This window comes from Panicum hallii, chromosome 5, assembly GCF_002211085.1.
Source record: "Panicum hallii strain FIL2 chromosome 5, PHallii_v3.1, whole genome shotgun sequence".
NCBI lineage: Eukaryota > Viridiplantae > Streptophyta > Magnoliopsida > Poales > Poaceae > Panicum > Panicum hallii.
In genome coordinates this window covers 2733774-2855796 of record NC_038046.1, presented here as the reverse complement: position 1 = coordinate 2855796, position 122023 = coordinate 2733774, and the positions used below count along the sequence as shown (strand labels likewise).

The 122023-nt window shown below is 44.3% G+C and overlaps 14 protein-coding genes across 22 annotated transcripts; 6 read left to right on the top strand and 8 right to left on the bottom strand.

Annotated features, from left to right (window-relative positions):
• Positions 1-1461: 1461 nt before the first annotated feature.
• Positions 1462-4052, bottom strand: LOC112893757 (peptidyl-prolyl cis-trans isomerase FKBP15-1-like). The gene is made up of 6 exons (XM_025961225.1): positions 3896-4052; positions 3727-3776; positions 2699-2761; positions 2329-2419; positions 2049-2153; positions 1462-1864 (listed from the first exon to the last, which is right to left on the bottom strand). Exons 1-6 carry the CDS (start codon positions 3960-3962, stop codon positions 1773-1775), a joined length of 468 nt encoding a protein of 155 aa, XP_025817010.1. The 5' UTR covers positions 3963-4052; the 3' UTR covers positions 1462-1772.
• A 986-nt stretch (positions 4053-5038) lies between these two features.
• On the bottom strand, positions 5039-6575 carry LOC112894035 (keratin, type II cytoskeletal 1-like). Of its 4 annotated transcripts, XM_025961609.1 has the most exons (3): positions 6520-6575; positions 5873-6267; positions 5039-5836 (listed from the first exon to the last, which is right to left on the bottom strand). In XM_025961609.1, the coding sequence occupies exons 2-3, from the start codon at positions 6219-6221 to the stop codon at positions 5532-5534; spliced, it is 654 nt and encodes a 217-aa protein (XP_025817394.1). In that variant the 5' UTR covers positions 6222-6267; positions 6520-6575; the 3' UTR covers positions 5039-5531. The 4 variants fall into 4 exon arrangements, with proteins under 4 accessions (XP_025817394.1, XP_025817391.1, XP_025817392.1 ...); XM_025961606.1 differs by having other exon boundaries at positions 5039-6267; XM_025961607.1 differs by having other exon boundaries at positions 5039-6260; positions 6520-6572.
• An 8542-nt stretch (positions 6576-15117) lies between these two features.
• LOC112893306 (AP-4 complex subunit epsilon) lies at positions 15118-21837 on the bottom strand. Its single transcript, XM_025960554.1, has 11 exons — positions 21034-21837; positions 20394-20579; positions 20038-20253; positions 19835-19945; positions 19383-19580; positions 19161-19292; positions 18724-18780; positions 18521-18637; positions 17873-17950; positions 17207-17350; positions 15118-16662 (listed from the first exon to the last, which is right to left on the bottom strand). The coding sequence occupies exons 1-11, from the start codon at positions 21634-21636 to the stop codon at positions 15601-15603; spliced, it is 2904 nt and encodes a 967-aa protein (XP_025816339.1). The 5' UTR covers positions 21637-21837; the 3' UTR covers positions 15118-15600.
• A 961-nt stretch (positions 21838-22798) lies between these two features.
• Positions 22799-27821, bottom strand: LOC112895226 (polyglutamine-binding protein 1). Of its 3 annotated transcripts, none has more exons than XM_025963161.1 (14): positions 27620-27821; positions 27031-27296; positions 26911-26945; positions 26754-26832; positions 26562-26640; positions 26224-26304; positions 26020-26150; positions 25550-25603; positions 24903-25062; positions 24381-24498; positions 23998-24102; positions 23728-23853; positions 23522-23573; positions 22799-23297 (listed from the first exon to the last, which is right to left on the bottom strand). In XM_025963161.1, the coding sequence occupies exons 2-14, from the start codon at positions 27232-27234 to the stop codon at positions 23148-23150; spliced, it is 1374 nt and encodes a 457-aa protein (XP_025818946.1). In that variant the 5' UTR covers positions 27235-27296; positions 27620-27821; the 3' UTR covers positions 22799-23147. The 3 variants fall into 3 exon arrangements, with proteins under 3 accessions (XP_025818946.1, XP_025818943.1, XP_025818944.1); XM_025963158.1 differs by having other exon boundaries at positions 24381-24600; positions 27620-27820; XM_025963159.1 differs by having other exon boundaries at positions 24381-24600; positions 26236-26304; positions 27620-27820.
• Positions 27822-30428: 2607 nt separating this feature from the next.
• LOC112893794 (selenium-binding protein 1-like) lies at positions 30429-33975 on the top strand. 2 transcript variants are annotated; one of them, XM_025961292.1, is made up of 8 exons: positions 30429-30558; positions 30674-30870; positions 31433-31628; positions 31740-31967; positions 32229-32460; positions 32781-32888; positions 32975-33247; positions 33526-33975. In XM_025961292.1, the coding sequence occupies exons 2-8, from the start codon at positions 30714-30716 to the stop codon at positions 33808-33810; spliced, it is 1479 nt and encodes a 492-aa protein (XP_025817077.1). In that variant the 5' UTR covers positions 30429-30558; positions 30674-30713; the 3' UTR covers positions 33811-33975. The 2 variants fall into 2 exon arrangements, with proteins under 2 accessions (XP_025817077.1, XP_025817076.1); XM_025961291.1 differs by having other exon boundaries at positions 30495-30870.
• A 1708-nt stretch (positions 33976-35683) lies between these two features.
• LOC112894860 (E3 ubiquitin ligase PQT3-like) lies at positions 35684-39490 on the bottom strand. 2 transcript variants are annotated; one of them, XM_025962687.1, is made up of 7 exons: positions 39307-39410; positions 39036-39130; positions 38532-38634; positions 37985-38125; positions 37453-37895; positions 36496-37255; positions 35698-36355 (listed from the first exon to the last, which is right to left on the bottom strand). In XM_025962687.1, the coding sequence occupies exons 2-7, from the start codon at positions 39067-39069 to the stop codon at positions 35956-35958; spliced, it is 1881 nt and encodes a 626-aa protein (XP_025818472.1). In that variant the 5' UTR covers positions 39070-39130; positions 39307-39410; the 3' UTR covers positions 35698-35955. The 2 variants fall into 2 exon arrangements, with proteins under 2 accessions (XP_025818471.1, XP_025818472.1); XM_025962686.1 differs by lacking the exon at positions 39036-39130 and having other exon boundaries at positions 35684-36355; positions 39307-39490.
• A 675-nt stretch (positions 39491-40165) lies between these two features.
• On the top strand, positions 40166-44152 carry LOC112891442 (pre-rRNA-processing protein TSR2 homolog). Of its 2 annotated transcripts, XR_003228555.1 has the most exons (5): positions 40166-40481; positions 42015-42106; positions 42835-42948; positions 43248-43596; positions 43894-44152. XR_003228555.1 is itself a non-coding variant. In XM_025958295.1 (4 exons), exons 1-4 carry the CDS (start codon positions 40286-40288, stop codon positions 43437-43439), a joined length of 594 nt encoding a protein of 197 aa, XP_025814080.1. In that variant the 5' UTR covers positions 40166-40285; the 3' UTR covers positions 43440-43642. The 2 variants fall into 2 exon arrangements, 1 of the variants encoding a protein (XP_025814080.1); XM_025958295.1 differs by lacking the exon at positions 43894-44152 and having other exon boundaries at positions 43248-43642.
• A 930-nt stretch (positions 44153-45082) lies between these two features.
• On the top strand, positions 45083-47206 carry LOC112895940 (glycine-rich RNA-binding protein 4, mitochondrial-like). Its single transcript, XM_025963951.1, has 5 exons — positions 45083-45244; positions 46065-46203; positions 46294-46362; positions 46469-46575; positions 46752-47206. The coding sequence occupies exons 2-5, from the start codon at positions 46077-46079 to the stop codon at positions 46926-46928; spliced, it is 480 nt and encodes a 159-aa protein (XP_025819736.1). The 5' UTR covers positions 45083-45244; positions 46065-46076; the 3' UTR covers positions 46929-47206.
• Positions 47207-48336: 1130 nt separating this feature from the next.
• On the top strand, positions 48337-49526 carry LOC112895216 (forkhead box protein B2-like). The gene is made up of 2 exons (XM_025963148.1): positions 48337-49020; positions 49183-49526. Exons 1-2 carry the CDS (start codon positions 48630-48632, stop codon positions 49215-49217), a joined length of 426 nt encoding a protein of 141 aa, XP_025818933.1. The 5' UTR covers positions 48337-48629; the 3' UTR covers positions 49218-49526.
• Positions 49527-50047: 521 nt separating this feature from the next.
• LOC112895215 (THO complex subunit 2) lies at positions 50048-65464 on the bottom strand. Its single transcript, XM_025963147.1, has 33 exons — positions 65173-65464; positions 64953-65081; positions 63867-63908; positions 63686-63745; positions 63516-63578; positions 63275-63355; positions 62424-62498; positions 62287-62334; positions 62134-62202; positions 61861-61994; positions 61392-61467; positions 60830-61020; positions 60511-60591; positions 60225-60420; positions 59614-59802; positions 59456-59536; positions 59230-59349; positions 58282-58341; positions 57997-58124; positions 57688-57784; positions 57473-57601; positions 57287-57390; positions 56482-56659; positions 56199-56350; positions 54534-55140; positions 54306-54410; positions 53757-53912; positions 53608-53688; positions 53432-53507; positions 53084-53349; positions 51517-52560; positions 50998-51287; positions 50048-50774 (listed from the first exon to the last, which is right to left on the bottom strand). Exons 1-33 carry the CDS (start codon positions 65314-65316, stop codon positions 50705-50707), a joined length of 5322 nt encoding a protein of 1773 aa, XP_025818932.1. The 5' UTR covers positions 65317-65464; the 3' UTR covers positions 50048-50704.
• Positions 65465-72457: 6993 nt separating this feature from the next.
• Positions 72458-76077, top strand: LOC112894003. Its single transcript, XM_025961559.1, has 2 exons — positions 72458-72902; positions 74034-76077. Exons 1-2 carry the CDS (start codon positions 72622-72624, stop codon positions 75400-75402), a joined length of 1650 nt encoding a protein of 549 aa, XP_025817344.1. The 5' UTR covers positions 72458-72621; the 3' UTR covers positions 75403-76077.
• A 1784-nt stretch (positions 76078-77861) lies between these two features.
• Positions 77862-78994, bottom strand: LOC112894400. The gene is made up of 2 exons (XM_025962096.1): positions 78792-78994; positions 77862-78699 (listed from the first exon to the last, which is right to left on the bottom strand). The coding sequence occupies exons 1-2, from the start codon at positions 78858-78860 to the stop codon at positions 78418-78420; spliced, it is 351 nt and encodes a 116-aa protein (XP_025817881.1). The 5' UTR covers positions 78861-78994; the 3' UTR covers positions 77862-78417.
• A 1523-nt stretch (positions 78995-80517) lies between these two features.
• LOC112894024 (zinc finger CCCH domain-containing protein 12-like) lies at positions 80518-84979 on the bottom strand. Its single transcript, XM_025961586.1, has 7 exons — positions 84705-84979; positions 83976-84136; positions 83162-83224; positions 82538-82657; positions 82149-82445; positions 81531-81827; positions 80518-80917 (listed from the first exon to the last, which is right to left on the bottom strand). Exons 1-7 carry the CDS (start codon positions 84841-84843, stop codon positions 80714-80716), a joined length of 1281 nt encoding a protein of 426 aa, XP_025817371.1. The 5' UTR covers positions 84844-84979; the 3' UTR covers positions 80518-80713.
• Positions 84980-113231: 28252 nt separating this feature from the next.
• On the top strand, positions 113232-120100 carry LOC112891950 (leucine-rich repeat receptor protein kinase MSP1-like). Its single transcript, XM_025958964.1, has 4 exons — positions 113232-113365; positions 115027-115107; positions 115337-115422; positions 115936-120100. Exon 4 carries the CDS (start codon positions 115958-115960, stop codon positions 119840-119842), a length of 3885 nt encoding a protein of 1294 aa, XP_025814749.1. The 5' UTR covers positions 113232-113365; positions 115027-115107; positions 115337-115422; positions 115936-115957; the 3' UTR covers positions 119843-120100.
• Positions 120101-122023: the final 1923 nt, after the last annotated feature.

The following is a 122023-nucleotide window of genomic DNA, read 5'->3' as shown; positions in this document are numbered from 1 at the left end:
AGTCGCCGAGACACGCGATGGGAAACGGCAGGCCTTGTCCGGTTGCCACCCGTGGAAAAGACGCGACGCCGAGACGAGCAGGAGGGCGCGCCCCTCCGTTGGAAGCCGCGGCCAACAGTCTCGTGCCCGTGCATGCCGTGCGTGCGTGCGCGGAGGCCAAAAGCCATGAGGGGAGAAAGGTGTCTGCGCCCATGCGCGCAAGCACGTCGAATCCGAGGAGCTCTGGACCCGTCTCATGGCGTCAACAGCTACTAGCTTTGACTGACGACTCGCATAGCCACCGTGGGCTCGTGGTCGTGGCTCCATCTCGTCTGAAACGAAACGGGATGCAAGCAAAGCCTGCAGGCCCGTGTGAAGACTCTGAAGAGACGGGACGGCGCGGCGCGTCCATGGCTGATGGCTCCATCCGTGCATGACTCTCGGCGTCCTTCGCGTAGGAATCCGGTCGAAGCAGGTGCCATGCCAAAGAGCGGCCAGGGAGTCGGCTCATCATCTCGCGCCTCAAAATGTGCTCCTGGTCCTAGACTTTTGTGCCCTGTTCTGGCTTTCAACCCTGAATGCTTTTCAGACGGTGCCGCATTTCAGACGAACAGCTTTGCTCAGACGGCCACGTCAGACGGTCCGGCCACTTGGCCGGCGTTGGAGGAGCTTTAGTTTCCTGTTGCGTGGAACAGCCACGGAGGTCAAAGATCTATAGTGTCAAACACACGCATGCTGCACCAGATTCAGATGACAGTAGCCATCCTGCCTTTTGAGTTTTAATGACTGTTTATTCTCTCATCCTCTGCAATTCTGCATCACATCGAGACTGTAGTTCCTGCTGAGCAGAACAGGCGCGGTTCGTGCCGCAGGAGGAGAATGCAGAGGCATGCTGCAAGCGCAACACTTTTATTCCTATGCGCCGATGACAAATCGCATGGGATCCGAGCACAAGCTGCTCTCCATGCTCGTTCTCTGTTGCCCACTGTGGCTGTTGGCCTGTTTGTTGCCTCTGATTCTGGGCCGGTTCAGTTCAGTCTGAACATCTCGTGATAATGTTTTTAGCAGAGCAGTGCACTGCGTCAGGTCGACGCATTCTCCCGTCCACAGGAAAGCTACCTATGTTGGGATGCCGCCACTAATTTTTAGTTCGGGTAATATGGAACATTTGGATGCTAACTAGGGGAGCTACATATAAATTAACTGTAAAATTAATTGCATAAATACAGACTAATTCACGAGATGAATAAGCCTAATTAATCCATCATTAGCATATGTTTACTGTAGCACAATACTATCAAATTATGGACTAATTAGATTTAATGGATTCGTCTCGCGAAATAGCCTCCATTTATGCAATGAGTTTTAAAATTAATCTATATTTAATACTCCTAATTGATGTCAAACATTCAATATGATGGGACTAAACAGGCCCTAAACATCACAGAAGCAAAAACTCAATCATTGAATATTCTTCTCATGTGAAAAATATCTCGTTTCAATTTCCAACGCTGCTTACATTTGAGATTTAGAAGGCGTCGACCTGCGTCGACAGCAACAGTAATGCAAGCACGAGCAAGGTTGTGTTGAAGACCGTGGCAACAACACAAATCAAATTTTTCCGGAGTATATGAACAGTCGATTACATAGATCATAGGGCTTAACCAGACTTGTCTCTGTAACATTTAAATCATAACTGTCATGAAGGAAACAGCAACCCTTTCATCTAATGAACTTGCGCGAGCCACTATTGGTGAAGCTGCTACACGCTCAAGTTGAAACTCTTCAATGTGTTAAAGCTCGCTATTGCTTTCTGCCTTTGCATCACCAGATGTCTTTCCATTGACCGCGATAAGCTCCGTGTCAAAGATCAGAGTTGCTCCACCTATTGATTACAAAACTTATGGTTAGCTTTATTGGAACTCCTATACAGCTTTATAGTCAACAGGATAGATTGTAAATGCAAATCCAAGGCGAGGTAAAAATGGCCACACTGAAGATGAAAGAATCTACACACACAATTTCTTCACATGGAACCAGCAAGCAAGCAAACAAACGATCGGCCATACCCGGAATCTTCGGTGGGGAGCCTCGCTCACCATAACCCATCTTTGCAGGTATCTTTAGCTTCCGCTTTTCACCGACGCACATACCTAGTAATCCTTGGTCCCAACCTATAGATGAAAACAACAATGTCGGTTGGCGGATTTAAGATTGTGTGTGACATAAATAGCATATGTCATTTCTCCCATCTTTCTGATGACATATTCTCCTAGCCCAAGACAGCCTAGTATGGTTATTGGACCACAGATAACATAGAAAGTATGTTGTCACATGTAGAACAATAACCTTTTATCACTTGGCCATTTCCAAGAGTAAATTCAAATGGGTCACCTCTGTCGTAGCTAGAATCAAATACTGATCCATCAGTGAGTGTCCCCTGCATCATATTAAGCTTTTCACCAATGATTCAAAAAGAAAAAGAAAAAAAATACTGCAGGGAAAGTATCAAGGAGGGGTTTAATCATACATGATAGCAAACAAGATAAGAGACTACACAAGATATTGAATCTACAAAGACCATACTGCCAAGAAATTAGCACACTTCTCCTGCATATATCCGTATGCCTACATATGCAAATCCTTTACAGGGCTACATCCCTGAAAAAACAATGTGAAAATACAGCAAGGCTAAAAAATATGCGGATCAGATACTTACACGATAATGGACCTTAATTTTATCGCCTTTGTGTGCTAGCAGGGTGCATGACTCTGGCTTGTACTGAAAGGAAGATGATGAGCAAGAGAAGACAATATGTCACTCATAGTGGAAAGGATACCTCCTTTTGAAACGCAACAGCATAGAAACTGTAGCCTACGTATGAGGCATTCTGATTTATAAATCAGATATGAACAAAAGTTGTAAAGAACAAATAGATTGCTGAAAGCAGAATCTGATGACACGCAATTCTTCACTATCACACTCCCAATGGCATGCAACAGTTTGTAACTGAATATTCCATTTATTATTATCATGTTTCAATGACTCTTAGTCTTTTACATCTTGAAATGGTAGCCAAAATCCAGAACAAAGGATACATATCATTTCTATCGAAGCATATGATAAGGCCCCAGACAGAGAACTTCAACAGCATTCAAATCTTATATCATTTATGGTCCCAATTTTGCTTTCATTGACTGTGAGTCTGTGAGGGAATGAGTCATCACTCAGCATGGTCCAGAACCTTGATAGAAGGTACTAGCCGCCCAATACAGGTTTTTTTTAGAGGCAACAAGAAGGAGATACCCCCTTCAACACAGGCTAGTTTAGATGTACTTTTAGACCTCTTCTAGTTTGTCCACCGACTATAAGAAAATTAAGGAGCAATGAACAACAAACAGTACCACAATCATTTTCAGAATCATCTATTGAATGTCATATAGTAAAATTCAAGTGAAACTAAGTGCATTCCATGACTTCACGACCTTGCGTTAAAGGAGGGGAAAGGAGCCGATTTTGCAGTTGCAGATCTGTGGAGCTCCCTATCCTAGCATCATGTAATCACATAAGCAAACCCCTATCTGAACTCGGCAACCTTGTTTCCACATTTGCTCACGCTTCTGTTAAAAGACTATACATCTCTTTGCTGAATCAGAGAACCGGCTAACCGCAGATCCGCCAGAACCCGCAAGAATAACAAGCAATTAAACAGATGGAGAGGATTGACCCGGTAACAGAGTACGCACCTTGACGCCGATCTGAAGCTCGGTGACGTCGCGGGACTTCTTTGCCGACGCTGGGGACAAATCGCAAGCAAATCACGTCAAAGGCGGCCAGACGAAAATAAGCAAATCTCAGCGCCGCGAACGGTTCAGACAACATGGTCGAGATCGGAGACGGAGAATCATTCGTTACCTGTCAGGAGGATGGCCGCGGCGGCGACGGCGGCGGCGAGGCAGATCAGCTGCCGCTTCGTCCCCATGGCGCTTGCTTCGTTGCTCCCGAGTCGCTAGAACCTTCTTCCTCGTGCAGTTCTTTCTGACTTCGCGGTGCCGTCCGTTCGCATTCAGTTGGGATTTGCTTCCATGGGCTTCTGGCCCGGCCGCCATGTAAGGCCCAGTTACGGATGCTGTTGCTGTAAGGTTTCGGCCTTCTCCAGACACTGTTGTTGGTTAGTTTTATTGGGCTGTGCTAGGAGACGCGATTTCGGCCTTCTTGAGAGATTTAGAGCCAGCCCAGCCCGTCTGTGAGACTCTGACTAGCAAGTAGCAACAGGTAACGATTGCGAGTTTGCAACACTGCTGGAATGGACGGGTAGGATTGTTTGGCACGAGAGGTAGGCAGGCGCGATCAACGGTGAACAGCGTGACCGCTTCGTCTTGGCCGCATTTATTAAAGAATTGTAATTTATAGATCGTTTTGACTTTTCTAAATTTATAAATTTTATTATACACTTGGATATACAATATATCTATATATGTAGCAAAATTATGGATTTTAAAAAGCTAAAACGACTAAGATTTTGGAGGACAGGGTCGCTGTGGTTGCGCGCGTCATTTTGAGGTTAAAGCAAGCAGGCTAGGCAGCTAGTCAATGCAGGCAACAGGTCGCAGCTAGATGATTGTGTGTCGACGTGGATTCCAACTAGTTAAACCCACCCGTCGGATTGCTTGAGGAATAAAACGGGGGAGAGATATGTTAATCAAGGAACGATGGCATTTTTTAATTCTTGATTGACACCCCCATAAAGTTTTGTTAATTACAGAGTCCCAGGCCACCCGGTTACTTGATGAGTATGGATAATCCAAGTGCCGGGTAGAGTCTGACTCTCGGCTAGCTTGGGTGCATGGTCGCAGTGGTTGCACATCAGTGGAAACAAGTGAAGTGGTTCTATTGGTGTAAGCCCCAGAAGGTATAGTCGCACGTGCTGGGATTGCATACTTGTAAAAATTGGTGAAGAGGCAAACTCTTAGTGTTAGTAATTGGTGGGAGCAATGGGGGTGGGCTTTGCAACAAAACATCTTATTGGAGTACTCACAATCAAAATGACACTTGGTGTGACTTTTACAATTTTCTAAAAAAACATATTATATTATACAAGTAATGCAAACACATATGTATGTGCACATATCTAAAAAATAAAAGTAGTACACCAATAAAACACCATACTTGGGGACTTGCACTAATCTCAATCATCGCTATACAAATCATACCAAGCACACGATAAAATGTATACGTTAACCATCCGCATCCTGTAACATGTAGTACATCGGTCACAGCACCAAAAGGGCAGGAAAACACTGGCGCACTCGGAATTGTAAACTAAGGCACGAAGCTGCACCCCCTTTGACACCATGAACGGCTCCCGGTGAGCTCTAGCTAGCTTAACACTTGGTTTTTTGTTTTTTTTTTTGGGTTGGAAAAGTAGCTTATTATTAGCACTTAGCTATGGGGTAGTACAGCTGAAGAGAAGGTGTGACTGCACGAAGATAGATCTCTGTCGCCGACGCGAACATGCATGGATATTCACGGCACGCCGTAGGCGCGCGCGTCAGTCCCTGTCGTTGAGGCCGAACTTGCGGTCGAAGAAGTGGCCGACGGCGTGGAACGCCGGGCCGAAGAACCCGCCGCCGCCGCCTCTCCTCCTCTGGTCGTTGCTCTGGCTGTCGTTGTCGTACCCCGGCGAGCCGTACACGTGCACCTCCCTGGTGCTGATGTACAAGGGGGACCTGGTGCCGTCCTGGGGAGCCCAGAACGCCCCGCCGTCACCGCCGGTGCCGTAGGGAGCGCTGTTGCCGTAGCCGCCGCCGCCGCCGCCGCGGTAGGGAGAGCTGTTTCCGTAGCCGCCGCCGCCGCGGTAGGGAGAGCTGTTTCCGTAGCCGCCGCCGCCGCCGTAGTAGGGCGCGCCTAGGACTACGCTGCCGGCGTTGTAGCGGTTGTTGCCACCGCCGCTGTTGTAGTCGTCGCTACCGCCGTTGCTGCCGTAGCTGTTGTTCCTGTTGTTGTAGCGGTTGTCGCCGGCCTCGTCGGTGCTGCCGGCGTTGGCGTACGACTTGGGGTAGTCGTCGGCGGCGTCGGCGTCTTTCTTGTTGCCGCTGCTCTTCTTCAGCCTCGAGGACCCGCGTTTCTTGCCGCCGCCGGTCGCTTCATACTGCTGGGCGCCGCCACCGTACCCGTCCTGCTGGTCGTTGCCGTTGCTCTGGCCGCCGGCGAAGTGTGATCTGCTGCCCCAGTATGACATCGTGCACGTGTCCTACTAGTAGATTTCGCTCTTTTACCCCTGCATGCTACCCACACACAAGAGGTACATACTAAGCGGATCTGTTGATCTCAATGATAGCCTAATTTCAGTTCCAAAACAAGAAGAATCCAAGAACACTGCTTGCATGCGCATGCACGTTAATTGGATGGAGTGCTTGTGAGCAGCTAGCTGAAGATAGATACAGTAGATATTCTGGAGACTCCAGATGTAGAACAGTAAAAAGTGAAAATAAAGGGAAAGAAAAAAAAAGGCTTTGGCAGCACGCACGCGTTCGTACCCGTAGGTGGAGGCAGACAATAGGATGCTTCGATGCCCGTCCTAGCCTTTGCAAATTGCAATGTGCACAGTTGAGTAAGCAGCGTGCTAGCTTATATATAGGGCTCCAAGTCAACGTCTACCCAACAGAAGTCAAGAGAGAATGCACTTTTTTTTCCGAAGACATCCGTCAAGCACTGCATGCGTGGTGCCCACTTTCTGCATACATTTATTTTGCTCATGAGAAACGGTCCGAATTAAATTAAATTTCGATCCATAGAAAAGAAGCATCAGCACACAGGTTCATCTCTCTCTCTCTCTCTCTCTCTCTCTCTCTCTCTCTCTCTCTCTCTCTGAAATCAGAACTATTTCTCCCTCTTTCTGCACCACAAATTAAAGGAGGGCGGATTGACGATCCTGATCTTGAATTCAGTCTCAAAGTTCAAGATCCGAACTATATTTTTTCCGCAGCTTGGGTTTTCGATCGCATCAGAAAGCTTATATTGTAGCTCTAATAATCTGCTGGTTACATACAAACAAAACTCTAATATTCATTACCTAGCTCTCCACGCGTTGGATCTGATCGAAACGACGGCCTAGATCTAACTAACTCCTGGAGTCCCTGGTAGGCTGGTAGCAAAGCTAAGCTGCTGTCACTGTCCACGCACGTACTAATAAGCAGATGTCTCAAGGCATCATGCGTATGGACGCCAGGTCCAATCCAACAGGGAACTTTGCAAGAACTTTCGCGCTTCGTCACAGCAAGGTAGCATTGAGCCATTGTGACAAGCTAGAGAAAAACCATCTTGACGAGAACGACTACCAGATGATTATGGAGGCGTGCCTGCCCTAGCTGCACCTTCCTGACATCAGAGACATGCAAATTAGTTTACTACATGCACTTGTATGCAGGGAATACAAAACCGCTCGATAATCATGATTATCGGTGAAATTTATCGTTACCGATGCTAGCCGAGAACGTAAACCGACTGGAATTTCGCTAGATTTCAATGAAAAATTCAAAAATTTAAAAGTTTTTATAAAAGGTAGAGAACTTATTTTTATAAAAAACTAGACCTTCTCTTGATTTCAGAATGTTGTCACATATTAAAAGCAACAATTGTTTGCTTAGGGAAAAAAATATTTTTATCTAACTACCCGTTACCATCCACTAACCCGTTAACCCGTCCACCACACTGTGGCCTCACGAGGACCACAGTCACTCTCTCTCCAACCTTCTGTCCAACCTCCTGTCCCTTTCCGGTTCACTTTCCCCAACCTGCCTCTCACTTTCCTCACACGCGCGTAAGCACAGAGCAAGAGAGTGGGCGATTTCAGCTCCGTTCATCAATTTTCGTGCGATTAAGGCTGATAATCAATATATGTGCGGCGATTATCGATGATGCTGCAGCTGGGAGCGAGGGAGCTGTGATCGTGGCGTCGATAATCGAGATAAATCGTTGATTATCGATGTGTATCGGACGATTTTCAGTTCAGTTTAGCTTCTTATTTATCTGTACTCACTGATTTGGCTAAATATATTATAGTGGTATAGAATATTCCTTAGATGTTGGTTGTATCACAGATTTAATATGCCTTATGTTGTTTGCTAGCACTGTGTTATCCTACTTTCTGTTAGGTTCTCCAAGTTAGCTGTAGGTGTTTTCCTGATATATGTTTGTGAACTCCGCTTGCTGAACTGTGCCACCTTTTGAGAGATTTTCTTATGTCACTAAAGTGAAAACTTCAAGCCCCCATCTGTTGGGAAGAATACGAAATGAAATCTCGCTCCAGAATAGCGTACTACTGAACGTTTCAGACAGTATTATTCACCCTTTGTCCAAGGTTATTTCCTCCAAAATTTTGTTGCTCCATTTTGAGAAGCTAAGCTATATTGCTTTATGATATCTCTAGCCCATTTGCTGAAAATAGTACACATATTGTACTATTATACTAAAACAGAAGAGCCTTAGTTAGTTACTTTACATGTCTGAACGATATATGCACTTTAATTTTCGTAAAATGTAAACTGCAGTGTTAGATATTAGTCCTGGGAAAAAGTTTATTGTTGTATAAAATACTATATTAAATAGGAAAACAAGATGCATGCCTTTACTTTATTTTGTATGCCTAAATGGTACAAATTAAGAGTGAGTATCATTTATTTGTAGCATAATTTTGACACAGACATTGTTCGATTTCCCTCTCATAGGTGAATGTCTGATAATCAGGACTTAGTTTGGGAACATGGAGAGAAGATTGGCATTGGCTTCAAGTGCAAGTATTGTCGTGTTGAAAAGGGTGGAGGAGGGGCAACACGGCTAAAGGAGCATTTGGCACACCAAGGAAAGAATGTGAGGTATTGTCCCAATATTCCTAAAGAAGTGAAGGAGTACTTCGGGCTTCAGATCGACAATAACAAGCAAAGAACGAAAGCAAGATATCGTCGAAAGCTAAGAGAAGATGAAGCAGCTAGAACTGAATATGTGGACTTGGAGACTGAGAATGACGACCATGATTTGGAAGCTGCTCTCCGATAGTCGAGAGAAGAGCATGAGTATAGAGAGAGGGCTGGTCAATGATATGAGAGAGGTGGTGGTTCCAGATCGGGGCAAGTGAAAGGTACGCTCCCATCTATGCTCACTAGAAGCAAGACACAAGTGCCAGATCGTGTGAGAGACTACAATCTTACTTCTGCCTCTAGCCCAAGACAACCACGAATTGATACAGGCCCATGGACGGAAAAGGGGAGAGGGGCCAAGAGCAAGATTGGGAGAGCGTGGGCGAAGTTTTGCCATGCGACTGGTATACCTGGCAAGAAATTAGATGACCCTTACTTTAGGGCAGCTTTCATGGAGACCCAAAAATATGGTGAGATTGTATGCATGTGCTAGTTTGCGTACTATTACATCTATGTTTATTTTGTGTTAACATGTTTGTGTGACAATGTAGGTACTGGAGTGAAACCACCTACTGGGAGGGAGGTTGATGGAGTTTACTTAGACGTGAATGAGAAAGAGATCATAAAAGAGATCAACAAGTGGAAGCAGGAATGGCCTACTTATGGTGTAACAATCATGTGTGATTCATGGACTGGTCCAACCCGCATGAGTGTCATAAATTTTTTGTTGTACTGCAATGGCACTATATACTTTTGGAAGTCGTTTGATGCCACAGGATATTCACAGGATGCTGATTTTATTCTTAAGGTATGTCGAACTTGGATCCATTGTATTCACATGATATCGTATGATTTTATTCACACAATATTCACAAGATGCATGCTAATGGTTTGTTAATACATGCAGCTCATCAAAAAGATTGCGAATGATGTTGGCACTGATCATGTTGTCCAAGTAGTGACAGATAATGGATCCAACTACAAGAAGGCATGTCAGTTGCTCAATGCCGAGTATCAACACATAGTTTGGCAGCCATATCTTGCCCACACAATAAATCTTATGATGAAGAACATTGGACAATGGTCAGACCACGAAGCAATCATTGAGAGTGCTAAGAAGATATGTAGTTGGTTATACAACTCCAATTCCTTGCACTACATGATGAAGTTAGCCATTGGAGGTGAACTGGTTAAGTGGAATGCAACAAGGTTTGGTACAAATTACATGTTCCTTCAGAGCTTCATGAGGAAGAAAGATCAATTCATGCAGTGGATGATGACCCCAGAATTTTGGGCTTCTCACCATTTTAATTCAGAACAGGGAAGGTATGCATACGCAAACTTTACAAATTTAGATTGGTAGGCAAACATGCAGTATGTGTTGGAAGATGTGGAGCCATCGTATGTTTTCTCGTGGTTTGCCGATCAAGATTAGGTTCCAACTTTAGGTGAAGTGGTTGTGCAGTATCAAAATACAAAGCAGACATATGCTGCCAACTTAAGTCACAAAAAATCCGACTCGTTTTCAACATATCATGGAGATAATAGATAGGAGGATGTCCACTGTCATGCTAGGGACTTATGTGCAAGGTGCTTGTGCTTTGAATCCGATGGTGAATTATACCATGGGGACAACAGATTCCTTAATGACAGATCTTCGCAAATATTTAGCAAGGATGTGTGATACAAACACAGCGGCTGCTGCACTTCAGGAAGCTATGTTTTTTAAGCAAAAGCGAGGAGATTTTGCTGGAGAGCTAGCTAGGAGGATGGCCACTGATCATGCTACTTCACCGGCTAGTTGGTGGTCTATGTTTGGTAATGATACTCCAACACTTCAACATCTTGCAATAAAGCTTCTCTCCCAATGTGCCTCATCAAGTGGATGTGAGAGGAATTGGAGTACTTTTACCTTCATCCACACAAAATTGCGAAATCGGTTGGGACACAAGAAGTTGCATCAGTTGGTTTTTGTGAAATACAACCTTCGACTTCGTATCCAGCGAGCAGGAAGCAAAGTTGAGCCTAGTGACTTTGATCCTGTGAGTGGAATGATAGATCTTTCATTCTATCGCCAACGAAGTGCGATTCAAGATTGGATGGAGCACAGCATATCCAATGCCCCTCCAACATTGGATGAGGACTCTGATATTAGTGATGTTCCTCTTCCTAATCCAATGTTCACTTCTTTAGCAGAGGACAATGAAAATTTAGAGCAATGGGCAGGTGAGAATGTTGGTGATACACATCTTGACAAGAGGAAGACTAAAGTTCTCCGACCTCAGCGACCAGAAAAGAAGGGAAAAATAATTAGGAGCCCTCCAGAGGAAGAGCTTGTGAGCAATGAGACAACACCTGAGCCTAGTGGTGGTGGTGATGAAGGCAACACTGATGATGATGATGACGATGATGATGGAGGGAGTGGTTATCCTGTATCTAGTCAAGCTGGTGGAAGGAGTGATCGTAGTATGTCGCCTATTAGATTTACCGGGGAGATAGATTTCACCTATGCCACACAAGATCAAGATCATGGTCAACCCATGTCACAACGGAGGACGACAAGCAACCGGCGTCGATCTGATCCTCGAGAAGGTGATAGCTCCAGCTCAGTGAGTTCAACCTTCAGCTATCCACGTCCACCCTCCTACCCATATCCATACCCACAATCATACCTATATCCGTACTCACAACCATATTCACACCCACCACCATATCCAAGCCACTTCATTCAACTACCGGTACATCTTGGCATGAGCACTAGTGGTCAGATTGGTGAATTACAGGTATGTATGTACATATATTATAATTTCATCATTATGTGTTCCCCTCTTATTTGAGTTCATTTTAATATTTAGGAATATTATTATGGATATCACACGTACCAGCAAGAGGAGACCGAAGAATGATTAAATTGATATGCCGAATGCCTTCATGTATGGACTATGTGCTTACTAAGTTTGTATGTGGCTTGTATAGACTATGTACTCTTGTTTCTATGCACTATGAGGTTTGTATGAACTATGCACTCTTTTATTTCTGTGAACTATGAAGTTTGTATGGACTATGCACTCGTTTGTTTATATGAACTATGCACTTCGTGGTTTGTATATATGTGCAAATTCATGTGCTTTATGCAATTTTATGGGTAAAATATGTAAACATGTTTATTTCTTAGGCAATTCTATATGCAAAACTGTGCATGTATGTGTAATTTATCTAATATAATATAATACATAACCTAAAAAATTAAATGCTATCAAACCTTTATTTTTTTTCCACTGCCAAAACATATTTTCAGTAGGCGAAGCGATAAATCGTTCAGTTTGCATCGATTATCGACAATAAATTGTTGAATTTCATTTTTTTGAATTTAGGTCTCTTTACCAATCGGTTTTGGCGATTTTTCATCGATTTTCAACTGATTATCGTTACCGGAGCTCACTGATAAATGCTGTATCACCGGTAATGTAATCCTTGCTTGTATGTACTGATGTGCACACATATTCAATAATTAACAATGTCGTACTACTCAACTTATTAACAAACATTCATTGTGTGTGTGCACATTACCATTGACCAATACAATCTTGAGCCAGCAGAACGAAGGTGCAGCGGCAGAACCTACCGGCATCTGTCTGCATCATGTGTCTTGGTCCACACGAAAAAACAAAGGAGATTATAGTCATTAGCCGGCCCATTATTCTCGATCAACATGATCAATCTTTGTTTACAAAGATGGTTAGGTGTCATCTGTAGCGTACTATATCAACCCGGCAGTGTGGCAGTGACATGTATGGGTTTTTTTAGCGTGGCAGATCTATGATCGATGAGCAGCATGCCCATCATGTGTAGGTGCGTACCAAAATTAGCACCAGTCATTCTTAAGAGCTCGAAGCACCAGTTAAACCGTATTATTCAGACCCTCAAAAACCGTATTATTCAAGCTAAAAACGATCGATCGAGGTCGATAGCAGCTGAGGGGATAATGATGCTGATGATGAGTTAGCAGAGCGGCGTTCGTCATGGGTAGACCATTGCATTGACCCATTGATTACATTGCATGCAAGGTTAGAATTATTAGTTAAAGCAGAATTGAAGAAGGCCATGCCTTGGCGCCAAGTTTTCCTGAGGGCGATCGATCGAAAGCTGTGCCTCGTTCGCGCTCTGCCAGCATTGCTGTTAACAAAAGGCAGGATTTCACTGTCGCGTGCATCAACCTAACAACTGATCCGACTCAGCAGTCACTTTGCAGTTTCTTCTTCTTCTTCTTTTCTTCCAAACAGACACCTTTAATTACTTTTACGTCCAACGCGTCGTCGTCTTCAGCCGATCACGTCTCGTCTCAAATTTTGTTAGCCCAATCAGTGCTGTTCTCGCTAGCCAGTGAATGGCTGGGGATGATGATACAGCTAGCGTGCGTGCGTACGGGATCCACATTGCTTTTTCGTCACGTACGTAGTACGCAAGCATGCACACACGGCGTATATATAGGCCTATGGCGTCGTTGCTGACGACCAGCTCTGAGGTGTACAGGCACCTATATATATCTTGATGGATACTGCCACTTGACTTGACACTTGGCGTTGACTAGCAGATCGAAACAAGTAGAGACCACCGGCCGGCAGGCGATGGATAAGGATGAGTAGAGGCATGTTTGGGAGAACTCCGGCCGGCTCCGGCTTCTCCTGATAAAATATTTTCTCTCCTCTCCCCTTCCTCTCACAAAGCTAGAAGGAGCCGGTTTCTCCTGACAAAACACTGTTCACTAAAGTTGCTTTTTTCTCTCCTCTCCCCTCCCTCTCATAGAGCCAGGAGGAGCCGGTGGATCCCCTCCCTCTCACAGAGCCAGGAGGAGCCGGTGGAGGAAGATGAGAGAAAAAAACAACTCCAATAAACAATATTTTGTTAGAAGGAGCCGGAGCGGGCCGAAACTCATCCAAATAGGCTCTAAGTAGACCAACCATGACGACGTCAATTGAGCAGCAGTGGCCGTGGATTGCTGCATTTCCACATACACAATGTTACATGTCACCATACTTGCAGGTGTCACTAGTTTTGGAGTGATCCATCCATTGTTGCTGCTAAACCGCCAACCGGTCGTTTCCTTTCACTTTCGCGTGCTACGCTGCTACGTAGTATACTAGCTAGATCCATGCATCTCCGTGAGCATTTGGTTCCAGGCAAACCATCCATGACTCCATGAGCACGGTGTCTACAGCATGCTGCTGCTCATTTACAATGTGCAGTGATTATATGTTAGCGTCGAAGTCTCGCTAGCCCAATCGGCGTGCGCTTCCGATCCTGTCCCAGAATGGGTCTCTACTCTCTAGCTTCGAGCGGCAAGTGGACAAAGCACGGGGCCACGGGTGATCGATGCTGACAAACCTGACATTTTGGAAAGATATTGACATGACATGGCAACCACAACTAATACACGGTTCGCCTATTAATTTGCTTTTCTTTTGTTATATATTCCTACTACTTCTATACTGGAGCATACACATTACGCGACGTAGATACAATTCAAGCAGGAACCAATGATTTTTAGGGGTGTTTGGATCCGGTAACTTATTTATTTTTTAGTCCGTATCACATCGGATGTTTCGATACCAATTAGGAAGACTAAACATGATCTAACTATAAAACATGCAAATGGAGAGTAATTCACGAGACAAATGTATTAAGCCTAATTAATCTACCATTAGCACATATTTACTGTAGCACGACATTATTAAATCATGAACTAATTGGGTTTAATAGATTCGTCTCGCGAATTAGCATAATGCAATGGATTTTATAATTAATCTATATTTACTACTTGGAATTTATTTTTAGTCCCTGGGATGTACTGTATTTGCGTCTGTGGTATCATCAGTCATGCACACTCTGGATTGATGTGTATTGTTGGGCTGGCCTGAGTCCTTGGATCGTCATCGTGTGCTCCAATATTTTCGTTTGAAAAAGAAAAGCCCCGGGCCAAGAACCCCCAACGTCGTTTCAAAGACCTCAGCCAAGGCCCAAGAGCAGACGGCCCTGTGCGCTAGGCTCTGCCATGAGCCAGCAAGAATATAGATAACCTCTTTCATGGATAAACATGAATATCCCATGGCCCTACTTCGTTGCAACTAAAATGTTTGAATGAATCTGAAAAACACACACTGGCAGTGCTTTTTAGTTAAAATCCGGCAAGTCTTCTCATCAGCTAAAACAACACGGACGTGACCAACAACCTTGTACATTTTATTCCACCCAGTTCCCAGAGAAAATGACACGACTATTCTACTTTTCCAGTGCCCAGCTACTGTACTGTATTGTATATCCAATCATCCAATGTTGGGAAATCTACAAGCACAGATGCACAGGCAGGCCCCCTCTCCCAGCTGAACAAAAAAGCGCCGGCACACGCTTCTAGACCATGGTCTCATGTACAAATTACACATCATCGTCATCATGTACACTAGTCTCGGCAGAAAATTACCATGTGAAAAAACGCAAGAGAAAAGAAAATACCCGCAACCATCCACAAATCTCAGCAGCGCATTCCCCTCCCAATTGAAAGGGGAAAGGTCGTGTCTTGTGACTCAACAAATATACCCCTTGTAACCTCAGCAAGATCAATCCTGGCCGTTTCAGTGATCGGACCATGTTGGAGATTAGCTCCACTTGCCCAAAAGAGACCACACAGAGCGTCTGCTGTATCCTCTAGCCTAGCAAGTCCTTGAAAAGATTGGGATTGTTCCCTGTTGGTGTCACACCTACTTGTCGTGCAGTCGCATCCTTTTGCAAGGCATCTTGAAGGCTAGGACCCTTCTTTGCAGCCGCTGTAGTTGCTCCTTTGATCAAATTAACATCACCTAGAGTGGGATCAGTGGATCCACTGGTCGCTCCAGTTGGTACATCATCTGAGAAGATCGACATAAGATCTGGTGCTTTGGAAGTGCTGGTAGCTGGAGCTCCAGAAACCACTGGAGTGGCTGATGCTGGTCCAAGAAGACCCTCTAGCTGTGAAAAAGGGTCAGCTGATGGAGGACTTGATGAGACTGGCTCATCACCCAGATCCAGCAGATCAGGTGGTGGGGCCTCGGGGATTACTTGCTCTTTAACGGGTTGGGGTGCCGCACTACTCGCAGTTGCTTTCTCCGCTGAGGCATTCTCCTTTGATGCCTTACGAGAAGCTTGCGCTTTCCTATCAGCTTTAGCAGCTGCTGAACCAAAAAGTGAAGCAGCAAGCCGTTGCTTTTCTGCTGAAATTTCTGTGCCCTGCTGTCTCTTTGAACCATAGGAGGACTCCCGCGCCTGCGAACTGGTTGAGCCTCCCCCATCAGAATAAGAGCCCCCGTTGGTTGCTTGTTGGCTAGACGCTGAGCTTGAAGGTGTAGAAGAGGAATAGGTTGGCCTTCCCCATTTCTTTTGAACCCCATCAAGACGAAGTTTGACACCAAACTCACCAGAAATCGCATCACCTGAAGGCTGGGACCTTGATGTTTGGTGGTCTTCCTTATAGTAACCAGGATCTGGAACTGGAACCAGGTCAGTAGGTGGTGTGGACATGCTGACTTGTGAGGTTGCTAGTGCCAGAGAAGGTTTAGGCATCTCATAAGCCTCAAATCTAAGAGTATGGGCAGATGTTTCTTGTTGTTCTTGGCTTTTGTAGCTGCCAACACTTATCACACCTGAGCGTTCGCTCTCCGGAATGTAAGGGGCTGCACCATTTTCCAAGGCTTGCTGCACATAACTGTTTAGAAACGAGAGGTTTCTGTCAACCTGCAATGGAAACAAATATTTACAAAACAGTCAGATTCTTTCTTTAAAGTAAAGGCAGATTCATGTGCAGAAAAACTGATAAGAACCACACTAGGAATCTCAACCTTGGGTCAGGATTAACCCCATTACTCCTATCCCAATCCCCATATCAAACAGCCCCTAAGAGTTGAAAAAGAAAGTGTGACAACAGCTTAAGAGAGGGATCTTAGGAGAAAGATGGGACCATGAACAGATTGTATTTAGACACGACCTATTAAAACTACGTAAAGATATACAGTCCAATTCAAACTAATCTGTATAACTAAAAGATCTAACCCCTAAGCAACCCAACTAATGAAAACTGATATAGTCATCTATTTAGCAATGTACGTATGGCTCAGACATGTGAAACTGTGAACAATGCATGTAAAAGAAATCCTATTCATTTCACATTCCTATTTGTGCTGGGAACAGGAAAGATATGCCCAAACATTCACATCTCAAATCTCAAAATAAGAAAAAGATAATAGAAGGACCAAGCTATCCAAGGATGGTATAACAGTACCTCAATATCTTCACAGCTTGCATCTGCGGGCATAGCACTTTCAACAGCACGTTTGTCCAAGCCTAGTAAAGCCTGTAGTTCATATGCCCGTTGCTGCAAATCTGTTGAATGCGAAGCTGACAATTCATCTACCAATGTTTGACACTGCAAGAAGAGGGAAGATCCATAAATATTTGAAGTAGAAACTGAATAACGGCACCAAGTCACAATAATCTTTTATTTGATTCATATATCTTTTGCTTCATATTGTCTGGTGTTAAATCATATAACTATTCGATGAATGTTCTTGGTTCTTTGACAAATATCATGATAATAAATTATTTTAGCAAAAGATTGTTATCAAATCATATGCAATGCAGGAATCACAGGATGTGTAAATACGAGGTTGAATACTCATGAGCTTTATTTAGTCAGTGGTGCTTCAACTTTGCCATGCGTGAAGATTTTACCTAGCCATTTCTTAGCTGATTTTCCTGTCTCTATAAATAACCAGCCTTAAAGATGTAAGTCCTTGCTAAAGTAATGAACAAAGCAGGAGACTTGAATACCAAGATACATGTCTGTCTACATCTATATTTATATCAGAACTCTGTTTTAAATTTGACGAAAATAATGAACTCTGTTTTAAATTTGACGAAAATAATGAAGTTTCATATTTTCATTTACCTCAGGCAGCATATCAATCTTCCTTCCGAGAGCTATTTCAAATGCAAATATCTTCAAAATACCCGAGATTGCATATGCCTTCATAAGCAAAACCAAATAAACAATAGTACCATTCGTCAATAACAGCATACAAAAGAACTTATCAGCTACAGAATATAGGTGCTTATAGATGATAAAATTTCCAGGAGTCAGTAATATCCAGTGTCGAATTAATGCTATTAAATGATCATGGACATGTGGAGGAAGAAAGTTCAACCATGTACAGCGTGGTCGGTTTACATCAACATATGTTTGTATGTACAAAAACATGTATATGTCAAATTTGGGGAATATAAAATTTCAACTTGGCAGCTGACCGAAGTCCACAGTTCTGCTAAAGAATTGATCAATAGATCGAACTGCATACCGTGTTTATATTATCGAACAATAATGTGCCATATGTTATACGTTTTGAATTGCAGAAAAAAGAAATATGATATTACAACCAAAAAAAAATCTAAGGGACAGTTCCAGAATATCAAATCAAGCCCAATTGTTTCAGATTATCCAATCAAGCCCAAATGACATATTTTAGCATAGAGCATGCAGGGTATAAAGGAGGCCAAGGTAAACTGCTCAATGAAACATGAACTAAGGTACAAAAAATACCTTGACAGTGTCATCTGTAAGATGGGCCTCTGCAACATCACACAACTTTCCAATGATATAAGAAGCTGAATACTTCCCATCTGCCGTTCCATATTCTCCCAAAACCCAGCATATTATCTGAAAAGTGAAATGAATCAACATAAACTATACCAAAAACTATAGTTTGGAACACGAATGGCAATAGAAAATTCGTTAATAACTACCTGCAGGAAAGAAGAAGGAAGCTTTGGCTCTCCCACAATGCGGAGATAGGAATCTACCTGTTTAAGCACAAGAAAGTGTTACTGGCAGATCAAATGAGGTGGACATCAGAGACAAACAATTGTGAAGGCTGTTCAAAACATTGTTAACATAGCTGGAATTTAAGCATGAAAGATAATCTGGAAATTTTCCTCAACAGTCAGGTTAGAAACCAAGAATATGTGATTTTCTCCTTTAGTAAGTCCAGTCTCCATATGGGCAACTACAGTGAATTTGACAAGATAAACCAAGGCAGAACTTAGTCCTTAAGCTTTCCTTTTCTTTTTGTGAAGATGTATTTATCCATAAAAATTGCAACTGAAGATGTATTTATCCATAATAATAAAGTTCAGTGTTAAGAATGTGGATGCAACAAAATATTGGAGTTCAGAGTACATACAGCTGATGATCTTAGTTGACTGTCAGCACCTTCATCCTCCTCGCCAAAGCCTTCAGCAATAAGCCGCATCAAATTGTGTGCCACTCTTATGTTGACAAGATCTCCAGCATGCTCGAAGACTTTATTCATGGTCTGTAGGAAAACAGAGGAAAATAAAGGTTCCACTGTTAAGAATCAACTGAAGATGTTTGACAACATTTACGCGTTGGCCCATGTAATTACCTGGATGAACCACTGATTGCTAGGTGCAAATTGCTCTGCAAGTTCAACACAACGTGATGCAATTTCTGTCTTGTAATGATGATCAGTTATGTTGATCATGTACTCAATCATTCTATCAACAATCACTTCAACATTTGTTGACTTTGTCATCTTATAAAGAAGCTCAAAAGTCTTGCGCTTCAAAGTGTCATCAGGGTCCTATTCACAAATCCAGTGAATGAGAAAATAGAAAATAGAGTGCTACTGAGAAAACAAATTTAAAATGCTAAACTGCTGACACAAAGAAATGTGTCAACAGAGGTTGGAAATAATAACCATAAACAATAAAAGCATACATTAAGTTCTGAAACTAGAACATGATTACAATAAAAGAGTCTTAGCTTCATTCTCTTGCAGCGAGAAACAGTATGTCAGTGACATATTGGAGAATCGATGTTTGCCATATCCCTTACCTCTAAACAATCAATAACAGCCAATTGGTGCTCTTCTGCAATATCTGGATTTATTTTTATTAGCCGGCCAAGAGCATCAATACCCATGTACTTAAGATTATGGCTATCACTCTGCAATCCACGGAAGCAACATATCAAGTTGGTTAGCTTGGGGCCAAAATGAGTGCCATTTATTTGTCCCATAATAAAGCTTATGTGCAAACCTTCAGAAACTTCGATGTCGTTTCAGCTGCAGCCTCTAACATCTTAGGGTTTGGGAAAATGGATGAAATACAGCATATGCATTCATACAGTATAGCATTTCCAATATTGCTTGCAGTGTCACCCTTCCTGAATATATCACCCAATACCGTGTACATATGTCCACTTGCTTGTTTATCACCGCTACCCAGCACAGCAAGTATCTTCAATAGTTTTATCTGACAGATAATGGCAGAAAAATCTAAGGGGAATAGAATGGTGCCAACTTTAGACTCAAAACTACTAGAAAAAACACAACTCGCAGTGGAAACCTAGCAATAGCTAACAAATCAAATAATGTTCAACTTAGCTTATGTACCTGAATAAACGGTGCAGGCATTTGGTGATAATCATAAGAAGTAGGAAGCCTCCTCTCTGCAACTTGTTTGAGGATGTTAACAAAACTAACAACCAAATCCTTGTATGCATTTGGTTCTTCCAAGATCAGGTCATAGAGGGGGCACAAGGTAGCACCCATCACGCCAGGATCGTTGTCACAGAGCCTCTGCACAATAAGACGCACCACTACTCAGAACCTCACACAGTCCTCTGTGCCGCAGTTAAAGATAAGAGAAGTTACTCTAGCTTACATAAAATTACGAAGGAAAGCAAAGATTAATATTTGGTCCAGATTGCAACCAATGACTGACTATAATAATAATATCTAAAATGGCATAACCTCAACATCCAGGGCATGTCAAAGATATAAAACCACATGATTCAGGTCAACAAAATGCAATTGGATACGACAGCTAGTTGCTTCAATTTAGCATACAGAGACATTTGTAAATGCACACTCCAGAGAACAGCCACCTTAAAAAGAATTGGCAGTAGATTGAGACAAAGTTGTAGCCCATGGAGTAAATGCATGATCATTACAAATTATTCTGTTATGGTATCAATTATAAGAGAAGCATGAATTTTATCAAAATAAATGAATAATGGGAAAAATTTTGAACCTTGCGGAAGTTGGAGACAAGGTGGGAAACAGAGGAGGGGGATCGCTGGTAGAATCGGTGCAGCGCCATGACGGCCTTCTTCCTCACGGCCTCCTTAGGGTGCGCAAGCAGCTCTACAACTTGTGGCAGCACGGCGGGGATGGCCTCCTCGCCAATGAGGCGGCACGCAGCGGTGAGTGCTGCGCAGACGACGAGGTAGTTGTCGGACCTGAGGTCCTTCTGGATGGTGTTGACCACGAGGATGACGAGGTCGTGTCGCTCGTCGAGGAAGAGCGCAACGGCGAGGTACCCGGTCCGCTTGAGCGGGAGCGACTCGTCGTGGGTCATCTTGACGGCGTGGATGTGACCGAAGGAGGCGTCGTGGCCGAGCATCTCGGCGTAGACGAGGCGGAGGAGGAGCTCCTTCATCTTGCGGCGGGGCACGTCGGGATCGGCGAGGCGGCGCTTGAGGTGCTCGAGCTCGCGCGCGATGATGCGGTCCTCCTCCGCCTTGGAGCGCGCCTCGCCGATGGACTTGACGAGGTCGAGGAACTCCTTGGACTGCCCCCACCCGCCCTGCGACCCCATCGCCAGCTCCCGCCCAATCGTCCGCAGCTGCTCCATTGCCGGCGCCCGCTCCCGGTAGGGCAGAGGCTTCCTCCTCGGGGGGCGCGGCCGCCGCCGGCGACGGCGGAGGCGTCCGGTTGGAGTGGGGAAGTGGAGGGGTGGAGGAGATCTGGATCGGCGAGTGGGGGAGAGCCGGGGAGGTGGGTTTGCGGGGAGATCGGGATCGGGATTAGCGAGGGAGGAGAGGGGTCTAGTTTTCCTCTCTCTTTTTTTTTTCGTTTTCCTCTGCCTGGTTTTACTCCACTTGGGTTGTTTTGTTTTGCAAGGGAAGTCTAGCACTGTTATGACACTCTTTTATCTTCCACTCCTTGATGGATTTGCATTTCAAATGGGAAGTCTGAAATCTTAATAGTAAATGTGCTTATTTGAAGTTTTTAGACCAGTAATTTGAAGCTACGATAAATGCAAATTAAATAAAAATCATTTAATGATAACTCCATATGAAAATATATGGCGCGCAGGCAATCCAAATTTTTAACACTTTAATCTTTGAGCAATACTTAGTCTAAGAATTTATATATGATTATATGCAAATTTGATATCAGAAGATTTGTATTTTAAAAAACTTGACATCTTGTCAATTTTATGGTTATATACATTTTTCAAGGAGGATGATTAGGAGAGGCATGAAGATAAGAAACTAGGGAGAAAGTTTGTTGGGAAATAAGTAGACGATTGGTAGAATGCTAAGGGCCAGAAGGATGAAAGGACGCTTCTTCGTTTCGATGCTGACTTTGGAAGGATGTGTGAGGTACAATGGAGGAAGGGATTGTTGGGTTCATTAGTGTGGGAGGATTTCGGAAGATCAAGACAGTAAGAGGCTGGCTGTCGGAGGCCGGATCAGACGATGAGAGAGGAGATATTAATGATCTAAGTGTGGTTGAAATTGAGGGGTTACTTTATGTGTAACAGGACCTTAGATGCATGTTAAAGTGGAGCACAGAAAAAGGGCGTACATCGCTTGAAAAACAATGAATAGTTGCATGCAGTCCTGGACCGCTGGAACCTAATTGGATGGATATAGATTGTGAGAGTGTAATGAGGCTCAAATTCAGTTGATTAGCATCTCTTGTTATGTGGCAACATGCATATTTAATGAAATGTTAAGGCGCCCGATGTTTTTGCTGGGTTCGTACATCGCAGATTAAACTCAATGCAATTGAAAATGGTGATCGTCTCTCCACTTCTCCAGAAAAAATTGATTCCTTGTATCTATGAACATCACGTAAACTCCGAATCACTGTCTCTTTCCACTTATACAAATTACAGATTTCAAGCAAACCAAGGGCACAGTGAATGCCCTCTACAAAACGGCATGAGCGCACTGCTCTGTAGCCTCTCAGGTCCAGTGAGTTCACTATAATCTAGCTGCTGCACTGTTTCTTCCTGAAAATTGACTGCCCATAATTCTCTTAATTTCCTCCATATTGCACCTATGGTTCAGCAGCTCCAGAAACCAAACCACAGAAAATACTCTGATTGCACGGGAATTTCAGTTCAGCAAAAGACTAATCTGCCTCCCCAAGTCCATCGCTGCCATCTCCTCTTTTTGTTATTGGAGCCATACCGCCGCGTTTCTTGCCATGGGTTGCTACTTCTGCATTTTTTCTCAAAACAGCACCCGGGGAGGGATACGGTCTTTGTTGGAACAGAGGTCCCTGCAATTCAAACAAAAAAAAAAAGACTCCCCATGATTCTGAGTATAAAACACAATACAAATCTGGCGGCTATGGATGAAAAATAGGATATTGCAGATTTTCATGGGAAACATAATAGCCTAACTAATTTCCACATAATCGTGACCCCCATAACATGTCTGTGCCAATTGCAGAGTGAAAAAAATAACTTCAGGACATAAAATTTGCAAATCAAAAGAACATACAGCTGCAGTAGTATCTGCTGCTCGTGGTTGCACACCCTTCAAACCAACAACCCTGCAAAAACAAGAGTATAACGCTATTACTTCAGAGGCAGCTAATTTATTATGTATACAATGCACAAAGCCAAAATAAGAATATCTTACTGCAAACACCACGAAACTTGTGAAAATCAACTGAATAATAGACAAGGAAGAGAAATATCATGTACCAGCCACCCCGTGGAGCATCTGAGTAAGAACTTGGGTCCATCGGGTCAAGCTCATCATCCTCGGGGCGATTTCTTTTGCGGTGATCTTTTCTGTTTGGTTTCCCAGAGGGGGGTTTTGAGCTTGATCTGCATGTAAAAGAAATAAATGACACTTTTCTGCTAAAGTAGATGATGGGCGGACATAAAGTACCATATATAGGATAGATCATATGGAAGAAGCATGGCCGTTCAGCGAACCCATTAATGAGCAAAATGCATATATCATTATACCTGTCCTTAGCTGCAGCATTTCCCTGAGTTCTGGTAGCACTGTTACCAGAGTGCGCCGTATTGTTTGTGTAAGATGGATACGGTTGAAAAGGAAGGTTTTGAACCCTGCCATGAGTATTTACAAGCAAACATTTAGCTATGTTTCTCAATGTTTATACATTGGATTTGGTGTTAATAACAGTCCATAACATAAAGACAAAGCATGCTAGATTGGTAACACATCGGTCAATGACAATATCACAAATATAGCTTAGATCACGGAGATCCATTCAAAAGTGTAGTTTCGTACAAAATCATGTCATCTATACGAGAGAGATAATTATACATCAAGCTTCACAACAAAACATTTGATCTACTTTATGAGGTGAGGTTAAACAGATTACCTTGTGCAGTGATTGCAGTATCCCCAAGACTGGACAAGACCAACTCCCCATCCACCACAGCCCGAACATCTCTGCATTTGAGAGTCCCAAATATCTGCAGTTTGAGAGACTGGCTCTACTGCAGTGTTGGAGGGAGCATGAGGTGTAACAATGGTGTTCACAGAAATAGGAGGCTCCCACTGTGTGGCTTGTGTCTTTGTATTATAATAGTATTTGTGGCCTAAAAATTGCACGCAACACATTAAACTGATGATGATAAACCACACACGCACATTCCCAGGAGGCCAGGAAGTAAGAAAAAAAAAGGCATAAGTTGGGACACGAAAGGGTCTCGTGCTTTTATTGAATGTTTTAAAAGGATAGATTGCCCAACTCAACTTCCTATTTATAGCTTAACAACATTTAATGTTTCTGGTCTTGCATCCAAACATTTCAAATTCTTTTGGAACCTTCGAAAATTTAGGGCTAAAGATGCACAAGTCATAAAGTCTGCGATAAATTAGAATTGTTTTGCTCCTATACCTGTTGTTTCGTCAATTGCCTCCTCCCAATTCTCTGGCAAGGATGAAGAAACTTGATGTTGCATGGTGTTCACAGCACCACCGGGACGATCCCATTGACTCACTCCGGTGCTTTGATTGTAGAAATAAGGAGCACCGGTTGTCGGGTCCTTTGCTTCAACCTGAACCCAGACAAGTTAGCCTTAATGCTGGATAACAAGCTCCTTGTGGGGCTATACTACATCCCTTCTCTATTACCTATCATTTTGGACATAAAACAATATCCAGCACACACCATGAACATTACTCTCTCCAATCATATGTTGACAAAAATTATTAAAAGATAATGAAGTGGAAGTATTTTTGGTGAGAAATCTATCAGTATTCATTATAACTTGGCACATCTAAATACCTCAGCATATATTGTGGTTAAATCCGTAAATGGGTGACTGCAGGCACTCTAGGATGGAATAACGGTAGTAACTATTATCCTCTTATTCTATAAACCATAGTTAAAACAAATGGAAAGTTGAATTGTTGATGGTACCCCATGTATTGGCACGCTGAAAACTGAAGAAGGAAACATATATTGGCTAAACATTTCAGATTGGTAACCACATGAACAGAGGAGAAAAATAAAAAAAGAAAAAGTACTTGGCAGAAACTCACCCAACCAGGAGGCAACTCATGCGCAGATTTGTTCCAGTTTTCTTGAGAATCCGCCTGTAATTCAGTGGCACGAAATGAATGATGTATTAATTAACACAAAATATGTGCTAGATAAAATGTCAATTTAACATCAAGGCTGTCAGATGCACAAGCTAAGGCTAAAGACAAAAGGCATATTTTTCCAACCTTTTTCAGTATCAACAAATATGCTCAGACAGTATCATCATATTTTTCACGTTCTTCTGGAATTATGTACCATAAGGACTTTAATAACCATATAGCTTTCATAAGTTCATATGCTAGATAATATGTTCTCCACCCCCAAGTAATGAATACACATGATCCTAGATTATAACAAATGATCCATGCCCGCCACTGAATAATAAGATTGTGCTGGTACTAGATCAAGGTCCTGACAACTACAAGTATTTATTTCCCAACCTCCCACTTTAATTTCCAAGGTAACTTACATTCTGTGTACCCGTGCTATTCTTATTTGTTGTCTCATCTTTGAGAATTCCCCTTGCCCTTAACCTCTGCTTCAAAAAATCAGGGAGATCGTTTCCACATTTTGCTTTATCAGACTCATCTCTTGGTTTGTCTGAAGAAAAGGATAATAGTTAGCACTTATTTATAATACTGGAACCAGCAAGTGGCTTAGAGATGTGGCATACTCATTTGAGTACTAGGCAAGTTTGCAGCATAATAAGCACCCCCTCCTGGTACACCATAGCCATTGCCAATTTCAACATTTCCTGTAAGCATGCTCAACCATCAGGTTTGGGAAAGAGATACATCAATATATACCTAAAAAACTAGCAAGTAACTAGCTGCTTCATAACTGCATAATGAAACAATAGGCAATATGGCTCCAGTTAGCAATATGTCTTCATGACTAGGTAAGGATTCCAAATCGAAATCATCATAGTTGCTTATTCGCTCTAGAAGTGGACAACTGAAAATGGAGGAACAAATTAAAAATAAGACAGCATTATCATGTAAAAACAATGACCATTGCTTGGATGAAGTGGCTTCCCCCTTTTGTTTGCCATCTCTGCACGATGATCAGCTGTCATCTTTAGTAAGTGTTCCTAAAAAACCAAGATAAAAAATGGCTTCACTAATGAAAGTCATACGCAAAACACATGATGCAGAAAACCGAAAACCCATAAAGAAGAAAATGACCAGCGATCAAGATAATCACCTTCAATGCATTAGGATCACGGCGGTTCGAGAGTAAGTCTTCCCCATACGCTGTAGGTTCACTTGTTGTGTTTGCATGTCTGATAGACAAAGGTGTAACAGAAACATAAAGAAGCTGCCAGTATAACTAGTAAAGACTGAAATGGGACAAAACACACCTTTGGTTTTGTATGACTTGCTGGGTCTCAACGTCCTAGTTATCAGAAACACTTACTACCAATCAATAAAAAAGAAACAGAAATGCAACTCTCGGAAAATAATCTAGGAGATATGTATACCTGTGCATGAAGAACAGCCTCTTGGACAGCTGACTCAATATTTGCTGCACTATCACTACCGTTGGCACTAGCATCGTCAGGTCTAGTGTCAAATGGAGGATGATAAGACTGTGGGTCAGAATGGAACTGTGGCGGGTGATTGGGAGGTGCCTGTGGCCATGTTCCAACACCAGGTGGTAATGGTTGATTCTGAGAGTTATCCATAGTTAAGCAACAGGTAAATGTTATGCGCGCCTAGCTGAACTTCTGGAGTTTAATCTCAAAATCTGCAGCACAAGGCAATAAGCATAGCAACATCAGCACATAACTAGGTTAACAATTCACACTGTTTGGCCCTATTCAAAAGCAGACATTGTCATGGTTCCACTAATCTGAATTCTGAACACATTCAAAGGAATATTCAGTTCATGCCTAACTAAAGCTGCCTCACTTATGAATTTTCCAGGCGCTGCATCCTATCAAGTATCAGTATCCAAATCCATTCTCCGAGCAGGAGTGCATGAGGATAGCAGCGGACTTAGCGTGGGATTCTACCTCTCACGGTTGTTTACAGAACTCAAATCTTAGCAAAAGTCAAATTAGGGTTTACCAGGAAAAGGGGTCAATTCCAAGTCGGGATGGATCTCCAGTCCGCGCCAATCCGGCACCATAAGGGAGTGGCAACGCAGGAGAGTGCGAGGGCCTTCGAAGTAGCTGGCGTGCTCCGACCGGCGGAAGGCGGAAGCAGAGGCCGGAGGCGGGTTCGTCAGCGAGGCTGGCCGCTAGCGGAGAAGAGAGAGATGATCCGTGTGACGTGACGACGATGCTAGGCCTAGTCCCGGATTGGGCCTAGTTTTGGCCCAAGCCCGAACGAAATGGTTATGCCTGCAGACCAGAATTTCGAGTTCAGCCTAAGATTCTGTTTTGGCCCAAGCCCGGCCGGAGAAAAATTGGTTGTAGCATCTAAAGACGTGACATGGAAAGATGCAAATGTTAGCTGAAAGTACCAATCAGTAAGATCTTACCTACAACTCTGTTAACTTGGACGAAAATAGCCTCAAGTGGATGCATGAGAGAGCACCGGAATGGAGGGGCAAGAGGGGGATGGCGCTGGCCGCTAGGGCTGAAGAAGCCAGACGCCGAGGGGTACGCGGCGGCTAGAGCGCGCGCGGTCCCTAGAGGGCGTCGGCCCTGTGGACGCGCGCCTGGGGGACCCGCGCAGCCTGTCCGTGCTAGCCCGCAGGGGCGGCGTCGCCGATGGGGGAAGGCCGGCCGTCGCCGGTGAGGGGATGGCTGCGCAGGGCGGCGGCATTGCTGGGAGAAGGGTAAGGGGAGGGCTGCGCAGGGTGGCCGTCGCTGGTAGACAAGGGCCGCGCAGAGAGCTCTCGCGAGGGGAGGTCGGGAGGAGCGTTGGAAGCGATTTTTCGTGGGGATTCAATAGGTAGGGGTAGATAAGTCATTTCATATCCGTATTATGTGCTGAAAAGATATTAGAGATAGATTTCTACAAACAAAATGCAACGGAATGCTTCGATGGTATTTTACGGAGACAAACGCTTTTGATGGTATTTTACGGAAATCGCTAAGAAACCAATTTCCCCTGGTCGAAATGCAAAGGGTCCGGACTTGTGTCCTCTTCCACCCGTGCTATCCGCGCTCTCTCAGATTCCACACCAAAATAGATATTTAAACCACTTACTTTTAGCAAAAAGGTATAAATTTCCAATAACTATAGAATACTGAATACATTATCCCCTTATCTCAATAAGTACATTGCATATTTTTGTTATCATTTTACTTTACCTCAAGGCATGCTTGAATAACTGAATTTGCAGTGTTCATGTCCCAAGAGCTTGTAGTTACGCGCTCCACCTTTGCTTTGGTGCTCAACTGTTTGTTACCTATCCTGCTAAACGCCACTATTACTTATAATTAAAACCATTTTACCAACAACGAACTCCTTAAAGAAAGCACTTTGCATGAAGGTGATCTACCGTTCTCCCTCTCCGAGTCTCTGGTTCCGAGACGTGAGGGTAAAGCTAAGATGGTGAACACCCCCCCCCCCCCCCCCCCCGGCGGGGGCACTTGTAACATTTGTTTGGCTGTTTGTCGCTTCTCGCCAAGGCTACTCTGAGATGTGTTGACGGTGGCCCTGCATGCCCATGCTCCATGATTGCTTCCATGCATAAACTATCTGATAGATGCGAGATGATATAGTACCAGTGCGAGAATATTTTAGAGCCCGTTGAGTTCTGATCCGCCGATCGTTGGCTCGCCGCCTCCGTCTCCGATAACTGAGCTACGCAAGATAATGATAATGTGGGCACGGCGGCCCATATGCATCAGTAATCTAAGCATACTATATTCCTCTGGCACTGGCAGCAATGCAAGCTCACAAAGAGTCCCTTGAGATATGAGCAAGCCTGCAAGCGCATGCGATCAGCTCCGTCAGATCCACCCTGATCTGTCAGCGGCATCTTGCGTGCAGCCATCTTCCTCTTGCAGTCTTGTTGCGCCGGCGCCATGCTATCCAGGATTTGGGTTAGAGAACTGAAGGTCTGGGATTACAGTTCACGCGTGCGATCTGTTGTCTGACGTGTTCAGGCCGTCCTTAATCTTATCTGCCAATCCTAGTATTCATGATCCATCTACTGACGATAGGATATGTTCTGAATGGTCAGACGCTTTTTGGCGTTTCCCCTGCTTTGACTAAAAGGGTGCTCAGAATTCAGATAAGCAGCGCAACGCAGGGGCAGAGGCAAGAAGTGTGCGACTTTGTGAAGCCAGTTGACTGTGCAGCATCCTACTGTTGTTTCGGAGTTCGGAGCCTGAAAACTCTCACGCCGGTATACTCGCGCCGTCAATGGCCGTGCACGGAAATGCATGCCCTTGAACTCGCCGTCCCAGATCGTCAAGTTCACTTCATCGTGACGGCACATTAATTGTTCAGAAAGCGTCCAAGTGCAGATGACATCAGTTGTGACGCTGAACCCATGCCACGACAGTGGAGATCAGCTGCTGGCCCAGTCCAGCCACCCGGGAGAAAGGACCAACACACCCTGACGTGGATCCGGTCTTCGCTAGGAAAAGTTGCTCGGAAATGGCCGTGCGCGCGACGGCACGAGGAGGTATGCCCACCGGCCCGGCCAACGCACGCCGCCCGGGCCGGCGTCGCGCGCGCGGCCTTGCGCGCGGTCGCGGTGGCATCGGACGTGTCGGTTCGCCCGGGATGGCTTGGCTAGCCGCCTAGCCGGCGTCGCCTTCCGTTCCCGTGCGTAGCCGCAGTGGATCCCACCAGCCCCGCATTATCGTCCAGATACGACGCCCATCTCATCCCCCCCCCCCTCCACGCCGTGGGGTCCAGGTTCACGCAGCCTTCCCCTGTCCTCGTCCGCACGGATCGCGGCGCGCAACCAGCGGGCCACGGCGTGTCAGCGTCGCGGCCGGGGCACTATAATTGGCCGGCCCCTCCTGCCCTGTGCCCACCCCTCCTCACCAAACTCTGGAACGCGAGCACACACGTCATCTCCTCCCTCTTGTCTGGCTCGGGTGAGTGAGTGAGCAGCTTTGCTTCTCCATCTTCCTCATCTCCGGTGCTCCGGTGGGTGCGATCCCGATCCACCAGGGCTGATCGGAAAGGCTGCGGTCGTTTTGTTTTCTGCTGGTGGTTGGTGCGCGACCTGAGAGCACAGGGGGACGAAAAGATGGCCGGAGCAGTGGAGGTCGACGTGCCGGCGCCGGCGGCGGCCAACGGCGGGGCCTGCTGCCACGCCGCGAAGGGGCCCGGGTACGCGACGCCGCTGGAGGCCATGGAGAAGGGCCCCAGGGAAAAGCTCATCTACGTCACCTGCGTCTACAACGGTGAGCTTGCTTCCTGCATAACCCCCATCCGTCGTCCTGCAACAAGCCATGAGTGGGAGGATCATGCAGATACTGACATAGTACACTGATACGCATAGACATGGGCACATCAACATACAGGCAGATCTTGGGGGATTAATCGGGTGTTTATAGCAGAGCGTTATCATAGTACTTCAAGGAGTGAAGTCAGGGGGGTTTTGTTGTTCCATTAAGGTTCTTTAATACGGGTTGTTAGGATGGATGGAAAGCGACCCTTCAAAATTAATCTGAAATTAAGTCAAGACAAAGAAATATTCTGTACGAGTGGCCCTGTACAAGTGGTGTATGTTTTCATAATTTAAGACTGTCTTTTAGTTTTCGGTATCAATCATGTGTCTTGCTCCATAGCTGAAACAGACAATACTGGTTTTGAAACCGTTTCGGTTACTGGCAGAAGTTCACATGGTTTCTGCCTCTGCCTTGGTGAAGAGCACAGAAACCATGTGATGATGAAGAGAGCTGTGGATCTTGCAATGTTACGGGGATTTTGTGTTTACGAGATACAGTGTGTATTATTGTGCAGGCACTGGCATTAACAAGCCAGATTACCTTGCGACGGTGGACTTGGACCCCAACTCTCCTACATACTCCCAAGTGATCCACAGGCTCCCGGTGACCCACATCGGCGACGAGCTGCATCACTCTGGCTGGAACTCTTGCAGCTCCTGCCACGGTGATCCATCAGCGAAACGCCGCTTCTTGATCCTGCCTTCGTTGCTGTGAGTATCAAATGGAGATGACCACATTTCCACATGAATGAATTAATTGACTTGCTGGAGTGCTGATACGCAGAACTGAATTTCTGATGTGGCTCGGATGGCTATCTGCAGGTCAGGTCGTGTGTATGTTGTTGACACTGCAACAGACCCGAGGGCGCCGTCCTTGCATAAGGTAGTCCAGGCCGAGGACATTGCTGAGAAGACCGGGCTTGGGTTTCCTCACACATCTCATTGCCTTGCATCTGGTGACATTATGATTTCTTGCCTTGGGGACAAGGAGGGGAATGCAGCCGGCAATGGCTTCCTCCTGTTGGATTCAGAGTTTAATGTCAAAGGGCGGTAAGTTCTTTCACAATATAGGCACATTGATGTGGAAAAATAACATGTAACTAGGGAGAATTACAGAGCATAAGTGCATAACCAATTATCTGCAGTAAAATATGAGCATACAAGATCCATACTTGTAATTTACTATGGGATGTAGGGTGCTCTGAAATTTCAGCTCATGCATGGCAAATTGTTACATGACTTGAGAAACAGACCGATTCATAATGCTAATCTTATTGTCTTTATTAATGATGAAATCTTTGCTACTTGTAGTTGGGAAAAGCCAGGTCACAGCCCCTTGTTTGGCTATGACTTCTGGTACCAGCCTCGCCACAAGACAATGATCAGTTCAACATGGGGAGCCCCTGCAGCCTTCAGGACAGGTTTCAATCTTCAACATGTCCAGGATGGTCTCTACGGAAGACATCTTCATGTGTATGACTGGCCTGGTGGTGAGCTCAAGCAGACCCTTGATCTAGGTGACACGGGACTTCTTCCCCTTGAGGTAATAGAATGTTAAAAATGCAGCAACTACTGCCAGAATAGGTTTCCTCAGACCATATTTGTTACTTTTGAGCTGTCTTTGCTTTCTGTAAATGCTACCAGAATAGTCGGTGTTTGTAGTATTCTTCCAGGGGCAGTTTTAAACAACTCAGCTTATACCTGCAGCTGGAGGCTGCCAGGCCCCAGTTTTGTAATGGATTAAAATTCTCCTTTCCATTTTAAAAAAAATTGGAACTGCTACACGCTTCTGTAGTTCATTTGTCTAAAACATCAATACCATAAAGCAACTAAATCACAATTCTCTGTTTGTTTTTTCTGCAGGTGAGGTTTTTACATGACCCATCAAAGGACACTGGTTATGTTGGATGTGCTTTGACAAGCAACATGGTTAGATTTTTCAAAACTGCAGACGGATCATGGAGCCATGAGGTTTGCCCATGCTACATGCTAAAGTTCTTTCCCACATAATAACTTGATTTCCATCTCGCTTACAGTTCCTATGACCGTGTTTGTAGGTTGCTATTGATGTAAAACCACTAAAGGTCCGCAACTGGATTCTGCCAGAAATGCCAGGGTTGATAACTGATTTTGTTATCTCTCTTGACGATCGCTATCTCTATTTGGTCAATTGGCTTCATGGGGATATCAGGCAGTACAACATTGAGGACCCTGCCAAGCCTGTCTTGGCGGGACAAGTATGGGTTGGTGGGCTTCTGCAAAAGGGCAGCGATGTCGTCTATGTTACTGATGATGGTCAAGAAGAACAGTATAATGTGCCCCAGGTCAAGGTAATTTCTCCCCTCGAAACCTTCATCATTGAGAAGTCTGATTTATATTCATGATTCAGAGTTTTATTGGTAGTTGCATATGGTGAATAGTAAGCTCTCAAAGTGTGAGGTACCAAAAAAATGCACATATATCTTGCTACACTGGATTTGGATTGTCACGTTCAAGAACACACTTTATCTTCATTGAAATCTAGCACACTTGAAATCCTACTGAAGACAAGATTGTTGAGAATACGATGGAATTAGATAATCTAATTTACTTTGTGTTCTATAATCAGGGGCATCGACTTAGAGGTGGACCTCAGATGATTCAGCTGAGCTTGGATGGCAAGAGGATATACGTAACCAACTCACTTTTCAGCCGATGGGATGAGCAGTTCTATGGTGATGATCTTGTCAAGAAGGGCTCCCACATGCTGCAGATCGATGTCGACACTGAGAAAGGAGGACTGGCTATCAACCCCAACTTCTTCGTAGATTTTAGCAAGGAGCCTGATGGTCCTGCCTTGGCCCATGAGATGAGATATCCCGGCGGGGACTGCACGTCTGATATATGGATCTAAGGTCATGGATTGGCATAATAGTCTGCTCGTGGTCCTTGTTGTATGCGCTGTAATTAAGATGGTATTATGCAGTGTTTCATCTTGTATTGTGACTACTAGCACTGGAATATGCCATGGTTTCATGAGAACTTGAGCTAAATAAAAGATGTCTCGATTCTGAATTTCTGATTCTGCCGTCCGCTTTGTCTGATATTGAGTGCTCATGATTTCTGGTAAATCACTCTCATTCGCTTCGTGGTAGATGGCACCCCTCACAACTCTGTGTTATCACACTGCAGGGTTTGCCAATGTTCCTCAGTCTCCTCAAACTTTCCCAATCGTTTTGCATTGATCTACTGCGCTGAAATGGACATGCTTCTGTCAGGGTAGGAAGGAACTCTTAAACAGGGTGATGTCCTGCCCCTGAATCTATCAGGTCACCGCAGCTAACGCAAGTAGCAGGAGTGCAACAGAGTGTTAAATCAAGTTTGCATTGTACGGGCGAACAACTTTTACAATTAACATTGGCATTTTATCTTATACTCTGTAGCGATGCGGCTGTAGTTGCCGAGCGATGGAGGCAGCGGAGCATATCACGAAGCCGGTGCTGCATTGCCCGCCTGAGTGCTTGTTGTCACGGAGGCGATGCGTGCACTCGTCGCCGCCGCCTCAGGTTCAGGTAACGACGGAGACGACGCGGCGGTTGCTCCCCGCGGTAGAAGGATACACCGGTGGAGCCGTGGAGAGAAGTGAGGAATCATACGAGCGTTCCGGGGCTAACTGGCTCCTCACTGGGAGGCGGCGGTGTATGTCGCCGGCGAGGGGATCGGGGCATTCCGGTGAGGAAGCAGTTTTTCCCCCCTTTCTTTCTTCCTTTTCCCCCCGCGTAAGAGCCCTATTATGGGGGGGTTTATGAGAAAAAGTAAGAGAAGCGGCTCGAATATTTTTGAATAAACACCCTTTAGAGTATTAAACACTTCAAAACGAGCCCCAGTTCGGATCGCGATTGATAATCGCGATCCGAATCTGGGCTCCACAAGAGCCGCTAGATCAAACATGGGCGGTCCAGATGCTTTACCACCTGACCTGGCTGGTGCATTTTTTCAGAATAGCCCCTTTGTTGCTCAGTTCATTTATTTATACCCCTTCGGGCCCTCCCACATTAACCGCCATCGTCTTCCTTCCTCCGGCGAGCGCGCTCCTCCCGACGCAGGCCCTCCGTGCCGCGCGCGTAGTCCGGTCACAAACCCAACGAAGTTGGTGACGGAGAAGGCGAGGCGGTGGCGCCCGGCAGCTGCGCTGGCGGCGCGCCCGCTGCCGGGTCCTACTCGATGAGGTGGAGCGCGACGTCGGGGAAGCGCGGGTTGGAGTTGGAGGAAGGCACGTCGTCGTAGAAGGCGGCGAGGTGGGCCACGTTGGAGGTCTCCCGCGCGAGGTGGTTGAGCTGCAGCGGCGTGCCACCAGGGGAGAGGGGAGCTGGGGAGGGATCGAGGGAAGGCTGCGCCGCTGCGGGGCAGGGCTGCTGAGGAGAGTGCTGCGAGGTGTCCGTTGAGGCGAGCGTTCGCCCCATTTGGGACGATTCGAGCACCTCGCATTTGCGTGTGTTTGTGGTGGAGTGGTATATATCAAATTTAAATTTCAAGACGACTTATTCGTAACTTCTCATGATTTTGTGTTTTGCTCAGTCAATTTTTCCCTATTATGTTACGATTTCAAATTTGCTGTTTGCGAATCCCATAAAAGGCCTAGCAGAAGCTGTCAAGCAGCTTTAATTGTATCACACACAGTACAAAGAACTACTGGAGAAAATGCATTGCTACGCAACGCATCACATACGACTGTACGAGTATCAACAGCAAAAGAGGCATGTAAAGTATGACAAAGAAACGCAAAATTAACTCAGCAATCAGAGAAATTCCATTCATCTTTGGAGACATTGCATTACAGAGGCGAGAGCTGGCAATGCTCTCAAGTACAGATTGGTAGTGCATGAATAGCTGATTACATGTCTGCTGGGGAAAACCTGCAAGTTTTCCTCTGGTTTTTTTTCAGAAGTTCTCATGACTTCCAGATGCGTACATACAATTACAAGTAACAGAAAATCTATAGAGAGCATCGCAGATCAGCAATCCTCCACTTGGTCCTCAACCAAGTTGACATCTTCATTCAGTGCCTTGTGTCCACGCCAACTGATGATCTGCACCCCCATCTCCTCTTGAAGTTGCGCTCATCATCGCTTGCATCCTCCTCACGAGTCATACTCCTGGAACTGTGTGTCGACCTCCGGCCGCTGTGTTTGTCGCCATACATTGGAGAAGAATCGCGCATTCTCTTCCTACTTGACTGTTCCTCATGGTAGTCGTCAGAGGCCCTGCCAGAACGCCCATGGTCCCTTCTCTCGGAGCTTGACCTGGTTCTGTTCCTCGATTCTGAACCATGAGAACCCAGTTGGCGCTTGTTCTCTGTAGATTGGGGCTGAGCACGAGTGTCCTTGGGCCTCTCGGCCTGCCTTGAATGTGACACAACAGCTTCTGTGCCCCGGTGATGTGTGGGCTGAGTTTCAGGCCTGAAGAAATCAGCAACATGGACTATTAGCATCGCAATAGAAAGGGGAACTCCAGAAACTGGAACCGGATTATAGTCAGACTATACTTTAGCAAAAAAAAAAAGAGCATTCTAAACTCAAGATGCTAGGACAATACATACCTCTGATAGCTTGCTGGATAGCCTGGCATTCCAGGAGCCTGTGGTGGCATGCCATTGAAGGAATTTACACTATATGGGACCATTGGATAACCACCGTAAGGCATTCCCATTGAGCTGTACATGTAAGGTTCAGTTAACCAAGAATACCCAGTGATGAAAGGGTTGTAATATGCTTGGTCAAATGGAACATTGTAACCATAGCCAACATCGTTAGGTTGAACATTCTTTGTTGAGTCTGCCTTCTTCCGCTTCTTCTTCGGTTGATCTGTCCTTGTGGCATTGTGTTCTAGGGCGCCTGAAACAGTAGTGACCTTTGATGTTGATCCACTTCCATCTTTTACTTCAATTACCACAGAACCTGCTACAGTCTTCTCTGCTGACACTTCTGTGGAATTGCCTTCGTCTTTGCTCACGATATCAACATTGGCTGCCAATTTCTCTTGAGGTTGATTCATTAGATCACCTCCTGTGGCAACCTGGAGTCCATCATCAGGTGCAGATGCTGCTGACAGCTCAAGGTCTGTCGATTGCTTCATCACCCTTTCTGAGGCATCAGAAGGGGTGTGGCTCTGTAATCTGGGATCAGGGTTGCTGCCTGATGAACTTCTGTGCGTTGTTGTGCCACTTCCACCGCTGCTAGCTCTTGTTCCCAACATATTGTTGATTGTGCTCCGAAGTGTTTGATTGGGAATGAGGTCATCTGCTAGCGCCTTGACTCCACAAATGCACTTCGACTCTGTAATAATGTAATCCCGAATGCCTGACAGAAGATAAACAGAAAGTTGTTCCTCATATTGTCCGAAGTACAATTACTTGACCCAGAAACAGCTAGATACTGCTATTACTAAACAAATTTGGAGTGTAACACATATTGGATACTTTTGGATAATGCATTTATTGACACGCAAAATAAAGATTTTAAGATACATACATATGGAGTATATGAAAACCACTTACATTTATCACAAAAACTGTCAAAACAGCACTTGCTTGTCAATGCTGCATCTATCATCACTTTTTTACACAGTCGACAGTGGAGCTCTGCTGGCAAGTCATCAACAGCACTAACTGGTGCAGCCGGGACAAGTGCTTCCATAATGCCATTGATAGGACTTACAGTTACTACTGGCGCAAGAGACCGACTCATTTTATTATTGTTGAACTTAGGATCCCCAATGGTGGGGCAATGGTGAATAAAATGCCCTGGGATTCGGCATCTGTAGCAGATGTATCCAGGTGGAGGTGTCTTGCTTTCCTGTGGGCAATGTTGAATGAAATGACCTGGAACACCGCAAGAGCGGCAGACGTACCCCAGTGGAGGTGTCTCCACTTCCCGCCCATAGTTTCTTCCTGATGTAAACCTTCCACTACCCTGTCCTCTTTTAGCTGGGTACTGGTCCCTACAGACACCATGGAGCGAGATTATCAGAAAGAAGGTAACACAAAAACTACTAGCGTTTTGGGAGAAAAGGGAATATAGTATGCTTACAATTTGAGTTCAGCCGCGTCAATCACCGCCGTGATTGCAGCATCTTCATCTTGGACTCCTATGGAGGAACACGATTTTGAGTTTAAATCAGTAACCACTGACTCACTTGAAGGTACAGAACATCCTTCTGTGACTTTCCGCCTGCAATTAATTACATAAAATTAGTATACATGGTCATCATTTTCTGCCCTGCATGTTCAGCTCACTATGTGTTGTTGCAAAATCTGTTTGGACAGAGAGGGCTCGAAGGAAACAACCATATTTTTCAAGGAGGCAGAGAAGACATGTAAGATTAGGGAAATAGAGAATTATTTTGCTGGTTTCGTAGTGAACTCCAATTATTCAGATTTAAGGCACACATTTGTCTAAGCGGAACAGATAATAGAATAAAGTTAAAAAATGAATTTCAAAGTCAAGCAAATTCCTGTTGAATCCAGTTTTACATGAATGACTCTGTGATTTAAAATGTTCGTCTCCTAACCTCTCAATCCAAACAGGGAAACAGTGACTTTGAATGTGAAGTAAAAGATTTAGGAGGAGACATTACGTTGGGGATAAGACGATTTTCTCTGACAACTGTCCAGGAATGTTAATTCTGCGGACCAGCACATGTGTGTTCTGTAGTACCATTGCCCTTTCATCTGCATATTCTGAATTCAAAAACAAGCACAGAAAACAGAAAACGTCAATCAATCCACTAAAATAAACATAATCTTGCAAGTTATAAGAGAAATGATGCATTGAACTAGACATCAAAATTGAGATGTTTAAAATGAATTAGACTATGATCCTTGAATGACAAATTGACTTTTGTTCACAATTGGGATTGGATGACTACTCTGATGTACTGGACTCATGTCCATAAGGATTGCAAGGTGCAATCTCAAGGAGGATGTCCAGTTATATGGATCATCTTTCATCCAGGATGCTTTCCTGACACCTTCAGGAGCGCATCCCATGTGCATACAAAAAAATAAAATAAAGGAGACAAAATAGTATTACAGCGCTCAAGAAAACAAGTAACAAATGACCATTGTACTGAACGGAATACCTATTCCCATTCGTAGCCCAAACAGTATGTACATAGGAATCAATAACCACAAAATCTCGATCACAAGTAAATTGATGTTCTCGAAACAATGCCCTCTGCATGAATCCAAACATCTCATTGGCAAAGCTACTAATCTCTCAAAATCGTGATAATAATACGCTATTACACATATGTTTTTCAGGCTGCAGAATCTATTGTGCCGCATTGGGCCTACGATGAAGTTTTAGGAAATCACAAGTAATCGAGTACAATCGAGCACGTTAAAACGAACCTTCGCCAGTCTGGGCGTTGGAGATGACAATATCGTCCATGGGACGGCCGCGGGTTCGGCCACGGCCGTACTTACCGCTCGTCATGATAAGCTGCTTGAGTTCAGAGACAGAGATAAAAGCATAGGGCACAGGAATGGAACAGATCTCCTTTTCACTCTTATATTGGTAATACACAACACCCATGATGGATGGCGAGTCTGTTTTCTCGCAAAAGGCCTTTCTCACAATTTTGACGAAATGGCCTGAATATTTTCTCAGATGAAATACACAAAATCGAAGAGGTACATATCAAATTCGATCTACGGGGAGGCGATCGGTGATCAGCGACGACGGCAGGCTCGCGGATCCCTTCGATTCGACGCCGGGCGGGCGTAGACGAAGCCTCCACCAAGCGATTCCTCCGAACTCCGCGGGGGCGAAGATCGCAGGTGGAGAACGCCGGGGAGCGGAGGTGCCGGAGCGCGTCGACTGGGGGTACCAGCGGCCGATTCCGCCGGATGTGCCGCCGGATCTGGAGGCGTCGCCGGGCTAGGGTTCCGAGGCGCGTGCGGAGGCAGACGACGGGGGGATTGGGAATTTTGCGAGCAGACGACGGGGATTGGGATTGGGAATTTTGCGGCAGACGTCGGGTGAAACTGGATTTTTATAGCAGAGGCGAACGCGTGAACGGGTCGGACGCGGCTTCTTCGGTTCCGTGGCCACGAAGGTTCCTGTATTACCGACCTTTCACCCAACGGTCCATCTTGGGCCAGGCCTCTAAAATCTGGACCTGAAAGACAATAAGGCCTAAAGCCCAAAAACGGATACGCACCCACGAAGCCCAAAAACTGGCCCTAACATGAGCCTTCTCCTCCATTTTCCTTCGCCAATTCAGTCGGCAGCTGGATCTTGGAAGCGTGCGACTGCAGGCTGGTTCTCTCCACGCAACTGAGAGGCAAAAACCCTAGCCGTCTTCCTCGTCCCAACCCTCGCGACACCATGGCCGCATCCAACGGCGGCGGCGGCCCGATCTCCGCCGAGGCGGCGGCGGCGCTTGGCGAGGGCATCAGGCTGGTGTTCGGGCGCTGGACGGCGCTGCAGATGGCGGTAGAGAACCAGTGGGGCGGCCGCGACTCCCGCGCCAAGGCCGACCAGTTCGGCGAGTCCATCCACTCCTGGTTCTGCCGCTCCAGGGGTACGTACAGCTCCTTCAGCATCCTTGGACAATTTACTCCTCCTTGAGGCGGGTTCCGGTAGTGAAGTTGATAGGGTTTAGTTTACGCCCTGATTTCTCAAATCTCAGTCGCTGAAATTCTCATATCTCGGTCTGAAGATTTGGAATTGGGTTCGGCTGTAGGAAGTTGCTCTGTTACATGTAGCTGTGGCTTAACTAGCGAGGATTTAGGTTTCTGGTTGTGTGCAAAAGTTTCATTCGCTACGGGTAATAGCGTTGTGCTTTGTATGAATTGATCATTATAATTGGGTGTTGTGGGTATTGAATGTGAGGTGTGGAGAAACTTAAGGTTATCTGATTCATCGTGGGGGTTATCCTTTTGAATTATTTCGATCCAAATAGTTGAACATATAGTCATATATCCTTAAAGAAAGAAAAACAACATTTTCTGAATAGAAATCTTGGACGACATTGGGTCATATACATTTTTGCTGAAAAACATGGGAACCAGTTAGCTGCCATGTGTTAAGCAATCAATTTTTACTCCAAAAGCTGCCTATTTAAAGAATCAGTTTCATTAGCTTCTATAGCCTATGACATACTCATAAATAGGGCCTTGTTAAATTACCCCCAAAACTGCTGGTTCAGATTCCTCAAAAATAAAAAATGTTCAGATGGTCGATACCTTCTGTAGTCAACAAGGAAATGCCTAGGTGCACCATGTCACCATTCATTTTGGTGGTGAAAACCTATGAGCCACATTTTGAGAGATCTATGAGACACTTGTTGGGATCGATTTAGAGGCGCTTGTGACTTGAAGAGATTTATTAGACACTTCTTGGTTTTAGCATTGTAGGAATCAAGGCGCAACCATAAAAGCCATGACTAAGTACTGCATAGCCTATTGGATCCCATCTATATCTTTCTCATAAATATGCCACTGGTGCCCATATTTCCTTGATCTTATCCAGAAACATTCCAGCTAATGTCCTTAAAGCAAATTGAATCCCACGATGATGAAATGCTACTTTTCTGCAAGCTTCTATTCTTTTTATCTCCTTATGGTACACTTGGAGCAGATTTACACTTTTGAAAAGTAAAAAAAAGAAGAATTAGAATTTGGTGAAATTAGTCAATTCTTTGAATCAATACAGATAGGTCAGTTTGTAAAAAAAGTGTGCAGGTGAGTGTCTTAATATCTATTTGCTTATATGTATGATTTGAGAAGATCGACACGGATTAAAGTTTGTTTGGCCAGCAGGGAAAAATGTCTACTATGCAGCATTTTGTAATGTTTACATTTCTGCTTTCAGCTCCGAGCCATCTTTGTACTATTCTTCTTTTACTTTAGCGATTTTAAATTTAAGTGCACAAGTGCATGCCTTTACGCAGGATTTTTTAGTCAGGAAAGAATGGATTTCACTCCATTTTTTTACAGCTTCAGTTTTTTGGAATTCAAGGGGCCTTTTTTCATCTATTCAATTGGCTGTGGACTCAATTTCATCAGCTTAGAACTTTTGGGGTCCATTTTTATTGATAAGGTTTCTATTTCAGGTCCGCACTATTTCGAAGACTTGGTGGATATGATGTACGACACAATATCTGATTCTTTCAATGCTGACTTTGAGGATAATAGCGTTGAGGAGGTAATTTATTTCCCTGTCCACTCATTTCCAGTTAAAACTCTAGCAGCACACTGTATTACTGTTTTGTAGTGTGGTATGTTCCTTGCAAAAAGGATGGTTCAATTTTCATTAGTGGAATATTTAAATTAATTCGGATTACCTGGATGTCATTGACTGTTTTTAATTAATACATTGGTGTTTGTTGTACCTGACCTTTTTTACATGTTCAACGATCTTATTCGATGCCAGTTCAGCATCACAGGACCTTAAGAATGTTCTCAGCGTGAGCAAATCTAATACTCTTACCGTATAGTATGTAAACAGTTGTGCTCAAGACATGATTGTAGTTGATATTAACCTTATTGGATCTTGATACTTGCCTTTGAAACGAACCTTTTTGTGCCAGACAGGTAGCCTAAGTAAAGTTTGATAAGTACATGGATGGAAATTTGGATATGGATTGTACCATTCAATTTTACACAATGAGTGTTTGGATTGGAGAGATCTTATGCTGTTTATGACATCATTCAGCCGTAGATAATATTTCTTCAGAAGAATTAGGCCTTGTTCTATATTACCTATTGTTTCATCTGTTTTATCTTTAAGGGACAGTTCTGTAGCATATCACACAAATAGAAAAAACTTCTTACAATAAGCAATGTAGTGTTTCTGTTGGTGTCAAGTGCTTTTCATTTTAGTCGTACAAAACATTGTATATTTCTATTAGTTTCAATAACTTCTGTAAACAGGTCGCTGAACAGTTATTGATTATACATGAAGAATGCCTGCAAAGCAACTATTCATCAATAGAGAAGTTAAGGAATTCACATGTTCAGGGGAATGCTGTTTCTCAAAGTAGACAGGTATGTGCTGTTTCTGCACTTCATTGAATCATATGTTTCCCAGAGTGCACATGTGCCTACTGTGTAATTTAGTGCTGCATCTGTTCACAGTTCTCAACATGTGTCAAAGTATTACCAATCTTCATTTCCAAAACATCATTGATCCGACTTGATACATAGTTCATCTCAGTGGAGATTAAAACCTCTTTTTTGCTATTGTAATATTGGTTTCTTTCCTGATATTTTCTTCTCTTGGCAAATTGTTATTATACCACGAGCAATTCTTGGCACACTGTAATTGGTTTTGTTCTCATGAGCAGATAGCTGCAGATGATGACGACAGTGATAGCTCAGATGATGATGACGGCGCGTCAATGATGGAAGATGAAGCAGCTGCTGCGCCAGAGGAGATGGCGGTGGACAGACCAAGACCCTCTAGGCCAGCACCTGACGCCGATGGGTGGACTGTTGTGCCTCCTAGGCATGGCGGTCGCTCTCGTGGCAGGAATTAGGCAGAGGGCTGGAAACCTTGCTGCATACTTACATGTTGCTAGCTGCCGATTTTGTTACTGAATATTGAGTGTTGCAGGTTCCTAGTTGCATGTATTGCTCAGGATTTTATCAGGGATGTCGAGTGTTTTGCTTGCCACCAGATTTGTATTTGACATGGTAATTATTGATAACTTGTGATTAAGTCTTGATGATTCAGTGCTTAGTTAATCGCAGTCACGCTCGGATATATGTGCGCTCTGTGAAGTGCTACTTTGATTATAGAGAGAGTCACGGAGTATTCGCACTAGAGAGCGTCCTATTTTGTCACTGTCAGTGTTGCATCGCCATACTGAACTGTAGTTATATTCTCCGATGCACCCTAGCACGGAATTCTCACACCAAAACACAAGTTGCATCTACAATCACCATTCGACATGGTCTAACCTGATCCTCTTGCATCGGGTACTTCTACAGGGCGTGACTGCTCGTCGTGCTCCTGCTTAGGCTCGAGCTTCGTCCTGCGCGCCGTCAGAGCGAGCACGGCCAGGATCGCCACGGCCGCTCGCGCCGCTGCTGCCAGAGCCGTGGTGATGGCGGCGAACGGCACGGCGATCGTGTTAAAGGCGGCCGAGTGCGCGTGGGAGGTGGCCACGAACACGTCGATCACTTCGGCACAGACGCTCTTCGACGATGTCAGATACGTCGGCAAGGGTAGACTGTAGTATGATACTACTGTACGAAGTTTTTTTTTCTTTTGCATCAAATAAGCTTGTTTGTTCTGGCAACTGCTGATTGCAAACCACCCCTGAATTCTGTTCATTTTTTTTCTGTTAAAAAAAACACCCCTGAATCTCCTCTGAAATTTGTGGCTCTGTCTCTGCTGGCACGAACGGTGCGCTGTGGTTCGCGCTGCGCGTTTCGGGGCTTGCCAATAACGTGGGCCGCAAGGTGGTGGACTGGGCTTAAATGGCGAGATCGAGGAGCCCACAGCAAAATGAGTCCAAGACTCAGTCTTATTGGGCTGAGGACTTATCACCACGTACAGTACACGCGACGACAGACTACGAGGTGATGGCGCTAGTTGTTCTCCTTTGTTTTTTAATCTTCCCTAGAAAGCTTCGTGGGTCCCGCCGTTGCTACTGGACCCGCCGCAAAAGCGAAATGCTACGTGAACACGAGTCAGCGACCATAAAATGAAATCTTAGGCCGTTAATAACTCGAGGAAAAACAATGGAACAGTTTTCATTCTTTTTCTTGACAGATAATAGGAACTTGTAATTCAAATAAATTTTACCCAATAGATATGTCAAGGTCTCATGATGTCACAATGATGTAAATTGCCCCTTTTCTAGTAATCTACATTTTTAAAAATAGTAGTGCGGTTTACGTGTGTTATCCTAGATAGAATTACAAATTTAGTAAAACACAACTTTGTTATAACGTGCGAATTTCTAGATTCAATTTGAAACTATTTTACATTATCTATTTATCCTATTAACAATAAACTTGGAAAAAGAATCTGACTGAGCTAAGCTGTTACCATACATCATATGTTTCTGGTACGAGCCGGGTGCGCGTTGCAATTTTCAGTTACTTTACGTGTATCCAGGCAGGAGGCAGCGGATATTTTCGTGGCGCCGCCAACGGGCGAGATATTTTGCGCCGAGCCGGAGCTTGGCAAAATCCTCGAGAGGCAAAGCCCAACAAAACCCTAGCCGCCTTCCCCTCCTTTCTTAAACCCCAAGCCGTGCCTCCATCGCTTCCACTCTTCCCCCATTCCACCACCTCTCCTGGTCTGGTCGCCTCGTCCCATCCCAGTCTTCAGGTACGTCTTCATTCCGCCGCCTTGTTCCGCTTGATCTGATGGTGAACTATGCGTTCGTTAGATTGATTCAGTCGGGTGGCAGAGCGGAAATGTTTGGATCCTTTGGGTGGAGGAGAGGGGTTTTCGGATGCTCGCTGTTTGTATGTGGATCTCGCCTCCCGCCGTTTGGGTGGAGGGAATTTCTTCGCATGCGTGCTGATTGGTCGTGCATCTTCGTTGGGGAAATGTTTTAGCTGGGGAGAATTTCAGGCTGACAACTGGAGTTCTGTAGTTTTTACATGTAACCTCGCCGATATCCTCGCCCGGGAATCAGATCCTCTAAATTGTTTTGATATGTGAATTTTATCTAGGCCCGTTTTATTTAGGCTCCTAGTTTAAATGCTGTGTAGATGCTCTGTTTTGTTCCTATATTAAATGCCTAGGAAGCTGTGTAGAAGATGCTCTAAGTACATCTTTTTTGGTCAAATGTTCTGGCTTCGAACTGGAGTTCTGTTGTTTTCACATGTAACCTGGCTGAAATCCTTTTTTTTCTTGAAAGATTCTGGCTGAAATCCTCTGCCGAACGAAATCAGATCCTGTAAATTGCTGTTATATGTGATTTCTACCTAATCCCGTTTAGTTTTGGCTTGTTAGTGAACCATCTGACTCCTATGTTAAATCCCTAGTAAGCTGCGTAGATGCTCTTAGGTATGTTCCTGTCCAAGTTTTTCTGGCGGTAGCTTTACGCAGTGCTTTGTTCCAGTGTGTTGAATAAGGGTTCCTATCAAACTGATGTTAAGCGTTAGCCTGTGTCTGTCTCACTTTTCTGTTCAATGGCCAGGTTTAGTGTTCAATGGCAGCCTTCAACAAGCTTGGCAGCCTTCTAAGGCACAGTACTCTGACAAGTGGTGCCCCTGCCAGCTCGTCTCCTGCTTTGTTCAATGCTGCTCGGCTAATGTCCACCAAGCTTTTCGTTGGTGGTGAGTTTTTGTTGTTTGGTTTTCTTTGATTTATGTTCAGAAGCCAATCCATCACTTTTGCTTTATGTTTATTCGGTTTCATTCGGTTAGGTCTTTCCTGGGGTACTGATGAGCAGACTTTGAGACAAGCATTTAGCAGCTTCGGAGAGGTTACCGAAGGTTAGTATATACATTTAAATGTTGAGTTGGCAGTTGATTGAGCAATTCTTATTGGTTTTTGCTCACCTGTTGTTTCATGGTCTAATGTTATACTTTCATGTTGCAGCAAGGATCATCACAGACAGGGAAACTGGAAGGTCAAGAGGCTTTGGCTTCGTGAATTTCAGCAACAGTGATGATGCCAAGGCGGCTGTGAGCCAAATGGATGGTCAGGTGAGCGAGACCTCTGGTCCTGTGTTTCAAGTATGCTTACTAGTGTGTAGTAGTTGTTTAAACGGAGACCTGAAACAAATGCTGGGTCAAGATTGCACACCTCTGCTCATGTGTTTCTAGTATGGTTATTAGCGTGTAGCAGCATTTGTCTAAATGGAGACCTGAAACAATTGCAGGAACTTGAAGGGCGGAGTGTCCGTGTGAACTTCGCTAATGAAAGGCCTGCAGGGAACCGTGGTGGTGGTGGTGGCTTTGGCGGGGGTGGCTATGGTAGCGGCGGAGGCGGCTATGGCGGCAGCTATGGTGGTGGCAACCAAAGCTATAGTTCTGGAGGGGGCCAGGATGCCTTTTAAAAGTGCGTTGACTATAAAAATATATTTGAAATAATGGCTTTAGGACCTGATGTGCGGCTTATGTGAAGCCTTAATGATGCTTTACTAGTTTGTGTTCTGAAGTTGAGTCGTTGAATTAGTGCATTCAGGTGCTACCGAATTTTGCTGGCGGGTGGTTTGAAGAGTGCAAAGTGGCATGTATCTCATAAGAAGAACATGGCAAAGTTTAGAGCACATTACTTTAGATCCCTATCTATTGCAATGTGTACAGAAGTATCACTTGGGCCTTGTTTAGATCCTTTCCAACTTCCAACTTTTTACGCTCTCTCTCCATCACATCAATTTTGGAACATATGCATGGAGCAGTAAATGTATGTAAAAAAATAACTAATTGCACAGTTTAATTGTACATTACGAGACGAATCTTTTAAGCCTAGTTAGTCTATGATTAGATAAAATTTGTCAAATACAAATGAAAATGCTACAGTAGCAAAAAGTTTCAAAAGTTATAAAGATTTGCGATCTAAACGGGGCCTTGATTGTCAAAAAATTGGTTGCCAATATTTTCTGCGAGTGCGAGTGGTTTATGTGTTCGGTCATCAATCCAACTGTTGCAAATTTGCTCGGGTTTCTAGCTGAAGATAGTACTGCTGTTGTGTACTCCGGACGTCCGTACTATTTGAGCACCTGGAATCTTTTATGCCTAGCTGTTTTTGTTCGATACGAAAATTGTGAAGTTGCTGCCTGGGTGCTGATTATAGGCGATTAAACCGGTTTGAATCTCGCATAGGTCCTCATCGCCTTTCATACTGGTTAAGATTTATTGCAAATTCTTGCAAAATGACGCGAAGTCGTCAAACGAAATAACTCCATCTAGGTGTATGCTAAGCTATTATTTTATTTTTTTTGCTGTGAATATCTAATAGAAATTTACATTAACGAATAACAACACTAATGGCGTTCTGGATCCTCTCAAAAAAAATTCTAACCTATTTAACTCCATTAAAATAAAGTAATATATTTTTTTGAAACTAGAAAGTAATATATTTTTTGGTAGTTAAAGCACTATATTGTAATTCTAATGGCTTTATATTTCCCTATACGATATACGATGTACAGAGTCAAGTGTCTCCCGAAAAGTCATTAGTGTTCATTTCTGTCAAAAAGTTTCGCAACTCTTTAACTATTTTATTAACATGTGGGTCTTGATCCACCGTGTACGTATGCTAGTCGGACCAGTACTACGTTCACAACGTGATCACGTAGACTGTATACAAATGCACGAACAGTACGATATATACAACTTTGTTAGTAGCAACGCACGGAGGCATATAGCATATTTGCCTAGGGGGTGTTTAGATCACAAATCTTTATAACATTTGGAACTTTTTGCTACTGTAGCGTTTTCGTTTGTATTTGACAAATTTTATCTAATCATGAACTAACTAGGCTTAAAAGATTCATCTCGTGATGTACAATTAAACTGTGCAATTAGTTATTTTTTTACCTACATTTACTGCTCCATGCATGTGTCCCAAAATTGATGTGATGGAGAGAGAGTGTAAAAATTTGGAATTTGGAAGCGATCTAAACAGGACCCTAGTTTATATTCAAACCAAATGTCCCTTTTGCCCACGCATAAGCTGGGTTTCCTTTTAAAGCCCCCGTACCATCGCCGCCGACTCGGCGACCATCCCTACCTCCGCCGAGAAGACAGGCACCATGAATCCACCGCACCCAGGACCCGGCCTTCCGCGCCGCCACCACCACCTGCTCCACCTCCACCTTGACCCCCGCCATCACCACCATGTCCACATCCACCTCTGCCACCACCACCACCACGGCGCCCACTTGCTCGCTCCCACGCCGCCGGCCCACCTCCACCACCAGCACCAGGTCCCGGCTCCCGTGTTCTTCCCCAACGCCGACGGGAACGCGGCGTCCTGGCAGCCGGAGCCACCCTCCGCCGCCGTAGGGGAGGACGTCGGGGAGTTGGATCCCGAGCCGGGGCTGCTGCACGCGGAGGGAGCAGATGACGAGGAGGAGCCGGTGTTCGTGCTCACGGACGAGTGGGCGGAGTTCTTCGCCAAATCCGATGCCAAGAGGAGACTGGGTAATTGATCGTCACATCATCCGGCGTCTCTCATTGTCGCTCCATGCCTTCTTTCTGCCTGATTTTCCTTTGCAACTCCCGATGGAAGCGATTAGTTTCTTGATTTCTTGGTGCGTAACTCAAACTGGAGTAATTAATTTCTTACTTCTTGGCGATCAACAGCTAAACAGCAGAAGAAGAACAGGGGCAGGAAGTGAATGGCTGCGACGCCGAAGAGGCGGCGCAGGAAGAAAGCTCACAGTCAGCACCAGGACGAAATGACGAATCAGTGGCCAACAGCCATCAACACACTCATCGCTTTAGCCAGAGAGTCATGATACACCGTCTTTAGAGTTTCGGGTTTACATGGTTTGAATTCTGCCCTGAATTTGTTGGAACTTCGGAAAAATAAAATGCTATTTGATTTTGATCGTGCAAGATTTTCCTAGCGCGCTACGTCTAGCATTGTGCGCCCTGTGTTCAAACTTGAAAGTACGGAGTACTCCCTGACAGATTCTTGTGACGAATCACCGTCTCTGAACAATTTCTAATAGTTCGAGCTACTGCACATCACCATATGTTTAAGGTGTAAGATTCTTGATGATGTGGAAGAAATATGAAAAAGCATCTGATCTGTAACATCCCAATTACAAGCTAGACCAGGTATATAAAAAAGAAGAAACTGATTCTGCAGCGATTACCGGTTTCTAACGCTGCCTGACAGATTAGAGACCAGCACACAGGTTACCGTCCGCCAGTAATGGCTAATTAGGAACAGGAATCTTCTTCGATTCCTACATAAATTCCAACTGTTCCAACAAAAATCTTTCAAACATTCCCGATGAAATTTCTCCCATGTGTTAAGTCAATAGTCAAAACACGGGAAGAGCAAAGCGCAAGCCATCCTTGCTTGATTCGTCCCAACATGCTCACAACCATGACAAGATTATTAGCCAGAACACCAGCAAGTTACGTCAAGCATGCAGCACAACTGCACAACCAATTCAGAGCAAACTTTAATAAAACTGAACAGAAAAACAGCTAAGCAAAATTTCCGACCACAATATGTACATTTCATTCTGTCTCCCTAACATTATTCCTAGACCGTGCAAAAGATGGTGATCCAAATGCTTTCCTACAACAAACATGATAGCAGTTAGTACTTATAAATACAAAATAGCCGGATGGTGAGCCACACATCTATGTTCACAGTACAGAATCACCGTACGCTACTAATATGTATTTTCTTCACCTTCCACATTGTTTACAGCACAAAATGTATGAAGCTAAACATGCCCCATCTCCGTAGGTTAAATTCACATTGACTAGCTTCTATTTGCGGTACTGGGCAGAAAAGACTTATGGTCTTCCTAAGCTGATAAGTTCCACATCTCCCTAACTGGCGCCGGTAGTATATTCTTAAACGGTTTGCTTAGTTACAGTGGCGGACCGTGACCAAAAAGGGAGGGCCAAATTGCTTAGATTTCTCATGGCGCTTTGTTGATTGCTTCAGAACTTTCATGTTTAGCTTAGTTATACTGACTAGCTTTGTAGATTTCTCATGTTTAGCAGGAGGCGAAACTGGGTCGCCTCCTGCTTAGTTATACTGACATGTTTTCTCAGTGAAGAAAACATAAAATTTATCCGCTACTGTGCTTGGAGGAATTTTATGATGTTCGACAGAACCCATGCCAGCATTGATCAGCTATTTCCGGTGCTTCCTTTTTGTTTCAGTTCTTGGTCGCTTTTCCTCTTCCCATTCCCTATCATGCATTCTGCAGTTGAGAAGTGTAAGTTAGGATCATTCGAGAAAAGACAACGTCAAGTATACAAAATTACAAATGGAATTGATAATATTCACAAAAACTCCAAATGGCAATTCACATAACAATTAAAACAACTGAAACACAGTGCAAATTGCAAAGTGGAAAAAAGAGCAAATTGTTGGAAACTGAGCAATGCATATTTCAACAAGAAATTATTCTTCGTTGAACTCACTGGTCAGACTCTCGACGACTCAGCTTGCTTGTATCCTTGCCATGCGTCCTAGGAAGGTCATCAGTGTGTGAGCTACGATGCTGTGAAATTGCACCTTTTCTTTCTCGTTCTCGTACATCAGATAATTGTGAGCTGCCAGTTCCATGGGAAGGAGGCTGAGGAGCAGAAGGTGCATATTCCCCAGCTTCTAAAGAAGACTGTTCTCGCTTAATCTTTCTTCGTTTGGAAGCACTGCTAGGGTCGCTGTCTTCCTTCATAGCAGTCCCTTTTTCCCTGTCTCTGTCATCTACCTATACAATCAACGAAGGATTCATAAGTCAAACTTGTGGTTCTTCAAGTTACAGCAATCTCACAAGGCTTATGTGAAATTACAGCACCAGGGTTCTTCAGCTGTCAAATTGCAGCTAACAAGCATCTAGTAGAAAACAAAATATATACTGTCACAGCAACAAAAAAAAGAGCACACAGTAATAACAAACCAGATGGTGGAGGAAGTAAACTGCTAAAGACGTCATTTACCTTATTTGATAGAACATCCCGATCTTCACGCTTTCTATCGCGAAGATCCTCCTCTCTTCTATGTTTTCCATCATCCTGAAATGACGAAGCATTCTCCTCTGACTGCCTCCTTTCTTTCTCATCACGCCTGGGAGATGACCTTTGAATATGCCTAGCGCTCCCACCCCTTCGGTCAGCGTCTTCTTCTCTTCGGTTGGCACCAACTGATTGGGGTACAAAACTTGTGGGAAGAGGTGGAGGCGGTGGCAAACTTTGCCCTCGGAACCGTTCATCAGTAGAATGTGTCCGGTCAACTGAAGATTCAGCGTACTTACCTTTATTCCTCTCATCCTTATTTCTATCCTCTCTTCCTTTTTCAGAAGCTTTATCTGTAACCCTCTCTTGCATCCTTTCAATAGAACGTTCTCTCCGATCTGACAATCTATCTGTTGCTCTGTCAATGGCATCTTCCCCACGGCGCCTTTCAGCTCGATCCAATTTTTCTCTAGGATCTCTGTCATATTTATCATCAAATTTCTCTTTTATTTTTTCTGCCCTACTTAAGTTTTGTTCCTCATTAGCACTCTTCTCATGATCCACTGAACGAAACTTATCTCCAGCACGTGAGTCCAAACTCTTTTCCTTGTCTATGTGGTGTTCACTCAAATCGGTATCTCGGGGTTCAGTTTCTCCTTTCCTCCGTTTGCTTGATCTATCTTGCTCCTCAGCTGGAACAGATCTTTTTTGCTGTCTCACAGTAGAGTCAGTCAGATCGGTAGACTCACCAGAGGGATTAACTGCTCCATTATGTGTAGCCAACATTGCATTTCTTTGGGAGGATGAAACTTTTCGCGGCGCTGGATGCAAGTTACCATTGCTACCAGCAGAATTGGTATCTTGGACAGAATCAACTGCCTGAATAGCTTCTCTGTCAACAGGAACAGTAGAGGCTTGTTGATTTGAATTCCGGCTGGTAGATTTTCCAGCTTTTCCATCTTCCTTTGCCACATCGTGCTTCAGTACCTTCCCAGCGTTATGTGCAGCACGCTTTTGTGGCACCCTTGTCTGTTGTATAAAAGAACAGCTGAAATAAATTCCAACAACTCATGCCCAACACAGCATTGCTCATTGATATGCATTCAGGCATAATGGTTAATTTCTGGACAAGCTATGTCCAGAATAAATTCAATAATTAGATATAATAAGTTGTGAAGTTACCTCACTTCCCTTTAGTTTAGCCAGGTATTACCTAAAGCGATATGAGAACCTAAACTCTTTCCATGCTACACATATTTTGTTAGCTTTACAGTTACTGTAAAACAATGAGTACCAAATGACACGATCTAAATAGCACTTAAGACTTGGGCAGTGTTCCATGAAAATATAAAGGGCAAAGAATAGGCAAACTAGTTTTTGAATAAATGTTAAAAAATTCACATCAAAATATGGAGTAAAAAAGAATTTGCAACGCACTGTCGTTACACATACGTTGCCATGGATTCTTGTGTGTCTCTGTTCCTTTTCGATCAAAGTAAAGTAAAATATGATGACCATACATATTAACAAAAATATAAACTCTGGGAGATACCTCAGATTCCGAACTAGGCTTCGCAGAAACCTTAACCCCCTCATCAGATACAGGTTTTGGAGGTTCATCTGCTACACGTACAACCCCTGAAGATTTCCCTTGTACGGCAGAAGATGGTATTTGATTATCAGATCCATTTGCGGACACAGAGATCTTCTTTTGTTGAACATCAGGCTTCATAGCACCTTCTAACCTTTCATGCCTACTTTCAGACTTTGCACGAGCATTTTGATCTTTTGCCGTTGAGGGATCTGCTGACTGGTTTCCTGAGGAGATCCAAAGATAAATGATGCTCAAGCTCATCATAAAACTTCAACAAAAAAAACAACTTAATAGGTTTCCATATACCAGGCACAGATCTTGTTGTTGCTGGCTTCAGATCAATGTGGCCCATGCCAAACTCTTCTTCAGATAGCCAAGAACTCTGCACAATAGAGAACATTATGCTTGAATATATTGTATATAAAGAGATTTTTCCTACTGGACAGGGGAAAAACTCTAATTAGGAGCATTCTCAAACTTACCTTGCGAGCAGCTAAAGCAGCAGCTACACCAGTAGCAAGAACTTTAAGATCTTCTCTCTCATCCCCTTTAAGTTTAGCCACCTGGTCAAAAAAGTTGGTGAGAAATATGCAAGCAGCATAACATAAGCAATGGCTGGTAAGGGACTTACCCGTTTCTCAAGATTGACACCACTTTTACGAATCACAGGAAAGACATTAGAAATTTTTGTAAGCACAATAAGGGCATTTCGGATTTCCATGTATTCTTTTGATTCCATGCATTGGTTAAGCGCCTTGGTGATTCTTGAACTCCACTTCCAATGAACCTTTAAAGAAACACAGAAGTACAAAATAATAAATATGATGAAAACCATACAGTGTGAACAGTGAATAACAGAAACACATTAAGATATTAGGCACCACATTTTTCCTGATTTTCAAGTCAAGACCAAAATATAAGAGAGAATACCATGATATCAAGTAAAAAATTTGAGCCCTACTTGGATCACACTGAGAACTTACGAGAACTGTCATTACTACCGAATTGGTGCATCCGAAACAATATACTATTATAAAGGCATTTATTCTAAGTTACTGTAATTGATGCAAAAAAACATCTGTCTATCATGATTTCATCTATGACACGATAAACGGCAGAACATATAAGAAAAGAATTTCAAGCAACAGTAAATATAACTTCAAGGATGGATAAAACCTACCCGAACAAACTGACTATAAGATACACGCTGGCTGTTTGGGTATCTGAAGTATACAGCAAAACCCGGTTTGTTTCCACATTCACGCTCATACACAGATTCATCACTCTGCAAGGTGTTGGAGGTAAACAATTAAAAAGCATTGAAAAGACAATAACCAAGACTCCCATTCTGTACTACCATTTAATACAATGAAGATAAATGTGTGGTAAACCTCAAGGGTTAAAATACCTTCCAATAGTAGGCCATCTTCAATGTATCATGAAGAAACCTTCCAAGCCTACCAGCTTCAAATTCTGTGCAACAGCATATCATTGGCTGTAGGGTCTTACAGACAAGGACATCAATATGATTGACTGTGTTAAAGAATGGAGTCCCAAGTGAGTGTAGTGTTTGGACAAATGTAGCACAATATACAGCATCCTGTGTACTAAAAACACAGCGTGGAAATATGCAGCGCTGTAGGAACTCCATGTTGATCTTCAGTGCATCCGGACTCGAACTCAACCACTTATCCTTTTCACGGGCTAGCCTTTGGACCACAGATGCAATGTGCTGTTGGTGCTTCTGAGATTCACTGTTCAGTTTGTCGAGTAAATCTTGGATTCTCTCCTTGTCCTTCTTACGTCTTGAAATTGCAATGCTAGAGTTATCTGAGTTGTCCTCCAATTGTTTGAGATTCTCATGCAGCTTCTTGATTTCTGTATCATAACGGTCTTTTGGGAAGTGAAGATCATAGAGTGTTAAGCCCCAGAAAGTAGCGTATAAATCTGGTGAAAGACTGTTCCAAGCTTTTGCTGGCAAAATTGACCGGACTGTGTTAATAAGGTCTGACCACCTGTAGTGAAACAGAAAACATGAGTGGAAAACTTATAGCATACCATAAAATACTAATCAAGTACCATACGTTGCAGCAGATCTCAATACACATGTATTGAGTTTCTGAACTTTACACATGTATTGAGTTTCTGAACTATACTCATTGAGGTAACAAATCTTCTCAAGCTTATTATCTCTAAATCTGAAATTACACAATTTCCAAGATGATTATTAGGCCAAAAAGTTGAGAACAACTGTGCACTTCTTCCAAGCACACATATGCATACACAATTAATGCACAGTATGATACTCCAGGTTAAGATGTAGAAAAAAAACACCACCAGCTGGCTCAAATATTTTAAGTAGTAAATACCACTAACTTTTAAACACAGGTGAACCAATGTTAACCACAGGGTTGAAAAATTGATTCATAGATTTCGGTGTATAATAATTCCTCATTCAAGCGTTCGAGGAAGAGTTGTCAGTTCCTATAAGTGCTTTGACGTTCCAAATTCTCTCAAAACTTCCCTTTATTTCTATTTAATTTCTATAGTTGTACTTCACCAATGTGATGACGAAATGTCAAATGTAAAACATCATTTCAGAAGTTCAACAGTTGTAACTTGTAAATATTAGATAAGGAACGGTACAGGAAAAGAATAACAATAGCTAGTTTGTACTTCTTGGAATAAACGATAGCTGGCAATTGCCCCATAATTTTGGAGTGAAAAATGGAAAATGACAATAAGAGGAGAAAGTCAAATAACATAGAGTGTGACATTGATAACACATGCTACAGAATAGATACTCAAAATGAACAAATAGCAGCTCTCCTGCGTAGTTGAGAAAAAAAATGAACAAAGAGATTTGAATCTTGCATTATAAAGATTCCAATGGCTCAAGTTACAAGAATTCTAAACTGAATAAGGGTGCATATTAATCCAGGTTACAGAGTGTTCAGGGATTATATTATACTATAACAGTACAGCCATATCATCTCTCCATCAAACCAACTAATATGTAATGAGAAACATGCATATTGGTCAAAGATGATCAAACTAATCATGGAAGACTTACATGATTGGTTCCTGAGACGAGTCAAGATGCAAGATAAGATCATCAGATGATACAGATTCTCCTTCCTCGTTATCATCAAGAGGCCAACAAGTGTCACCACCATTAGTGCTCTTAAAAAGTCGCATCACTGGGCGGTATATAAGGAAAGCAACCTGGATTTAAAGATAAATACCACTTGTTTACCCATGCTGAAGAACAGTACCGTAAGCAGCACCACCCATACCCGCACCCAACAATAAAAGTGAGCAAGGGAGCAGAGATTGTAGGAACTGAAATGTACTACCTCTGGCTCAATGTGATATTTGTGTACCAGATCTTGCAAAGGAGGTATTAGTTGAGCATAGGCGATTGGAGTTACAGCACTTGAAAGAAACTCAACATACTGAAGAAGTATTCCATGGCATCTATCGAACTGCTCACTGACCATTTTGATATATGTGGCATCAGCATTTATTATGATCCTGAGAACAAAAACGATGTTATCAAGGTTTAAATTGGTGCAGAAAAACTAGAATTAAATATGACAGGATCTATTGCAAACACATAAATTTACTGTAGGAGGTCCGCAAGCCAGACAAAGGCCAATTTGCCATTGCTAAACTGTGCTGTTCTGTAACTGTACGTATTTAGCAGTGGGAAATTAGCACCACGCTTGCCAACTCAATGTATGGTTTAACTGATCTATGTCAACCAATCCTTGGTCCCACTCCAGTCCTCACTTTCTTTGGTGTATATAATTTCATTAGTAATTACTCCATTTCATGTTTCTGCATCTCCTTTAACATGGTTTAGAAATTAGAACAAACAGCTCATGAAACAAACACAAGATGTCTCATAATGGTTCAGCCAAACAATATCATTATAATTTTTTAGCGTCAACTTATCAAAGAAAATTATAAAATTATAATCAACTATACTATAATGAGCAGAGATACACCACCTCCTGGTATTGGCTGATACAGTCTAATATATGTTAGTCAGAGTATAGCAGTTATTGTGCTGACATTACAGTTAAAGCCCAGACAATTTGAGGACAGGTCAACAAAGCAATAATGTGGAGACGTAAAGTTTATTAATAAAAATCATACTTGGACCGATGCTGAGCAATAAGCAGTAACATAGGAACTGCAAGTTTGGGCTCTTCTTTTGGTAGCAATGAATCCCTCAACCTGTTTGTAGACTTACTCAACACCTACAAAAGAATTTCATTTATCAGTAAAAGAATGGTTTGACCTTAATATGCTACTGAGATAGAAAAGCATGTCCCTCACAACCTTATAGTTCCTTGTTGCTCCAAATAGTGAAGCTTGCTGCCGCAAAGTCTCACTTCCTGCCATAGCATCAACTTGTTCCTCCGTCATGTTCTCAGTGTACTGCACATTCGCCATTTGCTGAATGAGCTCCTGCATGACTCATTACGTTAGTCTTTAGGCTTAAGTCTCATACAATTCAAAGGCAATATGAAGCTTAAAAAGGACAGACAGCAGACCTCCAGAACAACAAGTTCAATGCCCACACCCTTCTTTAGTTGATTAACAAGGTACTGCAAAAGGCTTTTCAGCTCCACAGCATTATGCTTTTTGCACCTGCAAAAATGAATTGGACCAAAACAGGCTCAGTAGCAGGATATACTTTACCATTAACAATAAGAGCACAACAATTATAAATCCCAAAACTGAATAGGCTAACCCATAAATGTAAGGTACTAACAAAGAGTAATAAAGTGCAACAAAGCAGTATCACATGTTCACATGTAGAATACCAGAACAAAATAACAGCAAGGTCAAGAGGTACATACAGGTGGCCCCAAAAGGATGCGAGACATTGAAGCCAATCTGACAGGTTAAGACCATCATCTTTGAGTTTTGCACGGCCACCTTGAGCTAAGCGTTCAATTACAATATATTGCAAGATGTCATACTCCAGCTGTAAAATACAATGGAACAATGCTGTAAGATAAAAAGATGACAATACAAAGGCATATCGAATTAATGGCTGCTGATACAGTAAACGGGGAACAGGTACATTCATAAATCAAGCAATAACATAAGCATAATACATAAATCAAAATAACGGGTACTACCTGAGTCAAGTACTTAAAAGCATCCACAACTGGCGTGATCATATCCCTGTATGCTTCGACCTGCAAATTTTGACATGCAAGTGTAAACGCATCGGTTAAGTAAACAGAGAATTGAAGACAACACAGTCAAAACAGGGATAACTGCAAAAATCTGTACCAGAACAAATGATTTGCATGTTAACAGTTATTTCAACACTTAGGATTAGAAAGAATAAAATAATAAATACTACAATTTAGAAACACCCTGACAAACTGTGTCCTTGCTCTGTAATTCTCCAGAGTAGTAACACGATCAGTAATGTTTGATTTGCAGTGCCCAGAAGTGCAAGATTAGTTGAAAATCATAGAAAATAGTTGGGTCTATATTTCACATGAAGTTTCCAAAAATCGGATATTATCTCATCATCTCTATGGCCAATCTTCCCAAATGATGTCCATAATGAATCAAGACAATGAGTGAATATTCAATCTCCTCAAAACTTCGCAGTCCAGTCTACAGTCGAACTCACCACTCACAGTACCTTCCCTTAAAGCCATGCCTTGTGTTCCTCAGGGCGGTAGTAACCCCGCTGTCAATTGGAGTATGTTGAACAAGGGAGAATTACATGGAGGTGACTTGGCATTGAAGAGGTAAACATGCTTTTATGACGTTTCTGATTTTTGATAGTAGTAGGTTCCATCCTAGGCAGTAGTACAAGCATCTTACTATACTAATTGTGCATATCAAGTGGCATATGTGACATGAAAGAACATCATGTCCATTGGCAGATCTCATGCACAAGAAGATGATATTGAACTACAGAGAGGATGATTACTTTGAAAAATATAAACAGAAGCAGAAGTCACTTGCAAAAACATCAACAATTGATGGGCAAAAAGTAAGGTGATTAAGGTTTCCCAAGGAAATACAACAGAACAGAACATGCACACAGCTTATGTTGCAAGTACCTGTTGGACAATTGTCCGAAGCACAGTCATCGGATTTGCATGAGCAAGTTTAGCCACCATGCGCCCAAGCGGCTTCAGGTTTTCCTTAGCCAGCCGTTTTAAGAGCCTTCTGGTATCCAGCTGATTTCGTAAAAAGAAAGATGAATGTGAATAAACTTGACGAATGTGAATAAACTTGACATTAAGTGGTAGATTAGAAAAAATGTTGGACAAATAAAAATATGACCTTTGCAGTTTGCCTTGCAGCAAGGACAATTGGGTTTTGTTCGGTCTCCTTCTCCCATTCACCATATAGACGGTAGCGTGCCTGGAAACTAAGGATAGTCAAGATACCAAATAGCTAAAACATGAATAGAGCAGTAAAAATAATATAATATGACAAACCTCATAAGGAAGAAGTGAAAGAATCCCCCATATCTCCATATCAACAGCAGGATTGGCAGGGATAAGCTGCAACGAAGGAAACAAGCACGACCCAAGTGCCTCTTCAATCTGAAATTCTGGTGAAACTACATTTGCTGCACGGGTAGACTCTTTTGATGAGTGGTAGTATGCTTTTAGTACTCTGCAAACCTGAAAAGTCAGCATGAATGATGAATCACTAAGTACATAGCATCCAACAGTTGGAACAGGACACTTGCAAACTTCCATTCAAAGTTATTCATAGCAAACCCTATTCAAATGCATTAGAAATAACAAAATTATAACATGTTGCTCTGCAAGGCTGCAAAACTTGATTGCTGATTTGTTACAACTAGGCAACAACAACGACATTCTAATTTCATGGTTTTTTGAAACAATGCAGGCTGTGGAGTGAAATTCTAGTCATGACTTAATAGATGTAATGCACATGCTCCTAATGTGGTGCTTCTGGAAGAATTCTAATGTCAAAAATCAATAATATATGACATTGGTACACTGAACAAAACCATTAGGTATATACAGATGGCAGAAGAAATGTAGTGATGTAGCAATGGTAGAAAGATAGAAGATACCTTTTGAAGTAATTGAGTATCACGATGAAGATATGGTCCACAAGCGGTGAGCATTTGGAAAAACTCTTTCGATAGATCAAATGAACTTAGGGACAGGGCAGATGTGCCAGTCTGATCAGCATCATTCTTAGGAGGTAAATAATAATACAGTTGGCAAACTATATCATAGGCTGAAGACATTGTCTTTTCAATCATTCTGCATAAAGAAAAAAAGGAAATTAAACTAAACGAGGACGATGGAATAAAAATAGAAATGCAATCATTGGAACAAAATAATATAACAAACCTAAATAGTCCATCACAAATTTCAATATGCTCAACAGGATTTAGGTGTGCAAGACGCTCAAAGAGTAGTTGTGCATGGTACCTGGGAAAGAACAGAGGGAATCAATCAGTCCATACTTACAACAAGGACGAAGCCTTTTGTGTCCCAATCAAGATTGACTAGGCTAAAAATTGCTTTTAAATATCTTCACAGTATGATTATACAACAATTGTATTTACAAAATGCCAAAAAAATACTAGTGCATTTACTGCAGAAGAAATCTGATTTCAATATATTCAATTACACAGCAAGGGAAGACGATGGAATAAATGTATATTACCAGTCGTGCACAGAGAGAAAACCAAGAAGAAGCCCAAGTTTCTGGTTCTTTTCCATCTCAGGGGCTCGCTCCCCAACTATATCATTTTCCATCTCCAATGCTGTGTACAAATCAACAGTGACTTCTTGCTTCTCATCATCCATAAGGTCCTTTCCCGTAGCAGCAAGATTTATTTTGCCAATTCTATTAGCCTGCATTCAAGAAAAAGAGGAGTAAGCTCATCAGTGATAGTTTCAATCAGTCCAACAATACTTAATAAGAAATCAGTACAATCATAGTGGTAATGCAAGAACAAATTCATATATGGAGTTAAAAATTGTTCCAGTTAAGAAACAAAGGACAAATGCTCTTTCAGCTTTTTATTAGTGCAGAGTATAGTATAGTACAGGTAGTTAGCCAACAATGTGTAACAAAACCTTCCAAATCTTTCACCCCTCAACGCTTTTTTTGTCACTCCCTTTCACACTAGTTGGTGGGGAAAATGTATGTAACAAGTATAACATATTCACACTCCTTGCACAGTTACAGATATAAACTTTCAACAAGTTGAAGGGAGACCAACCTCATCAATTCTTCTTGAAATGAAAGAATCAAAATGCTCAAATGCCTCGTCATCATTTGGAAGCAAGTGAGAATAGCTGGGAAAAAAAGTCATGAAACACACCCATTTGAGAAGGTTAATCACCAATAACACATCTGGCAGCAATCAGGCTATATTATACAACAACAAAAAATAATAGAGACAACAATCAGTGAAATCATATTCATATGAGTTCTCTTTGGTTCAGCAGCAGCTACGTTTGCCACAACTTGAGGAAAATGAACTGGTAAAAAAATTAAAAAAAAATGAGAAACTAAGAAATGGCCACCACAGTAGGATAAAAAAAATGAAGATAAAACATTTCCTGTTGGTTACACCTTACAACTCAAAGCTAGAAAACCTCACAGCACAATATAAAACATGATCAAACAGGCATTTAAATTACAGATATGTGAATAACTATGTCTATGAGGGCTGTTAAGAAACATACACATTATCGAGATCAATGAAACCAGATTTGACTAATAAAGCTGCTGTTCTGAAAAGTCCAGATGGAACAGGGCTGTTGACATCCAATCGTTGATAGTACTGGAATTTGAACCCCAAAATTTGAGCAGCATGGGACTGCAATAGAGGAAATTGTAAGATACAGAGAAAATACTACATGAATTATGACAACAATCATGTAAGATGTGGTAGAAAACTGAAAATATTACATGAATTATGACCATAATATAGGCTACTGGTTCTAACAGAAAAATACCTTTGGGAAAAGAGGAATGAGCTGATGAAAGATGTTACTATCTGGATAGACTTCAAAGCATTCCAACACCTGACAACAAGGACAACAGAATTATACAACTTCAACAGCATATTGTCCAACATTTAATAACAGTGCCATAGTATGAGTACTTACAATATCAAATACACGATTTGGATCCAGATCAAAATGACCAATCAATGACTGTCACAAAGTAACAATATGTTATTACACAGCACTACTAATAAAAAGCTAAAAATATAGCAAGGTGGGAATTAAGGCCTAATGACAACCTTTATAATGCTGATTGTAACTGAAGAAGAATTCTGGCAGGCCAGATCTGAACCAACTTGACAAAGGAGTGTCACCTGAATGATGCAAACACATGAGTAGGATTAGAAACCTGCTAAACTTTAATAAGCATCACAAAGAACCTTCAAGAACTACAGGAACAGTAGGACTACACCCACACGCACGCACACACACACACACACACACACACACACATATATATATATATATTATGAATAGCAGTTATATTCAATAATAGCACCATGTGGAAATATATATGAGCACATGAGGAGTACATAAAGAGGATTATATTAATGTATATATAAAGGACTCTATACTCCCAAGAAACTCTAGGAAAACCGTAAAAACTGATATATTACCAAATTTTGACATCACCCTAATGAACTACTTATTCTCGCATATAGATTTTCTTGGCCTCTCAATGTACCCCTCCTCACCCTAAGAGGTGGTGAACAGGCACAACAACAGGCTACAAGAATGATCAGATCAGTCGCGGCACTCATTGTGCAATATGTGCTGCAGTGAAGTTCAATCAGGCTAGCACAAGAGCTGCGCGTGCCTTTCTGCCAAGGACAAAAGCCAGATACACAGGGCGGTATGGCAGGCAAACCCATTGACTATGATTCAAAGTACAGGATTATGGTTATCTTTATTCATAGCAGAGCATGGCATTCAAGTATTAAACTAGCCCACATCCCAGTGTAGAAAATAGAAGTGCATCATGTGTTTTATAGGTATAACCCAATTGAACAGAATATGTGTTGCCCCTCTACAATCAATGCAAAGAACAAAAATGAGGAACGCAAAAATCAGGACGAGTAGATATACATACCAACTTAGCATAGCCCTCGCTTTCCTCTCGTAAGAGGTTGAATTTAGTTTGCTGGTAAAGAAGCCGTGTGTTGACCCTAACCTATACCAATTATTTAAAACCAACATCAATCAACCATACAGCAAATGTTAAGCTAAATAAAAAAACCACAAAAATATGCCAGCTTAAAAGGACATGATTGTGAAATCCTGGCAATATTCAAAGCATATGGCACATTGACATATTGGTACATTAAGCATACCTCCTTGGATTTTAAATCTTGGCCTTTCAGCTTACTCTGTTCAACCTCCCAAAGGAAATCTTCCTTTTGAGTCCATGGGTGGAAGAAATAGAAAGCATGTATCAGCTCTTTATCTTGAATTGAGGTCATCAGAGATACAGTGCACTAGCATGAGGAACAACAATACTCACTTCACATCGCTCTTGCAGAAGCCTAGGTGCGGTAATCGAGGATTCCACAAATGACTTAGTCTGAAGGAAGAGTGTTGAAGTAAAATTAATGAGACAGTCCAGATTATTAAATCGAAAGAGAAGTTGATAGCAAGAAGTACGAATTGTGCGTTTGCACTAAAAGTTATGCCTAGGTTATTACCATTTTAACAAGACGGCTGCGATATTCACCAGAGATTGTAATCTGCAGGTTGAAGCATGTCAGCTTGACTAAACACTGTAAGAGGAATCCCACAAAGTAGGACACAATAAGAAAAATATTACCCAAAAAGGGCACAAGTGGAAAGGGACGTGGGGAAAAAAACAGCGGATCATAGGTCAAAATTCAATGCCCCTGTTGCAGCGGATAAATAACAACAAAGCAATAGAGGCAAGAAAATATTAAACGATATAAAGGACATGGCAAGAGACCTAATGAAATAATCGCATTTGCATTTTATCAAGTGCCGTCTCTACTGTCCACCTTTTGGTTCAAAGACATACATAGAAACAGAACTTCTTACTGACAACTCAGGGCAGGGCTAATTCTATTTTTTGGGTAATTGTTATGTATTCAGAACTGCAAAATTTTGGATAAATCATGCTGAAAAGGACATCTAGCAGCAACTGTGTTCAGTTTGTAATCACCTAACCAGAAATGAAAAGTGTGTGCATGAGCATTTGACCCTTAATATGATTTATTATCTGAACAAGATTTCTCCTGTTAGCACAGAAGCTCATTGAATGACTCATGATCTCTTGAACAAAAGTTATCTACTGCTGCTATAATGCACGTTCATGTGTACAAGGCTGCTGACTAGGTCATGTCATAACAGATTTAACTGACAATTATCTGGTTCATTTCTGACCTACCAAAAAGTGTGCTTAAGTATATTGACCTAGAACAGCATGGATTCGATTTGTTTATGCTACAACTTCAGCTGAAACTTTTTATTGCGACAACACTCGTAGCACATGAAATAATAGTATCCCCAGAGCTAATTCTCGTATACAATTCCACTGAGAAGCTGTTCAAAGCACCCAACAATTCAGCTAGATTGTTGACCTAGCTACCACAGCAAGCAATAGACGCACAACAGACTGACAGCGTTACCAATTCAGTTCATACTCACGCACCTAGTGCCACCGAAACACAACACCAGACCGAGAAACTTGACTAATCAAATACACACCCCGGAACCTACCCACTAACCACGACACGGCAGCAATACGAGTTGCATATACTCACATCCTGCCCTAGGTGAGCGATGATATCAGCGAGCACCGAGCCGAGCTCCTCCTCCCGCCGTGCCTCCTCCACGAACACCACCGACTCCAGCGCCACGCGGCTCTTCTGCGGCGGCAGGTCGCCTCGCACCTGCGCAGCCGAACCCACCCAATCAGCACGGTAGGACCAGCGAGCTGAGCGAAACCTAATCACGAAGCAGCCCGAACTGTCTGGAGCTTACGATCGCCCAGCAGAGCTCGTAGAGGAAGCGCGCCATGGGGACCGGATCGGGGAGCCGGAAGGCGCCGGCGGACTGGCCCTTCCATTCGCGGAGGCACTCCTCCGTGATGTGCTTGTAGTCGGGCGCCTGCAGAGGGGGCGACATGGCGGCGGAGGCAGTGCTGGTCGGGGTCAGGGTTTTGGGGGGATTAGGGTTTCATGGGAGGTGCCGAGGTCAGAGGAGGAGTAGGACCGTGGGGGTGGTGGCGAACTGGCGATGAGAGATGGGAAAGGGGAGAAGACGGCGACGGAGGCGGGGCGTGTGCGAGAACGCGATGCCCTGCTTCGGTTCTGTTTGGGTTGGGCTTTTGCGGTTATGAACACGGAAACCAGTAGAGGCGTAAACGGATCAAGAATGCAGAAAATGGGTGGAAACAGAGGCGTGCCATTGTTTTCGTTGGCTCATTGGCAGCCTTGTGCGATCAAGCGGTCAGACATGTTTCCTAGGCGGGTTGTGTGGTGGAAAAACTATAAATCTACAACCATGCTTGTGCCCTTAATCTCATAAACATACAATAATTGTATATGGAGCCGCATGTTAACCACAAGTACATGAGGGTCCATAAAACTTATGTGATTAGGGATGCAAATGGGTATCTAATGGTGTTTTATAGGTCAGCTAAATAATTACGATGGCATGTCATCCTAATTTATTTCTCCTCCTAAATTAATTATGCATAATGCCATGCTAGTTCATTTTATCAATTTTTTTGGTTCAACCCAATAATCCAAAATAAATAAAACTTTATCTGTGATCGACATGATGGCATACAAAATATATTGATTAGTTGTGGGCTTGTAGCTTTGTGAAAATAATTCTAAAAATTATAGCTCCTTAATAGTTAGGCACAAATGGCTCACGTTTTCAGCTTTGCCAACAAGCTTTACCATGCACTCATGATTCCTGCCTAAAATGATATTGGCAAATGCAAAAGTACCTATTATTTGTGAGCAAGTCTTGCATTGCTCTCGCAAGACAATGCAAAAAGCATGTTTGAGATGAGCCATTATTCTTCCCACACCCAATCCCTTGTAACTAAATTTCTAGACCTACCAAGCTCTCCGTTTTGAGGTACGGTTGTCATCACTTCCCAATTCTTTTCCAATATTTTCCAGTTTGGCATTTTTACGAGTTGTTACTTTTTCTTACATAAAATTGCAGACTCACTTTTGGAAAGGATATGATCCATGGACAAATAGCTAAATGCTAGTATTTCTATTTTTATGATAAAGATGTCACTCCTATTAGGCTGAGGGTTAGTTGCCAAAGTTTGGAAGCCCGTATCAGCAGCAGTTTTGATGTGGGCTACACGTAGAGGTAGTAACGGATCATGATCTTAGTAGTCATTTTACAATCCAACTTGATCCTTATATATTTTTAGCACAAGATTAGAGCCCAATCTTAAAAGAATCCGGCCTTAGATTATATAGGCTAAATTTTAAAATTATTTACCACCCCTGGCTACACGACGGGAGAAGAGACTTTCACTCAGCGCAAGCACGAACAGCCCGAGGGGGAACAAAGAAGAGACCCATATAAATGGTAGGAGTGCTGTCTCGATGGGCTACCTCAGCAAACAGCCCATAAAATAAAACAAAAACCTACATGTGCAAAGCTAGAAAGGCTTCAATCATCCTCTTCCAAGTGTTTGCCAAATTTTCCCCCCAAAGACTATTGAGATCACGGGTAGTTCGGCACAGAGGAATCGTTGCAAGATTTCCGGTTGCAACACAACTCGTGCTTGTGCAGTTATGCTCATGTGCTGTTCTCTCCAGGCTAATGCAGATCCTCCCCCACCGATGGTGAAAGAAAAGCGAGAGCGCGTGCAGATCATATACGGCCAGTGCCTGATTACTCGTGGCAAACGGTACAAGCTCCGTATATCCAAGCCGTTGTACACGTACCACGTATTCGTACCGTGCTGATCATTGTCGGCAGTGTTCAGTGAACTATCGTCCACGGCAAAACTCCTTATTAACTGAAACGAATACAGGTCTCGTGCTTTGGTTAAAAATTAAGGGCAATCGACTGCTATAGGAGAGGGATTCATGTACCACGTATACTTGCGTACGTGAAGTACGGGTACGCCGTTTGCTGTCGCCTGCAGGCTATCAATGTACTGCCTCTCATCTCCGGAGGGCGCCGTAAGGAGCACTACACGACTTGATAAAACTAAGGATGTGTCTCCACGTCAATCTGACTGATATTTTGAATATCTACCAGTCGATGATGTCAGCCGTTCATCCATCCATCCAAGGGCTCAGCTGCTCCCTATACAAATGTGCGAGACCTGACTGTTTCGGGTCCGTAATTCACAATAGCAGACCCGTTAAACAGACAAGCACATCCATAACGGGCGCGCTTGTGGTTTGGAGACCCGTTAGGGCTGTTGGCTGTTTTTGTTGTCTGTTTTGGAGGCCTGTTAAGAGTGTTGGTGCTGTTGTTATCGGGTCAGGGTCTGTTCTTTTCTTTTTGCTAACTATAATACAAACAAAATTCACAACAAAAATTTTACAGGTACATTTCTCCTAGTTGTAAAGCTAGGACCTCGATTGAAGGTAATAGGCTCTGGTTGTAAAACTGAGCAACATGCCCAACACACCTACAAGGTGTGTGTTGTAGCTGCTAGTTTTTTTTGGAAAAAATCCATTTTACTCCCATCAATAATTCACTTTATCCATTTAACACCCTAAATAAAATTTAGACTCAAACTACTACCAAAACTATTTTAATTAGTCCAATCTACCCCCTAATGATATTTCTCTTTTTTATTTCTCCATTTACAAGTGGAATTTGAACTTTAAATTTTACAATATAACTTATAATATGATGCCCTATGCTAGAAAAATATATTATGACTTTTTATGAATATTTTTCATGCAGAATTGTATTTTTTTTGATAAATTTCGTGTCAAATATTTCCAAATTATAAAAATAACCATGAAAAATTCCTAATATATTTTTTAACATATGACATCATATTCTCTATCCTCATAAAATTTAAACTTAAAATTCAATTTATACGCGGAGAAAAAAAAAGAAATATCATTAGAGGGTAGATTAGACTAATTGGAATTGTTGGGGAAGTAAAATGAGCCTAAATTTTGCTCAAAGGGTTAAACGGACAAAGTAAATTGTTAAAAGGAGTAAAATGGACTTTTTTCTTTTTTTTCTTGGGTTATTTTCCGGATACAACCATTCTACAACTATGACTAAAAACATAATAAGTACAACACATCACAATTTTACAGATGATGGAAGTAAGTATACTCGTAGCATAAAATGGATGCTAGCAAGTTACACCTCCAAAAAATCACAAATTGTATCCAACCAGACATACATCCAGCACCTCAATTGGCCAAACTGCAAAGCAAAGACAGCCAGCCATCACCCATCAGCACAACAAGCGGAAGAAGTGGAAAGCGCAATTAACATACCTCTTTTCTTGAAACCTGAAAAAAATACTAACTGGAACCTGAAATTTTCACAAACTTCAAAAAAAATATAGTAAAAAATCTCTTGTCGTGGCCAAAAAGAGTTGAATCTTTGTACATTTCAATAGAGTACCTAATAACAAAAGTATATGCACCTGGACACATCAAGATACAAATTAGATTTTGCTTGTGATTCAGCCATTATGAATGCAATAGGTACAATCACAAAAACTAGCATACACTTGAGTTGAAAAGGCCAAGAGATATGTCCAGTACAGAAGATAAGATATGAGTTCAGACAATTATTCACTAGATCAAATTTGATAGACTTAAAAAAACCTCCACCAAATGTAAATCTGTGCATAGGTACAGGAAATAAGAAAACATGCTACAAGCAGTAGTTTATTATAAAAAATAAACATAAGTACAGAATAAATGTAGAAAAATTACATAGGAACAATATTGAAATTAACGATTTTCTCTAGCTATCAATTTAGTATAATGACCATCGCAAGTTTTTCATAGCACAAAAGTGCCTAACTGATTGCTACCTAAATTAGAGCTCCCTTGGTTAGCATACTACTAGCCATTCAAAAAACAGGAATCTTCCAATGATAAAAGAGAAAAGGCCTTGGCTATTTTAGGCCTCCTACATTTATCCTACTTGATTAGATTATCACAGTGAAAAAAATTACACTGCAAATAATGATGGAAATGTTGTAACTGAAACGTAAAAAGTTCCTCTAACAATATATACTATAAATTATCTTAGTTATAGAACTTCTTAAAAAATGATATGCCATCTCATACCAATATATTGCACAATAAAATTGTTGTTATTAAAAATCCATGTAGTACGAAGAGAAAAACAATATAGCAGTTGACAGTTTATTAATTGCATCAATAAAATACACTTAGATATCAGTCTAAGAATTTTATGTTAGTAAAAAACTTAACTAAAAGAACAACATAATCTGCTATAATTAAATTAATACAACTTTGACTAAAGTAGTTCTAAGACAAAATATAGAGAGATTACCTTGTTGAATGGTGGTGGTAGAAAAGCAGGTCAGGAAAAAAACATTTATCTGAAATAAATGAAAATATTTTAGGTGATGATTGTTGGTTTAAATTCTAGTTAAGGATATCAAAATAAAAATTCAGATATTCCTATTTCAGAGTGCAATAACAATCAATACATCCCCAAAAACACTTAAATCACCAACGAAATGATAAGGATCAGTTGAGGGCTTAGTTCCCAATTGATTAAGAAATTAAAGAAACACTAAGTATAAATCTATCAAAGTTGGCAAGATTGACAAAAATGATGTTGGGAACGGAACTGCTAAAAACTACAGTAAAAAATAAATATTTTAGCTAGTGAATAGCGAAAATAGATGAATATTTTAGCTATCATTTACTAACATCCACCAACCAGAGAAATTTACTAGTGAACAATAAGCTATCATGCATGCTGGTGTATGCTTGGTACTATGTATTTGTGCCTCGTTCATTCTGTCTACACGAATGACTACACTTAATGATGGAAATGCTGACATTGGATTATAAAAGAATTCTCCAAAAAATTGTAAATTATCTTAGTTACAGAGCTGCAGACGAGAAAAACTGCACTTAACTATCACTATGAGGAGTATTAGATAGTAGGTTAATAATAATTAACACATCCACATAGCACTTTAGAAAATAATCGCCACCTCACCCCCCCCCCCCCACCACACACACAAAGAAAAAAAAACATGGTTATTTGTTTGAAATGATAGCTAGATCACAAAACGACTAAACATTACGGTTTATTCTAACAATTTACACTGTAATGCATGCTGACCTAACAAATTTACCTAACACAGTGGAGATGCACACCATCAGAGACTTTTCATACATAATACTATCCTGATAGCTTGAGAAGACACTGCTTGCAGTTAATGCAAGAGCAACACCATACCTACTCTATAGATTTAATTAGTTATTTAGAACAATTAAAGCTATGGCGTTTGGATTAATTCATTAGCATCTCTCATTTGGATCTGTATTTCTTTGCACAGGAGCCAGAAAAAATATAAAATATAATCAAACTTAAGCTCTTTAAGATCCGTAATTTTTAAGGTTCATGGTTGTGGGCGTATCACACATAGCTTATGCCTTACTGCACATTCTCAAGGTTCTGGAGCCCAGATTTATTTGGAAAAAGTCAGGTCCCAGTCTCTTTTGATACAGCCACATCTACTGCTATCAACTCAAATTTGGCACAACCATAAGCAGCACGAATTTTCAACCCCTCAATCATTAAGACAAATATTAAAACATGATTGCTGCAAAAAATTGTACATGTGCTCCTCGAATGACTATAGATGGAAAAAACTACTGAATTTTTAGCTTGAAAGAAATAACAGCAAAGCCCCACAGAAGTTTCATCTTTAACCACTAAAGAAGCAGGCAACATTCAGAGCTCAAACAAACAAATATTATGATCTGGGTGCATACGAATCTAGTGAGCATTGAGCAATGGTTACAACATCTAGTAATACATGAGTATTTGGGTTGTCAGTCTGCCATTGCAGAAATCGTATACCAGTGCTAAATACAGGGGTGTCTTGAAGCAAGCAACTAAACTACAAGTTAGCTGATAGGAGAATATCGATCAGAAAGATATCAGTCAGCAGCCGTTTGCCACACAATAAACAATCAGATGTGATTCTGGGATCCAAACACCCCTTCAGTTGCTATGCTTGAGGCCACACGGTAGACTTGCCTGGCTATCACCAGCAACTAGTTGACGAGATTAACAGCTAATAATTGGGCCTTTTTTTTTCTGCGAGGTGGATTCACAACATCGTCGCAAGAAAAAATTCCTTTACTTACGGCAAGAAAAAACGACGCAGCCACTTTGAATGCGATCAGGGACGGGCCAGACGATAAGATGGCGCGCGAGCGGCCTCGTCTTTACAGAGCAGGTACGCACGGCCGCGGCTGAATCCACCTCGCTTTGCCGGCGTGGTGGTTTCTTCCCGTGTCTGCATCCGCTGTGGTTGGTCTCGGTCCCCTCGTGCGCCTGTGCGCTCTGATGCCAGTGTACCGGTAAACAACTGTGCGTGGATCGTTGGGGGCACGGGGGACAGCCCGTTTTCCCTGCAAATTCCTGTGCCGTGCTGGCATCTTTGCTCGCAAGTACAAACATGGACTGCCTCGGCATGAACACATGCTGACTCCACGCTAGCTAGATACGGCCATGTTCAAATGCCGGAATTATTTCGTGCAGCTAAAACCAGCTAGTACAACTAAACGTGATCTATTTATCTATTAATCTGCTAAAAGAACCCGAACTGGCTGACCTCCAGCCCAAGTATCATGGTCTGATCATTACGGGCATGTTACGCCGGGAGGCGCAGACGCGACCGGTCGCATGACCGGATGAAGCCACGCACGACCCCACCGCTCAGCGCCGTGGGGAGCCGCGCGTGGTCCCACCTGTCACCGTCACGCGCCGTTACAACCTGTCGGTGACGGTGAGCGGAGCGGAGGCGGCTCCCCCCTGCTACTTCCCACCCGAAAACGAAACCCCAGCTCGCTGCGCCACTCCCTAATTAAGGCCCCACTAATTTCACCTCCCCTCCGCCACCTCCTGCTCACGCGCTCACCAACACGTGGGGCTTCTGTTACCGTGGACCCACACGTCATCGGGTGTCGTTGGGTTGCGAGGCGTGTCTGATCCCCGCCGCAGGAGGCGTCAGTGTGGTCAGCAGCTTTAATACGAACCCAAGCCTCAGTCCCGATGGAGAAGAAAACAAAACAATACAGCCAGTGGAAGCCGCCGTGCCGTGTGCCGAGGCGGGCGGAGGCTAGCTACCAGCTTCCGCCGCAGCGCAGGGGAATGCGGCGAGGGGCAGTGGGGCCGCCGCTGCGACGGTAGCTAGCTGCGGGGCTCGGCTCGGGTCCGTGGGGGCGCGGGAGGAGGGTGATGGGGGTGTGGAGGGAGGGCGCGGGGTGGTGCTTCTGCTCCGGCGGCGGCGACGACGGGGGGCGGTCGGAGAGGGTCAAGGCGGCGATCTTCTCCGCGAGGTCCCCCGCGCTGGCGGAGGTCAGTGGGCAGGGCAGCGCCAGCGCCAGCGGGAGCGGGCTCCTGATCCACCGGAACCTGCTACTCACCACGCACGGCAACCTGCCCTCGGCCGCCGCTGCCGAGGACGCCGAAGCGCGGCTTGGACACGGCCGCCTCGTCGCCAGGCTCGAGCCTCACAGGTTGAAACTCTTCTTCCGCCTCCTGACACCTTCCAAACCGCTGCAAGTTCTCTAAGATTGCTTGCGCTTGTGTGGGATCGGAGCATTTGGTTGTCTGGCTCTGGCAGTGATTGCAGATCTGCCCGCTCCGCCTGCGGCCGAGCAAGCATGACCAGTTACTGTGCGGAGCGGGTCCCCACGCGGCGCCATTCCGCGGAGTTGTCGGTGGTGGTGGGCGAGCTGTTGCTACTGCTCATGATTAGCCGTAATGCGGCTGATTAGGAAAGAGAATTACTTCTGAATTGTGGGGTTTCTGTTGGGTGGTTAGTAATAGCAATCGTCGCCGTATTGATAGTGGCAGGAGCTACACCTGAAGCAGGTGCTCAGTGCTCACAAAGCTCGGGCAGTGTAAATGGCGCCTTTTAGCTGTGGCAATCGCCACTGCTATTTTGAAGAAGGTTGCATAGATCTTTCTTGGTTTTTTGCTGAGTATAGTACTGGTTAAAGTTTGTTTCTTTTATTCATTTGAAAAGGCTTTTGAGGTTATCCAAGAAAATGTATGAGGGCCTGTTTGGATCCACCCCCAAATGGCAAAAGGGCAAATGGCAAAATTTTTGCTCCTGTCACATCAGATGTTTGGACGCTAATTAGAAGTATTAAATATAGTTTAATTAAAAAACTAATTACATAGATGAGGACTAAATGACGAGACGAATCTATTAAGCCTAATTAATCCATAATTAGCAAAATTACGGTAGCATTTGCCCTTTTGCACTTTGGGGTGTTTGGATCCAAAAGTGCAAAAAAAGTGCAAAAGAGCAAAAGTTTTGCACTTTCTCTTTCTCTTTCCCATTCATCCGAACAGGCCCTGAGTTATGACACCAACAAGCAATAAGTGGTTCATGATGAAAAAGTAGCAGCAACCAGCAACCTTGGATCATAAAAAGTTCAAAGCAAAGCGACCTGTTTTTACATTTTGTGTCACCTCAGGTGAATTTCGCTCCTCAGTCAGAAACTGGGTCTGAAAAGTGCACATTTTATCTGTATACGTTGTTTTTGCCTGAATAAAATTCTTCATTACGGCCTTCCCAATATTTGCTGTTTATGTATCCAGCATTACATTCTCTCTGAAATGATTTTCTTTCCGTGCAGATTCTTCATTACAAGCTCAATTCTTGACCTTACAATAGTGGGTCTTGATTATACAGAGGGTGACTCAACTTTGCAAAGCCAACAGCCTCACTATTTGAAAACAAGCTGCAAACCAAGCCTAGATCATGGAAGTGCTGTGTACCTACTGGGACATACAGGGAAAAAGGAACTGGTTATTGGTGAGGGCAAAGTAGTTATTGGCACAGACAATCTCATAAAGCTTGCAACCAATGGGGTGACATGGTGCCCCGGGTCTGCCGGTTTTGATGCCCAAGGGAAGCTAGCTTTCATGATTTGTGATCCAATGAAGTTGGCGTCTTCTCCCACCGCAAGATCATCCTCGGCATCCTCATCCTCATCACATTCATGGAAGAAGGATCACCCAATGCAATTTGGGATCCCCATATCCGTGGTTTGCGATTGGTTGTATCAGCATTGGCAGGGCAACTTGGACGAGGTTAGCAAGCCCAAGTTACCTCTTGTTCGGCTGATGTCCAGCAGGAGTGATCACTCAAGCACCTCTTTTACTCGTCGTCATGTGTTCAAGCCTGACCAAGAGAATGATGATGCTTCCGTCTGTTCAAAGCCTAAATATCAGCAGGCATCAGGAAGCTCAGCCACTGCAAGGATTTCGCATGAAGCGAATCCTCTAGTTGATCTGCGCACTAGCAGTGAACAGGGGATTGCAACGCCAGAAATCTATGAGTCGCCAAGGCCTTGCCAGGCTCAGAAGGATGCCGCACCAGGTCAACTCTTGGACATCAACTTCCCACCCAGGGCTCCAAATACTATCTTTCTACCACTGCCTCTGAAGCAAATGCTTTCTGATGAGAACAATGTTGAAACATCCAAGCCTAAAAATCGGTCGAAAGACAATGGTTTCCCATCAGGGCTGATGTGGCACCGTAATAGTGAGGCTGAGTGTCGGAACCCTCCAGTAGCTCTTCGGCATGAGGATTGCAGCAGTGAGGGGCAGTCGAGCTTGTCACCTGTTGAGATACTGGAGTATAGAGGTCAGGATCATTATAGCAGCGAAGAGGAAACAATGTACTCAGCTGAAACCATGGAAAGCAGGAACATCCCAAGCCCCAGGGAAAAGCATGTGGGGAGGAGCCAGAGCTGTGTCACCTACAGCAGGTGGAGCTCTCCAAGAACCTCATCAATGCAAAACGGAACATTGCGAAAGCAGCATACGCTGATCCCTGTGCGGAAGACACACTCGCAGAACACAGCTCTACCACAGAGGAATCACGACTATTTAAGCCCAACGGTCTCCTCAGCTATGAAGAAGAGGAACTCCATGGAACAGCAACAACCCACAAAGCCTCGGCAGAGCGTTGTTCACTCTTCCCCAAAATGGATGTTTTGATGATTCTGTGCATCTGGTTTTGTGTGTGGAGACGATGAACAAAGAATTGCTGTTTTGGTGGAATCTACTGCTCCTATGTCTCCTCCTCAGCTTTGTGGGTTGGTGCTGTCTTCCTTGCCATCTCTCTCACTCTCTCTGGGATTTTATTTGCAGAATGGCTTGGATAGATAAAGAGAAACAGAAAGCAAAAAAAAGCAAAAAAAAATCAACATGAAAGGTTACAGATCAAATGTGTTCAGGGCATCTTGCGTGAGCTTGCTGCGAAGGGTTGCCATCTTTGTGTGTAGATTGGATAAGAACTACAGACTGGAGTATTTAGCTTACAAGTTTTAACTAAACAGTTTAATGGTGATATTTGTTTTTGTTTTTGGTATTCATCCATGGGCATGAGGACTATAATCATTTGGTTTGCTCCTGCATCGTGGTGTGATGTATGCCATCCTGAATTAAATCAGGATTCTAGATAGTTGAGGGTTTGGCTACCAAGTGACCTTTTCTGTTCTTTTCTCTCTTTTTTTCATTTTACCACTTGAAGCAGTCAAGCAGATACTGCTACAGATCTGAACTTTGTTGAGGCTTCAGAGTATATATTGTCCGTAATGTGTTGGCTGTCTGGCAGGCTACAGCAATGTAAATAGCTTTTATGGTGAATGATGTGGCAGAGTTCATCGTGGATTCGTGGTCCTCTACTCTCCTGCTTGCAGTTCAACAATGTAAATAGCTGTCACCATTAGTCTGTTACGAACTTACCATGTATGCATTCCTTTGTATACGCATTTCAGTCACCTAGGCCGAAATTCATCAGCGTGCTCCCTCGGAAATTCCTTCCTGAAGAAATTCGGGATCCCTGTGTGATCAGGGTTTGCAACGCCTCTGCTTCGTGTTGATTAGCTGGTGACGAGTGCTCAGTTGCATGACATGCATGACCTACAGGCCTTTGCACAACCGAAACTTGCGGCGAATCGAGCACAGCTGCCACAGGCTTGATTCATGAATCGTGATTCTGCGATGAGCATCTGGGTAGCCTGTGCGACCGCAACGTCAACAATACCAGGCAGGCAGCTGGGCCAGGCACGAGAATACGTCAGGAACGAGAGATCAGGAGTCAAACCTGAGCAATGAATCCAACTAGCATCCATCGGCACTGTCTCCTGTCCAGAATCTGTCTCCAGGTTCCGTCGATGCCCTGCGCACATGGAAATGCTGCTGCCACCCTGTTCCACAGGGAACATAGCACGCTTAATCATTTCTCCATACACTGCATCATCTTCTCACACTATATTTATATTTACATGTCACGGGTGACGGGTGTTAATTTTGGGGAAGATTTTGTCACGCTCATTCATCTCAAAACATATAGGTGTCACCTTGACATAAACACCTGCATACATATCCAGAACAAAGACGCGTTTCTGTAGCATCAGAGTACAATTTACCCACAGGCACCGTGCACGTTAATGGCTTACAGGTTACTCCCTGCAGATGGGAAGATAAATAGATTTGGGAATGAGATGAGATCCATCATACTAACTTTTGCAGCTGAAAGACACTGTGTAATCATGAGCCTTAAGCTGAACCTATTGTATTCTGAACGAGATTGAATGCAGGAGTGGCAACAAGAAGAAAAGCGGAGGTGGTTAAGTAAGATTCAAGTTTGAGTACTTCTGCAGCCAACAATCAGATATGAGAAGAGAAGTTGTATCTTGATTACTCTGGAAGGATTCGCACATGAGCTAATCACTTCTTATGCGACTCAAACATCACTTGTGCACAACTTAGGCACTACCTTTTCCCTTTTGGCATGTTTCTGCCTTTAAATAACTCCGAACATCCTGAAGGAACTCCTTTTTTTAGGAAAAAGAATATTAAAATGTGGAAATACACATTTTCGTCAGGAAAACGGATTTCTGAGTTCTAGCCACATATTGGCACCGTGAGTTAGCTGAATGAAGTCTTTTCTTTGGGGGAGAAGAAAGGCAATGCATTCCGTACAGAAATTTTGACAAAATAAGTTCAAGCAAACAAGAACTTTCTGAGTCAACTTTGAAGCATGGACAGATGATGAATGTTTATGCACGTTCACTTTTGCTACGTGGGCAATTAAACATCCTCCACAGGAATGGAAGTGCATTGCAAGACCAGGGGTCATGATGCAAGTTACATAAATAATTAAGCTTCACTAGCAAAATAAAACCCATAGCTAAACTTACGATCAATTTGAAATGCACAAGGCATTGTGCAGTTTTTTTTTAAGTTTTAACAAATTGGCAAGGAAAATAAAGTTAAAATTGGGTAATAGTAAAATAAATTTGGTCTGGACAGACATAAAGCACACTAATAATTATTAATTTGCGTGTATTATTGATGGGCAATATTAAGAGAAGAGAACATGATTCCTGAAGCATGTCTTATATCAGCATATAGTGCAGCCATAAGAGAAGATAAGCACTCACTATTAATTATCAGAATGTTGGATCCGTCGAATATTTTGTGAAGACAGAAAAGTGCAAAGGGGGGACAAATACAATAGATGAGCTGATAAGGTCTGGCCGATCCAGTCACTCTGAAAAAGAGCCGCCACGATTTGACGAGCTATCACATTCCATGACACGATTGAGATGCAAGAGATGGCATCCACTAAAAGGCACTAAATCCCCACACATAAACAACCATTATTCCAGCTATCAACTAGCCACTATCAACAAGTAGTATCCTAATAGGCATCCATGTGTGGAAAGGGATAAACAAAATCCCACAGGCAGAGGACCAAGAATACTGAAGAAAACCCTAGCAGTGATCTCCAAATCAATCCAACCCCCTCCTTTTTTTTTCTTTAACCAAATCGAGTGTAGCAGCTACACAACGTAGTAATGATCACAGCAAAATACTAGCTAGAAGTAATAGCAATCGCCACTTAACTAAGCAGGTGGGGAATTTATACATATTCCTTACTACCCCACTCTCTCACTCTTACTCCGACCAATTTAATGAATCCCGCGGACAGCAGCAGCCGCCTCAGAGGTTGCACCCGAGGCAGTCGCAGGACTTGGGCATGAAGGAGCAGTACCCGAAGGGGCGGTTGGGGATGTTGCAGTTGATGGCGTAGCAGCAGGGCGCGAGGACGCAGGTGTGCCTGTCCCCGCCGCAGCAGGTGCAGGGCGCGCAGAGCTGGAAGCTGCCCCCGAGCCGCCGCCGCGTGTCGTTGAGGCCGAGCGCCATCGCGCCCAGCTCCGCCTCCGAGGGGGCCACCGGCACCAGCCCCCGCCGAGACGGCGCCCCGGGCCCCGCTCCCTGCGCCTGCGCCGCGCCGGGAAGCACAATGTCAGCAGAATTGCAGCAAATCCGAGCAAGATTCAGCGGGGGTTGGCCGGTTGGAGACGCCGACGTACCTGGGTGCCGCTGGAGGCCGCGGCCGACGAGACGAGCAGCAAGACGAGGAGCGGGAGGAGCCTGGGCATGGCTGCTCGGCTAGGGTTTTGGCCCGGGGTGCGGCGTCGGGCGCGCGCGCGGTTGCAGTGGGGATTTGGAGCGAGTGAGGAGCGGGCGGGTGGCTGGATGGAGGAGGAAGGGAATGCGAGGGGGGGGGGGGGGGGGGGGGCGAAGAGTTGGAGGAGGTGGCGGAAAGGGGTTGGACTGGAGGGATCAGGAGGAGAGGGCCAGAGCCCAGAGGGGGAAGCTGGGGGAGGAAGTGAAGTGAAGATGTGGAAAGGCGAGGGCGCCTCGGCTTCTTTTCGGAGAAAGCGAGGGCCGCGGCTCGGGATGGGTGGGAGGAGATTTGGATTTGGGACTGGGCTGGCGTGCGCACACGCATCGGCTGGCGTCATGGATGGACTGGGCTCCTGCGTTGCGAGTTGCAAGGACAGGACAGAGAGGAGTTTTACCCAAGGGCTGACCTGACCCGTAAAAAAGGGCGCTCGAGGACTCGATCGACGTGTTCAAGTGTTCAACGCTCAACGGGGATCCAGCATAGGTTTCAGCGATCAGCAACATGGTTGGGTGACATTTCAGGATGCAATGCGGCGAATTGTTTTGTTTGACGGCAAATTGCTAGTGGTACTTGTACTATCAGCTGGAGCAGATCCACCAGATGGGGTCCAGTCCAAGTCGCAGTGTGCCTCATGGAGGAGTCTGTCGGGTCATTGACACCGATCAAGGAGCCGTTCGGTTCTCCAGGAATAACTCCATGGAAGAATTCCAGGCCGGAACTGTTAGCTAATTTATATAAGCTTCAACTTCCTGGAAGGATTCCTGGCCTCGTTCTGGTCTAACCGAACGAGCCCCAAGATCCGATGGCCGATCTTGAGATTCTTGACCGTCTTTTGGATTTACCAGGTTATTACGGGGAGATCCTCTGCCATGATTCAGCCAGTCCAGAGATCCAGTCCACTGCCACGCCTCACTGTGCAACCAACCTGAACGGGGGGCCAAGATCACGGCAGAAATGAAGAGAAATTACCAGAGACACGCCGTGAAACAACTGCTACGCCTGAGCAAAATACGGAGGCCGCACATGACACGAAGCCAGTCGCTTCTTTCAGCAACTTACCATAGTTTTGAGGCAAGAAATGCGGTCGGACCAGGCTAGGCGCCTTCTCATGACCACATAAATCTCGGCTGTTGGAGCCTTGGAGGGGCGCACCTAGTCTCGAAATTCTTTAAACGGGAAATATACATCAGAGTTCATGCGTGCGAAATGATGGTAGCGATGTGACGGGCGATCTTGGGTTCACTTTCGATCTCCATTTTATCTTGTCCGTGTGGTTTGAGGTCTCGATGCTGAGGATGTGGATAGGATGCTTCAGGTTCAGCAGTGAATCACTTTCGAGGCTCTCTCTGTCTTGCTGTAGGCTGTAGGGATATTTGTTCAAAGCAGCTGATCAACATTCACCGCAAAAACGAATCCAGGTGTCTGGCTATTGTTGCTACAGCCCACAAAGGCAGGTCTCAGATAAACCCATTCGATGATGTAATTTGTATAGCAGAAGAATGGTCACCTCCAGGCTTCAGCAGTTCAACTCCTTTATTTCGGAGCATTTCCTACCTCGCAAACTGTTAAATAGTACAGTAGAGTCAAATAGTGCAGGCACCTGAAAGCTGGAACTCTTCCAGTCTTCCTTTAAAGATTATTCAGATTGCAATAGATACTCCCAAAAGATCTGGATTAACACATAAAAAAGGGCTGTACATCTCCGGTAGCAACTCAATTTACAGAACTTGATTCCGGCAGGGAGTTAGGAGAAACATTCACAGCGCCTGAGACAGCGCGGTGGATTTTATACATCAAAGTAGGTCAACTGAAAACAAGCGTCATCTAGGATGTGTATCCAGAACCAGATGGGGATCCCAGAAGGCGTCGAGCCATAGGTACATTAGTTGATGCGGATGCAGGAGAAGCTGAGGCTGAGAAACCGTAAGCGTAGACTCCCATTGGAGTAGCCATTGGATGATCAAACTTACAGTTGGCCCCGAACTTACAGATGCCGTAACGCGAATAGAATTTGCACAGTTCTTCACCCTGGAAAAATAAACATCGGATGGTGTTGTCAGCCTCAGGGTAATCAAAGATGATCATGCAAGGAAGTGCAGCTAAAGGTCTAGTTAAAAGCTTAATCATGATCAGTCTCATATGTAAGCAGACATCAGTATACCCACTGTTCCTTAAATAACTTGTATGCTACCAAATCAGTGAACAGAGATACATAATACCTGCCCTGACAAATTATTAACTCTTAATGATATTCACTCCAGGCATCAACAATGACGCTCATGTAAAATAGTGGGCTTAAAAAGTTCTTTATGACAAAACAGAACTCAACCAACAGATATTAAGAATGGTCCAATAATGGTATTTTGAATATGTGTCTTTTAGCTTCTTTACTAGTGTGCACTTATTGCTAGGAGAATGGAGTATCATCATTAGCAGAAATCATGCCACTGCAAATAAATCATCTAGCTGAGAAACAGAGCATGTGCTAGACATCCTTCATTTTCTTTATATACCACAAGAAAGCTCTTTATACACACAGAGCACATCTTTGGTTTAAAATTCTGACTGCAGAACTGCCAAGCAGTACAAAGTCTATACAAACGATAAATATAACAGAAACGGGTTGTGGTTAGTGACTTACAGGACGTATTGGAAGACCCATTGGACTTAAGACACAATCTGGAGGCGGCAGTGATCTCACCCGGGGATGATGGAACTTGCACACTGCACCGAATTTACAATCTCCTGTCTTCATGTAATATTGGCATTCTGGTTGATCAGGTCTCTCAGGAAATACATTCTCTCTCTGCAACGCATATTGAGGCACAGGAAATGAACTGGATCTGTAGGGTGATAACATTCCCTGGTTTCCTGCACTAGCTTCACCTTGTTGAGAGGTTCCATAGGTTTGTTGAGACCCTGGTGACTGCAGTTGACCCTGAGAAGATGATACAGACAGCATTTGGCACTTTAGAGGCAAGTCAAATCAGCAACTACCTACCCTAAATACTAGCTCCAATAATTTATGTAAGACGAGAAGATCAGTGTCACAAATTAAGAAACAGATCAAATAAGTAGGAGAAACAAGTTCAAATAGGTACATACAATATACTTATGCGCTCCCTGTTCTTCTTGAGAATCTCTCAAGACTTAGTGTTTAATAAAGTTTTGAAGGAAATTAGAAGAGCTAATAAATGCGAAATCGTGAATACTTCATAATTGTAAAATTAAACTGCATCACTAGAGCAAATGAACTTACAGGATACGAATTCCAGCTTGGCACTTGAACAAGACCCTGAGGTACAATCATTGGTGCATAATTTGAAGGATTTTGCCATCTAGGGCTTGGGATAAAAGAAGCGCGTGGAAAAGCCCAGCTTGCCATAGTTCCAGTATAGGACTGAGGACCAGTGCTCGCAGAGGAATGTACAGAAGGATAAATAGGAGAACCACGTGAAGAAGGCACCACATTGAAAAGTTCTGGATGGTGGAATTTACAAGTATTCGCATATTTACACTGTCCTGTTTTTAAATAATATGCACACTCCTTTTCGTTCTGCAAAAGTAAAACAGACTTCTTTTCAGTACAGCAAACAAACAAACATAGAAAAAGAAGGATGTATAACTGCCCCCCAGAAAAGAGCGAACCGGGCGGAGTGGATATCCTAATGTGTTTAGCTGCACCCTTCCTGCAATTCCAGCCTTTTCCCTGGGATGGTGAAATTTGCATGTAGGGCCAAACTTGCATGTTCCGGTCTTCAGATAATACTACAGGAAAAATGTTAAGCAATTTTCAGCTTCAAACTTGAACAAGTATATAACCTAAAGCACTCATAGATTGTATGATCAAAGATATAGACCCAGGGAAATTGTCAAGACTAACAGAGATAGCCAAAAGTCTAATGTACGAGTACAATCACAATCTAGATTATCGTTCAGAAATCTGAAGGCTATGCCCAAGTTCCTTTCTAGCTGCATGAATTACCATGAGTCCAGAACCTTGATCTATTGTCTAAAACTATATTCTTGTCTCTGCTTCTTTTTTTATTGGAAGTGTATGAATAAGGTAAGCAATTTCTTAAAATCATCCCACAAGAAGAACACAACCCATTCAATCAGCGACCATATATAGCACTGCCAATCACAAAACCATCGACAAAAATATAAAACTTCAATGACTAAATCACGTTTCTGAAAAATCATTGCCACAAGTAACACTTTTATGACTGAATCATGTTTCTGAATGATAGAAGAGTTAGTTATCGGAGTTACCTGACATTCTGGTTGTCCCACTCTCTCAGGATATTCTCCCTTCATTCTGGCAGAGGCAATAGCCTAAAATTAAACAGATTCAACCTAACTTGAGAACAAAAAATGGGATATGAAGTAAAGAAACAACGATTAGTTCAATAAAGATGTAAATTTCCAAGGAATAACCAGCACCACCCAGTGTAAAGCATCACTAAAGAACACAATATCACAGCTCTCAGGAGTAACTAAAAGCAAACTATGAGACAAATAGGTGACTCTGTTCTGTTAACTTTGCTAATATGGAATTGAGCTATTCTGGCACATTGGGTGAAGGTGATAGCCACAGACAACAGCTTATAAACTATGATTCAAAGATCATATCGCCATAGAAACAGAAAACACTAGGTCACATGGGACAAATAGCACCAACCTCGACATAATATGAACAGATAGAAGAAAGGATGGATCACAAGGGAAAATAATCATATTGACATCCTGCAAGCTAAACTACAGTTCTTATGCATTATATTCACATGTTGTTTATCTGCAATAGACCACAGGACTAGCAGATTGACAGAAACTTTAAACTTCACATAAGACAAAACCTTATCAAGACACATCATCACAGCTTTGCTTTTCAAATATTGCTCCTTGCATTTTTGTTAAGTGGTGCAACTGAAATACATTTGGTCCATGGACAAAATTTCTTCCAACCACACTTGGTTCTTAACAATGCTGCCCATGTATATAAGGACAAAGATGCCAGATAATACCAGAATATCTGGTGATTCACAACAATATGGCACATAAAGAGTTTGGAAAAGCAGATATTCACCAGATTCCTATCCGGAGGGTGATTGAACCTGCAGCTCATGCCAAATCTACACAATCCAGTCCTGAGATAGTACGTGCAGTCCGGTTCACCCGGTCGCTCAGGATATGGCCCAGGTTGCATTGTGGCACCGCTGTTCATGGCCATCTGTTCCCACATCCCCTCTGCAACCAACATTGCACATACACTTACAACTTGACTAGAAACCAGTATAATTTGGAAAACTAAGATCAACAAGTCTGCAATGTGAAATTTTCACTTTAGGTCCCTTTGAGCGATGAAACTATCCACATTTTGCCACCACCGCTCTTTGTGAAAAAAATAACCCCCAGAAAACAACTAAATCATCAATACCTTACAGTGGTTTTAGCAAAATTCTAACAAAGCATCCGTAAAATCCGGATGCTACATAGGCTACACAAAAGGTCGAAACCTTCTGAACTAGTAAACGCCGGGGTGGAGCAAAAAAACCCAATCGGCCCAATTTCACGCCGACGCGAAGATCACCGCACCATCCTAAACAACAGCTCTCGGCACCGCTAAAGCAACTCGGATTAGCAATCTACGGTTGACAAAAGAGTACTGCAGGAGCATCCAGTGATTCCACGAAAAAAATACGGAAAAACAGAGCATCTGAGCTTAACCTACGCGGGGAATTAAGCATCGGAACCCCAATTCACCGAACCGCGCCACAGCTCGAGCGCGAGAGGAGAGAGGAGATGAAGCCCTAACCTCCATAGAGCACGGAGGGGTCGGGGGAGGACGTGTCGGCGGCGGAGGCGGCGGTGGCGGAGGGCGGGGGATGCGCGGGTGCGGCGGTGGCGGAGACCGTCACCGCCGCGGGAGCGGATGCCCTTCCAGCGTCGTCCATCGGCGGAGAGCGGCGGCGTCGGCTGCCATCACGCGATCGCGGCGGCGGGAGGAGCTGCTGCCGCCATCCCTGGGCTCCGGCGAGGGAGGGGAGCAGCGAGTGATCGGTGTAGAGAAGAGAAGAAGGGAGAGGAGGGCCCTGCCCCTCGTATTTATTTCTCTCTCTCCCTTTCCGGGACGCGGTTTGCTACGTGCACTCGCGCGTGGCGTTGCGGTGTTAGCACGCGCGCCTCCTCTTTGGTTGTAGTTGTACGGTAAAGTCTTGTCTTTGATTCGATTTAAAAACGAGGACAGTTAAAATTGTGGGCAGAAAAGAAGAAATTGCGCGGGAGTAGTGTACAAGACACCTAGACCAAACCAAAGAAGACCACGACACACTTATGCTCGATAACATGCGTAGCAAGTAGATTTTTCATTTACAGTTAAATATTAATTTTCCCTAGAGATTTAGACTGTGTTTGGATCCAAGTACTAATAAGTGAAAGTGCTAAACTTTAGCACCTGTCCATCCAAATAGGAGTGCTGATACGGTGGATTAAACTTTAGCCAAGATTTAAAAATTTTAGCATAAATATAAATGCTAATATATGCTAAAATTTAGCACGCAACTTTAGCTCCTCCTCCAAACGGGCTCTAAGAAAGATTATAAATCGAGTTGGAATATATGTTGATAGTAAATGGAGCACTAACATATGTTGATAGTAAATGGAGCACTACAGCGATTCCATCTGACACACCTGTTTCATCGAAGAACGTGATGCTATACATGTTTTTTCAAGTCAAAGTGACAATTGTTACCACATTATCAAGAACAAAGTGGGATAAATTGACCTTGAACCTCAATTTAGGTGTCATCGATCTTTTTGGCTACGAATGAAGGTTAGACGATATATGTTTAAGATACATGCTCACTAGGGATGTCAGTGGTTTTGTTCGAGCCTCACTGATATAGTACATTTTTATTCCATCTTAGTTGCAAATGTAAAGTCTCCGGCACCTTTCTCACAAAATGAGCACCAACACACGCGCTGGTGCACGTAACAATTTCGCAGTGCTCTTTTGTATGCATCTCGCAGTGCGGGGTTGCTGCTCATTTCTCTCTTTTCTTTTCTTTTTTCCCTTTTCCCTCAAGCTCGGCCCCGGCTTTTATGCGCTCGCTTCTGGCCATCTTTTTGTTCGGGTGTGAATTGTGAGGAGAGGAGCAGGGGCATGCGACCGGAGTGACCTCAGCCAGTCGTTCCGGCTCCCCTTTTCCTTTCCCCCGCCCGGCCGGCCCTCTCTCCCTCTCCCGGTTTCTGGCCTTTTCGGCTTTTATTTCCGCTCGAATGCTCGATGCCTTGCCGCGTATCTCCCCCGCTTTCCAATTCTCCTCCCCCGAGAACATCTCCCTTTCGCTCGTGGTCACCGACCACCACTTGTGCGCGATTCGGCGGCTGTGGCCTCCGAGCCCGGTCCTATTCCTACGGCGACCGCTTGGTGGCGAAGCGAAGCGAAGCCGGGCTCGCATGCACGCGACGCGGGCGCCGCGCGTCGTGCGAGCGATGCGGCGGTGGTCACCACGGGCCTGGTGGTACCACGATGGAAGCCATGTCGCCGTGCGTGCCGCTGCGGCGGCGTGTGTGCCGTTCTAGTGGTCGCTCGCGTCGCGTCGGCCGACCGTGGTGCCGCCGGATCACGGGGGCCGGACGGGTGCGGCACATCAGATGCGCGCGCGCGCCCACTTCCGAAGGAAAAAAGCGTGCGGCGGCAGGCACGGAATCCCGTGGGGTGGATTTCTCTCCCTCCTGCGCCTTTCGCGCCCCCTTCAAATTTCTTCCTGATCGGAACAAACAAAAAGAAGGTTGTGGGGGCGTTCTTTAGATGAGGCATTCCGAGTGTTTTGGGGATATCATCGTGATCGGGAGGTTCTGTTGTTTGACGAAAATTGGGCGGGTACAAAAACGTTTTATTTAGAGAGGAGGGTAGCGCGGCGATTTTCGATAGACTTAGAGGGTGTTTGGCACGACTCCGTGAGAAGCTTCACCAGCAGCTTCTTCGAAGCTGTACCAGATGGCTCCGGCTCCAATAGATTCATGTGTTGTTTTCTAGTGAAAATAGTGGAGCTGGAGCCATTTTTGAGAATTATGGCTCCTCCAAAACAGCTCCAAAATAGCTCCGGTTCCTTGAAAATCTTTCTAGGGAAGCCGTGCCAAACACCTTCTTAAATGGATAATAGCCTCTTCGATGCACATGGGCTCGTGAAAAGGCCAAAGTTATATTTGGGCCGAAACAGACGTTATCCCTCTGGATCCCACCATGATCAATTCTTTCCCACTGTACAAGCTAGAGAGTGACGGCAAAATGGTAAAAGAAAATGTGACTGCCACTAGTATGCACGTGTTCGTGGTGACCGTGGCATGACCTTCGTAACTATGGGTAGCATTATTTTTTCCGCGAAGAAACCTCTTCGAAGAGGATCGGGAGTTCCCGCAATTCACATAAGAGTTTACCCGAAAACACGTAGTTGCATAATTTATTTTGAAGGGAAACGGTGAAAAAAATAAGAGAGCCTGAACGAATAATCCTGAGCATCCATTGGCAGCAGAAGTTACAAGACTCGCACTAAATTTTCCATCACATCAGATGTTTGGACACTAATTAGAAATATTAAATATAAATTAATTATAAAACCTATCATATAAATCTAATTAGTCTATGATTTGATATTATTGTGCTACAATAAATATATGCTAATGATGGATTAATTAGGATTAATGGCTTATACAATTAGTTTTATAATTAGTTCATATTTAGCCTTTTAACTGGCATCCAAAGATTTGATATGACTCGGATTGAACTGAATTCAAACAGTCCCTAAGGTAGCAGTATACTCTAAAGTCAAGGTGTTGCCTGCATCTAATGTTTGATGGAAGTCTTTGGGCTGTCTCAAACCACGTGATGAACTTGTTGGCTTATGTATATAAGAGAAGAGAAAAGGTCCGTAGTCTAGTGATCACGAGATCCTCAGATAGCATTTCAAGTTCTGGGATTCGACTCCCCGTGGGAACGTATATTCTAAGATCTAACGGTATTGTATTTTGGTAGACAATGTGCCCGTCAATAATGAGGTATTTACGGTAACTTCGTCAATCTCGAGAATTTATCTTTTCAGTCTTTAAAGATGCTCAAGAGGTATGATTCGCGTAGGTACGTTTATAAATATGGGTGTGCGTACGTATGAGTTTCAGAAATGTACTGTTTAATAAAAAATATATATATGTAAAAATAAGAAAGAAAGAGGTTGAGAAAATTGGTTCCATAGCATCGAGAGATCATCATTTTTGAAAAATACCACCGAAAGATCGTCGTTACGTAAAATAGCACTGAAAGAATGATTCCGTTCTGAAAAATATCATTCCCTTAACTTTTGCAATTTCCTGTCATTTTTCTCTCTATTGGATAAAGTGAAGTGCTTCTTTTACCCTCATCGTCTCCCCCTGCTCTTCCTTCTTCCTCCCACAGCACGCATCCGCCCGCTCCCTGCTCACCTGCCTCTCGCCGCCCGTCCCTGCTCCACCTGCCCCGCTCCGCCCACTCCTGTCCGCCGCGCGCCGCCGGCCCTGCGGGACGAAGCTCGGCGCCGCCCGCTGCCCTCCTCCCCCCTACCCCGCTAGCATGCGCGTCGGAGCCGCCGGCCTCCGCGACAACGCTCGGCGCGGCGCCAGCCTCCGCGATGACGCTCGGCTCCGCCCACCCTTGCATGTCCTGCTCCCCCGGCCTCCGCGCAGCGCTTGCCGACCCGACCCGCGAAGGCCGCCCCTCGCTCGCTCTCGCCGGTCTGTGCCCGGGCTGGGCTGACCCGCTCCGGCCGCATCGCCGCTCTCGCTGGCCGCCCCGGCTTGCTCCCGCCGCGGGACCGCTGGCCTGCCGCGCTCGCGCCGGGTCGGCAAGCTCTGGCCACGTCTGCGCCGCGCCGCTGCTCCCGCTGGCGAGTTTTGGCCAGGTGCAAGGAAGAAGGATATTGAAGAAGACGAGGGTGAAAGAGACACTTCACTTTATCCAATAAAGAGGAAAATGGCTGGTTCATTACAAAAGTTAACGGAATGGTATTTTTCGGTACGGAATCATTCTTTCAGTGCTATTTTCATAACGGCGATCTTTCGATGGTATTTTCCAGAAACGATGATTTTTCGATGCTATGGAACTAATTTTCCCAAAGAGAAAAACTCAAGGCACTCTAACCATACAGCATGAAAGAACGTAGGATCAGGAGTTAGATGCAGTGAGTTCCTCACGTACTGTTCGCGCTTAATTCCGGTTCCCTATCCTCCCCTTCGCATTGGAGAAAAGCTACGATCTGATGCTCCAAAGCTACGATCTGATGGCTATTCCAATCACCTTTAGGGCGATCTGATGGCTATTCAATCACCTTTAGGGCACCTGTGAGCCTGTTTGTTATGGTTTATTATGGTTTATTTTGACTTTAGCTTCGCTTGTTTCACGTAGATAAGATAAGCCGTTATAAGCCTGTATTAAAATGAATTAGAAGCCGTATGAAGGCAGTTCTTTTTGCTTCACCGGTGAAGTCGTTTTAGGTGAAGTCAGCCAAACAGCCCCAAACGTAAGCTGTTAATACGCGCCACCTCAACCTGTAGAGAGCACAAACGACGATGCCTCCGAAGGTTTATCTTTAGCCCAGGACAATCATGGACGCCGCATGTTGAATGATTTTACTTATCAGCTCTCCGTTTTATCCGGAAGAACGTAGGTATTCATCGGGCACTGACCGCGCCCGCTGCTTCCGACTACCAGCTCATCTTTTCTGCTCGTCAGCAGCTCCTCCGGCGAGGACGACGAGAACTCGAGGAATCTCTCCTCATCTCGGAGCTTCTCCTCATCCCCGGCGCAGAGCACCTACGCTTGATCAAGAGGGAGCCCCCATGCGCGCCCGGCCGCAGGGCTCCTCTCCACCCTCTCGCGCTAGCGTGCACGCCAGTCTCGTGCGGGTGTCGGCCGCCTATTCCAAGGATCTGTATTTGCTATATGACTGTTAAAAGCTACCACATTTCATAACTCTATTTCATGAACAAAAGCTTCATTCATATAAAATTCAGCAAGCACATGTTATTATCCTCTACGGAGTAGAGTTTTATATCACATGTTGCTAAAAGTAAATAATTATTCATATATAGGATTTCTTTGACACGGATAGAGAAGATGTTCTCCACTCAATTAGTCATTTTCCTCGGTTCTCTTGTTATTTTTTTTCTAGAGATCTATAGGAGTTCCATTGCTTAGACAACAGCACGTTTACAAACAATGTGCAAATTAAATGGAAAAGGGGAAAAATCTAAACCGATGACTGTTTTCAACATGCAACGGTCTAGATTAAATAAAAAAAGTTCATGTAAAATACAAATAATATGTATAGCTAATTTTAATAATAAGAACATGTATAATTGATAGTTTAATTCCAGACTGCAATATAAAGCATATAAATAAAGAGTCTATGTAAAATCTTTAAAAAAATAAAAAGTCCAATTCCTAATAGTAAACTAAAACTGAGATTATAGTAGGAAACAGAAGAGTACACATCAAATTCATTTTAAAGTTCACAACACTTAGGGTTCACAGTTGTCGTGTTAAGCAGGCAGACACATATGGAGCTGTGGCGGTCTAGAAAAAGTGATTCATAATTGCGATCAATGAAGACATGGGTTGACACAAGAGTGGATATTTGTCTATACAATTTTGAAAGTATCATGTAACTCAAAAATTGCCATATAAAATGAACAGAAGCAGCAAAGGTACCATAACTGAGCAGGTGTGGAGCAGGGCGGCGGCGCGGGCGTGGAGCAGCGGCGGCGGCGCGGGCCATGGAGAGAGAGGAAGGAGAGAGGAGATGAGAGGAAGAAAAAGATTGGGGTATTTTGGTCCATAAATTTTAAGAAACATATCGAAGGGGTAAGTCGTGGAATGTTTCGAAGAGCTTAAAAAATTTTAATGGCACGGTTTCAAGACGAATTGTAATGGCAGACCAGTGAACTCGGACAATTATAATGGTACAGATCCAATTAATTCTTGTTTCTTTGTTGGGATCGTTCCTCCGTACTAAGCTTCCGCTGATGGTAAATGAGAAGGAATAAAGGTCGTCGGGATTCGTCATTTCGTTCTCGGATATCGTGGTTCTAATTTCTGTTGCCACGCGGTGTTATCCTAACAGTTTAACTAGGATCGCCTCCGGTTACGGAGAACCTGTTCTCGCTCTCTGCACCCTCGTCTCTCTTTTGCTGGTTCTTTTTGGTGGTTTCTAGCGTTAGAAGAGTGTTTTCGATCTAAGCAAGAGACTGCTTACTGTAAATCTGTAATGGTAAGCTGGAATCCCCAGCAGGTGTCGGCCAATGTAACATCTGCTCTTGATAAGCTTTTAATATAAAGCTGGGCAACGTGCCTTTGGTCGAAAATCTGGGGCGACCGAACGGGGAGGAGAGAGTTTGGAGGCGGAGCCGCGGGGGAGCGAGGCGGCGGCGCGGTGGAAACGAACTGAACAAAGGAAGGTTGCGTTTGCAGAACAGCAGTAGCAAGGATCCGCGTTCATTATTGGAGACCCGGCGGACAAGCACGTGAGCGATTGAGATCTACCGTGTGCTTCAGGAAACTGACCAACTGCCGCGACACTATCGTTACTACACTTCTTACACCATGAACTCTGGTCTTGCACGTGCCACTATACTTCCAAGTAAAGGAGATAAGCATGACGTATGAAGGTAGAGACCAGATCCGCCAACAATCGTACGGAACATCAGTGATTTCCATGGAGTATGTTACTTGCTCCATGTTTAAATGTATAATTTACCAGCATTTTTTATGATGTGATAAAAAGTTGAGAGAGAGAGAGGGTAGTTTCTATATCGTGTCTTGGGTATGGTTGGCATTGCTCTAAGTAACCTCAAAAAGTCAAAAGACAGGAACACTAGTGCTTAAAAAAAAGGGAAGCTCTGATCAACCGCGTTCCCAAAACAAACTGGCAAACGGTGAAAACAAGTTGTGTTCCGCAGATTTCAAGGCACTGTGTTTGCCAGAAAGAATGCAGGACTACCTGCATTTTGTTCCTGCGACTGGCAGTGGCAGGCTGGCACCTAATCTGAGCTTTTGCATCCCCCGACTCAATTAAACACCGCCGATTCTGAAACGGAAAATTTGCCCCCTCAAAACAGATAATGACGTGCCGTATCATTAAAATATAGTATACCATTTCAAATTTATTGAACTGTTTAGTTATTAACAACTGGCGGTTGCTGGATTGCCGAAAGCAACAATTCCACCACCAAATTGCACTCGGCATTACTGATTTCTCGTGGAGTCGACTTTGCAAGAAATAGATTCTAGCAAAAAAATGGAACTTCTGTTTCTTTGTTTCAAAACTGTGACGGAACCGCCAAATTAAAACTCTAATTAAGCGTAATGGCCGTCATTTGAACACATCGGGCGCATTAGCTTAACGGCTTAATTTGGCGATCCTTTCTCAACCCACGTCCCGATCGAAACAACACTGGTAGTCCCACGCGAAGGTGGGCGCAGATGGTACAATATGACATAACTTGAAAATACACGAGTGACAACACGATAACAACAAAGAGTTTTACAAACCGAGTTCGAAATACATAATATTATACAAGAGTATCTGCCTTTTATACAAAGTTTAGATAACATGGAATCTACCCACTACCACATCCAAAAACAGATAAGAATTGCGCACTCAGCCCACGAGTGTGCAATCCCATGCACATCTAAAGTTACGCGCCTGGATCCTCAACACTCCACCCCTCCACGTCCAGCCGAACGAACTTGGCGCAACACGGACAGAAGTCTACGTGTGCGGGACCTGAAAATATTCTTCCAACAAAACCCTGAGTATACTAATACTCCGCAAGGCTTACCCGACCAGTGGGTATAACTTAGCCCACATATCTAGACATGCAAAGCATTTGGCTGGTGGTTATTTTGCAGAAAAAGCGACTAAAGTAATCCCTTACTTTCATCATTTTAGCTCCAGATTCTATTTAACTTAACTATAATCTAATCATTGGCATAACCTATCTATAGCACACATGTGAAGCATTAACCTTAATTCAATGTATGGATCCTCATCTATATTTCTTATCATCCCCAACATAACACTACGCTGCGACGCAGTGACCAAGGTGCTCATATCCGAGAGCGACTGACGGCGAATCGATTCGATTTAACCTTGCAAGGTGGATCTAACCAACACGGCACGCGTATGCCCCGTCGGACCACACGCACCAACCTTTCCCCTCCCCGCCTCGAACTACAGAACCGCCCCACCTGCATATAGTCAGCCGAGCCCTACGAGAGACCACCAAAAGTAAACTCATGCATCCCAATTCTCCGCGGCCACTCGACTCGCCCTAAGGGGTGGGTAGAAGTTCTGTACTTCCGAAGCAAGGCAGTACTCGGCTTACCGGTTTCGACTACCTCCTACTCCCGGCATGCGGTTAGTACAATTCAAACATGATCAGCAGGGCCAACAACGGCTCGGTCCTTAACCGACACAGGCGGAACTACACCTCTCCCGCCCGGTCTCAGATTCTATTCTTTCTTTCATTTCAAGACTTTCATCCATAAATTAGTAACTCATATATGGAAACATAAAGCTATCCTATATCTCGCGAGTAACCAAAAATTACTCGGCTTCTACCGAGTTCTATTAAGCATAGCATTTCTATCGTCCTATACATACTAGTACAACTCAAGGACACCTAGGGTTCATGCAACTAGGGTTTCAATCAACTCCTAAACGTAATGCATAAGCAATAACTACATATATATATAGGTGTCGTAATTTACAAATTAGTAGGATGTGCACCGGGGCTTGCCTTTGGGCTGTTGCTCAGAGTCAGGGGCAGACGGGCCTTGGGCCGGATCCTTGCGAACCCCCTGTGGGACTTGCTCCGGGTGCTCTTTCGCCTCCGCGATCACTTCATATACGACTCCCTCGGCGGCGGCGTCTACACGTATGCACATGACATGAGAATGTATGCAAATGCGATATGCAACAAAAATCGTTGAAATGCCCAAGTAGAAACGCTACAAATTTACCCAATTCTATATCCAACAGTTCTAATAAAACCCGGAATATCCGGACTCATATCCGGAGTATCCGGACTCCAACGTCCGGAGTTTCCGGACCTATACCCGGAGTTTCCCCCGGAGTATCCCAAATCCGGAGTATCCGGGCTTATACCCGGAGTTTTCCCCCGGAGTATCCCAAACCCGGAGTATCTGGGCTATTTCCCGGAGTATCTGGGCTTGACAGCATTTTCGCCCCAAAAACTGAAATCTTGATTTTTGGCAAAACCACCCCACCAAATTTGAAACCCTCTTGAATCCTAGTTGAAAGATGCATATAGAGATGATTGAACAAAGGAAATCACCTAGAACATCCTAAAACAACTAAATCGGCGAGCCCTAGCTTCTAGTACCTTGAGCTAGTTCCCCTTGCAAGAAAACCCGAAAACGATGTCGCCCCAAGGTGGAATACTTGTAGAAGATGATCCCCCACACCGAGTGAAGCTCCCTTGGCCTTGGAATCAAGTTGAAATGAAGGATTTCGGAATCTAGAGCTTAGGGGAGAGGGAGAGCTCGTGAGGGAGGTGAGGGAGAGAGAGAGAGGTAACGGGAGAGAGTGAGAGTGAGGGAGAGAGAGTGATCTTTTCTATTCAAAGATTGTGGGGTCCAGATGACCAAATTTGGAAATAGAAACTCCACGCCCGGAGTATCCGGGCCAATGGCCGGAGTTTCCGGGTGTTACAATGAAATCTCGTCCCGAGATTTAGGGTGAGAGTGCCAATTTGGAAACAATGCGGAAAAATCATGTACCGTGGTGAGTTTGGAGCAATTCCGGACATTTTGACTGAACAAACTCCTCCGTTTCCCAGGTAGCTTCTCGTTCGGAGTGATTGCTCCATTGGACTTTGTAAAAATGGCTGATTTGATTGCGAGTGACCCGAGTCTTGTGATCCACAATTTTGATTGGATACTCGGGATAGACAAGATCGGGCTCCAGTTGCAACTTTTCTAGGTCAATCACCTTTTCTGGAACACGAAGGCATCTTCTAAGCTGAGAGACATGGAAAATATTATGAACCGCGGATAATTGGGCAGGAAGTTCCAGGCGATACGCTACCGGCCCACACCGCTCAATGATAAGAAAAGGCCCGACATAGCGAGGGGTGAGCTTTCCCTTCACACCGAATCGCTGGACTCCTTTCATTGGAGATACCCGCAAGTAAACATGGTCTCCCACTTGGAATGAGACGGATTGACGTTTCTTGTCCGCATAACTTTTCTGTCGAGATTGGGCTATTTTTAAATTCTCCTGTATGAACCGGACTTGTTCTTCTGCTTCACTGACCATCTCAGGGCCGAACACATTCCTTTCCCCGGCTTCTGACCAATTCACTGGCGTTCTACACCTCCGCCCATATAGTGCCTCAAACGGGGCCATTCTGATGCTTTCTTGATAACTGTTATTGTAAGAAAATTCTGCCAGAGGTAGGCACTCATCCCACTTCTTGCTGTAAGAGAGCACACAGGCTCGAAGCATATCTTCCAGAATCTGATTGATTCGCTCAGTTTGACCATCGGTCTGAGGATGATAGGCTGAGCTGCGAATAAGCTGAGTCCCCAGAGACGCATGCAACTGTTCCCAGAAACGGGCAACAAACTGTGAGCCTCTGTCTGATATAATGGTTCTTGGGATACCATGAAGACTTACAATCCGTGCAATGTATAACTCAGCATATTGATGAGATGAATAACGGGTCTTCACTGGAAGAAAGTGAGCGGACTTAGTGAGGCGGTCAACGATAACCCAAATCGAATCATATCCCTTTGACGTGGGAGGTAGCCCAACAATGAAGTCCATACTAATATCCTCCCACTTCCACGAAGGGATATCCAAGGGCTGTAGCATACCAGAAGGTTTGAGATGACTTGCTTTGACTCTTCGACAAATATCGCACTCGGACACATATTTGGCGACCTCACGTTTCATCCTGGTCCACCAAAATCGTTGTCTGAGATCTTGATACATTTTGTTACTGCCCGGGGTGAATAGAATACCTTGAAAGGTGAGCCTCATCAAGAATTTGTTTCCGAAGCTCAACATTCTTAGGTACTACTATCCGATCTTTAAACCAAAGAACTCCCTCACTATCTCGATGAAAGCATTGCACCTGAGGATCATCTTCACTGAGCCGTTGCCTGATCTTATCCATGCCCACATCATTCTTCTGAGCCTCCACAATTTGATCTCTAAGTGTAGATGTGAGGGTAAGATTAGTAAGTGTGCCTTCAGATACAATAGTCAGATTTAATTTTTCCATTTCTTGGCATAAGGTTTCATGCACCACAGAAGCTGAGGTGCAACTGCAACTTGCCTTGCGACTCAGTGCATCTGCAACGACATTCGCCTTCCCCGGGTGATAATGAATCTCCAAATCATAATCCTTTATCAACTCTAACCACCGTCTCTGGCGCAAGTTGAGCTCACTCTGGGTAAAAATATACTTAAGACTCTTGTGGTCCGAGTATATGTGAATAGGATTACCCAGAAGATAATGGCGCCAGATCTTTAATGCATGTACTACTGCTGCCAGTTCCAGATCATGAGTTGCATAATTCTCCTCATGCCGTCTGAGGGCTCTGGAAGCATAAGCAATTACCCTCTGGTCTTGTATGAGTACACAGCCGAGGCCCGTACCTGAGGCATCACAATATACATCAAAGGGCCGAGTAATATCCGGCTGAGCCAGGACAGGGGCAGACGTCAGAAGCTTTCTTAGGGTCTGAAAAGCCTGCTCACATTTGTCATCCCAATTGAATCTCACCCCTTTCTTGAGTAATTCAGTCATGGGTCTAGCAATTTTTGAAAAGTCCGATACAAATCGGCGATAATAACCTGCTAGCCCAAGGAAACTCCGAATCTCTGAAACAGATTCAGGAGTCTTCCAATTCAGGACATCCTGAATCTTGCCAGGATCAACAGAAATCCCCTGGTCGGAGATGATGTGGCCCAAGAACTGGACTTCCTTGAGCCAGAAATCACACTTACTGAATTTGGCGTACAGCTTGTGCTCCCGCAGGCGCTGAAGCACAATGCGGAGATGCTCTGCATGTTCTTCTTCATTTTTGGAAAATATCAGGATGTCGTCAATGAAAATCACTACGAACTTATCTAGTTCGGGCATGAACACCGAGTTCATGAGATACATGAAATGAGCAGGGGCATTCGTTAGCCCGAAAGACATGACCAGATATTCAAAAAGTCCGTATCTGGTGGAAAAAGCCGTCTTGGGAATATCCTCAGCTCTAATCTTTATCTGATAATAGCCAGAGCGGAGATCAATCTTAGAAAATACTTTGGCCCCGAATAGCTGATCAAACAGAATATCAATTCGGGGAAGGGGATATTTATTTTTGATTGTGACGGCATTCAGAAGTCTATAGTCCACACACAACCTGAGGCTTTCATCTTTCTTTTTCACAAAGAGTGCAGGACAGCCCCAAGATGACGTGCTAGGACGGATATAGCCCTTGTCAAGCAATTCCTGCAATTGTTTCTTTAACTCTGCCAGCTCATTGGGTGGCATCCGGTAAGGCCTCCTAGAAATCGGTGCCGTACCCGGTTGTAATTCAATGGTAAACTCCACGTCACGATCAGGCGGCATCCCAGGCAATTCATCCGGAAAAATATCCGGGTACTCACATACCACTGGTATATCCTCTAGCTTCTTGCCCTCGGCGTGGTGCACCACATGGACCACCGGGGTGGAGTTCATAAGACTTAAGGCCATCGAACCATGAATAGGAGAGTTGATGTGCACAGATTGAGAAACAGTGTCAAGAACGACTCCGTGAACTCCCATCCAATTCATGCCAAGAATAATATCCAGCTTCTGGGATGGCAACACAATAAGTTGGGTGGCAAAAATTTTTCCCTGTAACTGCAAGGGTACTTGTCTAACAAGTTGATTAGTAATTAAGTGTCCCCCGGGTGAGTGAATATTATATGGCCTGGATATGCTCTCCACCTCTAACCCCAGTCTATTTACACACCCCTTGCTAATAAAAGTGTGAGATGCCCCAGAATCAAATAGTACAGTAATGGGATGTCCGTTAATAGAGAACATACCCGACATCACTGGTGCTCCCTCAGGAGTATCCTCAAGGGTGGTGTAGTGCACTTGCCCCGGTTTGAAGTGGGCCACCCTCTGCTTCTGACTTTGCTGGCTCGATTGCTGGCCTTGCCTAGGTGGCATTGGGCAGTTCCGTGCAAAGTGACCCGGCTGTCCACAGTTGTAGCACGGAAACAAATTGGGGCGTACCCCTTGCTGCTGCACCCAGACCTTCTGCTCATTCTGCTGAGGAACAGGAGGCCTGACTGTCCCCTGTGGCTGAGTGTCCTGAGGGGGCCTGTATCCCCACTGCTGCGGCGGCTGGTGCTGAAAGGGGGCTCGCTGTGGGCCCGACTGCACTAGACGGAACCTCTGAGGGGCACTGCTAGAAGATCCCGCTGCCGGTGTCTTTCTCTTCTTTTCTGCCTTGTGAGCTAGGTGGGCGTCTTCCTGTATGATAGCCCCATTGACCAGCTCGCTGAAACTGTCAAACTTGACCATTGCCAAGCGATCCTGGAGCTTACTACTAAGCCCCTGCTTGAAGCAAGCCTGCTTCTTCTCATCGGAGTCTACATGGTACCCCGCATACTGTGCCAGTGTGTTGAAGGCCTGGGAATACTGTAGCACACTGTCATTGCCCTGCTTTAGGGCTAAGAACTCTGTGAGCTTCCTTCGGATCACACCGGCTGGAATATGGTGTGCTCTGAAAGCCTCCTTGAATTGAGCCCAAGCGAACCGAGTGTCCGCGGGGAACATTGCCACATGATTCTCCCACCATGTGCGGGCGGGACCCCTCAGCTGCTGGGCTGCCAATCCGGCTTTATCCCCATCATTGTATGGGTGCAGGGTAAACTTGGACTCGATGGTCCGAAGCCAACTGTCCGCCTCTAGCGGTTCATCCGCCTTATGGAAGAGCGGTGGCTGAGTGGCCAAAAACTCCGGATATCCAGGAGCAGGTGGCTGGTGGTGATGTTCAGGCCGCGGCGCTCTGCCCTGCGCCACAAGTTCACGGAGGAGTGCCGTCTGCTCGTCGCGCCCAGTCAACATGGCCGCAATGGCCTGAGCCAAATCCGGAGGGTTCAGTGGTTCCCCCATTCTGCATTCAGCCATGGTTGGATCAGTCCCATAACAATCAACCATGGAAGAATGTAGAAAGCGTAAATTAAATAAAGAAAAATTAGGAATCTTTTGGCAACCAACTCCGGAGTATGCGGATTATCACCCGGAATATTCGGACACCCCAATCCGGACTATCCGGATTCTCATCCAGAGTATCCGGACACCCCACCCGGACTATCCGGACCTATGTCCGGAGTATCCGATTACCCTCGTGATGTTTCGCACCGTTCCCACCCCTAATGCAGAAATTTTAAATCAAAGAATGACATGATGCATGACGCATGATCGTCCTACGGTAACCCCTCTGCCCAAAACCACCCATCTACCCACGATTCGAACACTAAATATATAGGGCTATTACGGATAAACCCGCCCACACCACCAAATAACCTTTTATCTTAAGTTGAAATTTATTTTTAATTCAAGAAAACCACAAAATTAGTCATGCTCGTACCACCCCCAGTGTGTTTCGGCTCTGATACCAGCTGTGACGGAACCGCCAAATTAAAACTCTAATTAAGCGTAATGGCCGTCATTTGAACACATCGGGCGCATTAGCTTAACGGCTTAATTTGGCGATCCTTTCTCAACCCACGTCCCGATCGAAACAACACTGGTAGTCCCACGCGAAGGTGGGCGCAGATGGTACAATATGACATAACTTGAAAATACACGAGTGACAACACGATAACAACAAAGAGTTTTACAAACCGAGTTCGAAATACATAATATTATACAAGAGTATCTGCCTTTTATACAAAGTTTAGATAACATGGAATCTACCCACTACCACATCCAAAAACAGATAAGAATTGCGCACTCAGCCCACGAGTGTGCAATCCCATGCACATCTAAAGTTACGCGCCTGGATCCTCAACACTCCACCCCTCCACGTCCAGCCGAACGAACTTGGCGCAACACGGACAGAAGTCTACGTGTGCGGGACCTGAAAATATTCTTCCAACAAAACCCTGAGTATACTAATACTCCGCAAGGCTTACCCGACCAGTGGGTATAACTTAGCCCACATATCTAGACATGCAAAGCATTTGGCTGGTGGTTATTTTGCAGAAAAAGCGACTAAAGTAATCCCTTACTTTCATCATTTTAGCTCCAGATTCTATTTAACTTAACTATAATCTAATCATTGGCATAACCTATCTATAGCACACATGTGAAGCATTAACCTTAATTCAATGTATGGATCCTCATCTATATTTCTTATCATCCCCAACATAACACTACGCTGCGACGCAGTGACCAAGGTGCTCATATCCGAGAGCGACTGACGGCGAATCGATTCGATTTAACCTTGCAAGGTGGACCTAACCAACACGGCACGCGTATGCCCCGTCGGACCACACGCACCAACCTTTCCCCTCCCCGCCTCGAACTACAGAACCGCCCCACCTGCATATAGTCAGCCGAGCCCTACGAGAGACCACCAAAAGTAAACTCATGCATCCCAATTCTCCGCGGCCACTCGACTCGCCCTAAGGGGTGGGTAGAAGTTCTGTACTTCCGAAGCAAGGCAGTACTCGGCTTACCGGTTTCGACTACCTCCTACTCCCGGCATGCGGTTAGTACAATTCAAACATGATCAGCAGGGCCAACAACGGCTCGGTCCTTAACCGACACAGGCGGAACTACACCTCTCCCGCCCGGTCTCAGATTCTATTCTTTCTTTCATTTCAAGACTTTCATCCATAAATTAGTAACTCATATATGGAAACATAAAGCTATCCTATATCTCGCGAGTAACCAAAAATTACTCGGCTTCTACCGAGTTCTATTAAGCATAGCATTTCTATCGTCCTATACATACTAGTACAACTCAAGGACACCTAGGGTTCATGCAACTAGGGTTTCAATCAACTCCTAAACGTAATGCATAAGCAATAACTACATATATATATAGGTGTCGTAATTTACAAATTAGTAGGATGTGCACCGGGGCTTGCCTTTGGGCTGTTGCTCAGAGTCAGGGGCAGACGGGCCTTGGGCCGGATCCTTGCGAACCCCCTGTGGGACTTGCTCCGGGTGCTCTTTCGCCTCCGCGATCACTTCATATACGACTCCCTCGGCGGCGGCGTCTACACGTATGCACATGACATGAGAATGTATGCAAATGCGATATGCAACAAAAATCGTTGAAATGCCCAAGTAGAAACGCTACAAATTTACCCAATTCTATATCCAACAGTTCTAATAAAACCCGGAATATCCGGACTCATATCCGGAGTATCCGGACTCCAACGTCCGGAGTTTCCGGACCTATACCCGGAGTTTCCCCCGGAGTATCCCAAATCCGGAGTATCCGGGCTTATACCCGGAGTTTTCCCCCGGAGTATCCCAAACCCGGAGTATCTGGGCTATTTCCCGGAGTATCTGGGCTTGACAGCATTTTCGCCCCAAAAACTGAAATCTTGATTTTTGGCAAAACCACCCCACCAAATTTGAAACCCTCTTGAATCCTAGTTGAAAGATGCATATAGAGATGATTGAACAAAGGAAATCACCTAGAACATCCTAAAACAACTAAATCGGCGAGCCCTAGCTTCTAGTACCTTGAGCTAGTTCCCCTTGCAAGAAAACCCGAAAACGATGTCGCCCCAAGGTGGAATACTTGTAGAAGATGATCCCCCACACCGAGTGAAGCTCCCTTGGCCTTGGAATCAAGTTGAAATGAAGGATTTCGGAATCTAGAGCTTAGGGGAGAGGGAGAGCTCGTGAGGGAGGTGAGGGAGAGAGAGAGGTAACGGGAGAGAGTGAGAGTGAGGGAGAGAGAGTGATCTTTTCTATTCAAAGATTGTGGGGTCCAGATGACCAAATTTGGAAATAGAAACTCCACGCCCGGAGTATCCGGGCCAATGGCCGGAGTTTCCGGGTGTTACAAAAACAGACGCTGCAACCTTTAGTATTGATACCTGTAGATGCAAAAAGAAATCATGAATCTTAGGATGTAATTGATTATAAAACAAAACAAAATTAACCTCCGACCAAATGCCAGTGGCACTCACATGTTTATAGCAAATAAACATCAAGCAGATGAACAACATCAAAAGATAAACAATAGTTCATGCAGTGAACACCGGAGGGAAGAAGAAAATCTCGAAATATCGTATTTCTTGTCGTTTTAGAGCAGCTACCATTTTCATCCTTGATAAGTATCTTCAAATCCATCCTTCAAGCGACTCTCGAAATAGCACCATAAAGCTGGCCATGTGTAAATACGAGAGACACTGTCACCTCTTTCAAAGTCATTTTGTTGTAGCTTGATAATTTGTTTGTTCATTGTAAATATCAAGAAATTCGATTTACCTATTTTTTTAAAAAATAACCAGGCAGGAGAGCTGCCGATTATATTACAATTTATCTAATATTGGGCTCATTCTCTATGTGGCTATTGCCATTGGTTTAGCCAGTTGCACGTTGCATTGAAGGAGGTCTCCTAGCTTTGCCTGAAGTCAGGCAAGCATTCTTTGGCACCATGTTGTAAACTGAAGGCTTGCAATAATAGTAAAATATACTAAGTTCTTACAGACGATTTCGAGACTGCAAACTTAATGATCAACTAAATGAAACTAGTATGATTGGCTTATATAAGAATCAAACTCGAACGACCCTATTGACAACAATGCTTCAGTACTTTAAAAGACTCATTCGGGCATTTCATGATGCAAAATCGTTAAGTACGATATTGATGGTAAATGTTGTCCAAGACATTCTTCTCCAATGCACAAAATCAAGCCATTCAATCTTTTCTTGTAATACAGTTGGGGTTGACCTCAAACATTTATTTAGTAGTTTCAATTTTGAGAAATTTTGTAGGCAGCATTGATATTTGAGGAGCAATCTACAATTGTAAGAAATAAACACATGAATCTCGAGCGCTAACATCAAATCATATGGCAAAGTTACTTGAAGCACTTTTAATCAAAGTTACCAAGCGCCTTCCTCATAGCGCTGTTCGGAGAGAGCGAGTGCCGGTATGTGTTGAGCAAGCCGTTGCTCAGGATGTAAACATTTCTGGTAATCCTTAATAGAGCTCTCTCTTTTGCAAAAAAAAATTACAGCCGCCTAATCTTCCTTTTCAACAACGCGTTAATGGTTTCACTCAATATGCATTTAGAAGTTTCGGTTAAAACTAATAGGCACCACGTAGTTCGATTTTTCAGCAAAAAAAGAGCAGCGCATACACCCAGCATGCTAAATGATACAGCCAGGCATGCGCCTACACTACGAGTCTACGACTATGACACACTGAGCGAACTTACAGGCTGCTAGGGTGAAAATGGACGAAAACGGTATCTTGCTTTTCATCCGGCTTCGTTATACTTGATCATGTGCCGTTCGATCCGATAAACCTAATTCGACCGGTTCGAACAAAATACGATCCAACCCGACCCGATCAATATTTGGGTCGGCTCGGGCTAAAACTTTTTAACCCATCAAAAATTTAGACCAGGCACGGGGTAAACTTTTTAACTCGAAACTCGATCCATCCCGACCGGACCCAAAATTTGTAAAAATAAAATCGGATTTAACCTGATCCGATTGTAACCCAACCCGACTGATCATGTGTCAGGTCAGGCTCGGACAAAAAAGCCCAGCCTAATGATGGGGCAGGCCGGGATCGGACAAAAGAAAAAAATATCAAGTCTTTTTATCCGATCCAAACCTGAACAGATAAATAATCAGGTCTAGACTCCGTATCCCGCTTTTCGTCCGACCCTGTATCCCGTTGTTCCCAACCGTACACCGTTGTTGTCAGAAAAATACGAAATCGGCCGGGACGCATTAAGGGAGCCCAGGATTCGGAAACAGCCCACAATTCGGCCCAACAGCCACAAGTTTATTCCCGAGAGACTGGCAAGCGTCACTGTAAGTGTCAACTAACTACCTTGCTGGCCTGCTCTGCGCCCAGCGTCTCCTCTTCTTTGCTAAGCTAGTGGGCCGCACGGTGTGCTTGCTGCCGGGCCTTCCGCATGAATCATAGCGAAGCAGACAGGTTGATCAGGTTGTTTGTATATTGATTCTCTTTATTTGATTATTTATCCTTGCTGGCTGCCCGTGAAAATGGACCCCCAACCATGGACAGCTCCATTTTACTCTTTCTTTGACTATTTAGATTGTTTTTAATACACATGCAATTCGTGGTCCTTCTAGAAAGCCAAAGGTATTTTTTTCTTTTACTATGATGTGGTATGAGCACATGATGCCATGCATTAGACCTATGGTTTGACAATGTTATGTGCATATATAACCATGTCGGTCTGTGATGAATTTGAATACATATGTGATGTGTTGAATGAATACATATGTGACTATATCGTTTTCATTAAGAGGTATTCAATGCTACCGTGTATTTCTTTTTTTCTTTGCGAAACACATCACAGAGGGAGACTCTTACAAACACGCACGCGGTCCTACCTCTATGAGCACTTTCGAGGAGATTCTTAAAATTGACGAAGTCACCACAGATACCTCACTATCCAAGGGCACGGGCACGTCGCTTGCCGCTGAAAGAATAGTGCTGAAAAAAATCTTAGAATAAATAAAAACAATGCAACCATCCACAAAACGAGAACTCGAACCCAAGATGAGCAGGTTCCATCAGAAGCAACCTTACCAACTGAGATACACTAAGTTCGCAATGCTACAATATAATTGGTAGTTCATAGTTACATCCTTTGCATTGAGTTGAATGTTGGAAGTAGTTATATGGCTTCTTGTTACTGCTTGTAGTTATCGGTTCCTGATCGTTACCTGAAAGGACCTCAAGATGCCTAGAGGGGGGGTGAATAGGCTAATCTGCAACTTAAAACACTTTGAACACGGTTAGCAACACAGGTATCCAGATACTCCGGATATATGTCCGGATACTCCGGATGTAGAGTCCGGAGTTTCCGGATATATTGTCCGGACTATCCGGGTATGAAAGAACGTGCTACTAATCACTGTTTTAGATGCTGTAAATTGAATCAGGTAAATTTAGAGGGACTAGTGGTACCTCTGGAGTGTTTCTCACCAGTTTTCTTTCTCGTGAGACTTGTACAAAAGTAGATCGGCCTCAAACCCTAAAAGGTTAGTCTCACAAGCAAATAATCACAAGTATGAGGTAGAAATATGAGAATGACACAGAATTTGTTTCCCGAAGTTCACTCCCAAAGGAGCTACGTCTCCGTTGAGGAAGAATTCAAGAGACGGTGCTCAAGAACTCCTATGCTCCTCTCCCAAGGGTGAGACCAACGCTCAAACCCTAGGGTCACTTACTATGAATTCCTCGGAAAGGAATGAAGGTTACAAACCAGCTGTGATGCTCACAAAACAATCACGCAATCACAAGCGACGCCTAGCCGTCTAGGAGCTTGAAGCTCCAAGAGTAATAAACTAGAATCCACGGGCTAGACTTGGTTTGATGTGCTCAAGAGATGAAATCAAGGCTTACTTGCACAATCTTAGCTCTTGCAACAATCTCACTTCAAACCCCAACGAAAATCACTCAAGAATGAAGCAAATGGGGAGTGAGAGGGCTCTCTTTAGGCTTTCTGCAGGTCTGGTCGAAAATGAGTAAGAGAGAGAGAGTGAGAGGGGGTACGAGGGGTATTTATACCCCCTCTCCCAGAAACTACCCGTTGGAAGAGCGGTACCCGGAAACTCCGGGTATATGTCCGGATACTCCGGACATAGGGGTCCGAAGACTCCGGACCAAACTGGTTTTCCAGACCGGTAACAGTAACCCGGACACTCCGGGTATACGTCCGGATACTCCGGACGTTCTGTCCGGACATTCCGGACGGTGACCCGGACACTCTGGGTCAGACACAGAATTTCACATTTAAGTCCCTTTTGAGTGTTGAGATGGTTTCTTATGATTTTTGTGGGTTCTCTTGAGCACAACTACCATGTCTACACTAGTGGATCACAGTTCCCCTTGACAGTACGGCGTTCCTATACTCAATTTGAAAAATAAAATCTAGTCTTTAAGAACACTTGAGGATGCCGCTTTTCATATCCTTTTTGAGGGTTCACGCTTCTCTAAAAGCTTTGCTTAGTCACCATTAGCACCTGCATACATGCTTAATAACACGATTAAATATACATGTGCTTTGTCATATATCACCAAAACCCACTTAGGGGCCTAGATATCTTTCAATCTCCCCCTTTTTGGTGATTGATGACAACCCACATGTATCTCATTTGATAACCATAAAAATGTAATCTTAAGCATGTAAAGAGCTCCCCCTTAATGTATGCCATGAATTTAAATTTTAAATTGACTTCTCTAAAGTCAAGATTGGCATATTTAGAAAAAGATATGGAAACTCTTTATACATTCTACAGTGGGGTGAGCATGTGTGTGCTGAAAAAGTGTGTGATGCAAAAGTCATGTCATATAACAGGAAACACTAGTGTTTGATCAAGATAACCCGGAGACTCCGGATTTCAATCCGGAGACTCCGGACCATGTCTCCGGAGTATCCGGAAGGATATCCGGAGTATCCGGACCATCAGGTCAGAACACAGAAAAAAACATTGCATCATAATCAAATTAAGATCACACTATCAGCTCATCCTTAAAAACAAACTGCAAACTAGTAAACCACAGAGTAGCACACATTACAAAGTTCCTCACACCACATAGTCCTTACATGAATAATTGTTCAAAAGAAACGCATAAAGTTGATACATAGCCCAAATAAGTACATAAATGACATTTTCACTCCCCCTTTGTCATCAAGTGCCAAAAAGGAAGTGAAAAATGGCGAGAAGGGCTTCTACTCATCATCATCTTGGGCATCCTCATCGGAGGTGTCCTCATCCTCATCCGAATCGGGTATTTCGCGGTAGTTTGGAGGTGCTTCTTCCTCGGTCTCTTCCTCTTCATCAAAAATCTCTTGGCCACGAGGAGGAGAGCGACGGGATCGTGTAGGGGCACGTGTGCGCTGACGAGGGCGAGGAAGAGGAGCATGAGCAGCAGCAGTGGCGGCCTCATCCGCAGCATCCCATTCGGCAAATGGGTCATCAAACTCGGGCAACTCATGGTATGGATCCGCCGGAAGCCCCAAGTGACTCTTAATCTCAATAATGTCACGGCGGTTTTCATTGATTTCGTGAGTTGCAGTCTTGCACATGCAGAAAATGCTCTTAAGAGCTCTCTTGATAAAAGAATCATGATGACCACGACGAGAGGAAGATGGACCCGCATAAGATGGAGCTGGGTCAAACCTTGGGTTCCTTGTGGCACCGGCATGAAGAGGAGGGGCGTGTGGTGCATCACCGGATCGAGGACGAAGGTGAAGGGCAGCGTGCTTGCAATCCTTGGGGAAGGTGACCTTGGTGACCCTCTCAATCATATACATAATGTAAGGAGCAGATGGTAGAAACTTTTGGGGATCATTCATCGTCCTCCTTAACTCATTCCAAATGAAATCCATAATGGAGAAAGGTCGCCCACCGGGCATGACACGGGCAAGGAGATTGCAAGCAAAGTACCTAAGAGCAGTGGCATCACCATCCTTAGCATCAATGGTGGTATGAAAGAATTGGTTCATGGTGTAGTAGAATGGTTGAAGAGTGCTTGCATTGCCGGCTTCCGCTAGAATAGGGTTGTAGAAAATAGCCGGTAATTGACTTGGCTTTAACTGATGTTCCACATGAATAGGATCCCTCTTCTCATCCTCTGAGCCAAGTCCAAGAAGTCTAGAGAATGTCATGTAGTCAACTCCATATTTCACTCCCTCGGTAGTCCAAAAGAAGGCAATTTGCCTTGCGTCATAAAATAAAGAGGAGTGAAATTGAGCAAGAATCTCTTCATTCCAATTATACCGAAAGCCCATGATGTCATAAAGACCAAATTCCTTGCACTTTTCAATAGCTTGATTGAAGAATGGGTCATTCATCCTTTCAAAATACTCCCAATCAACATACTTGCAAGGAAAAATTGGAGCTTTGCCCTTGCGCATGACAACGGAGGAGTAGAAATCTTGATGTAACTGACACCAAAATCTCCTTTCCAAATTTTCAGCCTTCTCATACTTGTAGACATCCTCCTTACGCGCATCAGTGAGAGCCACAGTCTGCTTGAAATAGTTCCTCCCCATGGTGGTAGAAAACTCAGTGAGAATTTGAGGACGGTGAAGCTTTGGGCACCTAGAATATGTACGTTGATCTTGTGGATATTCAACTTGAAGACGAGGAGGAGTGCGAGGGCAGATATCCCAAGCAATTCCCCATCTTGATGGATTTGCCCGAGAAGGAGGAGGCACTGCCATACTTGGCATCATGTATGGAGCTTGACGAGGAGGACGGGCTTGTGAGCTGCTTCCTGCAGGCTCTTTGCCCGGACGGTGGCGAGGATGAAGTTCTCTTGGAGGAGGGCTAGGAGGTGAAACTTCCTCCTCTTGGATTTGAGGATCATGACGGCGTTTTTGCCGTCTCTGGCCGGAAGAAGCAGGTGCACGCTCACGTCCCATAGCCTGGATATAGGATATATCGATTAGGAGCAGCTAGAGGAAATATGGAATGAGACAGATGGGCTGAATCTCTAGGAATCCGGAGAATCCGGATATATGTCCGGATACTCCGGACAGTCCGGAGTATCCGGACAGAACATCCGGAGTCTCCAGGCTGTAAGCATCTAGGCTCTTAAGGTATGTTTCGGTGATTAATGACAACTATTATTGTGACTAATGAGTTTGTGCAGATTTTTAGATCATTATCGCTCATTTGGTTATATGTCAAAAGAGACCCCTAATTTTCATTATTCAAAAAGGCGATCTCGGCATTCAACTCAATAATATGTCAAGACTAAGGATCTTTCTAGTCCTAAGTGTCATAAGGTTGAGAAGGACACTTAGGTTAGTATAGGTTTTATAGTTTTGTAGTGATCGCACTATTAAGAGGGGTTTAGGCTTAGTAACTTGAGCATGGACATGGTCATTCGAAAATGGATGCACACAATGGTCACTCAAGTTTCTAGAAGCTCAAATAAGTGGTTCTCAACTTATATCTCAAGAAATATTTGGATTTCATTCAAGACTCAAGTCAGAAAAGGCAAAATCAGAAAAATCCTATTCACCGGTTTAACCGACGCTTCAACTCTTCTATACGTCGGTTAAACAAGGTCAGCAGAGTTTGACAAGTCAATTCACCGGTTCAACCGATGATATTTAAAAAAGGTCGTCGGTGCAGTTGTCCAGAGACTTTGTTTTTCAGTTGATCAGCGGACAGCTACACTCACCGGTTAAACCGACGATATTTGAAATTGGACGTCGGTGCAGTTGTCCAGAGACTTGGTGTTTCAGTTGATCAGTGGATGGCTACACTCACCGGTTAAACCGATGTCACGTCGGTTAATCTTCCCAAACAGTAACGGCTAGTTTTCAGAAGGGGAGTTTACATTCACCGGTTAAACCGACGATGACAATTGGAGGGACGTCAGATTAACCGGCGCTACACAGTTTTCTGGCAGCTTTTTCTCCAACGGCTCTATTCGTGTGAGCTGCCCATATATACCCCTCCAATGGGTCTTTCTACCACTCTTGACACCAGGAAACACCCAAACACACATACTATAGTCAAGAGCCACATTGAGCTTCAACATTTCATACACTTGTTCATTCAATCATTCAAGAAGCAAGATTAAGGACTTGAGTAGAGAGAAGTTTGTGTGCATCCATTCTTGGTGATTGGTTCTTGCTCAAGTGAAGGCCTTAGCTTGTTACTCTTGGTGATTGGCATCACCTAGGCGATCTTGGTGATCGAGGTGATTCTCGCGGAGCTTGCCAAGGATTGTGGAAGCCCGGAGAAGAGATTTGTACGTGGCTTGATCTCCACCACACCGGGATGGTGAACGGAGACTCTTAGTGAGCGCCCTCGTCTTGGTGACTTGGGGGGTGACAATACTCTTTGTGAGTGTCACAACGTGGATTAGGGGTGTGTGCCAACACATCGATACCACGGGAAAAAATCCGGTTGTCCCTTGTCCACTTTACTTATTCAAGCATTATCTTTCATGCAATTCATTCATGTGCTTGATTTAGGAATCACTAGTTAGCTCTACCTAGCTAGGCTTTATCTCTTTTTATCTTATCTAGCTTGTGTAGGTCTTTTAGTTATCCGGTTGGTGAATTGGGGCCTTTCTAGTTTTGCATAGGTTAAGATTGCTTTATCTTGTTTTAGAATTTTGAAAAAGGCCCAATTCACCCTCCCCCACTTGGTCCATCGATCCTTTCAATTGGTATCAGAGCCTCGTTGCTCATTTAGATCATTAGGCTTCACCGCCTAGAGCTATGGTCAAGATGGGTGGTTCGCCGCCTCACTTCGAGGGCAAGAACTTTGCCTATTGGAAAGTTCGCATGGCCGCATACCTTGATGCGATTGCCCTCGAAGTATGGTTGGCAACTAAAGTCGGGTTCACCGGAGATCCCACCCCCGATCAATTAAAATGGAATGCTAGAGCTAGAAATGCAATTTTCGAAGCTATTAGTGAGGAGGTCTTTGCTAGAGTAAATGGCATGGACCTAGCAAGTGATATTTGGAAGGAGCTCATTGAGATTCATGAAGGTTCCACCAAAGTTCGTGAGCAAAAATATCACTTGTTTAGAGCTAAGTATGATTCCTTCAAAATGCTAGCTTATGAAAATTGCAATGATATGTATTCTCGCTTGAATGTCATTGTCAAGAACATTAATGCACTTGAAATATCTAAAATTGACAGTGCATCCATCAATCGCAAGATCCTCATGCTACTCCCGAAGCCCAAGTATAACATTATCAATGCTATGCTTCAAAAGGAGGATCTCGCCATAATGGAAGTAGGAGAACTTGTGGGCGAAATTCGCGCTCATGAAATGAGCATTCTTGGTATGTCCGAAGAGCCAACATCAAGCAAGCCAATTGCTCTAAAGACCAAGACAAACAAATCCCGCAAGCTCAAGATGGTCAAACAAGACTCAAGCTCAAGTAATGAAGAAGATGATCATCATGAAATCTAGAGATTTGCCCATGGGATTTGAATGAAATTTGGGGCACAAGCTGCTGCACATGAGGGAAGATAATGCCCCAAAGGATATCTATTTTTGACCACTACATTGAGAGATCGGGCGATTTGAAGTTTGAATACCTTAATGAAGAGGAAAGCGCGGGAAACTCTAAATCCAAAGCGTTCTCCGGAGATTCCGGACGAGATGGAGCACTCCCTCCAACGATTTGCAAACCTTACGGGAAAAGATGGTGGAAATCGCCCCTTGGGCGAGTGGGAGACAGCGGAGAGGAGGAGAGACGCGGTGGAGGTGAAAAATAAGAGATAGAACCGTTTTGACCGACCCCCCCCCCCCCCCCCCGCGGTATATATATAAGATGGTTTTACCATCCGGAGTATCCGGACGTATGTCCGGAGTATCCGGCTCCCCCTAAAATTGTGAAGGATTTCAAAGAGAATAGGATTGAATTTTGATAAGAGAGATCTAGTGATGTGAGAGGCTTACTTAACTTGAGACTAGTCAGCAATCAACAATGGGAACAATAGTCTCAAGCAGGTAAGAAAAGATTCAAATTATTTTCAAAATCACACTCCTACTAATTCTAGTAGATTTTTCAAAATGATTTCTCTATAGCACTCAAACATGTGCATGATCTCAAACTAAGTTACGAGAATCCAAAATATTTAGCTCACTCCTCAAGGTACAAAACCTTTGCTCATCAAGTGGTTTAGTGAAGATATCGGCTAGTTGTTTATCGGTGCTCACATGACTTAAAATAATATCTCCTTTGGCTTCATGGTCTCTCAAGAAATGGTGCCTTATGTCAATATGTTTGGTTCTTGAGTGGTTAACGGGATTGTTCGCTAGCTTGATTGCACTCTCATTGTCACACAAGAGTGGAATCTTGCTAAACTTACAACCAAAGTCGCTCAAGGTGGATTTCATCCAAAGTAGTTGTGCACAACAAGCACCTGCAGCAACATATTCGGCTTCGGCAGTGGATAAGGCAACGGAATTTTGTTTCTTGGAACTCCAAGACACAAGGGACCGGCCAAGAAATTAACAAGTCCCCGATGTACTCTTCCTATCTACTTTGCAACCGGCATAATCCGAATCGGAGTAGCCAAGTAGATTAAAAGTTGAGCCCTTGGGATACCACAAGCCAAGGTACGGAGTGAAGACTAAATATCTTAGAATTCTCTTAACAGCCATAAGATGACATTCCTTAGGATTAGCTTGAAACCTTGCACACATGCACACACTAAGCATGATATCGGGCCTAGATGCACAAAGGTAAAGAAGGGATCCAATCATGGAGCGATATACCTTTTGATCTACGGCCTTGCCATCCTCATTTAGATCGAGATGTCCATTAGTCGGCATGGGTGTCTTGATGGGCTTGGCATTCTCCATGTCAAACTTCTTCAACATATTTTTGGTATATTTGATTTGACAAATAAAGGTTCCTTTCTTGAGTTGCTTGATTTGAAAACCAAGAAAGAATATCAACTCTCCCATCATGGACATCTCGAGTCGCAGTCAAAAGGGAGATCAAAGCAAAGCTGCTCCAGGCCGTATGATTGTGCGACCCATCCGCGCCATCATCATGAGATCGATCGCCGCCGCCGTGCTACCCCGTGGGCCTACCCGTGCCGCTCCGCTCCCTTCCCTTGGGCGCCTCCTCTCCTCTGAACGAGACGGTACGAAGCCCCGGACCCAGACCGACCTGTCCGGCTCGAGCTGACCCAACGACCTGCCCAGTGCACCTCACGGCACGCCCAGTGCTCGTACGCGATCCCATCCATCCATCCGTCCGGGTCCGGTCCCTTGGCGCGCTCGCTTCTCCGTTCTCTCCCACGGTGCCGAGCCCCACAGCCCCGGATGGCGATCGGAATCTCTGGCCCTGCCGCGATCACGGGCTCGGCGCGCCTGCCTGTGCCTGCGAGCATGTCAGCCGCTGAGAATCTGCGCGGTGTGGTCCTCCGCTCTTGGGGCTAGCCGGCTGCAAAACCCACGAGGCCTTTCCTGCCCGGCACCGCCTCCCTCCCTCCCCTCGTCGACCCGCGCACGCACCCTCCCCGCCCCCCAGTTCGTGAACTCCCCCACCGCCCCCTCTCGCCGCTCGCGCCTCACGCCTCCCTCGTGCCCGCGCCGCGCCACGCCCCGCGGGAGCACGGCACCGCCCGCGGCCGGCATTGCGGAGTGCCCGCGACACCCCCGGCGAGGCGGCGAGGTAAAGCGTGATCCTCCCTCCCCCGCTTCTCCATATCCCTGCTTGCTGCTGAGGCGGCGGCGCTACAATGCCTGGGGTAGACGCTGCGGTGTCGCGTTGCGTTGCGAGCGAGTGCTCTTGGTTGTGGCTTTGTTATGCTACCGAGTTCTCTCGCCGAGTTCGGTCTCGTTGCCTCTTCCCGCTTGTTGGTGTGCTCTGCCGCGCACTGGTTCATGGCCCGGCCAGCCGCGGAGCGGTGGGAGGACGACGCGATAGGCACGGCGCGGCGCGGAATTCTGCCGTTGCAGTCGTCCGGTGGCGCCACCGTCGGGCTTGATCCGGGTAAATCGTAGGGAGGAGCAAGGGTTCAGACGATTTGGGGCGCTGTTTGTAGCCTCTGGTTTCCGATGATTCTGTTCTTCGTGTCTACAGTAAGATTTTTGGGGTAATTGTTTTGCGGTTTTTTTTGCTTGGGAAAAATGCGTTCCTTTCGGTCCTCCAAATTCCGCCCCCATTTCGCTCCCCGTGCCGTGGCTTCAATTCCTTCGTGCTGTCTCGGGCTACGTGCTAGCAGTAGTAGTACTGGCTGTTGTTTAATGGAACGCTGCTATTGAATGCGACTATTTTAGTTGTACTTGGTTGGTCAGCACACCCACACGGCCCCATAAACAAATCACAACCCAAATGATGGCCTAAATCACAGGGGAAGAAACTTCACCAGACGTCATGCCAGCAGTATCTAAGCAGAGGTCATTAACCGGGTGAAGACAAAAAAGTCTGTGTTTCTCTTGCAAGTTTCAGATAGCCCTCTGAAATCTGTAGCCACTGTCGCTATTTACATTGTCTGTTGATCTGGTCCAATACTGTTGCTGGCTGCTTCCTCCTGTCAGTGGGGGTGGAGGGTTCAGGGATTCTTGTGGGGTTGGCATGCGGTTGAGTTTCCAGAGATTCTTGTGGGGTTTGCTATGCTTGTCTTCATTTAATCTGCAGCGGTGCAGGAGTAAATAGCATGCCAGTATCTTGTGTTGGGTTCACTTGAATTTTGCGTGTGCCTTGTCACTTGTGTTGGAGCTTGTGGGCAAGGTGTTGTGTGTGGGGTTAGGCTTTCCTGTGCCCTGGGGTCTGGAGATGGAGAGTGTGCTTCTGCGCGGGAGGTGGCATGCCTGTCCGCCTTTATGATGATCGGTTGGTTCTGTTTCATCTGATTAGATGTAAAGCTGTAGCAATAGCACGCTGGAATGGTGTAGGGACCCTTTCTTTTCTTGTACTACTAAAATAGCTGAGGGCTTATGATGGCTGGATGTTTCATGGGCTTCTTGTGCCGGTCTGCCCTGGTTCTTTGGCTTTAGGGAGGGGTTTCCGTAACTTCTGCTCTTATTCGTGCTGATCTGAGATAGCGATAGACATGATGATGCTGTGTCTTTTTGGGGGCTCGTATGGTACTAGTACCGTGTATCTTCGCGGGAAGAGAGGGCGTTAAACACTACGCCACCGGCATTGTATTATTGACTAGATTTTCATACTCTGAATTTCTAAGGGAGACTTGATATTTATTTTGGAATTTTATGCTTATACCGTATGATGCTCTGATTGAAGTAGGATGGGCGTGCGTGTTTGCTATTCTTGTACCTTGAGCTGATGATTATATGAAGCTGAGTGTGCCATCCTTTTGTTTTCTTCAGGTCATGTTTCTGGGAGATCACCACCTGTTTCACTACTTTGGCAACTTGTGAGAACAGGAGAACAGAGCCATAGTTCCAAAGGTAATTTGATTACTTCCTTCTTTGGGCTGTATGCTTGTAGTTGTAGAGTTTTTATTGTGGTTGCTATTTGGCAAAACCCAATGCATCTGCGGTGATTGACATGACTCTGTTTGATCTCTATCATTACCTGTACTATTTTAAATGTTGCTATCAAATGTAATGACTTTCAACCAAGGCTAATCATCATAGTGTCTTCTATATTGATATGACGTTGACCTTTTTCCTCCAGGATGTGTATTAAGTATACATTGTTGCTTTGGTTGTTGCTTCTTTTCTTCTGCGCCACTTGAAGGAAGAAGGTTGTCAAATTAAAAGGTATTGACATGCTATTACTGTTTCATTTTGTCCAAAAGTGCATTCAGCTGTCTTTCAGTTTCTCACAGATAGCTAGGCATTGCATACATACAGTTCGGACAATACAAAAATTACGTAGTTCAGGCATTAAATGTTCAAATTCTAAACTCTGAGAATGAGATAAACAAACATATTATTAATGGTCTCCTAGTCATTTTCATTTTATCTGTGCGCTCTTCTTTTATGATCAACATAAGAAAAGATCTTATTGTTTTGTTGGAGGCATAGTCAAGTTTTCACACATGTTCTTGGACATAAACTAGCTATTTCATTCGAGGATCTGGCTTGGTCCAAAACAATTGAAAACCAGATTGCTGCTTTTATTGACTTCTTTTGTATGTTGAGGAAAAAGTGTAGGACATCTTTTGTTCTGCAGCTCATGTTGATACATTGACATGATGAAATTATGCTAGAGCCTAGACTAATGCTGTTTGGATCTTTTGCAGTAATAACTTGACTATTTTCTTCATGCAGATTCCAATAAAAACTGTTGGCAATGGGATCCCATGGTTTCTTCACCTTGATCCTACTTATATGTTCTATCCCAAGCTCTGCTTTTGCTGGATATAGTGATATAAGCACCCTGTTCAACCTGAGGGACGCAGTCACTGAAGGGAAAGGATTTCTCAGTAACTGGTTTGATTCAGAAACACCCCCATGCAACTGGTCAGGTATAGCTTGTGTGGGGCATGCTGTTGTGAAAATAGACTTATCATCTGTGCCAATTTACGCCCCATTCCCGTTATGTGTCGGGTCATTCCAATCACTTGTTCTTCTCAACTTCAGTGGTTGTGGGTTTTCTGGTGAGCTCCCAGATGCTTTGGGGAACTTGCACCATCTCCGCTACCTTGACTTGAGCCGTAACCAGCTTACAGGGGTCCTTCCTGTCTCGTTATATGGACTGAAGAGATTGCAAGAAGTGGTGCTTGACAATAATTTCTTTTCCGGGCAATTGAGTCCTGCTGTTGCACAGCTTCAGTATCTCAAGAAGCTATCTGTATCCATGAATTCCATCTCCGGTGCCCTTCCTCCAGAGCTGGGCAGTCTGCAGAATCTGGAGTTCCTGGACCTGCACATGAATGCATTCAATGGGTCAATACCAGCATCTTTGGGTAATTTGTCTCGGCTCTTGCATCTTGATGCAAGCCAGAATAATCTTGGAGGGTCAATATTCCCAGGAATAACTGCAATTGCAAACCTTGTGACAGTTGATCTCTCATCAAATGCCTTGGTGGGGCCACTACCTAGGGAGATTGGTCAGCTACAGAATCTTCAATTGTTAATATTGGGGCATAATGGTTTCAGTGGAAGCATTCCAGAAGAGATTGGTGAATTAAAGCTGCTGGAAGAGCTTATACTCCCTGGATGCAAGCTCACAGGTATCCCTTGGACAGTTGGTGGTCTCAGAAGCTTAAAGCTACTCGATATATCAGGGAATAATTTCAATACTGAACTCCCGGCATCTATTGGCAACCTGGGAAATCTGTCTCGCCTGCTTGCAAAGGGTGCTGGACTCAGTGGGAATATTCCGAGAGAGCTTGGTAGCTGCAAGAAGCTTGTATATGTTGATCTGTCTACCAACTCCTTTTCTGGCTCTATACCTGAAGAACTTGCAGGTTTAGAAGCCATTGTCAATTTTAATGTGGGACAGAACAATCTATCTGGTCATATTCCAGAGTGGATCCGGAACTGGGTGAATCTTCGCTCCATATCGCTGGGGCAGAACATGTTTTACGGGCCCCTTCCAGTGTTTCCATTGCAGCATCTGGTTTCTTTCTCTGCAGAAACCAACATGCTCTCTGGTTCTATTCCTGTTGAGATATGCAAGGGCAAATCGCTGCAGTCACTGCTATTGCACAATAATAATCTGACTGGGAATATCATGGAGGCATTTAAAGGGTGCAAAAACCTCACGGAACTTAACCTGCAAGGAAACCATCTTCATGGTGAGATACCGCAGTACTTGTCTGAGCTACCACTAGTAAGTGTGGAATTGTCCCAAAATAACTTTACAGGGAAGCTGCCTGAAAAATTGTGGGAATCATCAACTATTCTTGAGATCGCACTCAGCTACAATCAGCTTACTGGCCCTATACCTGAAAGCATAGGTAGGCTCTCCACTTTGCAGAGGTTACAGATCGACAATAACTACTTGGAAGGACCTATCCCGCGGTCAATTGGCGCTCTAAGGAATCTGACAACTCTCTCTTTACATGGCAATAGGCTTTCTGGGAACATTCCACTAGAGCTCTTCAACTGCAGAAATCTTGTTACTCTGGACCTCAGTTCTAACAATCTGTCTGGCCACATCCCAAGGGCCATATCTCAGTTGACATTTCTCAACACCTTGAATTTGTCTAGTAACCGGCTGTCCGGTGCTATACCTGCCGAGATCTGTGTTGGATTTGGGAATGCAGCTCACCCAGACTCGGAATTTATTCAGCATCATGGCTTGCTTGATCTTTCATACAACCGATTGACCAGTCATATCCCAACAGCGATCAAGAATTGTGGTATGGTTACAGTGCTAAACCTGCAAGGAAATATGCTCAACGGCACCATTCCACCAGAGCTTGGTGAACTGGCAAATGTTACAGCCATCTATCTTTCTTATAACACATTAGTTGGCCCCATGCTTCCCTGGTCTGCACCTTTACTACAACTGCAAGGTCTTTTTCTCTCGAATAACCACTTAGGTGGCTCGATTCCTACTGATATTGACCAAATACTTCCCAAAATTGCTAAGCTAGACTTATCCAGTAATGCATTTACTGGAACTCTACCCGAGTCTTTACTCTGCATTGATGACCTGACCTATTTGGATGTCAGTAATAACAGTCTCTCTGGACAAATCCCATTCTCTTGTCCTAAAGAAAAGGAATCCTCAAGCTCACTGATATTCTTCAATGGAAGCAGTAACCATTTCTCAGGGAACCTAGATCAGTCTATTTCAAACTTCACAAAACTGTCTTCTCTTGATATCCACAACAATAGCCTCACTGGAAGTTTGCCTTTTTCGCTTTCTGATCTCAGTTATTTGAACTATCTGGACCTCTCGAGCAACAACTTCCATGGTGCCATCCCTTGTGGTATCTGCAATATATTTGGCCTCTCATTTGCCAACTTCTCTGGTAATCACATTGGCATGTACACCTTAGCAGATTGTGCTGCAGAAGGCTTTTGTGCTGGAAATGGTTTTGATCATAAGATGCTTCATTCATCTGATCCAAGACTTTCAAGAGCAGCAATAATCTGTGTCAGTATTATCATTGTCATCGTTGTCTTAGTTCTTCTGATGGTTCTGCTGAGATGGAAGCTATTGAGAAACAGGCCATTGGCTCTTGTACCTGCCAGCAAGGCCAAGGCTACCGTTGAGCCAACATCAAGTGATGAACTCCTAGGGAAGAAGTTTCGGGAACCCCTGAGTATCAATCTTGCAACATTTGAACATGCTCTTCTGAGGGTCACTGCAGATGACATTCTGAAAGCCACTGAGAATTTCAGTAAGGTGCACATCATAGGGGATGGTGGGTTTGGCACTGTCTACAGGGCAGCACTTCCTGAAGGCCGGAGAGTCGCAATCAAGAGGCTTCATGGTGGTCATCAGTTCCAAGGTGATCGTGAGTTCCTGGCTGAAATGGAGACAATTGGAAAGGTGAAACATCCTAATCTGGTTCCTCTACTTGGCTACTGTGTTTGTGGTGATGAACGGTTCCTGATATATGAGTACATGGAGAATGGGAGTCTTGAGATGTGGCTCAGGAACCGGGCTGATGCCATCGAAGCACTTGGATGGCCAGACCGCCTGAAGATCTGCCTTGGTTCTGCCCGTGGGCTTTCGTTCCTGCACCATGGCTTTGTACCCCATATCATCCACCGGGACATGAAGTCAAGCAACATTCTGTTGGATGAGAACTTTGAGCCGAGGGTCTCTGACTTTGGCCTTGCAAGGATAATCAGCGCATGTGAGACTCATGTCAGCACTGACATCGCTGGTACGTTTGGCTACATACCTCCCGAGTACGGCATGACAATGAAATCCTCTGCGAAAGGTGACGTCTACAGCTTTGGTGTTGTCATGCTGGAGCTGCTCACTGGGCGCCCACCTACAGGGCAAGAGGAGGGGGAAGGGGGTGGAAACCTAGTTGGTTGGGTGCGATGGATGATAGCGCATGGTAAGGAGAATGAACTGTTTGATCCTTGTTTGCCAGTATCAAGCTTGTGGCGGGAACAGATGGCCTGTGTGCTTGCCATTGCCAGGGACTGCACCGCCGACGAGCCATGGAAGAGGCCAAGCATGCTGGAAGTGGTGAAGGGCCTCAAGATGGCCCAGACAATGGAATGTGGACCTCTGGTGGTGACAGTCACTAGGGAAGTGTAACGCAGGCGGCGAATGTTTTCTTGCTATTGATGTAATAATGTAGGTTCTGTAGAGTGAGCTATCTGGTGACTGTAATGAGAAACTAATGCTGCTCATGTTGAGGCTGTAGTTAGTGGTGTGACCTTTTAATCTGCCCCCAAGAGCTTTCTTATCTGGTAGTCATATGGCAGGGTGGGTTTCACAAGCTCAGAAGCTGTAGTGACTGAAGTTTCTCGTTTTCCCTGTGTTGAATTACTTGATATGCTTGCCAGTTCTAGATTCATTCTTATCTATGTTTGATCCAACCCCTGTGGTTTTCCATTCTACTTTGTTGTCGTTTGTGCCGCTGCTTTGACTGAAACTACTTGTTGCATAATTGAGTACTACCACGCAGAATTGCTAGCACTATACTCGTGGTCCTTTGCTCAGATTCAGTTCATGCTATTTTGGCCTGATTTATCAGGTATTGTTACTAAACATGTGTGGACATGTGGTTTGAGGACCCGAGGTGATAAGAAGGAAGAACTGAACTGGATGGGAAGGACAGGTAGAGCACTAGCAGAGCAGTCCTCGTCGGTGGATTCGGTCTGGCACGGCGTCTGGGGCCTCTACATTCCCTGAATCATGCAGACCACTCCACTGACCGCTGTGGTATTGGCAGAATGGCAGGCGAAGTGAAGTGAATGAATCTCAAGGCTTCAGAGAGTGGCTGGGTGATGGAGCAATTGGTGTTTGAGCATCCAGATGGCTCTGGTCACGAGTCATGACTGGAGGAATTTTTGCTCAAAGCTTGAGATTCAGGGGGCTCCGGTATTTTCTTGGCTCCCTTGGAGCAGATCTAGAGATGCAATCTGACCTCCTCTTGCAGGCAGCTTAGATCCTTACTGATGATGATGCAGCCTCAAAGCCAAAAAAAGAAAGGCCGAATATAACGCAGCCCATTAGTGGACTGGTCCCATTAAGGCCCAGTTAGACCGACTGCAAATCCACCAGAGTCTGCAGGCAGCAGCTCGCTCTGCTGCTGCTGCAAGAAGATCTGCCCGGTCCACGCTGAACACTGAACTCGACCGATAAAACAAGAAACGGGTCAACAGGCAGGCGATGGATTAATCCGTAAACAAATGCCCTAGACAAAGCATGCGATTAACCCCGCAGGTCACGCGCGCAGAACACAAAGAGACGAGCAGCGGCTTTGCTGTATCATCATCCATGTGCGCGTCGCGGAAGCGGACGGCGTCGGCCTGAGGTGGCAGTAGGACCGGGCCTAGCGGTAGCCAACAAACGCCCGTGCCGGGAACACAAATTTTTTCAGAACAGGAACCGATGCAGCCGGGCTCGAGCAAGAGACAAGCAAGAGCTAGTAGCCCACTGGGTAGCAGCTGGGACTGATTGGAGCGTGATAGGAGGCAGATGCTGGCAGGCAGGTCACCAAACCCTGAACCTGAAAGCCTGAAACCCACAGCCTGCTGCTGATTAGGGAGGGATGGTACCATCCGGTCGCCAATCATGAACCCGATCGATCGATCCGAGGCACCGGCCAGGCCCCGACGACGCGTTAATGGTTTCACTCAATATGCATTTAGAAGTTTCGGTTAAAACTAATAGGCACCACGTAGTTCGATTTTTCAGCAAAAAAAGAGCAGCGCATACACCCAGCATGCTAAATGATACAGCCAGGCATGCGCCTACACTACGAGTCTACGACTATGACACACTGAGCGAACTTACAGGCTGCTAGGGTGAAAATGGACGAAAACGGTATCTTGCTTTTCGTCCGGCTTCGTTATACTTGATCATGTGCCGTTGGATCCGATAAAACTAATTCGACCGGTTCGAAAAAAATACGATCCGACCCGACCCGATCAATATTTGGGTCGGCTCGGGCTAAAATTTTTAACCCATCAAAAATTCAGACCAGGCACGGGGTAAACTTTTTAACTCGAAACCCGACCGGACCCAAAATTTGTAAAAATAAAATCGGATTTAACCTGATCCGATTGTAACCCAACCCGACTGATCATGTGTCAGGTCAGGCTCGGACAAAAAAGCCCAGCCTAAAGATGGGTCAGGCCGGGATCGAACAAAAGAAAAAATATTAAGTCTTTTTATCCGATCCAAACCTGATCAGATAAATGATCAGGTCTAGACTCCGTATCCCGCTTTTCGTCCGACCCTGTATCCCGTTGTTCCCAACCGTATACC

What these genes read in the sequence shown, in the direction of transcription:
- LOC112893757 (XM_025961225.1), bottom strand. Translation starts at nt 3,962, where the DNA reads ATGGGGACGAAGCGGCAGCTGATCTGCCTCGCCGCCGCCGTCGCCGCC. An exon ending in AAATTAAGGTCCATTATCGT is followed by an intron (nt 2,420 to 2,698) that starts GTAAGTATCTGA and finishes AATATGATGCAG; the next exon opens with GGGACACTCACTGATGGATC. An exon ending in CTCCCCACCGAAGATTCCGG is followed by an intron (nt 1,865 to 2,048) that starts GTATGGCCGATC and finishes TGTAATCAATAG; the next exon opens with GTGGAGCAACTCTGATCTTT.
- LOC112894035 (XM_025961606.1), bottom strand. Translation starts at nt 6,221, where the DNA reads ATGTCATACTGGGGCAGCAGATCACACTTCGCCGGCGGCCAGAGCAAC.
- LOC112893306 (XM_025960554.1), bottom strand. Translation starts at nt 21,636, where the DNA reads ATGGAGCAGCTGCGGACGATTGGGCGGGAGCTGGCGATGGGGTCGCAG. An exon ending in GCAATCAGTGGTTCATCCAG is followed by an intron (nt 19,293 to 19,382) that starts GTAATTACATGG and finishes GTTTTCCTACAG; the next exon opens with ACCATGAATAAAGTCTTCGA. An exon ending in TTACAGATGACACTGTCAAG is followed by an intron (nt 17,951 to 18,520) that starts GTATTTTTTGTA and finishes TTGCTTATGAAG; the next exon opens with GCATATGCAATCTCGGGTAT.
- LOC112895226 (XM_025963158.1), bottom strand. Translation starts at nt 27,234, where the DNA reads ATGGATAACTCTCAGAATCAACCATTACCACCTGGTGTTGGAACATGG. An exon ending in AGGCTGTTCTTCATGCACAG is followed by an intron (nt 26,946 to 27,030) that starts GTATACATATCT and finishes TCTGATAACTAG; the next exon opens with GACGTTGAGACCCAGCAAGT. An exon ending in GTGATCCTAATGCATTGAAG is followed by an intron (nt 26,641 to 26,753) that starts GTGATTATCTTG and finishes TTGGTTTTTTAG; the next exon opens with GAACACTTACTAAAGATGAC.
- LOC112893794 (XM_025961292.1), top strand. Translation starts at nt 30,714, where the DNA reads ATGGCCGGAGCAGTGGAGGTCGACGTGCCGGCGCCGGCGGCGGCCAAC. An exon ending in TTGATCCTGCCTTCGTTGCT is followed by an intron (nt 31,629 to 31,739) that starts GTGAGTATCAAA and finishes GGCTATCTGCAG; the next exon opens with GTCAGGTCGTGTGTATGTTG. An exon ending in CGGGACTTCTTCCCCTTGAG is followed by an intron (nt 32,461 to 32,780) that starts GTAATAGAATGT and finishes TTTTTTCTGCAG; the next exon opens with GTGAGGTTTTTACATGACCC.
- LOC112894860 (XM_025962686.1), bottom strand. Translation starts at nt 39,490, where the DNA reads ATGGGTGTTGTGTATTACCAATATAAGAGTGAAAAGGAGATCTGTTCC. An exon ending in AAAATCGTCTTATCCCCAAC is followed by an intron (nt 38,126 to 38,531) that starts GTAATGTCTCCT and finishes AATTAATTGCAG; the next exon opens with GCGGAAAGTCACAGAAGGAT. An exon ending in TGACAGTTTTTGTGATAAAT is followed by an intron (nt 37,256 to 37,452) that starts GTAAGTGGTTTT and finishes ATCTTCTGTCAG; the next exon opens with GCATTCGGGATTACATTATT.
- LOC112891442 (XM_025958295.1), top strand. Translation starts at nt 40,286, where the DNA reads ATGGCCGCATCCAACGGCGGCGGCGGCCCGATCTCCGCCGAGGCGGCG. An exon ending in AGGATAATAGCGTTGAGGAG is followed by an intron (nt 42,107 to 42,834) that starts GTAATTTATTTC and finishes TTCTGTAAACAG; the next exon opens with GTCGCTGAACAGTTATTGAT. An exon ending in CTGTTTCTCAAAGTAGACAG is followed by an intron (nt 42,949 to 43,247) that starts GTATGTGCTGTT and finishes TCTCATGAGCAG; the next exon opens with ATAGCTGCAGATGATGACGA.
- LOC112895940 (XM_025963951.1), top strand. Translation starts at nt 46,077, where the DNA reads ATGGCAGCCTTCAACAAGCTTGGCAGCCTTCTAAGGCACAGTACTCTG. An exon ending in CTTCGGAGAGGTTACCGAAG is followed by an intron (nt 46,363 to 46,468) that starts GTTAGTATATAC and finishes TTCATGTTGCAG; the next exon opens with CAAGGATCATCACAGACAGG. An exon ending in TGAGCCAAATGGATGGTCAG is followed by an intron (nt 46,576 to 46,751) that starts GTGAGCGAGACC and finishes AAACAATTGCAG; the next exon opens with GAACTTGAAGGGCGGAGTGT.
- LOC112895216 (XM_025963148.1), top strand. Translation starts at nt 48,630, where the DNA reads ATGAATCCACCGCACCCAGGACCCGGCCTTCCGCGCCGCCACCACCAC. An exon ending in CGATGCCAAGAGGAGACTGG is followed by an intron (nt 49,021 to 49,182) that starts GTAATTGATCGT and finishes GGCGATCAACAG; the next exon opens with CTAAACAGCAGAAGAAGAAC.
- LOC112895215 (XM_025963147.1), bottom strand. Translation starts at nt 65,316, where the DNA reads ATGTCGCCCCCTCTGCAGGCGCCCGACTACAAGCACATCACGGAGGAG. An exon ending in AGATGGCCTACTATTGGAAG is followed by an intron (nt 54,411 to 54,533) that starts GTATTTTAACCC and finishes AACACCTTGCAG; the next exon opens with AGTGATGAATCTGTGTATGA. An exon ending in AGCCTAGTTCGGAATCTGAG is followed by an intron (nt 52,561 to 53,083) that starts GTATCTCCCAGA and finishes TTTATACAACAG; the next exon opens with ACAAGGGTGCCACAAAAGCG.
- LOC112894003 (XM_025961559.1), top strand. Translation starts at nt 72,622, where the DNA reads ATGGGGGTGTGGAGGGAGGGCGCGGGGTGGTGCTTCTGCTCCGGCGGC. An exon ending in GCCAGGCTCGAGCCTCACAG is followed by an intron (nt 72,903 to 74,033) that starts GTTGAAACTCTT and finishes CTTTCCGTGCAG; the next exon opens with ATTCTTCATTACAAGCTCAA.
- LOC112894400 (XM_025962096.1), bottom strand. Translation starts at nt 78,860, where the DNA reads ATGCCCAGGCTCCTCCCGCTCCTCGTCTTGCTGCTCGTCTCGTCGGCC. An exon ending in CGGCCTCCAGCGGCACCCAG is followed by an intron (nt 78,700 to 78,791) that starts GTACGTCGGCGT and finishes GGCGCGGCGCAG; the next exon opens with GCGCAGGGAGCGGGGCCCGG.
- LOC112894024 (XM_025961586.1), bottom strand. Translation starts at nt 84,843, where the DNA reads ATGGACGACGCTGGAAGGGCATCCGCTCCCGCGGCGGTGACGGTCTCC. An exon ending in CAAGCTGGAATTCGTATCCT is followed by an intron (nt 81,828 to 82,148) that starts GTAAGTTCATTT and finishes TCATCTTCTCAG; the next exon opens with GGTCAACTGCAGTCACCAGG. An exon ending in TGGGTCTTCCAATACGTCCT is followed by an intron (nt 80,918 to 81,530) that starts GTAAGTCACTAA and finishes TTATTTTTCCAG; the next exon opens with GGTGAAGAACTGTGCAAATT.
- LOC112891950 (XM_025958964.1), top strand. Translation starts at nt 115,958, where the DNA reads ATGGGATCCCATGGTTTCTTCACCTTGATCCTACTTATATGTTCTATC.